At 41.3% G+C, this 124,046-nt stretch overlaps 4 protein-coding genes across 6 annotated transcripts; 2 read left to right on the top strand and 2 right to left on the bottom strand.

Moving 5' to 3' along the window:
- Window positions 1-20,291: 20,291 nt before the first annotated feature.
- Window positions 20,292-46,200, top strand: PLK4 (polo like kinase 4). Of its 2 annotated transcripts, none has more exons than XM_054030951.1 (16): window positions 20,292-20,464; window positions 22,612-22,707; window positions 24,165-24,260; window positions 24,357-24,471; window positions 28,973-30,005; window positions 30,814-30,914; window positions 33,009-33,382; window positions 34,388-34,492; window positions 34,977-35,079; window positions 35,994-36,143; window positions 37,784-37,914; window positions 38,843-38,934; window positions 39,317-39,464; window positions 40,111-40,248; window positions 41,304-41,410; window positions 42,487-46,200. In XM_054030951.1, the coding sequence occupies exons 1-16, from the start codon at window positions 20,435-20,437 to the stop codon at window positions 42,584-42,586; spliced, it is 2,919 nt and encodes a 972-aa protein (XP_053886926.1). In that variant the 5' UTR covers window positions 20,292-20,434; the 3' UTR covers window positions 42,587-46,200. The 2 variants fall into 2 exon arrangements, with proteins under 2 accessions (XP_053886926.1, XP_053886925.1); XM_054030950.1 differs by lacking the exon at window positions 20,292-20,464 and adding an exon at window positions 22,197-22,355.
- A 2,393-nt stretch (window positions 46,201-48,593) lies between these two features.
- Window positions 48,594-77,390, bottom strand: MFSD8 (major facilitator superfamily domain containing 8). The gene is made up of 12 exons (XM_054030477.1): window positions 77,204-77,390; window positions 68,694-68,785; window positions 63,299-63,342; window positions 61,593-61,833; window positions 61,173-61,286; window positions 59,855-59,999; window positions 57,898-57,956; window positions 55,811-55,919; window positions 53,900-54,034; window positions 53,139-53,242; window positions 52,794-53,053; window positions 48,594-50,224 (listed from the first exon to the last, which is right to left on the bottom strand). The coding sequence occupies exons 1-12, from the start codon at window positions 77,377-77,379 to the stop codon at window positions 50,018-50,020; spliced, it is 1,686 nt and encodes a 561-aa protein (XP_053886452.1). The 5' UTR covers window positions 77,380-77,390; the 3' UTR covers window positions 48,594-50,017.
- A 248-nt stretch (window positions 77,391-77,638) lies between these two features.
- Window positions 77,639-123,766, top strand: ABHD18 (abhydrolase domain containing 18). Of its 2 annotated transcripts, none has more exons than XM_054028994.1 (13): window positions 77,639-77,779; window positions 87,074-87,182; window positions 96,058-96,142; window positions 97,419-97,519; window positions 99,690-99,768; window positions 99,860-99,946; window positions 101,488-101,513; window positions 104,170-104,308; window positions 106,590-106,679; window positions 111,100-111,201; window positions 113,686-114,064; window positions 120,546-120,708; window positions 123,026-123,766. In XM_054028994.1, exons 2-13 carry the CDS (start codon window positions 87,091-87,093, stop codon window positions 123,075-123,077), a joined length of 1,395 nt encoding a protein of 464 aa, XP_053884969.1. In that variant the 5' UTR covers window positions 77,639-77,779; window positions 87,074-87,090; the 3' UTR covers window positions 123,078-123,766. The 2 variants fall into 2 exon arrangements, with proteins under 2 accessions (XP_053884969.1, XP_053884968.1); XM_054028993.1 differs by having other exon boundaries at window positions 77,639-77,965.
- Window positions 116,142-120,539, bottom strand: LOC128837680 (SRRM2 protein homolog rsr-2-like). Its single transcript, XM_054028995.1, has 2 exons — window positions 117,657-120,539; window positions 116,142-116,703 (listed from the first exon to the last, which is right to left on the bottom strand). Exons 1-2 carry the CDS (start codon window positions 118,045-118,047, stop codon window positions 116,219-116,221), a joined length of 876 nt encoding a protein of 291 aa, XP_053884970.1. The 5' UTR covers window positions 118,048-120,539; the 3' UTR covers window positions 116,142-116,218.
- Window positions 123,767-124,046: the final 280 nt, after the last annotated feature.

Here is a 124,046-nt window from a genome sequence, read left to right as displayed (position 1 = left end):
GCAGAACCGCAGTGCTGCTAGGCCCCGGGATGGGGATGGGGGTGCAGCAAGGGAAACAGACCCAGCCACCCAGGTGTCCAAGGCAGCTCTCCTGGGAGAGGGACAACAGTGCTGTCCGCCCCATGGGGAGGGAATGTGACCCAGACATCCAGGACAGCTCCACAGGGGCTCTGTAGTGCCTGGAGAAGCGGGGAGGGAATGGGACCCAGACGACTCCTTTAGGGGCTCTGCAGCTCCCAGCCCCTGGGAGTGGGGGTTGTAGGGAATGGGACCCATGCATCCAGGTTCCCGTCTCTGTGTCCTGCAGAACATGATGGTGCTGAGGGACCCGAATGGGGGTGGGGCCTGCATCCCAACCAGATGTGCAGAGATCCTGGTTTCTCCTGGCTGATCAGGATTGGTGCTGACACCACGATAAGAGTCCTGACCCACTGCAGCTATAACAGGTAGCTGGGGGCCAGCACAGGGACAGGGGCGCAGTCCCAAGGGAGGGCCAGAGGACTGGGGGAGTGAGCACAGGGCGGGGAGGAGTGGGGGTCTCAGCCTCGGAGGTGGAGAGAGCTGGCTCCCAGCCCTGGGTGAGGGAGGGCAGAGAACTGGATCAGAGTACACCAATGTGGGGAGAACTGACTCCAAGCTGGAGGAGGGGCTCCCCAGGGTGGGTGGGGGTCCCAGCTTGAAGGGTGGAAGAAGTGGGGCACAGAGAGCCCCTGGCAGAGAGGAGTGCGTGGGGAACAACAGAGGAGTGCAGTGGTCTCAGGCCCCCACAGTTTATAGGTTAATCCATCTGGGCAGGTATTGCAGGGAGTTGGGGGGTCTCTACCCCCAAAGCAGATGACAGGAGCAGATCTCCAGCCCAGCAGATTCCCGCCCCCCCCCAGCCAGTCTGCTCCCCCAGGGTACACAGACGGGTACGGAAGACTAGGAGTTTGGGTTCAAGGAGCCGGAGAGGCTTGTCAGATTAATCTAAATTGACCCTGTAATCATGATATCCACTCAGTCCATACCTAAACTTCTGTCTTTCTCTCTTGCGCTCTTTCTAGCAACTCTAAAGACAAAACGGACAAGACCACAGAAGCACCAAAGAAATGGCAGGAAAAGAGAAGGGAAGAAAAAGCCCCGGAGAAAGGATGGAGACACACTGCGTGCATGCCCCTGCTCCCCTGTAATGAGGGCTCGGGTCTTAAACACTTGTTTCAGTGGGTTTAAGCTCCCTAGAAGTGCCATGTAGAAGGACCTCCCTGTAAACAGTGATCAAGGTCCTTCGCCTCCAAACAAATGATTTGGGTATCTATTACCTATCTGTAGCTCAAGGGCCACGCTTAAATATGGGCTCAGGTCTCTGTCTGTTTCACACCTTTGGGACCTAGTCTTTTAAATGCCCTGTGTGATTGATCTCTCCATGCAACAAGGGTTCAGTCCGTCCCCGCTTTCCCCCCCCCCCCCGCTACTGAGATGGAGTAGCATCCCACTGAGCTGGAGAGGGAGGGACCACTCTCTGATCCCTGGTGGGCGGAGCCAGGCTGGCTCACCCCTCCTGCAGGAAGCTAAGTATAAAAGGCGGAGCCTGTAGTGTAATTCAGCCTGAACCAGGGAAGGGAACAGATGTCCTCAGACTGCTCTTGAGCCTGAAGCTGCACTGTGCCCTGCCTGAGGATGAGACTGACCCAGGAGAAGAGTTGCTGGGATTGCTGCTTGCTGTATATCTTGAGGAGCTAGAGGCTGTCTCTAAGCTGTAGGTACCTTATAGTAGGAAGTAGTCCAGGGACAGCTGACTATAGTTCAGTTCTGTGACTACCTGAATGCTGGTCAGTGTGTTTTGGTTGGCTCCCTGCTGAGCCAGTGGTGGAACACTGGCATGGTTGGGGTCCTGGGCTGGGACCTGGTGGAGTAGGATGGGCTTGGGTCCCCCATGCCCTGCTGCCAACCCTGCCTTGGGGTAGCAGCCTTTAAGCTCAGAAGCCTGAGTTTCCCTGCTGGAGTCAGTGTGGTAAATCTTGGACTGCTTGTTTGTTTGCTCTACCCTGCTCAAGGGCCTGGGCTCCTTCAGACTGTTGGATTGCACTGTCCCACCTAAGGATCTGGTCTCTAATTCCTGGTAAGGGGTGGTGTCCTAGGGGTGTAGTGAGGTGGTCAGGGGTGTCTCTATGTATTTTGTCACACCCCCCTCCCCCCAGCATGGTGTGCCTGTGACAGGTCTGCTGGTAATGTGGATTTGGCAGTGTGCCTGCAGGAGGTCTGCCAAAGCTGTGGGACTGGTGGACCTCCTGCAGGCGTGCATGGAAGGCTGCCTGACTGCTGCCTGTAATGATGCTGTTCTGGTGGGACCTAACTGAGAGTGCCAGTTCAGGAGAAACTGTTTAAAGCAGGGCAGTTACAGCCCAAGGCTGGGGTTTTTCCATCTCTAAGGCAAACCAAACCAGCCAGCCAAAGAGGACTTTGGTCTCAACCTACTGGCTAACCATCAGTCACACAAGCAATTCCCTTAGACACTCCAGTTTCCCAGTATCACCACCAGCGCCACTTGTTATGTGGACAAATGGTTATGAAAAGCAATACCTCAGTAAAAGAGAGAAGGTTCTCTTGATCCCAAAAGGACCAAGCCCCAGACCCAGGTTAATATACAAATCAGATCTTGCCCACAAATCATGCTGTTGCCAATCCTTTAGAATAAGGAATAAAAGGGAAAAAGTTATGGATGAAAGCTAGAATTGGTTAAATGGAATCAATTACATACAGTACTGGCAAAGTTCTTGGTTCAGGCTTGTAGCAGTGATGAAATAAACTGCAGGTTTAAAATAAAGTTTCTGGAGTACATGGCCAGCTGGGATGGGTCCTCAGTGCTTTGTTCAGAGCTTCTGTTTGTAGCAAAGTCCCTTCAGAGGTAAGGAGCAGGACTGAAGAGACAAAGGAGATGAGGCATCAGCCTTTTTATAGTCTTTTCCAGGTGTAAGAACACCTTTGTCCTTACTGTGGAAAATTACAGCAAAATGGAATCTGGAGTCACATGGGCCAGTCCCTGCCTACTTTGCTGAGTTACAAGGCGTATTTGCCTTCTCTCAATGGGTCAATTGTATAGCTGATGATCCTTAGCTCTGCCTAGTCTGTTTGATGGCCCATTAACACCAAACTTGTCTGGGATGTCTCCCAGAAGCATAGCATAAGTTTGAAATACAGACAGTATAGAGCCTATATTCATAACTTCAACTGCAAAATTGATGCACACAGACAGCATAATCATAACCAGTAAACCATAACCTTGTCTTAGACACCTCATTTGACCCCCTTTATACAAGATTTGATGCCACTACAGGACTTTGGTTGCAACAATGTTCTATATGGTCCCAGGTCAAATCAATAATGTGACACTGCCCTCACAGCAACTGTCAGGCTGCCCCCCCCCCCCCCACAGCTTGCCGCCCCAGGCATGGGCTTGGCATGCTGGTGTCTGGAGCCACCCCTGGTTAATACCTGGCATGTGGTCTATGAAACGGTTGCATGCCAAACTGATTGATGGGGAGGGGAGATGGCTGTGCTTATGTAAATCTCATTTGTTTGAGAGGGGAAGGGCAAGCAAGGTTGGTGCAGGGGAGTGTATGCAAATCTAATCTGTGGGGAGTGTATGAAAATGTGAGTGGTGGTTGGGGGTAAAAATGAGGAGGTTAGTTAAAACAGAAATTAAAAGGTTCAGTGACTAGAGTGAAATCCCTGCAAGCTGCATTGACACTTTTCAAAAACCTCATAATAGAGGCCCAACTTAAATGTATACCCCAAATTAAAAAACAGTAAAAACTAAAAAAGAGCCACCGTGGCTTAACAACCACGTAAAAGAAACAGTGAGATAAAAAGGCATCTTGTAAAAAGTGGAAGTCAAATCCTACTGAGGTGAATAGAAAGGAGCATAAACACTGCCAAATTAAGTGTAAAAATGTAGTAAGAAAAGCCAAAAAGGAGTTTGAAGAACAGCTAGCTAAAAACTCAAAAGGTAATAACAAAATGTGTTTAGTATATCAGAAGCAGGAAGCCTGCTAAACAACCAGTGGGCCCCTGGATGATCGAGATACAAAAGGAGCACTTAAAGATGATAAAGTCATTGCGGAGAAACTAAATGAATTATTTGCTTCAGTCTTGACTGAGAATGTTAGGGAGATTCCCAAACCTGAGCCATCCTTTGTCAGTGGTTTGAGCATTGGCCTGCTAAACCCAGGGTTGTGAGTTCAATCCTTAAGGGGGCCAGCTAGGGACCTGGGACAAAATCAGTACTTGGTCCTGCTAGTGAAGGCAAGGGGCCGGACTCAATGACCTTTCAGGGTCCCTTCCAGTTCTATGAGATAGGTATATCTCCATATATTAGATTAGGTGACAAATCTGAGGAAGTGTCACAGATTCAAGTGTCATTAAAGGAGGTTTTGGAATTAATTGATAAACTTAACAGTGACAAGTCACCGGGAACAGATGACATTCACCCAAGAGTTCTGAAAGAACTCAACTGTGAAATTGCAGAACTATTAACTATGGTTTGTAACCTGTCCTTTAAATCGGCTTCTGTACCCAATGACTGGAAGATAGCTAATGTAACGACAATATTTAAAAAGGGCTCTAGAGGTGATCCTGGCAATTACAGACCGGTAAGTCTAATGTCAGTACCGGGCAAATTAGTTGAAACAATAGTAAAGAGAAATTGTCAGACACATAGAAGAACATAAAGTTAACATGGTTTCTGTAAAGGGAAATCGTGTCTTACTAATCTATTAGAATTTTTTTGAAGGGGTCAACAAACATGTGGACAAGGGGATCCAGTGGACATAGTGTACTTAGATTTTCAGAAAGCCTTTGACAAGGTCCCTCGCCAAAGGCTCTTACGTAAATTAAGTTGTCATGGGATAAGAGGGAAGATCCTTTCATGGACTGAAAACTGGTTAAAAGACAGGGAACAAAGGGTAGGAATTAATGGTAAATTCTCATAATGGAGAGGGGTAACTAGTGGTGTTCCCCAAGGGTCAGTCCTAGGACCAATCCTATTCAACTTATTCATAAATGGTCTGGAGAAAGAGGTAAACAGTGAGCTGGAAAAGTTTGCAGATGATATTAAAATGCTCAAGATAGTTAAGACCAAAGCAGACTGTGAAGAACTTCAAAAAGATCTCACAAAACTAAGTGATTGGGCAACAAAATGGCAAATGAAATTTAATGTGGATAAATGTAAAGTAATGCACATTCAAAAAAATAACCCCAACTCTACATACAATATGATGGAGGCTAATTTAGCTACAACTAATCAGGAAAGAGATCTTGGAGTTATCGTGGATAGTTCTCTGAAGACGTCCATGCAGTGTGCAGCAGCAGTCAAACAAGCATACAGGATGTTAGGAATCATTAACATAGATAGAGAGGTAGAGAATAAAACGGAGAATATCTTATTGCCCTTCTATAAATCCATGGTAAGCCCACATCCTGAATACTGCGTATAGATGTGGTCTCCTCATCTCAAAAGATATACTGGCATTAGAAAAGGTTCAGAGAAGGGCAACTAAAATGATTAGGGGTTTGGAACGGGTCCCATATGAGGAGAGATTAAAGAGGCTAGGACTTTTCAGCTTGGAAAAGAGGAGACTAAGTGGGGATGTGATAAAGGTATATAAAATCATGAGTGGTGTGGAGAAAGTGAATAAGGAAAAGTTATTTACTAGTTCCCATAATATAAGAACTAGGGGCCACCAAATGAAATTAATGGGCAGCAGGTTTAAAACAAATAAAAGGAAGTTCTTCACACCGCGCACAGCCTGTGGAACTCCTTGCCTGAGGAGGTTGTGAAGGCTAGGACTATAACAGCGTTGAAAAGAGACCTAGATAAATTCATGGAGGTTTAAGTCCATTAATGGCTATTAGCCAGGGTGGGTAAGGAATGGTGTCCCTAGCCTCTGTCTGTTAGAGGGTGGAGATGGATGGCAGGAGGGAGATCACTTGATCATTACCTGTTAGGTTCACTCCCTCTGGGGCACCTGGCATTGGCCACTGTTGGCAGACAGGACACTGGGCTGGATGGACCTTTGGTCTGACCCAGTATAGCCATTCTTATGTTTAACAAATATTGTAGAAAACTATAAGGAACCATACAATTAAAAGAAACTATTAAGAAATAAAGTAATTGTCAGATTTCTTGATTCTCCATTCAAGTCTTTCTTGTAAAATGTATGAAATTCCATGCTAACTCAGACACCTTTTGAAACTTAACTCTTGTGAAACTCTCACTTTCAAAGCACAGTAATCAAATGAAACCTACATTGTCTACAAATTTAGCTTGAGTTTAAATATCAATTCCTAAGTGGCTAATTTTTAAAATACTTATTGCAAAATGACTGTAAAAAGTCTCTCTTGCGCGCGTGCGCACACACACACACACACTAGCTAGCCTTGGTCTGTCTTTCTAGGAAGCATTTTTGTTAAACTCCTGTCCAGAGAATCAGGAATGACCTTGTAAACTCTAAGGTACTTACTGTATGCTTGCTGTGCCACTTTGTAAAGGTTCTACAATATGTTCAGCCAGCAGAACTACTCCATTCAAAGGACTTTAGTTGCTATGGAGACAATTTTGCACATGCCAAACAAGAAGCTGTTAAGCCTAGTCAGAGCCAGATCTTCAATCTGGGTAAAGTGTCAAAGCTCAATTGAAATCAGTGGAGCTATGACATTTTACAGCAGCTGAGGATCTGGCTTTAGGTGTCCTTGACAATAGATATACAGTGGTTAACTTTTAGTTAGATATTAATTATTTAAGTAATTTGCTCTACAGAGGCAATGGGCCACATTGAGCCCGTGAGTTGCACTAGTTTATCACTTGCCATTGTTCCATAAGAATGTTTGATAAATTCTCAGCCGTGCAGCCAACGCTCAGTGCTGCCATGCTCCCAGTTGTGCAATGTAACTGTGTAGAACATTTTCAGTGTGAATATTGTTAGATTCTCTACCAGTTAATACTGCTGAAAAAATCTTGTCTGTCAAAACTAGTGAGAAATAATGAATATGCAATAAAAACACTTCCATATAAACTGTGAGAAACTACAAGGTTGTCAGCTTTATTGCCAGAACACATGGAGAGCTATATAATAGTTAATGCTAATAGATTACCATTTGTAAACTTTAATTCAGTGGCTGATGGCCAACCCCTTCGTCAGTGCCTGTGTTTAGTGATGTCTAAGTGTTGGTCCCTATGTGAAAGCCATCAATATACCCATGTGTTCTGTGTGATAAGACATATATGTAGTGGACTTGTGGGCTATAAAGTTTTACATTGCATTAAAAACATTTTTTTTGTACAAAATTATACATTTGTAAGTTCAACTTTCATGATAAAGAGATTGCACTACAGTACTTGTATTAGATGAATTGAAAAATACTATTTTGTTTTTTACTGTGAAAATATTTTTAATAAAAATAAATATAAAATGAGCACTGTACACTTTGTATTCTGTGTAATAATTGAAATCAATACATTTGAAAATGTTGAAAACATCCAAAGTATTTAAATAAATGTGATTAATCGCGATAATTTTTTTAAATTGTTGACAGCCCTAATATATCAATTAAGATAAACCCTGCAGTTTTTGTCCAGGCAAAACAGCTGTATAAGTCAATAGATATTTTCAAGAACAACAAAAGACTCAATGTGTCAAATTCTGTCCATATTCAAACCCATTGCAACTCCACTGACATCAAGTGAGTTGCAGCAATGTGAGCACAGATTTGGCTCATAGTGTTCAGGATACACACAGCTGCATTATCTTATAGTGGAAGTCCAAGACACCTCTATTCTTTCAGCAAAGTCAATTATCTGTGCTCAGGAAACTGGTCGGTACAGCTGGAAGACATCAGATTTACCACAGATTATTTTCAGTGCCAGATTCTGAGGTGTTTTTTGTTTTTTAGAAAGATGGTGGCTGTCACAGTTCAGGGCAACTGCACCTGTTCCCCACTTATGGTCAGTGAGGGCACCCACTCTACACTGATGGCCCTCAACTGACACCTCTCTTGGGCAGAGACCTATGTCTCTATGCACAGTTCCCTGGCTAGACTGTGACCTCCCCAGCAAAATCAGGATGCCTAAAATGGCCTGTTTTACTTTTCTCTTCAGAGATAGTAGATTAAATGTGTCAATTACACTGTTTACTATGTGGCTCTTTCTAAGCAAGCACATTTATTTGTAAGGAAAAAGCATTACAGAGAAAACAATAAAAAAACCTACACAAATGCTAATTAGCTTACCAGAGCTCATCCCCTGACTCAAACAAGGACTCTGTCCAGTGAGTAGTCCTTCAAACCCTATCCAGGTGTTTTCCTGTGGTCACAGCTTTGGCTCAGGACAAGCCCACTTGTGAGTTAGTGAGAACTCTCCTGAGTTCTTGCATAACTGGAAGAGGCATATTTTCATATCCCTTAAAAGAAGTTACATACAATCCCACAATAACAGGTTTCAGAGTAACAGCCGTGTTAGTCTGTATCCGCAAAAAGAAGAACAGGAGTACTTGTGGCACCTTAGAGACTAACAAATTTATTAGAGCATAAGCTTTCGTGGACTACAGCCCACTTCTTCGGATGCATATAGAATGGAACATATATTGAGGAGATATATATATACACACATACAGAGAGCATAAACAGGTGGGAGTTGTCTTACCAACTCGCCTTGCCTTTTTAATACAATGAACACCTAAAATACTTAAACTTAATTCAGTAAGGTTTGTCCAGGATATTGCAGGATTCTGTCATATATCTGTCACACTGGCCAAACATGTAGTCGGTGTTTCAAACACTAGCTAATCCATCACCATTTTCAGCTTTTACTACAGTTCTTGTCAGTTCAGCTTTGGTCCAGGACCATCTGTTTCATGGTCCCCTCCACCCCCCCCTCGATTTCCCTGGCTCTGCAAAGAAAGACTAATTGGGCTCACTAATTCATGGGGGTTACAATAATAAATGAAAGAAGTTAAGGGGGGGAATTTTTTTTATTTAATTTATGCATTGACAGTCCTTGTATCTAGTCAGTTTCACTGTTTTCCCCTGTGTCCTCAGCAGATAGTCAGATTCCCCCTAGCTGAAAAAACCCTCATAAGCATCATCATGAGAGCAGAAAACAACATTTTGAAATTATTTCAAAGGAATTAAAAAACAAAATGCCTGGATAGAATCCCTTTAAATAGGCTATCAAAAAATCAGACTGTTTTGAAATGAATCATTTTCAAAACAATTCAGACTGACAATGTCCCCGTTAGTGTTATGCAGGTGAAACGGACTGGATCATCATTTGTTTTATGATGAAATGAACTACTTGCTGTTTCCCCACAGTGGCAACTGCCTACCCCACAGGTTTCTCTCTCAACACTGGTGAGAGAAGCCTGGCTACAAGACACCTCCACACTTTAGCTTAAATGGTGAAAGTTAGAGGACAGAAGGAGAGGTTGAGTGTGCAACTGGAGGTTGGCAAAGACTACTGAGGAAAAGGTGCTAAATCAGTGCAACTCCAGCTGTTCAGGTTGCCAACCTTCTCTAAAAAGAATCACTTTTTGAGAGCACTGCCCCTTTGACACATTGGAGGTGGCAGCCAATTTCCACTGCTGCTATATTCTCCTGCTCTTGGGGCCCCTGTGTATGAATAAACCTGGATAAAATGTATCCTGTTGTGTGATCTCGCCTTCTCCTCAATCATCCACAGAATGTACAAGTTATCCCTGCTATTTACAATACCCAATTCAAGAGAGGAAAATAAAGTAAAAGTAAAAAAGTCCTCTTAAAGAACCAAGTCCACTTCCTAGGACTATAGAACAACATTGTATTTTGTGGACTTCCTGCCACAAGTATGTTGGCGATTTAATTTTTATGCTTGTTTAAATCCCGGTAAGTTTAAGGCCCTTTGCTGACCGTACCATCCAGGGCCGGCTCAACCATTTTTGCCGCCCCAAGCAAAAAAAAAAAAAAGCCACTTGGACTGTGTCGCCCCAAGAATGGATGGAATGCCACCCCTTAGCATGTGCAGCCCCAGACACGTGCTTCCTCCGCTGGTGCCTTGGAGCCAGCCCTGGTACCATCAATGGTCTTTAATACACTATCAAACTACAAAGCTGTAATTCACAGCCAGTGCAGTTTTTCTAGTAATAACAATGATGAAAGCTGTACAGTCAACATCAAGTACAGCACAAAGTTTGCCAATGTACATGCAAAGTAGGAAATAAGTCCCAGATTCTCAAAAGCATTTAGGCCAATGCACTAGCAGTTTAGAATAGGAAATGGAAAAGCAAATATCTCCCCCAGGCCTGGGGTGAAATTCAGCACTGTGGAAAGGGCTAGCACAAGACCTATACACTGCTGAAATCCCACTTAGTATCTCAGAATATGGCTTGACAGTGTCCTATGCACAAGGGTGAATTTTATCATTAATACATCTGCCAGATTTACACATCAAGCAACTTGAAAAATTTTGTATGCCGTCTTCCCTATATTCTGAAAGTGCGCTGGCTAGACAAAGTGCCAAACATTAACATTGTTGGAAGAACAAAAACAACCAGCACTGAGGCAATGATTATCAAAGCTCAGCTTGGATAGACAGGTCATGTTATCTGAATGGGTGATGACAGACTCCAAGAAAAAGGCCTCTGTGGCAAGTGGAAACTTGAAACGTGCAGGAAGGATGGTCAACGCAGATGCTTCAAAGACACCCTTAAGCAAAAATCTCAGTTCATGATGCATAAATATTTAACTTCAAAGTCACAGCCAAGGGCTGACCTGAATGGAGAGCAACTATCAGTAAAGTTGTAAATACTTTGAAAATGACAAATGAAAAAAAGATTGGGGGGGGGGAAAAAAAAAAAAAAAGGGACATGCATTATGCCAAGTCTTCAGTGGGAGCCTAAACATTCTTCTGTGACACCTATATGCAACCTTGGTCTTCACAGTTCAGACTATACAGCCATAAGAGAACACGCAAGATGCCATGACATCAACCTCCGATACAACAGAATATATACTGGCCAGGAATAGAAGAGTACCTGAGAATGTAAACAAATTGCCAAGACAACGGAGCTTTAAAACTATGTATCACATTTTAATTCAGTTTAACCTTGGGAAAGAAAAATCAGTGATGTATACTGACAGACATTGCAACTTCATGCAGCATCTTTGAGGGCCATTAGATTAAATTTATGAATGGTTTACGTGTGATTGTGATTACGTGGGGTTCTGATCCAAAGCTTAATTGACCTGGTTCTGTGGATCTTAGCCAAACTATGCCACTGTAACTGTGCCACAGTGGGTCACAACTGAGGATGCCAAATTCAGGATGAACTGCTGAGAAATAGGGCAAACACAACCCAAAACTGGTAGTTATTCTTTTATAAGATATACCAAACAGCCACAAAAGTAAACTCCTGTTTCACCACACAGACTAACAAGAAAACATAAAGGCAGTTTCCTCAGGCATTCCAGTTCTTATATCACCACCAAAAACACTGGATTCAGAGATGAGTAGTTCTTTACAATCAGTCTCATGAAATAGTATGTTCTTCTGATCCCAAAGGACCAGCCACACACCCAGGTCAATATATGACTTGTATCTTACCCAAAAATCACACTGATACCAATCGTTTAGTATCTAAAATCTAAAGGTTTATTTATAAAAAGAAAGGTGAGAGTTAAAATTGGTTAAATGAATCAATTACATACAGTAATGGCAAAATTCTTGGTTCAGGCTTCTAGCAGAGATGGAATAAATTACTGACTTAAGTCAAGTCTCTGGAATACATCCACAGCTTCGATGGGTCATTCAGTCCTCAGTCGTTCAGAGCTTGTGTTTGTAGCAAAGTTCCTCCAGAGGTAAAAAGCAGGATTGAAGATCAAGTGGAGGTATTTCCAGGGCCTTTTATAGCTTTTGCCATATGGAGGGCATCCCATTGTTCTTATTGTGGAAAATTACAGCAACAAGATGAAGTTTGGAGTCACATGGGCGAGTCTCATGATCATGCCCAATTTCCTTCAGTCATTGCAGGAAGCCTTTACCTACACTCCAGACAGCACATTTGCATGACAGTCTATTCAGTGCAGATGGGCGTCTCCTCTGGTCCATTGTCAACCAAGTGTTTCTTGATGAGCCACTTAATTCAAATAGTCCCTCCAAGATGTGCTGGGCGTTACCTCGTGGGTGTTACCCCAGGAGCAAACATTTGAAATCCAAGTATAGAGCCAATACTTATAACTTCAAATATAAAAATGATACCTGCATAGAGATAGCATAACCGTAACCAGCAAATCATAACCTTTTCATAGACACCGCACTTGAGAACCTTTGTACAAGATTTACAACAATTATCTATATGATCATATTTTAATCAGATAATGTCACAGACCCACTCTCCCTTTTGTGCTACACCCTTTTCAGAAGAGCCCTCATACCATTTCTCACCACTCTTCCATAGTTTATATTTCCCCACCTTTTGTTGCTGGCAATGTAGGACCGTGTAACGACACCTCTCAGTATCCTAAAGGTGTCCTTGTTGAACCTACATGACAGCTTGAGATCTGTCATCAAACCAAACTACAATCCAGTTAAAATGCATCACCCTCTTTTGCCTGGTCTACACTACGGGTTTAGGTCGAATTTAGCAGCATTAAATCGAATTAACCCTGCACCCGTCCACACAACGAAGCCATTTACTTCGACATAAAGAGCTCTTAAAATCGATTTCTGTACTCCTCCCCGACGAGGGGAATAGCGCTGAAATCGACATTGCCGGTTTGAATTAGGGTTAGTGTGGATGCAATTTGACGGTATTGGCCTCTGGGAGCTATCCCACAGTGCACCATTGTGACCGCTCTGGACAACAATCATAACTTGGATGCACTGGCCAGGTAGACAGGAAAAGCCCCGTGAACTTTTGAATTTCATTTTCTGTTTGCCTAGCGTGGAGAGCACAGGTGACCACGCAGAGCTCATCAGCACAGGTAACCATGCAGTCCGAGAATCGAAAAAGAGCTCCAGCTGGAGGTACTGGATCTGATCGCTGTATGGGGAGAAGATTCCGTGCTAGCAGAACTATGTTCCAAAAGACGAAATGCCAAAACATTTGAAAAAATCTCCAAGGGCATGATGGAGAGAGGCCACAATAGGGACTCACTACAGTGCCGCGTGAAAGTTAAGGAGCTCAGACAAGCCTACCAGAAAACCAAAGAAGCAAACGGAAGGTCCGGGTCAGAGCCGCAGACATGCTGCTTCTACGCTGAGCTGCATGCAATTCTAGGAGGGGCTGCCACCACTACCCCACCCCTGACCGTGGATTCCGAGGAGGGGGTACTCTCAGCCATGCCTGAGGATTTTGCGAATGGGGAAGATGAGGAGGAGGACGAGCTTGCGGAGAGCACACAGCACCCCATTCTCCCCAACAGCCAGGATCTTTTTCTCAGCCTGACTGAAGTACCCTCCCAACCGGTATTCCAGACCATGAAGCCATGGAAGGGACCTCTGGTGAGTGTACCTTTGTAAATATAAAACATGGTTTAAAAGCAAGCATTTTTTAATGATTAATTTGCCCTGAGGACTTGGGATGCATTCGTGGCCAGTACAGCTACTGGAAAAGTCTGTTAACGTGTCTGGGGATGGAGCGGAAATCCTCCAGGGACATCTCCATGAAGCTCTCCTGGAGGTACTCCAAAAGCCTTTGCAGAAGGTTTCTGGGCAGGGTCGCCTTATTCCGTTCTCCATGGTAGGACACTTGACCACGCCATGCTAGTAGCAAGTAATCTGGTATCATTGCATGACAAAGCCTGGTAGCGTATGGTCCCGGTGTTTGCTGGCATTCAAGCAACATCCGTTCTTTATCTCGCTGTGTTATCCTCAGGAGAGTGGTATCGTTCGTGGTAACCTGGTTGAAATACGGGTTACCGTATTTAATTAAGGGGACAGAGGTGGCCGTTCCTACTGGGCTGTTTGCCTGTGGCTGAAAAGAAAACCTTCCCTGCAGTTAGCCAAGTGGTGGTGGGAGGCGGGGAGGGTGTTGGGGGCGCCATTGGTGCTGAGCTTTTCGCGTTTGGCTAGCAGGGATCTTCCCTGATACCAGCCACGCGGTGGGGGGAGGAGCAAAGCGATCATCCCAGAGAATTGGATGGGGGGGGAGGGTTAGTTTGGTTTCTGCTGCTGCACGTTAACACGAAAACCGCAGCTCTCAATGGGCTTTGCTTGGTATGGGAAAGGAGGGGGCTGCTTTTATGAAGGTTGCAGAAGCCGAAAGACAATGGCTTACCATGGCCGCATGCAAGCCGAATTCTGTTGCCTGGACCTGCGTCTGTGATCTCTAACACCAAAGCCACAGGCACTCAATAGTAAGATGCAAAATGTGACCTTGTACCGAAATCACATGTGCTATGTAATGTGAATAGTGTTGTTCACCGTGAAAGAGTAAAAGCATTTTTCTGTAAAATGTATCTTTTTAAATACTTCTCTCCCTTTTTTCCCCTCCCACAGCTGCAAATTTTTCAAGCCTCCTTACTCTGTCCCGAAGGCTCTCTCAGATAAGGCGGCAAAAAAAAAACGCACACGAGACAAAATGTTCTCTGAGATCATGGAATCGACCCGCAATGAAAGAGCTCATCTGAACGAGTGGAAGGACACGGTATCAAAGTCAGGAAAGCTGCCAATGAACGTGAGGACAGGAGGGACCCTCGAGATCAGAAGTGGTGGCAGGAAGATCAGAAGAGGCAGGATGCAATGCTGAGGCTGCTGCGTGAGCAAATGGACGTGCTCCGGCGTCTGGTGGAGCTTCAAGAACGGCAGCAGGATCACAGAGTGCCGCTGCAGCGCCTGTATAACCACCCTCCCTCCTCCCCAAGTTCCATAGCCTCTTCACCCATACGCCCAAGAATGCGGGGGGGGGGAGGGAGGGGAGGCTTCGTGCACCCTGCCACTCCACCCCAGTGGACAGCCCAAGTAAAAGGCTGTCATTATTTTGAACTTTTGAAGTGGCCTTTTCCTTCCCTCCTCCCAAACACCACCTGGGCTACCTTGTCAGTTTTCTCCTTATGTTTATAATCAATTAATAAAGGATACATGATTTTTAAACGATAGTGACTTTATTTCCTTTGAAAGGAAGCTGTGATCGAAGGGGGGAGGGTGGTTTGCTTACAGGGAATGAGTCAATCAAGGGGGCGGGTTTTCATCAAGGAGAAACAAACAGAACTTTCACACCATAGCCTGGCCAGTCATGAAACTGGTTTTCAAAGCTTCTCTGATGCGCAGCTCTTCCTGGTGTGCTCTTCTAATCGCGCTGGTGTCTGGCTGCGCGTAATCAGTGGCCAAGTGATTTGCCTCAGCCTCCCATCCCGCCATAAAGGTCTCCCCCTTACTCTCACAGAGATTGTGGAGCACACAGCAAGCAGGAATAACAAAGGGAATATTGGTTTGGCTGAGGTCAGAGCGAGTCAGTAACGTGCGCCAGCGACCCTTTAAACGTCCAAATGCACATTCTAACACCACTCTGCACTTGCTTAGCCTGTAGTTGAACGGGTCCTGACTACTGTCCAGGCAGCCTGTGTATGGCTTCATGAGCCATGGCATTGAGGGGTAGGCTGGGTCCCCAAGGATAACTATAAGCATGTCAACATCCCCAACGGTTATTTTCTGGTCTGGGAAGTAAATCCTTTCCTGCAGCCGTTTAAACAGATTAGTGTTCCTGAAGACGCGAGTGTCATGAACCCTTTCCGGCCAGCCCACGTTGATGTTGGTGAAACGTCCCTTGTGATCCACAAGTGCTTGCAGCTATTGAAAAGTACCCCTTGAGGTTTATGTACTGGCTCCCCTGGTGCTCCGGTGCCAAGATAGGGATATGGGTTCCATCTATCGCCCCACCACAGTTAGGGAATCCCATTGCAGCAAAGCCATCCAGCATCCACTGTGACCTGCAGATTTCCCAGAGTCACTACCTTTGGTAGCAGCAGCTCAGTGATTGCTTTGGCTACTAGCATCACAGCAGCCCCCACAGTAGATTTGCCCACTCCAAATTGATTCCTGACTGATCAGTAGCTGTCTGGCGTTGCAAGCTTCCACAGGGCTATCGCCACTTGCTTCTCAATTGTGAGGGCTGCTCTCATCTTGGTATTCTGGCGCTTCAGGGCAGGGGAAAGCAAGTCACAAAGTTCCATGAAAGTGCCCTTATGCATGCGAAAGTTACGCAGCCACTGGGATCGTCCCAGACCTGCAACACTATGCAGTCCCACCGATCTGTGCTTGTTTCCCGGGCCCAGAATCTGTGTTTCACGGCTAGAACCTGCCCCATTAACACCATGATCTCCAAAGTGCCCCCGGTTTGAGAGAATTCTGTGTCCATGTCCTCATCACTCTCGTCGTCCCCCTGCTGCTGTCGCCGCCTCCTCCTTGCCTGGTTTTTCAGGTTCTGGTTCAGCATAAACTGCACGATAACGCACGAGGTATTTACAATGTTCATGACTGCTGTCTTGAGCTGAGCAGACTCCATGCTTGCCGTGGTATGGCGTTTGCACAATTCACCCAGGAAAAAAGGCGCGAAATGGTTGTCTGACGTTGCTTTCACGGAGGGAAGGGGGGAGGCTGTACCCAGAACCACCAGCGACAATGTTTTTTCCCCCCATCAGGCATTGGGATCTCAACCCAGAATTCCAATGGGCGGGGGAGACTGCGGGAACTATGGGATAGCTATGGGATAGCTACCCACAGTGCAACACTCCGGAAGTAGACGCTAGCCTCGGTACTATGGACGCATACTGCCGAATTAATGTGCTTACTGTGGCCGCATGCACTCAACTTTATACAATCTGTTGCCAAAAATCGAATTCTGTAAAATCGGAGTAATCCCGTAGTGTAGACATACCCTTAGGCACAGATGGACGTGTGTGACCTAGGGAAGAGTAACTTAATTTTTCTGTGCCTCAGTTTCTCCATGTGTAAAATAGGGGCAATGATATATATTTGTTTTTCAGGAGAACTGTGATTAAATAATGTGTGTGCAATGCGGAAATCTTTGGATGGAAGGAGTCATAGAAATGTGAATATAGTAAGACCTATCTTAAAGGATCATTCAAGGGACTATCAAAAATCTACTGCTTTAAGTGAAAAGATATTTTAATAATGATGTAGAACTGTAATCAATACAGTGTGAGAATGCTGGGATGGTTAAAAAAAAAAAACCACAAGAAAGTTGCTACTGGTTTCACCATGCAATAATATTATAGTAGCAACATATTCTCTCCTCAGGACTGAAGAAAGGGGAGTGGAAGGAAGTGCAATTCACCTCTTCTGCTAAAAGCAGAACAGAAGGGACCTTCCAATCCCCTCCTTTTTCTGGTTGGGTAAGCAGTGCTCCCACATGGCTCTCTCTCATTCTTGGCACATGTGATGAGAGCTTCCCCCTCTGCTTTAATCTACTTTAAGCACTGCTCAGGGCACACAAGTACCTTTAATTAATATTAAATTAGGTATGTCTGCAAAGAGATAACTAACCTTCTATACTGTTTGGTGCTAACCAATAATGTAAACCTGTCACTTTCATAATAATTATAAAACATCTCCAAATGCATGCCCATATTTTATAAAAGTAATATAATCTGATGACAAATGTCACAAATCATCATACTGTGATCGCCACAACAGAAACACCATATTTCTAGATGTAAGAATATAGAGGGTCCTTGAAAGACCATTTTCTTATAATGTGCATTTTATGTGGTGATTTATTATTTACTCCTTTTTGAAACATATGATTGGGAGGCTTTTCCATATCTATTCATCATAAACTAGCACACAGAAAATTGACTGTCCATTTTCTCTGAACAACCAATTTGATGTCCTAATTTCTGTTCGTAGTCAGACATTTAATGTTCCAGGTTTATGGGATATAATGATGAAAGGGAGGGAATTTGTGTTACTCTATTTACAAAGTAACGTGTAAGCTTATGCTGCTGTAAAATTATTAATTTTATTCTATATAGATTCTTCTACAGACAGCCCTGATCACCATAGTAACTGGGTACTTTCCACTAGTGCAGGGGTCGGCAACGTTCGGCATGCGGCTCGCCAGGGTAAGCACTCTAGCGGGCCGGGCCAGTTTATTTACCTGCTGACGCGGCAGGTTTGGCCGATCGTGGCCCCCACTGGCCGCAGTTCACCATCCCGGGCCAATGAGGGCGTTGGGAAGCCGCGGCCAGCACATCCCTCGCCCGCGCCGCTTCCCGCCGCCCCCATTGGCCTGGGACGGTGAACCGAAGCGAGTGGAGGCCACGATCGGCCAAACCTGCTGCGTCAGCAGGTAAATAAACTGGCCCAGCCCACTAGGGTACTTACCCTGGTGAGACGCGTGCCAAACGTTGCCGACCCCTGCACTAGTGCATTAAGCAACATAACTAATACTCTTACCTGTGGTTCATTTTCTGTCTCAATCCTTACTCCAGAGGAAACTGTCTGTGCAGCGTAGTGTTAAGGTAGGGTTTTTCTTTTAATAATTATGTACATGCTGCTTTGTGTTTATATTAGAGAAGGCAATACTAAAGATTTGTGCCATACACTTGAAGAGGAAGGTGGTGAGGTTTGCAGTACTGCCAAGAGATCAAAAATCACGAGTCAGACCACCTCAAGAGAACAAAACATGAGGCAGACCCCTGCCTCCATCATGAGATTTTAAATAACCGTATCATCATGTTTTTAGTTTGTGCTTTGACTTTTTAACACCCCTCTGTTCTTCTGGCAATGTGCAGGTTGAAATGCGTGCCTTCCCCAGGCTGCTCAGCTGTAGCCTCCTCTTATCCGCTCTTTGTCCCTATAATAGGGGACTCCCATCTATTTCCTATTACTGTTGTGACTCTCTCCCTTCCTAGTTTATTTCCCCTGATAAAAGAAGGGCTGGATAATAAATAGTTTGAGAACTACTGACCTAATTAATGCATCATGATCCACTTGCATATAGAATTTATAACACTTTTTAGGGTTGATGAGGTACACATATACATATTAACAAACTTTACATTAACTCTGTTTTCTGAATGTAGCTGAACAGGGTGCAAAGGAATATGTCAGGAGAGGGGATTTTAGAGAAAAGTAGGTATTACAAGCAACAGGAAAAGTGAAATATGTTCTGTCATTACTGTACATATGAGCAAAGACCAGATGTCATATTCACAAAGTATCGATGTTAATTAAGGTGCACCTAATCAGTAACAGCAGCCTTAGGGAGCAGTCTAATCTCCTTCAATTAAATATTACAAAAAGTAAGTGTTGAAAGTAACTATAATATTCCAAAAATGATTTATGAGTATTTCTATTCAACAACAGATATCAACCACTCATATAAGTGATATCACAGTGAAAACAATATGGGATTAGTTTAGCCTTTGCAAGAAGCAACACTCCATGAATCTTCCCTACGGGGCCACTTCCCCCCAGTTGCTTCGGGATTGTACTTCCCAAACCCCTAGTCCCGGGGCTTGCACTTCTCAAAACCTGACCGAGAGTCGGGACCTGGCCGATACTCTTCCAAGAGCAGGGACACTACGGGCTGCTGCTCAGGGTCAGTGGCTGTTTCAGCTCCTGCTCCTTCGACATTCACAGGTTGCTCCTGTTGCTACATCCTGGGCAGCTCTAAAGCTGTGGGAATATATATGAGCTTTTCAGTCATTGGGAGAGCGGTCCCTGCAGGCTCCAAAAGCCCAGGACTCACGATTAATTTGTGAGAGAGGCACTACTGGGTTCGGAATACTTCTTAGTTCCTTTGAGAAGTTCATTCCAGAGTCGGGGACCAGCCTGCAGTAGTAATTACTAATGAGTGAGTAATAATAATTTGTCCTTTGTTATTAGGGAAAGGTCCACACCGTAATCAAGGATATGAATTCCTCCTCCTACTCCCCAACTTTGGGAGAGTTCAGATTCGGATCTGAATGACTCAGAATCTAAACTTACCAGGTCAAGTACACCAGCCTCTAATAATAATGCATGGAAGGAGCCCTTACAAACTCGGGAGTGTGGCTGCATCCAATTAAACGTTCTTCGCTGCATTTCCAGCAGCAGCCTGCAGATGGGGCCAGGCCGCCCCGGGATGGGTCTGCGTTCCATTTCGCACATGCGCAGCAATCATACATTTGTTTATTTCGGCATGAGTAATCAGCCAACTGCGCATGCGCCATCTCTTCCCGCAACATGGCGCTACTGGCGCGTCCGAGGGAGCGTGATTACGTCAGCCGCAGCCTCGCTCTAGGAGGGTTAACGGCGCGATTTTTCAAAATGGTAGTGTGGAGGAAGGGAGGTTCCCGCCGGGCCCTGGAGCGGGACAGGAGCGGCCTGGGGCACGGCGGGCTGAGGACGCGGCCATAATGGGGCGCCGCAGCCGCGCTTCGGAGGGGAAATCATAGAGAGGACGCGGGAGGAGCAGCCGGCACCATGGCGACCTGCATCGGCGAGAAGATAGAGGTGCGGACCCGACCATCCCCCGCGTGGGGGTGGGGCCGAGACCCCACCATTCTCCTGAGTGGACAGGGGCAGGACTCGACCAATTCCTCCGGGACGGGAAGCTTGGAGCAGCAGCCCCGCCCCCTCCTGCTACCTGCTGGGGTGGTGCCTCTCCCAACCCCCGCGAGGGGAGTGAATTCCTCCCCCGGCTGTGTTGTGCTGGCTCAGGGCCTAAGGCTTCCCAGGGGCGCCCCGGCGCAGTAAGCGCGACTGGGGAGGAGGACACGGATAGGGTGGCCTTTCCCCCGGTCGTGCCCACCACCTCCTGGCAGCCTGAACCCTGGCAGGTGGCAAGTGTGAATTCAATAGCACCGTCTGCTCCTAGGGAACCCCCGCTCTCTCCCCCAGCCTAGTATTTCTGGTGCAACCTGATCTCAGACCACACTACCAGGCAGATGGTTTCTACTGCCTCTGGGCGTGTTCGCTTGATTGCTCTGCTATCCAGACCCCGCATGAATCCTGCAGCTTCTGTCTCCCAATGACCGCAAGCCCGGTGGATCAGCTGGCTGCAGTGCAGCAGACACTTGTTACTCCACTGTTAACTACATGCGTTTCAGAAGCACCTGTCGCTGCGGTCTCTGGCCTTCTTTGGTACATCAAGGAGAAGGCAAAGACCAAGATTTTGGCGTATTTTGAAGTTACTCTGCTACCAGTCTGTACTGGAAGCCGCTACTCATGTCCTGACTCAGGAGACAGAACATGTATATGATTCTGGTTGTGGTCAATCGGAGTTTTGTCTGGACTGGAGAGTCGTCGTGTTGGAAGCTCGAGGTCGATGTAGAAGTACATTGCAGATTAGGGCCAGAGACTATAACAAATACTTTCCCATAGAAATTCTCAGCCTGAACGGGTGGGCCATTGTCTGGTGACAGTCTTCTCTTGCTAGCGATGGGTTCTCCATAATACCATACATCCCACTCAATACTAATACTACCTCATTGTTCACATACAAGTGACAGGAAGTACACGGAACAGATAAATATTTTATACTAAGGCTTGTCTGCCCTGAGAGTAACACTGAGCCAGGGGACTAGTTAGCAAGATCGTCCCTTTAATTGTGTTGTATCCCGATCAACTGTGGTGATGAAGGGACATTGTTAGGTTAGACCCCCTAAGAAGTGAAAAGGTGGTTGGGATCCGCCTACACTATTTCCAGCTGTTGGAGTTGGGCTCAGCCCTTTAGCGTACAGGGTGTTGTCCGTGTGCCATCGCTGAGCGTCCCTAGCTGACAAGAGGTTGTTCTCGCTGGAGGGTGGTTGCAGAGCTCCAGGTTGGTCTCCCTATGTACTGCAGGGACAGGGAAGGCTTCTGTGCGTCACCGTTTACAAGGGAACTTAGCGGAGCACACAGCTTGGCCACAGCCCTCGGAGTGTGAGTGGGCCCCTTTCGCTTTCTCCCTGCCGTGCACATCTGTTGCCATCTCGCTTCAATTGTCCCACGGGATCCTAGTAGTCACTGGTGCTCAGGGCCCCTAGTGCCCGCTTGAGGGGCGGAGCAGCCCCAAAGGGAAGCGAGTCTTCCGTGCGGGGGCTGTGACGGGCCACGGGGGGGAGCATCTCTTTGCGGCCGCTTAGGATGGCAGGACGACGGGAAATGACTCTGCCGCCGCTGCTATGGCAGCGGGAGCTGGCGGCCGTTGTTCCCCCTTCAACTCCCCCAGGCGCGGGAGAGCCGGCGGGAAGGCTGCCCGGCTCCGGCGCCGCGGTTAATGCTCCCCTCAGGCCACTGTGTTAGAGTGCAAGCTGCGGGGAAGATGCCGGAGTGGCTGCTGAGTCTCCTTCTGGCCCCCACGCCCAGCCGCGTTGCCTCTGCCGGTATGTCTCGCAGCCGGGCCGGAGAGTGCTCTATCCAGGTACGCTCCTGGCGCCCGTCCCCTCCTCCCCCCCGGCCGGGAAGAGGGCGTAGGTGTTGGAACTAGGGGTGCCGGTGTGTGTGTGCTGCAGCACCCCCTGGCTTGAAGTGGTTTCCATCATATACATGGTTTACAGTTTGATTGAATGGCTTTCAGCACCCCCACTATAAAAATTGTTCCAGCACCCCTGGATGAGGGGCGCCCTGCACAGTGATGGAAGACTAACTGTGGTGGTCTCTCTCTCTCTCTCTCTCAGGATTTCAAGGTGGGGAACCTTCTGGGGAAGGGCTCCTTCGCCGGGGTCTACAGGGCAATATCCCTAAAAACTGGCCTGGAAGTGGCCATCAAAATGGTAAGTGTTACTACTGCCCCATACAGGGCGGGAGAATGCATGTGTGCCAATGTGCCTTGCACAGGTGCAACCACTGGTGGACAAGTCACCTCAGCACATTCCTGTCCTACTATAGCTATGCATACTGCTGAGAGAATATTGCCTCTCACTGCTGGTATTTTCTCCTCCCTTGCCCAACTTTGCTTTTGGTTGCATATCTAATGCTTTGCATTAGATTTTGTGGCTAAGAGCTAGTGATTGAATTGCATATTGCAAAGTTGATTTTATATATATATGTGTGTGTGTGTGTATATATATATATATATATACACATATATATAAATGTATGGTGATGCCCAGACATCCCAATCTGATTGGGTCTTCTTCATGCCAAGTGCAGTAGAAACACATAAAAGATGGGGTTTATCCTCAGCCTGTGTAAATTATCATGGATTTCAACGGAGCTATGATAATTTACAGGAGGATAATTTATAATCTGAGGATCTGGCCCACAGTTCCTGCCTCAGAATTTATATTCTAAGAGCCTGATCCTGACGTCAGTGAGGTTCCAAATGAGTGCAGGGGGTTCAGCTCACGCAGAGTAGTTTGCAGGATTAGGACCTGAATTTATAGTAGGCTTGCAAAATTCCACTGACCCGTGGACAAGAAATTTACTTTAATCTGCTAAAAAAGAAAAATCATTAGATTTTTCATTATTATCCTCTTTGTGGTAATTGTGGGTAAACAGGTTTTGTGCCTGGGCTGGTTAATCTTGATTGTCTTGAAAGGCTGGCTTATAGTTTATCAAAATATCAGTTTGTATTTTATAAACTTTACATATTCATATTAACAAACTTTTGCTAGAATTAATACATGCTGTATAGGTTTGTCTTCACAAGATTATATTTTCAGGTTTCATTGAAATTGACTACATATTGCTTATAAATATTCCATTTTACCACATTAAATATGCCTAAATATTTCTTATGTTTTATTAGTGTCTCCTTTTTTCAGTTCTTCTAGATTTGCATGCATAACTGCTTGTTTAATAATCAAATATTATTCCAAATCTCTGTGTGTTTACTACTAAGAACAAGGTATTAAGTGCACAATATTGTGATTTAAACTCAAAGTGCAGATAGACTGATTTAAAAAAAGTTAAATGTAGAAAGAACTTGGGTATTTGTAGGGTTACAAAAGAACTTGTACTATGCAATATATAGTCAACACAAGTAGAGTCTGATGGTAGCATTCACAACATTGACTAAATTGTGGGTCCTGTGGTCCCTTGCATCTGAAGAAGTGAGGTTCTTACCCACGAAAGCTTATGCTCCCAATACTTCTGTTAGTCTTAAAGGTGCCACAGGACCCTCTGTTGCTTTTTACAGATTCAGACTAACACGGCTACCTCTCTGATACTTGAATTGTGGGATTTATCTTAAAATGTGTCTTGAAACTACTTCTCTGGTCCCTTTCAGATAGACAAAAAGGCCATGCACAAAGCTGGAATGGTACAGAGAGTTCAAAATGAGGTAAAGATACATTGTCAATTAAAACATCCTTCTATACTTGAGGTAAGAATAACCTTACACTTTGTACACTACCTTAAAATCCTGCTCTCTTCATTGTAAAAGTATTCTAACTGTTTTTATTCTGTTTTTATGTTCTAGCTTTATAATTATTTTGAAGATAGCAACTACGTGTACCTGATACTAGAGATGTGTCACAATGGAGAAATGAGCAGATATCTAAAGAACAGAATGAAGCCTTTCTCTGAAGAAGAAAGTGGGTTGGATTCTTTCATATAGTGACGTTTTTAGTTAGTATTTTTTTTATCATTAAACAGGCATTTAATTTTGATAGATAAAGGTCCCTTTTAAAAATGTTTCACTATTATTGCTTTCCCTTGGAGCAATTCTATGTAGTTCTAAATCTAGTAGTACTTGAAAGACTTTGCTACAATTGCATAATAGAATAACAATTATGACCTATAAGCAGGGATCCTAGTTTTCTGTGATTAAAAAATCTAAAATTCTCTGATTTAAAAAAAAAACATAAAAATCCATGTTTTTCTGTGATTAAAATGAAATGCTGAACTTTAGTTTCCTTAGCCACTATATATATAGTTATCAGTAGAACACAATGGTTTATTGATATACTGTAGAATCCCATTAATCCAAGCCTCCATTATTTGGATCTCCATGTTAACCAACCACCAGCTGCCTGGGGCTGACAGTGGCTGTGGCTCTGCGTTAACCAACCACCAGCTGCGTGGGGCCGACTGCCCGAGCACCCCCCACCGCATCTCAAAATAAGGGGTAGAAAGCTCTTTGCCAATTCTCCTGATTATCCCAATTCTCCTGATTATCCATTCTACCCCTGGTCCCAATTAGATCGGATAATTTTAAATTAAAAAATCAGTCACAAGAGCGGGAGGTTGTGTGCATTGAATAAGTGACATTGGTACTTCCAGCAAAATTAAGTTAATAGTTAATATATTTTTATTTTTTCACAAAATGTAAAAACTGAAGATTGTTTGTAAAAATGAAAATTCCATGTTTTTCTCTGGGAAACCAGTTTCTTGCATCCCTCCTTATAAGTCCGTGTGTTACTAGAAATCAAATATTAAAAACTGGTCTTCAGTGATGCCGAGGTAGATCTTCCCTTTTAACATTAAGGTGTAACCTTTGTTAAATTACAGTTCTAGTCTGAAATATGACTATGTAAAATTGGCACATTCTTACTCCACAGATTTGCGCCTCTGGTATTACATCTGAGTTGCATTTCCATACAACAGAAACTAGGCCTGTTGCGTGATTAAAAAAATCTGTTGCGCGATTAAAAAAAACACAAACCATTTATTTAAATATTTTTGGGTGTTTTCTACATTTTTCAAATATATTGATTTCAATTACAACACAGAATACATGTACAGTTCTCACTTTATATTTTTTATTACAAATATTTGCACTGTAAAAAAACAAAAGAAATAGTATTTTTCAGTTCACCTAATACAAGTATTGTAATGCAATCTCTTTCATGATAAAGTTGAACTTACAAATGTATAATTATGTACGAAAAAGAAACTGCACTCAAAAATAAAACAATGTAAAACCTTATAGCCCACAAGTCCACTCAGTGCTACTTCAGACAATCGCTCAGACATATTAGTTTGGTTGCAATTTGCAGGAGATAATGCTGCCCGCTTCTTGTTTACAATGTCACCTGAAATTGCATGGCATGGTTGTAGCCGGCATCGCAAGATATTTACGTGCCAGATGTGTTAAAGATTCATATGTCCCTTCATGCTTCAACCACCCTGATGATGGATTCTGCTTGATAACAATCTAAAGCAGAGCAGACCGACGCATGTTCATTTTCAACATCTGAGTCAGATGTCACCAGCAGAAGGTTGATTTTCTTTTTTGATGGTTCGGGTTCTGTAGTTTCCGCATCTGAGTGTTGCTCTTTTAAGACTTCTGAAAGCATGCTCCACACCTCGTTCCCCCCTCAGATTTTGGATGGCACTTTAGATTCTTAAACCTTGGGTCGAAGGCTGTAGCTATTTTAAAAAAAAACTCACATTGGTATCTTCTTTGCGTTTTGTCAAGTCTGCTGTAAAATGTTCTTAAAACGAACATGTGCTGGGTCATCATCTGAGACTGCCAGAACACGAAATATATGGCAGAATGTGGGTAAAACAGAACAGGAAACATACAATTCTCCCCCAAGGAGTTCAGTTACAAATTTAATTAAAGCATTATTTTTTTAACGAGCATCATCAGCATGGAAGTATGTCCTCTGGAATGGTGGCTGAAGCATGAAGGGGCATACGAATGTTTAGCATATCATAAATACCTTGCAACGCCAGCTACAAAAGTGCCATGCGGATGCCTGTTTTCACTTTCAGGTGACATTGTAAATAAGAAGCAGGCAGCAGTATCTCCCGTAAATGTAAACAAACTTGTTTGTCTTAATGATTGGCTGAACAAGAAGTAGGACTGAGTGGACTATACAGTTTTACATTTTGTTTTTGAGTGCAGTTATGTAACAAAAAATATATATATCTGTAAGTTACACTTTCACGATAGAGCTTGCCTTACAGTACTTGTATGAGGTGAACTGAAAAATACTATTTCTTTTGTTTATAATTTTTACAGTGCAAATATTTGTTCCTTGTCAAGTAGATATACATGTCAAACAACTGATTTTTGTTGGTCTCTTGAATAGTGGTTCAGGACAGATATTTCTGTACGTTAGGGGATTTTTTTGTTTTGTTTAAAGCACCAAAATACCTGTAAGTGCAATTCATTGTCCTTCACCTGTTAAAGCTTTGCATCATCCCTTATAGATATCATCCCCATAACAGACTCAGGAGCCAGAATTAAGTGATAGAACAGGAAGCTGCAAAGCGGCGTGCTTTAACCAATTTGGGAAAAGTTATTTAAAAAATACTGTCTGCTAGATACAAAGTAGTCTTTTTTTGTGGAATGGTGACTTTTACCAGTACAATTCACTCCGCTCTCTCCAAAGTTTTCTTAAGGTCTTTGCCCACTCCAAACTCCTAAAGAGTAGAAAAAGAGACTGAATATATTGGGAGCAGGTGGGGGAGGGGAATAAGGGAGTTGGCCAGTAGACTAGCTTCTGCAATTTGAAAGATGGTAGTTGGTGTTGCTTTCCAACCAATATGTCTTTAATTGCACTCCAGCTGGGAGGCAGAAGCACTGAAGAATACAGTACATCCCTAGGGATGACTACCAAATTTAAAATGCAGTTCTATTCTGAAGGTAACACCACTGTCTCCAGTGGGATTGCACAGGTGCAACTGATTGGAACTTGTACACAATTCCTCTTTTAGTTGCTGGCAGTGCAGAGCCAACACAGGCATTGAGGGTGGTACAAACTTATTATTCTCACTAAGTCATAAGGATTTGTTGAATAAGATCCTGCTCTTATGTTGTCATGTAGAGTCATATTGACTGAATTTAGAGGTGGTCTAATGATGAAGCTGACTTGTACACAGTACACTTGGGAATACTTCTGAGTGGTTTCAGGACAGAAGGCTGTAGAGGTGACTTTACTGTATTTTAGAATAACTTGTAACTTTTTTTTCCTATGTGCTTCAGGCACTTTGCCAAGTGTGCATCATGTACACAATTAGGAAGGGTGAATTCCTTGAGCTGTAATAAGGATTGGTAATTAAAAGGAAATGAGAAGAAAAGTTATGTTTATGTTGTAATGTGTATGGGATGGAAGAGGGGTTAATGGTCATTTGCCTCATCAAACAGTGCTTCCTGCCATAGCCATAATCCTGAAGCAATGGTACAGGACACTATTTCAGTCTGTGTGAAGCCTTAAGGCATTTACCCTCTTGTTCTAGACTACGCTCTTGCTCTTCTCTGTTGCATGATTGCTTTACCTGTTGTGGTAGGGAAAACAGTTTCTAATTGTAACTTTTACATTAGTTTAGTGGGAGAAGGGACTGCTCAAAATTATTTGTGTTTTCAACATTGTTGACTTCTCTGCCTGCTTGTTAGTGATCTGTTACACTGTGTCCAAATACCTGGTCTCTTGTGTATATATAACCTATACATCACACAAAACAAATTGGTTCTAGGAATCTGCTTTATATACTAACTTCTAGTGCAGTGATTTTTTTTTTTTTTTCCAACCTTTTTTTATTTGCGGATCCCTAAACATTTGCAAATGGAGTTGTTTGACCCGTTTGGAAATTTTAGACGTAGTCTGCAGAGCCCCATGGACCACAGGCTGAAAACCACCCTTCTCTGGTAACAACAATCTTTTGCAGACCCATTAGACGTAGCCTGTAGACCCCCAGCGGTCTGCGGACCACAGTTTAAAAGCCACTGTTCTAGGGTGTTCAAAAATAAAATCACTGCCCCATGTTAACAAGTTGTCAAAGCATCTAGGGCCAGTTTTAAATATTTTCAATTTGTACTCAAGTTCTTGATTCAGTGTGGTTTTGCACAGTGGCAAAGAAATAGATTTGATTACTGGATTACAAGCGCCATTTCCGTGTTTCATGGATTTGCCTTAGAAACACACAGTCTTGGTGAGGCAGCTAAGCAGTATGGTAACAGCAAATAATCTCTTCTCTAATCTCTTTAATATAATGATAGTTACATTACACATTTTTAGTAGTAATTTGATCCTAATAAATGGGTCAGATTGGGGCAGATAAGAAGATACTTAAAAAGTCATGTTTTGATACTTACTGTTTCAAATATTCTACTAAAACTAGATTTTATATTTTGTGTTCTAACAGCGCGACACTTTATGCATCAGATTATCACAGGGATGTTGTATCTTCATTCTCATGGAATATTACATCGGGACCTCACCCTTTCTAACCTTCTACTCACCAGTAATATGAACATCAAGATTGCTGATTTTGGACTAGCAACGCAATTGAAAATGCCTCATGAAAAGCATTACACAATGTGTGGAACTCCTAATTACATTTCTCCAGAAATAGCCACACGGAGTGCACATGGACTTGAATCTGATGTGTGGTCTTTGGGGTGTATGTTCTATACTCTTCTTATTGGGAAACCACCTTTTGACACTGACACAGTCAAGAACACATTGAATAAAGTAGTATTAGCAGATTATGAAATGCCAACTTGTTTGTCAGGGGAAGCTCAAGACCTTGTACACCGGTTACTTCGTAAAAACCCAGCAGATCGTTTAAGTCTTTCATCTGTACTGGATCATCCTTTTATGTCCAGATATAACTCGGCACGAAGTAAAGATTCAGGAACCGTGGAGGATTCAATGGACAGTGGAAATGCCACAATCTCTACAGCCTTTACTGGCTCTTCCAGTGTCAGTGTAAGTGGTTGCTTGAAGGAAAAGAAAAGGCTCTTGGTTGGTCAGCCACTCCCAAATAAAATGACTGTATTTCCTAAAAATAAGAATTCCAGTGACATTTCATCTGTGGATGGAAGCAGTTCTTATAATCACTGGGGAATTCAGGGAAAAGAAACTGGCATAAGTGGTAGGGGAAGAACAATGCAACTTATTGAAGAGAGGCCACATTCACGTTATCTTCGGAGGGCCCATTCTTCTGATAGGTCTGGCGCATCTCGCAGTCAGATTCAAGGAATATCAAACACTGTGGAGAGATGCCATTCCATAGAACTGCTTTCAACGACCAGAGTAGGAGTGATGGAAAATACAGAAAGATTTTCACCTGTAAACAGCTATGGTGATATTCCCCCTATATTTAAGGATAAGACTTCCTGTAGTTCTGGTTCTTTTGAAAAGCACACATCTCCACCTGTGAAAGACCAAACACAGTAAGAATCAGTCTGATTTAGAATTGGCAGTTTTAAGATGAAAATCTAGAAGAACTATCTGTCTTGTTAAATGCATAATGTTATGGAATAAGCTATAGTAGAAAAAATATATATTTAAATTTCAGTCGTCACAAATGCATTTTCTATTAGTGTTTCAAAAATGAGTTTCCCTCCTATATGTCCCTGGTGAAAACTGCAGGGTCCCATCATGAGGGGAGGAGCAAGTCTTGACTGCTGAAAGTCTCTGCAAGCGGGGCTTAGATGCCAAGTAGGAGGAGGATGTGGCTTCTGCCAGTATAACTGTCTGGGGGCTGCAGAGGGGTGGGGGAAGAAAGCCCCAAATGCAATGCTTCACCAGTAGCCATTGTCCTCTGCATGTGCAAGTTCCAGATCCTAATTGATGACAGCCCTGGCTGGCTTGAATTTGTCAAACTTCAATTAACTAATAGTATAACTATAAACCAATATATCTATTTTAGACTATATTCATGGAAATAATATTTGCTTTTTTGCTATATTTGCCTGGTGCACCTGTCCCATGTTATCTGGAGTCTCCAAAGTTCTACATGATTCTCTTAGCCCCTGCAAACATGTTCTGTTACTTTCTCTGCATCTGGAATAGCATTACTTTTAAGTTATACAAACATACAGTATAATCTTGTTTATGGATGTCACTTTTATTTCACAAAAGCTGTACTAATTCAGTAAAAGAGCCCCTTTGTACAAATTTATTTAGCTTTAGGCTCAATAGCCAATAAATATTCATGTTTATTGTTATGGAAACACTTACAAATATTTGTGTGTTTAGCTCAAATTATCTCTGTCCAATGAAGCCCAGTATTGGTTTATTAGAACAGAAGTCCCAGACTGAAACAATGCAGCAGTGGCTTGGAAGCATACAGACAAACGGTATGAATTTACAGAATGTTGTTTTTTTTAATTGTCAAGTTTGCATGACCTATACAAACTAAAGAAATGCTGTTACTTGCCCCAGGCATGTAATTACTTACTTGTCTTATAAATTTATATTTCCTTATTTGTGACAAAAGGACAAATCTAATTATGTGTCATGAAATAATCCAGTACAATGGGATGTACTGCTAATACTACAAAAGAAATTGGACATTAAATAGTGTTTGCTTCCATGGGCGGGGGAGGGGGAGGGCGCAGTCTGGCTTCCTGGAGGAAACATGGGAGGTACTTAAAATAACGAATTATTATGATGTGTTCCTTCAATATTTAAATGTTTTTCTGTGCAGATAAACACATTATGAACTAAGAGGATAGTAAATAGTACAAGAATAGCGGCCTGCAGTATCATAAGTGAAGCTTGATAGTCAAATTGTATAGCACTCTGAAATGATTTCATCCTCTCCTTTGGCTACCATCATTAACTTTCTGATTTTTTTATCATTTATTTTACTAATAAAAACTAGTACCAACAGGAAGATTATAGTACAGAATTTTATAGTCCTTCCTCATTGTTCAGTGCTGACCGGAAGCAGAACAACTCTGTGCCTATTTAAATGATGATTTGAAGTGTGAAGGTAATATTTTCAAAAGCACTTAAGTCCCACTGACTTTTTCCAATGGGATTTAAGTTCCTGAATGCCTGTCACTTTTGAAAATTGGACTCTGGTGCTTTTGAATATTTTTTACCCCAACTTCACTATTTTGAAGATACTGAGATGTCATTCTTTGAATAACATACAAATGTTTTGTGTATGAGTGTATAGTATGAAAGACAGATGATGATTAGAGCTGCAGAAGGGAGGGTGGAGAGAAATACAAAAGACACAGAAGGGAAGGAGGAGTTCTTTGCCATGCATTATATTACATCATATATGCAAACTGTACATAATAAAGATGTAATTTAACCAAGAGGTTTAAATAACACAAAACCACTGATTTTTCTTTTTGATATTGCCAGACTCCCTTTCCCCTGGGGGAATTGTAACCATATGATGTATACTTGGAATTACCCTATTCCTCATATAACCTAGCTATCTCTGCTCGCTCTCTCTCCTCAACTCTTTTATTCTTTTTGCATTGCTTCTATCCCATGGCAGAAAGGATGCATTCATTGTTTGGGTGAAGGAGAGAGATGAAGCCAATTAAATATTGGCCTCATTTAATCAAATATAAAGTAACAGTCATGGCCAAATCAAATATAAAAGCAATCTGTTCCCCTAGTTGAAGGTGGGAAAATATAGCATAACTATTCACACCTACCAGTGTAATCTAAATGTCTAATCTACCCTTTTGCTGACATATGACACAAAAAAAGCAGAATATTGTAAATATTGTTGTTTTTTATTTATGGCAGTAGCATATTCAAATATTCTATTTCTGTCTAGTTTATAGCTAAAATAGAAAACACTTCTTAAAAAGTGCATTTGAGAAGTGGTTTTTATTCTATCAAGAGTTTGCTATATTGTAATTTCAGTAAAACTCGCTAGTCCTTTTAATAGTACTACATACGTTACCTGAGTGGTAAATTAACAATATTTCTTGCCACCGAGGGAGATCAAGTTTGATTCCTGTTTTAAATTAAATAAATATTTAGAAGTGTACTAGTAGTGGAATAATTTGGAAACAAATTATTCAGAAATGCTGTTTCAGTTAAGGTACTCTGCACCCACTATATTTAAAAGGCAGTGATTGACACATTAGTCACATAGTGGAATTTATTTTAAATTGTATTGGAGTTCAATACATATCTTTCAAATTTGAGAGTCATTTTATTTTGGAATAAACTAAAATGACACACAGATCTCACAGCCTAGAAATCTTACTCAATACTGAGGGCTAACCAACCTTTCTTCTTCAGTTACTTAGTTTTATTTTTTTAAATTTTAGTTATTTTGAATTTTTTTTAAAGACCATGAAATAGTTCCTTCTTTTCTATCCCTCTTCCTCTTGCCCCTTAAGAAGTGAGAAAAATCTTCCAAAGTAATGAATTTCTTAAACCTCTAACCTGAACACACTTACGCTATTTTTCAGCTCAGCTGAGAGAGCCTCTGGATCACATCAGTACTGATAACACAAATGGAGGTTTCCGATACCATCTAGGTGTGCAGCAAGAAACATCAAGAAATGCCTGGAATGGCTTAAAAGATAAAAAAAATCCCAGTGCCCCCATTGACGTTGCACATTCTATAAATGAGATCAGTACAAAGAAATATACCTCTGGACTTCAATGTAAATCTGACAAAGCTCAACCAGCAACTTCATTTGGTCTCTATCCAACTTCAGAACAAGGAAAAATCAGGGGCAAAGAACTATTAGGACATCAGAAACCTACACTGCGAAGTATTGTATCTCCTCTGAATGCTCACAGGCTAAAATCAATCAGACAAAAAACAAAAAATGCAGTGGTATGTTTTTGTTTTTTGAAATTATAAAAATATATATTTATGGATTAAGTATAGTGAAAATGAAGATCCTTTTATTTTATGCAATTGCTCAGTAAAACAGGTGTGCTCACATGCTTTCTAAGATGTATATTAAAAGAAATCAAAGATTAGTATGGCATAGTAAATCTCAGTCTTCATTAGTATGGTAAACTTCAGTCTTCATATAATCTAATGGCATTACTGATTTTTTGGCACAAATGTTAGTGTAGTCTCTTTCTGAGTTTACAAGTAAAAGAAAACTACAGCCTGACACAAACTAGATATATTAAAAATAGACATGTTTTTCTAAGTATTTGAAAAATGCACACTTTAACTTTACAGGTCTTGTTTTGAATGTTAATGTGACCAAATTAAAATAGTGTGCATGTGGTAGCAATATAAAACATGAACATTTCCTTTTAAGCTATGTATCTTAATTGGAATTGAAGATAATAGTCTTGCTCCCTCTCACAAACACTCTTGATCTCTTTTCCTCATTGCTTTTTTTTCTCTTCATCTCTAAAAATAAAGTTCTTTCAGTCCCTGCTTATCCAATTTCTTATTTTTTCTCATTCTTGTCTTTGTTCCTTTGTTTCTCTTACTGCTTTTCCCCCCCTTCATCCTCCATCTGTTCTTTCTCCTCCCTTACCCTAGTATTTGAAAAGGTATTAGGGCTGGTCTACCTCCTAATTTCTGATTGGTCACTTCAGGAAGCCACACACTTGGCTATAAAACTCTTTGTTCATGCTGAACAAGCATTAGAATTGTCCTAAGTAATAGCATTACCTGTACAAGTTACTTCAGGGAGCACAAAATCAGCTGCTTGATCTTTGTAATGCCATTGTTCATTTTTATTATGAATTTGCCATAAACATGGAGTGGGAGGAAACAAATACTTTTCTGAAACATTTGTGGGGGAAAAATGTATAGTGTCATTTGAGCAAGAAATTAAATTTTAACCTGGCTTTTATTTTGTGTGTGTTTTAGGTGAGTATTTTAGATGCAGGAGAAGTGTGTATGGAGTTTCTGAAAGAACTCCATTCCCAAGAGCTTGTGAAAGAAGTTCTCAGAATATCTTGTGATGGAAGTGTGGTGAGTAGTAATTTAACTTGAAATGATCATTTCCATTTATTATAAATATCAAGTGACTATAGTATTAAACTGTTCAGTATATCACAAATAAAAGCAATAGCCTTTAGCTATATTAACCTTAATTTGAGTATCAGTTTGTTTAGAACACTTTTTATCCTTTAGATAGCAGTTGAATATTTTGCATCAAGGATGGGTGCAAAACTGCAGATATTTTCTTCTTGGGTAGTGCAGCCTTTGAAATGCGAGTAGCAGACTGATTCGTTTCTGTTTTTAAAGAAAATAGAGACCTCTGATTTTGGTTTTAGATATAAAACTGGCTAAACTTTTAGCTGAAACCTGCCACAGTAAATTAAAATTGCTTAGACAGAGGAATACGGTAGTTAAGCCTTGCATTGTGTAACTTCCATCCACAGCTTTCAGATAAGGAATATTGTGATATACTGTATAGCAATATAACTATAAGATTTTTGGGGGCTTTTGTTAGATCACAGTTTATCATCCAAATGAAGGAAGAGGCTTCCTTCTTGATGATGGTCCTCCCTCTCCTCCTGAAGATGTTGTTCTATACAACTTTGACAACTTGCCAGGTAGTGTAATTTTTTTATTTTTTTTTAAGTAGATTAAAAGTGTGGTTTTTAAAAAAACTTTGTGCATGGTTGTAATGAGTACTAGCTTTTAAATACTTTGTTGAATACAATGGAGAAAATGCCTATTCATTTAGGAGCAAGACAAAAACTAGAGCTCTAATTGAAACTGACTACTTTTTTCTCCTTGGAAATGTAATGAGACTTCATAACGCTGTGAGGTAGGGTACTGGTCTTCATTTAATGACTTCCTTATAAGGAATCACTTATTTGCCTACATTACACCATATGAGGATGGGTAAGATTGAAGCTTTTTTTAGTCTTTTTGGAGTCTGGTATTCAGACTACTTAAACTTGAGGGAAGGGTTTCCAAATAATCTTCAAAGCCGGCAACCTAGCCTCTACTTCTTTGTGGCCATAGTGTGAGCCTGAGTGATTATTAAAGCATTTAACACAGTATTTCTCCATATATAACAATCGAGTAATGTATTTCACTGAATGGTTAGTACAGCAGCCTACTTTTTGCTTTAAAGATCTTTCACTGACTTTACCAAAACCATCTTGAAAATATTCATAAAATGTGTCCATCGCTTCCTAACTTAAAGAAATCACTAGCATAGGCTTTGAATGATATTAATATATGAATCTACAGAAACAATATATTTCACATGGATATGAATGTCCTGTACTGGCCTAACTTTAAAAAAAAAAAAAATTGTTAGGGTAAAACACTTAAATAGCTCTGTAAAATACTACCAGGTAAGTTCTTGAAAGTTGACTTTCCCCATTTTCAGTTAGTAATAGCTAGACAGTGACAGATCTCACAAATTAAAAATAATTCATTATAATTTATAAATACGTATATATTTTCCTTCTGAATTAATCAATTAAAAGAGTTTTAAATCTTCTTCTTTTAGAAAAGTACTGGAAAAAGTACCAGTATGCAGCCAAATTTGTACAGTTGGTAAGATCCAAAACACCAAAAGTTACCTTCTATACAAGATATGCTAAGTGCATGTTGATGGAGAATTCACCTATTGCAGATGTTGAAGTTTGTTTTTATGATGGTATGTATTCATATGGACAATATCTTTAGCTTTTTACTGCAATGATTAAACCTTGTTAGCAAAATTGTACTGAAATCCTGGTGATCAAAAAGAAACCATGTGTAACTTCAAGCTTTATTAAAAGTTTTTTTGCCTAAGAACAAATTGTGAATGCTTCCAAGTTTAAAAAGGAAAGAGTATTAGAATGTTTTAAAGTACTGTATATATTTTGTCAATTGTTCTTCACCCTAGCACACAAGCCATTTAAATACTGTTAAGTTACAATACCCACTATCTCCTGGCAGATTCAATTATCGAGTGTTTTGAGCACGCACCACAAGAGTGATATTAAACTACTGTCACTCTCTTTGTGGATCGTCTTTCTCCCTACCTGTGATTGTTTCTCATTTTAGATGGGTGAATAGTGTGCTTGCTCTTAGATTTTCCCTGTCATTATCTAGAAAAAATTGTGGCATTTTTAGTAGAAAGCTCAAGAGCAAGGAATCCAACCATGTCTCTAAATGACTTACAAATAAAGAAAAGCTTTCAGGCCAAATTCTTTTCTGGTGTAAATAGCATAGCTGCATTCAAATACAATGAAGTCGATTTTAGCCCTTCCAAAGCAATAGTAGTAGTTACTTTTTTCTTAAAGATTGTGAAGGAACACAAATAGATCAGTATTCAGGGAAGTCCACTTTTCAGTAGCACTGCTGAGAAGTGCCTGTTCTGCAGAACAAGCTCTTGTTTTGTTGTATTTAAGTGGCCCCTTTCATTTTATTGAGTAAGACAAATAATGAATACATTCTTCATTTTTGTTTCAACAGTTGTAACACAAGAGCACTATCCTCTAATACTTGATTTCATTATTTTAATGTCTTGAGTTGGAATATCTTAACACAGTGGTTCTCAACCTTGCCAGACTACTGTACCCCTTTCAGTAGGCTGAATTGTCTTGTGCCCCAAATTTCATTTAAAAACTACTTGCTTACAAAATCAGACCTAAAAACACACATGTCACAGCATATTATTCCTGAAAAATTGCTCACTTTCTCATTATTCCCATATAATTATAAAATATATCATAACCCAAGGTAGAGAAATACTGCTATAGTATATACAGAAGTATAAACAAGTCGTATGAAATTTTAGTTTGTACTGACTTTGCTGGTGCTTTCCATGTAGTCTGTTGTGAAACTAGGCAAATATCTAGATGAATTGACGTACCTCCTGGAAGAACTTTGAGTACCCCCCAGGGGTACATGTACCCTTGGTTGAGAAACACTGTCTTAACATAAATATTAAAGTAGTAATTTAAAGGTGAAGTGGTGGGCTATGAAATCCTGGGCTGGATCTCATGTATGTATACTTGGTTATTGTTGTGCTTTTAAATGCATGGCATTTGCACAGGAACTATATCTGATACTGAATATACATTAATATATGTTAACATTATAGTTGACCTATTTAAGTTGCTTTTTGATTTCTCCTAGGTTTAGAGTTCATCTTGGAGTGAGTTAAAGGAATGGATATGTTTCTCTTTGCAACAAGTCTTACATATATTATTTCTTGACAATTTTTGAAGAATGTAGCAGCAGTAATTTGCTGTACTTAATAACTTTTGATATTTTAGAGAAAAAAATTATTAGACTTTGTTTTTCTAGGGGCAAAAATACACAAGACAGCAGGTATTACTCGAGTGATAGAAAAATCTGGGAAATCCTACACTTTGAAAGAAGAAAGTGAAATTGGCCTGAAGAAGGAAGTACAAATATATATGGATCATGCAAATGAGGTAAATATTTATTGTATAGGCACCTCTGAGTGCAAAGTGCCCGCCTCTAAACTTGCAGCCTTTTTCACAGAGGTTAGCTCCAGGACTATCTTCTATCCTTTTGGTGCCTACTTTTTCTCTTTAATGTTATGACTTTTTAAAATGCAATCAGATTTTATAAAGTAATGCTATCCCTATATGTGATTAGTTAACTTTCAGTGTAAATTAAAGATAATTGTGAAAAGAGCCTCTGTTGCTTTTTCTGCAAAGCAGCCTTGCAAATATGTGAAAGATCATTTTTAAGCAAAAAATGCCGCTAAGCTGCCCTTAGTGAAATACCCATTTACCAACCAACCTTTCAGGCCCTATGTTTCCCAATAAGCAGTCACAGGAATAATCACACCACCTCTCTCTGGGCTCGGGAATAAGAAACCAAACCACACATCCACTGTGTGCATTTCCACTCCCTACCCTCATTTTACTGTGAGCTTCCTACACTGGGATCCTGCTTCTGTCTCCTCCCTTGGCCCGTGAGAAGGGAAAGAGGGGGTGGTATGGACTTTAGATCTTGCCCTATAGGGGCACGTTTTCAGTGCCCCTATAGAGTGTGATCCAAAGTCCATTGAAGTCAATAGAATTCTAATGGTCTTCAGTGGGCTTTGGAGTAGGTGCATGGGAGTGAGCTCTTTGAGCTAAAGGAGAATGAGTTGAGCTCCCCCTAAAGGCACAGCAGTGTGTCTAGGAGCTGCTCTCTATACTGCTAACAGCAGAAATGCTGCAGCCTTGTCAAAACCAATTTCCTCTGTACCAGTAAGCCTTAGGAAGGCTGTTGCAAACACCAGGCACACTCGTCACATTAGATAGTCCATGTTACAGATATTTATATAGCACTTTCATGTTCTCAATATAACCTTTTTTTTTTTTTTTTTTTTTCTCTTCACAAAACTAGGGACACCGTATTTGTCTTGCATTGGAAGCTGCTGTTTTGGAAGAAGAAAAAAGAAGTGAAAGTGTTCCCTTTTTTCCAATAATTGTTGGAAGGTAAAAGTTTATTTTAAAATGTAGGAAAACTAGGTATGTAAACATTTAAATATCTCTGGATTAATAGACTCTCCTTCGTTGGTATAAAATACAATTAGACTGCATGCAGGTGAGTTAAAGAAATCTAGATCAAAAGATCGCAAACGTATATGAAATCTGCAGTTCTTCAATGAATGGTGCTATAAAGTGCTTCATAAATACAGCCCAATTTTACAGATAGGACAGTAGAGCAACAGAGGTTAAGTAACTTGTCTGAAGCCACACATTCAATTGCAATTAAGAGAAGCCAGGTTTCCTGATTAAGTCCGCTGCACTTCATGCAATTATCCCCAGTAAGAAGATTCATGAAGACCTTTATTCTTGTGCTATTTTTAATTTCCAGGAAGCCAGGCAATACTGAATCTCCGAAGGCTTTGGCACCTCCCTCTACTTTAGTGGATGTAAACTGCGCAGCGAGAGATGCTACCTCAGTGGATAGAAATATAGCTGTGAGCTCTACTCCTTGTCATGTTCCCAACATAAATCCTTCTGTAAGTAAACAAGTATGTAGACTTGAGGATTGCTGTCTAGTTAGAATTCAAATACACAATAATTACATTCAGATACAAAGGTACATTTTTATGGATTTAACTTGTGTACCTACCAGATTTGATTACAAATATGGTTAGATTAAAATGTTTTATGACACAAATTGACAAGCAAAGAAATTGTAACTTGATATTCAATTCATTTTTGTCTAGGTTTTGTAGGAATCTGAAAGACATGTCATGCAGTACCTAACCACAGTAGAGCACAATTTGATACACACTCTTCTGTTTATGAAGTAGAGAATCACTGCAGTTGTGACAGTCGGAGACTCTAGTTAAGGGGAAATAGGCTTAAGTAGAAGGGGGAATCTGTTCTCTCAAAGTACTTGCATAGTATAAAAGAGGTCCTGTTACCAGTCCTTTAGTTCAGAGGATGAAAAATATAGTGAAAAGTATCAATTGTTGGTTTGTAATCCATGCATGCTGTAGAGTAATTAAAGTGGTTAGATGACTTACATAGGAGACTAAATATTTTAACCAGGAATAAAGGAGCATAAACATCTAAGGTTTTTATTGCTAAAACTAAGTGATCATGGTCTCATCATTAGTAAGGACAACAGTGTTGTGTATTTCTATGTTCTATTTTTAGATATCATCTGAAGGCTCTGTGTTCACCACTACCATTCCTGAAACAACCTGCTCCTCCAATCAGCAAAAGGAGTGTAGTCCAAATTCAGCCCAGCTTTTAAAATCTGTATTTGTGAAAAATGTTGGTTGGGCTTCTCAGGTGAGTAGTGACTTGCTGATAAAGTAGACAAGTCCAGGTTTTTTGGACTTTAATTGTGTATTTTTTTAACTAGAAGAAATGATTAATTTTGAAAATGTATTTAAGCTTCACTTGCAAGCAGGGAGTACACAGTAAGTTTCATTAAACTACAGTTTTGGTCACTTTTTGAAGGAAGATAGGTTGGAAAGTACAGGATAGGGCAATAAGATGATGGAGGGGGGAGGCTCAATATGAATGAGGAAATTGGGAACTAGCCTTAAGAGAAGACCTCAGTGGAGTAGTTCAGCTAACCAGTACTACTTATTGAAGTTCAGATTAACTATCTATTTGAGACGATGGAAAAGACCAGAACTAGTGGAGAGATATAACTCTAAAAGGTTAGTATTAGTTGACTCATCCACCTGTTGGAGAGGTCATTCTGTATATACCACTCTAGAAGAGTCTTTCTGTTATAACATCTACATGAAGAGAGAATTAACACAACTCTCCAACAAGTGGATGAGTCAACTATGAGTTAAACTAAAGGGCTATTGGTCACTTTTGTACTTGTCATTAGTTGGGTACTATTTTGGAGGAGGAATTAGGAGGGAATTTTCTATGCATTGTTGGATATGTGGTTTCTTTATGGTCTTTGTGCCAGATAAGGGGGGAAAAGGTTGAAGTTTACAAAACAGCATAATCCAGACATGAATTTATGACCTGCTTCTGGTCCTAAATGAGTCTGTAAATTTGTGTAGTAATTTGTCTAATTATACCACATACTGTAGAACCAATAGCCATATAAACTAACCTTGTATTAGTTTTTGTACAAATTTTATTGCACAATTCTTAGCTAAATCGTGCTACTAAACTTAAGAATAAAATTTCCACAAGTGCTAAAGTCCTATTTTTCAAATCTGCCAAAAAATCCCTTTGAAAGACAATGAGGCTTGGGTTCCTAGGTGACTTTGGCATTTTTGAAAATTTTACCATAAACTTCTTAAAATAGATCTGTATGCAACTTTAATTATTTGAAATTTTCAAGCTGTAATAACTTTGGACACATCTCTTGTCAGTTGACTAGTGGAGCAGTGTGGGTTCAGTTCAATGATGGATCCCAGTTGGTAGCACAAGCAGGTGTCTCTTCTATCACTTACACATCTCCAAATGGCCAGACAACTAGGTGAGTCTTAATTCTATAAGCACATACATTACATTGAAACTAAATGGAAATACAAAATAAACTTTGCAGTTGATATCTAATGTTGACCTTTCACAGTTACTATTTTTTAACTCCTACAAATGTTTACTTTGATTAGCACGTTATGGAAATTAAAACCATCTCTTTACTATAATTTCATCATATGGAAACCCAAATGGTCTATATGTGTAGTACTATGTCCATAGCATGTAGATAAAAACTTTACTAGTGTTATAGCACAAAAAAAAAAAAAAAAACCCAGAACCCATATGTCTGTAACTTCGTATGTGTTTTGGCAATCAAATAAGTGTAGGAATAGCAAAGCACATAGTAAAATTTATCCTCGGTCAGCCCTGGATAAGATGGGAATGGGTTCTGTCCATATCTCTTCAGTATGAGATTATTTTATTTATATTGCTTGCTCGGTGACTAGAGGAAGCCTTAATGAAAAGAACTATATCCATTTTTCTGAAAACATGTCCACAATTTACAAGTTGAGGGAATGCCCTAGTAAATAGCTAAGCTACATCAAGTGTATAGACCTGATGACCTCAGCCCAAACATTAGATGACCTTTGAACACAGTAGATGTTCTATTTTGAGTCTCAAGTGACTATGGCAAATAAGTTTTATTGCTGTTCAATTAATAAAATTGGGAATTTCACACAATTGAGTGTACAATAAGAGATCCATTTGGATACTAGATTTGCAGTTAGCTGCTCAACTTTTCTCTTGTTTTTAATCAAGTTATTATATAATCTATACAATCCTGAACACAAGAATTCTGCAAGTTAAAAAAAAATTAGACAAATTCACTTTAGGTGCTCAAGGCATCCAAATACATATTTAGACAAATCAGTAAGTGACTTGACTTCAGAGAGGCTGAGCACCCACAACTCCTGACATTAAGTTAAGGATCCATAGATTCCTAACTTTAGGCACCCAAATTTGAACATGTCTTTACTCTTTAGTATCTTAATCTGCTGAAATCATATATGGATGTTCTGGGCATAGAAATTGCTTCTACTACTTACTTGTGTAACTTCCTCCACTTGCTAGGTATGGAGACAATGAGAAATTACCAGAATACATCAAAGAGAAGTTGCATTGTCTGTCTTCAATTCTTGTGATGTTTACCAAACCAGCTGGCCCCCGCTGACATTGGGCTAGAAGGCTTAATAAATAACTTGCTGGCATTCAAGTAAAATGACTGATTTACTCAGCTTACCAGAAACTCTTATAGTTCAGAAATTCTACTCATTGATGTCTGCTAAACAGCAGGAAGGAAAGTGTTGCTATTACATCTAGCCAGTCATTTGTGAAACACCTCTTACAAATGTGTAATACTTTCCTCAGAGGACACAAAGTTGTTCTACATAATAGATTCTGGGCAATCTCTGAGACTAACTGATTCTTCAGGTAAAAATCCCTGAACAATCAATCAGAATTGTACATAGTTTTTTGTGTCGTCGTCCCCCCCCCCCCACTGCTCAGTCAATGCTGGCAATCAAAGAAAAAGCATTTGCACTGTTGAAATATTTGTACCTGTAAATAACTTGTATTTTATGTGGCTTACAAGTAATATATGTAAAAATATACATTGTTTTATACTTGTTTTATATTTTTGTAGCAACAGTTTCTAATGAAATTTCCCTGCAAAAGCATTTTATAAAAAAAAAATAAATGCAGTGGTAATTTTCCAGATCATTTGGTTCATTTAACTAAACCATTGCCTAGGGCATTCTCAGATGATGGCACACTGATGTGTGTGGGGTGTGTGTGTATGTGTGTGAGTAAAAAGGTACAACTTTAGTTGTAACATTCTGATACTGAATAAAGTCCCTGGGCACATCACCTCTGATTTTGGCCCACTGAATCCAAGGGTGTATAAGGACTGGAAAAAGTGCAGCTGAATGGTGTAGAAATGCCAGGCTTATTAGGCCACACCCTATCCATATAATATATGGAGATATACCTATCTCATAGAACTGGAAGGGACCCTGAAAGGTCAAGTCCAGCCCCCTGCCTTCACTAGCAGGACTAAGTACTGATTTTGCCCCAGATCCCTAAGTGGCCCCCTCAAGGATTGAACTCACAACTCTGGGGTTAGCAGGCCAATGCTCAAACCACTGAGCTATCCCTCCCCTCCTCTAACTTGCATGCTGAGAAGCTGAAAAAAATTCAAGTTACACCTACTTATGATCATTGTCTAATTTATACTTCCTTTGGGTATAGATCACCTCTGCATTTGGCCTAGTACTATGGTGAATTCTTCTTAGATTTACAGAATTACTGATTTTTTTCCCCACATAGGAAGTACTATGCCAGTTATTTTACATTGTAAATGCTATTGTAGTTCAAAGTATAGCTACATGTAGTTTTTTCCCCTAATTCAGACAAAATTTCAAGAATTTTTATCATGTACTGGGACATGCGGTCTAAGAATCAGCTATGTAAGTGGAGTCAACCACAGAGCTCAAGTTTCTCTGCTTAATTTACTTTAAATCTAAACATACTTCTGTAGTGTCATTTTAATTCTAGCTAGCTTCCTAGGCAAAATGAATTAGTACAGATAAGCAAAAAATACAGCAACACCCTTTTTAATAATGGTCAAAGATCCTTGAAAAAGTATACTCAAATATTACATGTTTTAGAGCAGAGAGAATCTACTGGTCACGCTTTCTGTATTGTAACTAGAAAATGCAGAAAGTGGCTAAAGTGAAGTCTTTCTAAAGCAGGTAATATCTCAAATAATAAACCTGTTAGAGAAAAATGTCTTATACTTAAATTAGCTATTGCCACTGTGGAAAAGTGTATATTTGATATCTCAGATCAGTGTAAGGAAGGATTATTGTTGGTTGTGGAATTTGTAATTAATTAAATTAGTTACACTATTAATTCAACTGGTGAAAGATGCCATTGGCCTAATATACTAACCTCCTTCTCCATCAAAACTGAGCTTGCTTGTGGTTGGTTCATGCCACGGAACTAGCAGTCTTTTAGGCCTGACCTCTTTAACAACAAGCAGTTGTGGAGCAGAACAAAATGGAGAAAGCTGGCAGGACTGCATCTGCCCTGACTATGTTGTATTGCTAGGCTTGTATATATCCCCAGTCAGTCTCACATTCACCTGAAAATGTCATTTTTTTTTTTTTTTTTTTGAGGGGGTGTGTGGGTGGGGTTAGAAGCCTCAAACCTTCACATCTAAACAGTCTTAAAGCTCATAATGAAACAGTGTGGTTGGCCAGTCTTGGAAGGGTGAGGGGGATACATTGGCAATCTGAAATTTGTCCCAATATTAATAAAAGCAAACATTTTTCAACTTTCACTTAAGTTAGCCAATATGCACATGCATTACTTGAAAACTTGTTTGTGAAATATTCAAATTTTGTGGGTTATTCTGTAAGATGTCTATCAGTTGTGATGAAATTACAGTATCTTGAAGTGCTTATGTAGTTTACAAGTATAATTCTTATTTATTTGTGTACTTGTGTTACCCAGCTGCTTTTTGAAAATCCCACCCTTATTGCACATCCATCACAGGGAAATTACGACTTATTTATTGATCAATATGGAGAAGCTGTAGGAAAGATATGTAGGTACTCTTCCATCTTTCTCACAATCTACATATGTAAACAGTCAGATAATTGGTCTTTGGATTTTACTTTCATTTAAATGGCTTTGAACAGTTTTGCTGACCTGGGAAGCCAAGCACTGAACTGATATTATTCTGAAGGATGTCTGGCTGCCTTAGAGCGTTATACATCTACACTGTCTTTCAAAACTTGTAACTGTCATCTTTTAAATAAATGAATCTGGTTGACATTGGTGAATGGCAAAACAGAAACCAATTAGCCTTTTGATTAAAAGATGTATGCAGGGGCCTCTGTGCTCTAGATAATGGGTTTTAATCATCTGATATTTGTATCTATTAATAAGCTCTACTTTTAAAGCATTAATTTTTTGGTTAACTCTAAAGCAGGGGTCAGCAACCTTTCAGAAGTGGTGTGCCAAGTCTCCATTTATTCACTCTACTTTAAGATTTTGCATGCCAGTAATACATTTTAATGGTTTTTAGGTCTATTTCTATAGGTCTATAATATATAACTAAACTGTTATTGTATGTAAAGTAAATAAGGTTTTTAAAATGTTTAAGAAGCTTCATTTAAAATTAAATTAAAATGCAGAGCCTCCCAGACCAGTGGCCAGGACCCGGGCAGTGTGAATGCTACTGAAAATCAGCTCACGTGCCGCCTTCGGCATGAGTGCCACAGGGTGCCTACCCATGCTCTAAAGCAATTCCTTTCACTGTAAAAAGTTATTTTAAGCTACTCACTCAATGTACAAATCTTTCAGAATTATTTATATCGTGAAACAAAAACAAGACTTTTGTGATTTAAATTGCTAGGCATACTACCTTTCTATTAAATATTGCAAAACACGTTTACCATTTCTGCATATTAGGAAATGCACTTTTCAACACTCAGCCTACCTCCCTGTAACATTGCAACTTACCTTTTTGTCCTGAAAAATTTTCATGACTCAGAGTAGCATCTGTTTTAGGTCAAGTTAAGTCAAATTAACTGCAGCTAATGCAATGTCCCTCTTCATCTTATTGTATTGTTCAATTCTCCTTTTAATGGTAAATTTATTGGGAATACAGGAAGCTTTTGTATGTAGTAGGTGGGGTCTTCACATCTACAAATCCCAGGCATTAAGATTAAATCATTTCTGCTTAGATTTTTTTTTTTTTTACTCACTTTATTCCAAGTTTCAGTCCTGTTAAACAATCTGTTCTTGATGATTGAAAGTGGAAAGATGACATTACTTAACCTGTGCTGCTTCTGAAGTCTCTGCTTCTCAGGTCAAAGCAGCCTTTGAGATGTTCTATTACAGCTGCCCTGTTACTATTCAAGACCACAAATGGCTAACATACCTTTCTGATAGGTCAGCTAAACTCTCTGTAGCATAAGATTTACAATACTTAAAGCCACAGCAGCTTTCACGTTAGCATTTATAATAGTAAAATGTAGCCATGTCTGCCATTCCAGTAGAAATTTACTAAAAGTGGATAATAATGCTTATCCTATTTCCTCAATGCTCTTATTAAAATAAATAGATCATATACTATACCAGGGGTAGGCAACCTTTCAGAAGTGGTGTGCCGAGTCTTCATTTATTCACTTTAATTTAAGGTTTTGTGTGCCGGTAATACATTAATGTTTTTTTTAGAAGGGGGTCTCTAAGTGTATATTATATAACTAAACTATTGTTGTATGTAAAGTTTTCAAAATGTTTATGAAGCTTCATTTAAAATTAAATTAAAATGCTGATCTTACGCCAGCAGCCTGCTCGGTGGGGGGTTCAGGGCAGAAGGCTGGGTGTTTTGGGGGGGGGCACGAGGTCGGGGCAGAGGGCTGGGTGTTGGGGGGGACACGCGAGGTCAGGGCAGAGGGCTGGGGTGGGTGGAGGTGCAGGGCACAAAGCTGGGAGTGTGGGGGGGTGCAGGGCAGACGGTTGGGTGTTTGGGGGACTTGAGGTCAGGGCAGAGGGCTAGGGTGTGTGGACGTGCAGAGCACAAGACGGGGGGGGGGTTCAGGGCAGAGGGCTGGGGGGTGTGTGGAGATGCAGGGCAGAAGGCTGGGTGTTGGGAGATTCAAGGTCAGGGCAGAGGGCTGGGGGGTGTGGAGGTGCACAGCAGAAGGCTGGGTGTTGGGGGCAACTCAAGGTCAGGGCAGAGGGATGGGTGTGTGTTGGGGTGGGGAGGTGCAGGGCAGAAGGCTGGGGTGCTCCCAGCCCCCTGCCCTGAGCAGCTCATGGCAGGGGGCTGGGAGGCATATGACCTGTTCCACCCCCTTCCCCCAGGCCTGTCCCTACCTCTCTCTGCCTCCTCTATGGAGCAGCCAGCATGCTATGCTCAGTTCTGCTCCTCTGGGAAGAGGAGGGGCCGGAATGCACCACATTGTGGGAAGAAATGGGGGAGAAGGGAGCGTGGCTGCCGCAGGACCAAGCTTCTGCCTCCTGCCCCCGCAGGGGAGAGCGGTGGGTGGGGGGGCTGAGTGGGGCGGGACCCCCTCCCCACCCCTTTCCCCTGCAGGGGCAGGAGGCAAAAGCTTGATCCTGCTGCAGCCAAGCTTTCCCCTCCCCCTTCTTCCCGCAGCATGGTGCATTCCGGTCCCTCCTCCTCCTCCTCTCAGTGGGCAGCAGTGTGTCACTCAGAATCGGCTCGCATGCCGTGTTTGGCACAAGTGCCGTAGGTTGCCGAGCCCTGTACTATACACTGATGGTAGTATCCCGCTTTGGGCATGTGTGATCAACCTGAGATAAGAGTAGAACAGCATCCTGATAGGGGTTAGTGGTGCAATTGAAACTGGATGTTGCATTTTTTTGCTAGAAAAAAAATCCAACTATCTATGCACAAGTAGGTAACACAGGATGAGGAATGCATAGAACATAATAGGCCAGGTCCATTAAGACTGATTGATAGTCTTATAGCCAGAGTGCTCTAAAGAAATGGTTCTCAACCAAGGTTGTGTGTACAGCTGGGGGTACATCAACTCATCTAGAAACTTGCCTGGTTTTATAAGAGGCTAAATAAAAAGCAAACACAAAGTCAGTACAAACTAAAATTTCATACAATGACTTGTTTATACTGCTCTATATATTACACAATAAAAATGTAAGTACAGTATATTCCAATTTATTTGTTTTATAATTATATGGTAAAAATGAAAAAGTAAGCAATTTTTCAGTAATAGCATGCTGCAATACTTGCTTACTAAATCAGACATTAAAATACAAGTAGTTTAAATGAGGTGAAATTTGGAGGTACTTCTGAAAGGGGTACAGTAGTCTGGAAAGGTTGAGAACCACTGCTCTAGAGCTCATTTTCTTCTGACTCTCAAGGAAGGAAGGAATCAACTCAAATAGATAATATACACTGAACAATGCCATCTTTTGAGCAGGAGTGTCCAATACAGCTATCTCTAACTCATGTTTTACAAAGAGGCTGGTGACTTAAATTTTAAATTTAAGTTAAAAATCTAGGTAAGTAAAAGATACTTTAAAATACAACACTACCCCCTCCTTGGATACTTCCCACAGAACTAGCTAAAGCTTACACTTCAGGGTATGTGCCCCACTGCCCTAAAGAACCACATAGCCCGTATATTGCATGAGGTAATTTTATTAACCCATAACACAAACACAAAGTGACTTAACTGATTACTATTATGGTAAAATATTTAATCATGATGCTCTTTGAAAGCTATAACTTACTCTTGGCTTTAATCAGAAAGGTGGGTCATTAGTTTGTTGTGGCCCTCTAAACACAGGTTCTCTATCACCATTTCACAGCTCTTCCCTCAAGAGAATTCTTAACATTAATTGGTTATTTTATTAGCGAGTTTGTGCTGGAATGCTTAAAGTATCCTATTCTGTAGTACAGAAACTTCTTTGAGAGCAAGCTCCTTTCCTATTTTAAATGCTCTTGATTCTGCAGAGGGAATGGAAATTTTATGACCTCCCTTCAGTCAGCATTTAAAGTAACTTTATTTCACTAGTCTGTGTTCTAACCTTGGCTTATAGATACTCAATTACAAATGTAATGCTAAAATCAGCGTACAGTTAGACATACTGAAGAGCAGCCATGGCTCTAATTTCAGCTACAGAGGGATACTTCTTTGTTTGAAATACAGTTTAGAATGCATAATTCTTACCCATTAGTGAATCTGACTTGATGTCTTGTCATAACTTATTATGTGATTGTGTAATTATATAAATCGCATTCTTGAACTTTTATGCATTAAATTATGATCTGCAAATAACTCATTTTAGACTGGGATTTTCCAGGAAACTAAGAGTTAGATACCCAAAACCCATTAAAATTCAATCGGAGTTGGACACCAAATTCAAAGATGTTCCTGTGAAAATCCCAGCCTGAGTGTTTATATTTCAGCTTAAATCACTCAAAGCTGTTGGAATATTTTGAATAGTTGCCACCCATATCTATTTCACAATAAATTACGGGTGTCTTGTTAGAATAAAATGTTTATTTTTCCTATTCGCTGTTGGTTAATTCATTGAAACAATCTGCACTTCAGAAAACAAACATTCACTTATTTGATTAAAAGAGGTAGGTGTTTTGATTCAAAGTGCACATGGTTCAGTCAACCTTGTAGTTACAAGAAGCTTTAATAATCCTGATTCATAGAATCAAGGCAGCATTTTTTTTCTTTTTAAAAAGGGTGTGCTTACAATATGGCCACTATACTCCTACAACTAGGGCCAACGGTTGCCATTTCGTTTAACACAAAGGTCTGACACTTTTGGAAACTACGAACTCAAGCATGCACTACCCTAGCGCTGTATTGTGATCAAACATAGCTTTCCTACTTTTGCTATCAAGGAAGAATGCAATCTTAGCATAATTTCATTAATCAAGATGTAGCGGTGATTAGGCTATGCGTACTTCACAGGCTCCACTGCTCAGTTACAAGTACAGCTCTATAGGCCTGTATTGAGGCACCCTTGTTTAAAAACAAGACAATTACATATGTCTGATTTTCGTTTTACATAGCTAAAAATAAATCTACCCTTGCATCATTCCATATCTGACTGAAAATGCAGCAAGTCTCTTGTACACTGCTTCCAGGAGTAAGAGAGAGAATACAATTATTCCACAGATTAAGCTGAATGCCCAACGAGGTCCCAAGTGAGTATATATTTGGCTCACAAACACTGGGCCCAGTATACGTGCTCCACTTCCAGAGGCAGTTAACCAGCCCATGTAGACACCCTGAAAAGGATCAAAGAACTGTGGTTAAGTAACAGAAAAAAAATTGATTTCATTTTCTTCGGTTACTCTAATTACAATAGAAAATGTATATAAGATATCAGGAAAAGACACTGCTCATTTTTCTGGACTGTTGGTCTATGAACATTACTTGGTTTTTTTTAAGCAATAAAAGATAAGCAGTCATAATCAGATGCCTAGAGAGATATGCAGTAAAAAGACAAGTTCCTGTTGAAAGATCTATTTTATAACAAGATGCAACAGATGGATGAGAAAAAACAAGAGAAGGTGGAGATAAAGGAAGCAAGTTACTTATATTAAGCAGTGATCTCAGCTTACCACCTGATTAGCCATTGTAAGCTACTAGTGCTTTATAGGCATTGTGGCAGAAATGAAGCTAAAGGAGGGAACTGAATAAATTGCAGCTATCTAAATCTACCCCTTTTGATAGCATGGACATATTCACGTTCAAATTTATTCTTTATATCGCTTCACTGATGTGAATGATGTTCCCCAGCACTAATGATTAACATCTAATTTAGATATAACAATGTCATACTCCAAAATAATCATGAAAATTACAGGAAAGTCTTGGGATCGATAGATTGAAGTTCTCGCCTTATAGTGTAATTTTTTTCTTTTTCATGAAGGGACTTGTATTAAACTTTAAAAACAGTTAAGATCACTGGAGACTTCTCTATTGTTGCAGAATACCTTTGTTGTTGGCAAAAGCAGCAAATTTAACCAATTCTTCCTACAGATACGGCTGCAGAAGTGAAAAGTAGCCACCTCCCTCAGTGTTAAGGAAAATATCCAAATAGTTATTACTGCAATGTACTGCCGTAGTGCAATTAAAACAATCAGATTTTTTAAAAAATTAGATGTCCTGAATGCAAGACAACTCTGACTACCAATCCTGGGCAGTAAAAATGAACTGAGGTGGGTCTGGGGCGACTCTGCCCTTTAAGCCACCATGCAGCAGCATTGGACTGTTCAGGGTACACATGTCGCCCCGACAGGTACTGCTCCGGGAAAAATCTGACTCTGGTGCACAGGGCATGTACACGCTTGAAGTGGAATGGACATGTGCAATCACTCGAAGAAGAACCTCAAACCTGGCAAACTCAACTGTCTTATTAAAAACTCAATTAAAAACACAACTATCATTCTGTCTCCTATCCTTTCTCCCATTCCTAGACAAAACTGTTGAATACCATGTGGCACCTGGTGACTTCACAATTTTCAGACCAGGATATTTAAAATTAATCTTTCAAGTGGAAGCACAAGTGTAGAAAGCCAACTGCTACTTTTGCATCTTTGCTAGTGTTTTGAAGTGGCCCAACTGCATGAAGGAAGCCTAATAAGTCTGACTTCACATACCTGTACCTTTAGAAGCTAGACCCAATGTGTTAATTAGATGTGTGTGGAGACAGAAAAAAAACCAATATTCTATATCTAGCTCTCCATAATGCTATTTTCTATGCCTTAAGAGCAAATAAAGCTTTAGTTCCATTAGTAAAATATGTTTGATATACTGAAGTAAATAGCATACATTTAGGAACACAAAAAGGAAGGTCCTATTTACGGGATGTGGCACTATATCGTGGAAACCAGTAATTCTATATAGATCTTAGGGGCCATGGTGGATAACTGCTAAACATGAGCTCATAGTCTGATGCTGTGGCTAAAGTGAGCTTACAAGATTCTTAGATGCATAACCAATACAGCATTTGCAATACCACTGCTGGAATAATGTATCCAATTCTGGTATTCACATTTCAAAAAAGGATATTGAAAAATTGAAGAGGGCTCAGAGGAGAGCCACAAGAATTATTAGAGGAGAGGAAACCCTGGCTTACAGTAAAAGATTTAAGAAATTTGATTTATTTAGCTAAACAAAGACAGTTAAGAGGTGACTTGTATAAATACCTACATGGGGAGAAGATTTCTGACCATGGAAGGCTCTTTAATCTAGCAGACAAAGGCATAACAAGATCTAATGTCTGGAAGCTGAAACTAGATAAATACAGCGCAATTTTTTTTAACAGTGCAGATAATTAATCACAGGAACAGCTTATCTAGGGAGCTGTTGGATTGTCCATCACTTACTACTACTATAATCTTAGGATCCCTAGCCATGGACATGGATCCCACTGTGCTAGATGCTGTACAAACAAGACTGATGCTATTTAAAAAAAAAATATATGCTCTAGTTCAACCACAAGATAAGGGTCTGGTGCAGGAATTATTGGGTGAAGTTCAGCATCCTGCGATATGCAAGTTAGATTAACTGATCATTCTGGTCTATGAATCAAACAATTTTCTTTCCCAACTTTTCTTTAAAAAAAAGTTACTTTCAGCAGATGTTTTAAATGGATATGTTGTGTGTTGATAAAGAGCATTCAAAAGTAGAAAAATGCACATTCATTGTTTTCAAATGTCTAACAAACAAGAGGATTCATCCCATAACCAACAAAACAGTTTTGATCAAAAGACCAATGGAACAAACTATGCCATCAAGTATACATGTTACAGTAAAAATCTGAACAAATTCCCTAGTTTTCATTCTTACCTGAGGTTTTGGTCCTAGAATTTTTGAGTATAAAGTATAGGACATGACATTACAGACTGGATAGCCCAATCCTATCAGTATATCAGAGGTTATATACTGGGCCAAGTGGATCAATGGAGTGTACAGGCACCAGGGCTGCATAACAGAGCATCCTGTTGGCTCTACTGTGTGATTGGATGGTAGTTGTGTTGTTTGGAGCTTCCAGAAAGGTGTAAACATTTCATTGAAGATGATTCTGGGAACGGAATTATTCTTTATATCTGTGAAATTAAGCAAGGGATCACATTTTAAAAAAGATGTTAATGAAATGCTTAGACTACAGTTTAGCGTTATTTATAATTATACCTTCCCACTGGATATTTGGTAATTGTTTTCCCCAAGGTAACAAGATAAAGAATCCAACCAAGATAATCAGTAGGCCTCCATAGAGTATAGCACGCTCACCAGTCCTGTTGAATAATGAAAACTATAACTAAATAATACATATTCATGACCAAATGTATCTAAAAATAATCTACTATACACAAATACAAATCCTGTACAACTTATTCAGATGACTAGTTGCAATGACTTAAGTAGAACTATTTGGTTGAAAGAATTTGGCATAATTACTTTAGTCTAGAGAAGAGAAGACCGAGGGGAGACATAAGTTTTCAAATATGTAAAAGGTTTTTCTAAAAAGGACAGTGATCAATTGCTCTTCATATCCACCGGGACAGGACACAAAGTAACCTGCTCAGTTTGCAGCAAGGGAGATTTAGGTTAGAAAAGAGGAAAAACTTTTTAACTATAAGGATAGTTAAGCACTGGAACAAGTTATCTAGGGATGTTGTGGAATCCCAGTTCTTTGAGGTGTTTATGAACAAGTTAGACAAACACCTATCAGGGATGGTCTAGGTATACTTAATCCTACCACAGGGCAGGGGGCTAGAATAGGTGATCTCTAGAGGTCTCCTTGTAGCCCCTACATTTCTATCATTTGCTAAAATAAGATGAGCAGAATTTGATTCAGATAATGAAGACCTGACCTAAAGTTCCCCAGATAAACATTTTCCTGTCTGTTTACATTAAGATAAACAAGAGCAAAAACCTGATGAGCGACTTACTTTTTAGAAACTACTTTAACCGCCATGAAGACAATGACTGATTCAATGCCAATTGCACCAAGGATTATTCCATTATAAAAAACTGCTTCTTTCCTGGTCCAGGAATACATATCCATTGTCAATGGAGTAGCTATGCTAGGCAGTAAAAAATAGGAGAGACATTAATAAAACCTGTACAAAGGTTATCCCAGAAGAGCATCATCCATATATTTATTCTCTATAGTATCAGATATGGTCATACAGAAGCCTTCCCTCCTGACAAACAGACAAGAACATGTACGCTGTTTATAACATCATTTTGTGATGCATCACTTACAACAAATCCTCTGGGCTTGACTTTCCATTCCATTATACCAATTCTACACTGATGTAACATGAATTATTTCAATGGATTCATGGTGGTGTACAATTAATACAATGGAAAGGAAAAATCTGGTCCTTTGCATGTAAAAGATAAATATATAAGGCTGAATAGTAACTTATTTATGGTGTTCAAGGTTTAGCTATACAGCTGTAGTTATTGTTAATGGGATATGTGCATTTGTTTCCTTTCACAAAGCACAGAAAATTTGGCCATTATATTGTTGTCACCAGCCCCTTTGCCACTGGGGTAAAACAAATGTTCATTTACTAAAATCCCTCCATTCATTTCTTCTCCTTCCCTTCCCTTCCCTCTATTCCACCAAATGATCTTCAATCTAGCAAGAAAGGCTGGACACTATTGCCATCAAAATTATGCTTTCCAATTCTGTTTCCATATAGCACTCCCAGCCTTTGCCTGTGAAAAAAGCAAACTTAAGATCCATCAGAGTTCTATTGCATGCAGCCACATATGTTCATTAAAAAAAAAAAAAAAAAAAAAAAAAGAAAAATCACTCAGACATAATCTACCATTGTATACAGGAAAAACTGCTACACTTTGTCAAACTGAAGTCTGAACGGAGATGTTTTGTAAATATCAAATACATTTTTATAAGACATACTCAGTAGGGAACAGAAACTTCAAATATGTGATATTATAGCTCAAAATTCTGCACACAAGCTTATCCCTTCAAAATTATGTCAGTTTACCCATTTTAATGTACAAGAGTCACCCTAAACAGATACAACAAGGAGTCTGGTGGCACCTTAAAGACTAACAGATTTATTTGGGCATAAGCTTTCGTGGGTAAAAACCTCATTTCTTCAGATGTACATTACATTTTCTTATTTTCCCTCATTCATCTATGAAATCCCCCTATTATTATTGTCAAGCACTGACCTGTCCTTTTTCAAGTTTAGGTTTATACACTGCAGTCACATCTCAACATAGCTAGATACTTTAATCCTAAAGGATACCAAAGTACTTTGCAAACTGCACCTATATATAAGAATCGCTTCAACCACTATTGAAACAAGTCTGAAGTGGAATGCCCTAGCCATTTACAAATGCACTACAGGGCTACACAATTTTTAGGACAGGAGATAAAGGACAATGTATCCAACTGAAAATATTATTTCCCTTGCAGAGATTTGGTAGATAGAATTAAATTACCTCTATTGAAATCTGATGTGACACTGGGGTTTACATCTCAACTCGTGTGAGGAACACAATGAAATCTTCAATAGCCACAAATGTTCAGCAATTTGGGTTTACATTTCATTCAAAAGTTTAAATATAACTGTTCCTTATATAAAAGTACTACACAATGATACTCTGTTAAATTGATGTGCCACACTAAATGGAAAATATCATACAACTCAATTTTAATTATGGCTTGTTTTTGATGAGGTGGGATAATGCTTACTTATATTTGTGAAACATTCAGTTATGGTAATGAGTGCAACAGAAAAGCCTATGAGCACTTTATATCTTCAAAGAACTTTACAAACATTAATTAATGAGTAACAGGAGAAAACTGGTAGACTTACGTTTCAAAGACAGCAAAAACAAACAAGATGACAAAAAAAAGAATGTTGGTTGCTATAACAGCAACCTGGTCAATGTTCCCTTGGGCATCCTGATCCACATAATCACTTTCTGTAAAGAAAAATAAGAATGAACTAAATTGCAAAATTTAAAAGTTTTACAATTCAATTAATGAGCTCTAATGTTACTCTGTGGCTATAGGTATTAATAATATTATGCATAATGTACAATTGTGACAGGATGCAAACAGGAGAGCCTGCCAGGAGAGCCTGGGTATAGACTCTGATCATTCAGTTATTACTTAGTTCCTCTTCAGGAAGCTGATGGGGGTAATTAGTCAATCAGGCTGGCTGGTTGGATGGTATAAGGAGCCAATTACTCCATCAGCCCAAGGCTGATAAAGAGACAAGAACGAAATGCCAGGAGAGGAGAGGGAGGAACAGGGCTAGCTGAGCCTAGCCACACAGAAGTGGGAGACCTCCATTCCCCTCAGGCGCTGGTGAGAGGGCCAAAAGCTAGGTTAACATTGTAAATACATTGTTGCACAGGGACTCTTGTGAAAAGGATGGAGGGAACTCAAAATAAAAGGACACTGATGACACAATCATGGGAGGCTGTGCAGTTTCTGCAGGAAGAAGGCAGGAGAGGAGCCACACCCCATGACATGAATCTTTCTGGGTTTGGGTATAGACATTTTTTGGGAGTAAGTTAATTAATTAATTTATTTATTTACAAAAAGAAGGATTTAAATTTCAATTTCCCTTGACTTACATTAAAAAAATTGACTCTGGCTAAGAGTGAGCATGATTTGAATGATGGTGGAAAGAGTATTCACCATTTCCTAGAAAATATGTAAATTACTATTGATTTCTCCTTATTTGTGAGGGACAAACATTAAGTAATCCTGGAAAATATTGAAGATCACACTAAATAGAGAATCTGTTTCTTAATCAGCTTCTCCGTAGCTCTATATCCCACAGATGAATTCCCAAGCAACAAAGGGCCCCAGCAACATCCTCCACAATAAATTTTCAACATGGCAGAAATGGTAAATTTCAAAGATTTTTGTTTAAATTTGATAAAAACTGGTTTTCAGATTGTTTGCAATGATCTGTTATAACTTAATATAGAAAACTATAATACACCTCTACCCCGACATAACGTGACCCAATATAACACAAATTTTGGATATAACACTGTAAAGCAGCGCTCCGGGGGGGGGGGCTGCGTGCTCCGGCGGATCAAAGCAAGTTCAATATAACGCGGTTTCACCTATAATGCAGTAAGATTTTTCTGCTCCCGACGACAGTGTCATATCGGGATAGAGGTGTATATGGCACTGAAATAGTTAGATTACCAATATAATGTTTCCTTTTAAAAGGGGGTTTATGATTAGCTGTAATTTTTCCTAAGACAGTATAAACCCTATCCAAGTGAATGGGATGTGCACACCATTTTAAAAAATTGAACTTTGCATAACAGGGTACACAAATGCTGTATGGTACATATTGTAGGGTAGGTAGGAGCGGCACCTTGTGCAGCAAGGACTGTTTGTGAATTGGTTACCTATGTAACATATATATATTACCTCTAATTTAAACCTAGACTTGTGTAACATAGATTTTAATAGGACTCTGTAAATTACGGATCATACATAGTAAAACTGCACAATATCACACAAAATTATGTATACAAATGGTGGCTGGTTATAGCTGATAAGAGTATCATTATGTGATCAGTTGGAACAAGCAGTTCAATCTCCATGTCAATTTAATCGTTGGTCTCCACTGAAATTGTCAGAAGGTGACAAATTTAGAAGGAACTGTAGTGATCATTAGGTCATCCCACATATACTATCACCAAAACGTCTCGATGGTAATAACTGTTTCATTACCAACTTGGGCCAGATTTCAATCAATCTGGAGACAGACAGTTCTATATCCCATTACTAATTCTGAGCTGTTCAATCCACCACCCTCTGTAATATTTGTAAATTAAGGGTTGACTAATAAAAATAACCACTTTATATACAATATGATAGTAAATTAAAGTATCACAGAATGTGTCAGTTTTCAAAGAAAAATATTACCTTCTGCTTCAAAATTGATGCTTTTGCACGGTCTTCCCATGTCATCCACTTGATGTTCTCTAAAGATTGAAAATTGTTCTCATTAGCACAGTTTACCCAATTCATTTCTTTTGTACCAAGCCACAGTTACATTTCTAATAATAAATAATTGGTACCATCTTGTATCTTAACCAGTCTTCACACTTTTAAACACTATGTGCATACCTTAAGATTTCACTGTAATCAATACCAGTCTGGATACCACCTAAGCCCATTTATAGATGATCCTCTATGAAGTTACTGTGTGGCACTCATTTTTGTGTCTCATCTATTCAAGATGTATTTAAAAACAGAATCTGAAAGTATAAAGCCACCGAATTAAAAAAAAAAAAAAAAAAAACTAGCAAAATTTGGATTTAAGGCCCCAATTCAGGAAAGCATCCCTATTCATGAATTTTTTTTAAGTGTGTGCTTAACTGCTTTCATGAATCAGGGCCTGAGACTGGCCCAACATATCTGAGTCCGCATTGCTGTGCCTTGGTACTGTAGAACATAGGATCCTTTCTCAGGGGTGCACAATACAGTAATTTCAGATATTGGTTCTGTTCAGCTAAAATTCTGTGTGGCTTTCTATGATGGAATGGCTCTACAAATTCACATATATTGGCTGTGAAATGGGATAACTTACTCAAGTTAGCACATATGCACCAAAATGGTAACATACAAAATAAAGTGAGCTCTGCAGCAGGGAGGTATAGACACATAGGAATGTAAATGAGTTTCCTGCATGCTGCATATCAATAACTCCGTATGCTGAGTCCAATCCTCTCCCTCTGCTGTGGCTACCCAAGCTACTGAAAAGTCTTATAGCACTAAGCCTGGAATAACTCTCCAGCACAACAACATGTGGTGAGGACCAACTATCCATACATATCTGGAAGAAGAAGGGAGCAGGGAACCTTCTGATTCCATTGGAGTTGCTACTCTGCTGAATGCAGCCTAATCTCAAATATTCAGGTGGTACAGACCACCTGAACAGAAAACTACAGGAGACCTCCCCTCTCGATCAGCTGTATCTTCAGAATGAGGGGTAAGTAATCTTTAGGGCCTATGGAATCTCTTCATGTCTCTTGCTGGGCTTTTGTCCAGAAATGATAGCCACAAAGATATGCTTTAGGTCACATGGCCCTTTTACATTTATTTCCCGAGTAAAAGCTAAGCAAAGATTCCAAAAAGCAGTTACAGCATGGGACTAGGGATTTTCCTGAATTGGGGCCTAGTGAAGAACTCCGCCTACTTCAGAAGCTTCACGAGCCAAATTGCTGTACAGGGCAATGAGACTGGATGGACTTCAACTCCATCTCTGGAAAGGGGGTAAATTTTGCTGGAAACATGACAAATACACGTCTCAATTATTCGTTCACTGTCAAAGTGTGCAGAGCACCATGCAATACATAAAAATAAAGACAGTCTCTGCCCCAAAGAGTTCATAATCTAGGAGACAGACAGAAAGATAGCAAAGTCTTTGCAGGTCGGCAGCTATGGAGGTTAATATGAACTGGGCAGAGCCTTATATGCGTTTCAAATTCTATATACTAGGTATATCAGGGCTGAATTACTGTCACTAGCGTCCATAACATTTTGCTTTTATTGGTTTGTATCTCAGCCATACATCACTAAGCTTTGTTTACTAAAAAATGAGGATGCATGAGTCACAGAAGCTAGCCACTTTGAATAATACAAGGCTTTATATTTTTAATGTAAGTGCTCAAGATGTAAATATTATTATTCTAGTTCTTTAAAACAGTGGTCATATTATCGCTATGTTCTTTTGAAAATTCTATGCTTTACTCCTATAATTTCAGTGAATTTTATTTTGATAAGTAGCCAAAGATAATTTTCAACAGAAGTTGAAGTATCCATAACAAACTATCCACAATATTCAAACAAGAAAATGTTTTAGTTTCTATTTAATTACCTGAATATAGCAAAGATTAGAATAATATTAATAACTCCTAGGAGAGCTCCCAGTAGAACTGGTGCTGTGAACATGTTCACCTGGAGATCAATGATTTCCCATGTCACTCCTTTTTCTCCAATCAGAGAGAAGCAAGTCTGAAAAACTTAAGATAAAATAATTACCTCAGGAAATTCAAACATTAAAATTATTAATGCATTATCTTTGGGGAATCCAGGGCACAGTCATCTGATGGATACCAATGGGATCCTAACTATCTGGAAATACATGCAGCTTGTAGAACATGCAATCCCCAGAAAGCCATATGAATATACTCAACCAACAGCAGTGTGACACTAAGAACAAGTCAGTCAGCTGCACAAGGCCAAGAAAGGAAAATTATTTAGCTCCACACCTACCATCTACTTGTGATTCTCTATAGTTGAACTGGATGTGCTAACTCCATCTACAGGAATGTCCTAGCATGGGATGGGGGTATCCCTTCTGCTAGGCCCAACAGAAGGGAAACAGACCCCCCAAAAAATTAAACACTAAACAGGTGATGAGTGGGAGCAAGAGTGTGTGAATATATGTAAGAGCTCCTCCCCTGCCTAGCCTATGATCATCAGGAACTTGGCTGAGTGTCTATCAAAATGGAGAATGGGAAGGAAGAATGCACCCTGTATGCGAGTCATTTAGGGAGACTGCCTCTCTGGTTGTGTAGCCTCTTTAATGCTACTTCCAGGGTTGATTGACAGCCAGACCGCCACAGAAAACTCTCACCCCCGATATAAGGAGATATACTAAACATGCTCAACAGCCATAATTTCCTATGGTAATTGGGCAAGGTGGAGTCTTTAGCTACCTATGGAATGAGGTCAGGCTTGCACAGGCACTCAATGCCAAACTCTCATCACCCTAAATAAGGTACAGCTAGTTTGCAGAGTCTTTATGGGCCAGTAGCTGCTGGAGCATTGTGGAGATGCCTTTTTTGTTTGTTTGTTTCATTTTCTGAACACCATCAACTAGTTAGCAATGGAAGTAACAGTCCAAACCTACTTTGTTAATCCAGTTATACTGGTAAATTGCCACCAAAATTACAGTGAACAGAACTGTACTCATGAACAATTAGACTTTTTTGGAGGTAATATCTGCATAATGAATAAACCACAGCAGTATGTTAATGTATTCAGTTTAATATTATGACAAAACATGCTCATTTTTGTGCACACTGCTGCTAAGGAGATTCCCAGCCCCAAACTTAATGTCTGATTTTCTCTTAAATAACAAAAGGAGTGTGATTTGTTTTGGAGGGATGAGGAAATAAGAGATGTTGTACCTGGTCCTAGTATGAATCCTGTTGCTTGACAGGCACTGGTGTTGGCCATGGCACTAGTTCTTTCTGTAAGAGAAGTGGCACCAGCAATGTATGATCGAACTACTGCTACATTTCCTAAAAAAAGATCAAAATGATACATTTAAATCTCCAGTCACAGTTAGTTCAATTCCCCCCGCCCCTTATACACCAAACAAGCAGTTTGCTAATGGTACATGTTTCTCTGTTATATGCACACAAGAAAGTATATAATTTTGCAGGTCTGTACACAGTGTTAGCTAACTACTTGTGTTAATCATTTGGGAAGATATTATTTGCCTAATAAATTATTTTGCTTAACATAACCATAAAGCTTGTCCTCTCTTAAGTAAGACACAAAATAAATTCATTAATCTTCAGCAGTTTAAATTCTGTTGCAATTACCTGCTCCAAACCCCACAAGAGCACGAGCAACCAGCATATAGTATTTGTTGTGTGAAGTAGGCAAATGGACATAGGCATAAAGGCAGTTAGCAGCCACAGAAATGGCAATTGAAACAACAAGTGGTTCTCTTCTTGGTCTGTAATTGGACCATAAACCAAACAGAGGTGAGGCTATCATTTGTCCAAGACTGTATGAAGAAATAATCCATCCCAAGAAACTTGCATCTGCTGTCAGATCAATCTGCAGAAACAAGTAAAGTGATTTTAAAAATTACAGTGTGCTCTTCATCATATCAACAAAAACAATTTTGGAATCAATACCCTACAACATGTAAGATTCTGTGCTATACCTCTGAAGTGCAGAGCTTACAGCGGAGGGTCAGAGGGCACTAATGCAGCTTTAAGCCATCTTTGCACCTTCCTGAACCTGAAATGCTCCAGAGGCTAGAGAGACCCCCTGCATAACTTTCACTGAGGGCCTCTCACAGCAGTCTCCCCACACTGCCATCATGATCCTCCCACCCATAGCATGCCCTCTCTGCTGGAGATTATGGGGGTGTTTGTGTCTTTGGAAGGCAGTTGTCCCACAGTTCCTGCACTAGGGGACTTCAACGATGGCCGAAATCAGGCTTTTATGGGTCCCTTTACACCACTCCAGCCCTTTTACATGTTGTAAAGAGACTGGAGCAAGGATGAGGCTCTCCCTCATCAATGCAAAAAAGATTGTAGTATAATAGTCCTTGACACACAGGGATTTTTATCTTCAAAGTTCTGTAGAAATGTTAATTTTTTAAGTCTGGACAACTTGTCCAACATACAAATAAATAGGATTCATGTAGTATGTTTACAGCTTCGTTAAAAGTCCTTTTGGGGAAAACAAATTATCTAAAATATCTACAGTTTTCTACCAATTTACAATACAACTTGAAGCGAAGTAAGATTGGGAAACCTAATGTTTAAGGATTGACAACATGAACCATTATTAATTGGTAAATTAAAGGACAGATTTTATGTGGAGTGTTAAAAATTCTCAGAGGCTAGGAGAGGGAATTTTCAGTCTAGTCATACACTTCCACTTATTGACTTAGTACAACTGTTTTGGTTTTGTTGTTAGAATTTCTTATAAAGTGTAATGTTTTCTACTGTACACTCTATAAGCAGACCTCATGTCTCTCTGTGTCTATATAGTGCTTAGCACAATGGGATCTGAATGGAACCTACTTCAATAAAGTTAACGAAAAATACCTATCCCCAAATATCCTGATTTTATTCAAAAACTGTTTAAAACTGCAAGATATTCACGTTTACATCTACATATTGCTTTGGCAATCTTTTCTAAATAAATACAGTACCGCAAATTTAATTAAAAGTACAAAAAAATCAACATGCTACATGGTAGTGCAAATTACTACCGTGGAAATAAGGATCAATCATTAAAAACAGCAATACAGTATTCCTACGTTAAAGCGTGATTAAAGTGTGAAACAGAAAACTAATTACTGAAAATGAAAATGTAATAGGGGGAGTTTAGATAAATAAGTCCCTGGTCCACCAACGAGATCTATTCCTGTATAGAGCTTGTTGAAGGATTGTGCCTTAAACTGTAAAGTCCCTATATACCACAATAAAGCTCTAACAGCGATTTTACGTTCTAATAAAGCAGAAAATAAAATCATCATCAATCATCATCATTAAAATTTACAAACCTTTTGCAGATATGGCCATACTGACATAATTACAATTGAAAAACCTGTGATGTATTAAAAAAAATAAAAACAAGAAAACAGAATTGGAGTTACTTTACATTGCTACATGTAATCATTAATCAAGTACTGTAAAACAGATATTATGGGGCTGATTCTTCTGCTTTTTAAAAATACTGTATTCTCAAACTGAAGCTCCACATGGCAACCAAAAGTACAATGGATTAAACAGTAATTGCTTTTCAGTTAGAAGAACTCTTATTTAAAATAAGGGCACCACCCTACGTAGATGTGTAAAAAAGTTTAATGCACTGAACACCTAGGGTATGTCTACACTACGGGATTAATCCGAATTTATATAATTCGGATTTGAAAAACAGGTTGTATAAAGTCGAAATGTATGCGGCCACACTAAGCACATTAATTCGGTGGTGTGCGTCCAAGTACCGGGGCTAGCGTCGATTTCTGCACCGTTGCACTGTGGGTAGCTATCCCATAGCTATCCCATAGTTCCCGCAGTCTTCCGCGCCCATTGGGATTGTGGGTTAAGATCCCAGTGCCTGATGGGACAAAAAACATTGTCGCAGGTGGTTGTGGGTACAGCCTCACCTCCTCCCTCCCTCCTCCCTCCCTGCATGAAAGCAACGGACGGCAGACAACCATTTTCGCGCCTTTTTTCCTGGGTGAGTGAACACTGCAGACTCCATACCACGGCAAGCATGGAGCCCGCTGAGCTCAAGACAGCAGTCATGAACATTGTAAACACCTCGCGCGTTCTCGTGGAGTTTATGCTCAGCCAGGACCAGAAAAACGAGGCGAGGAGGCAGCGGCGGCGGCAACGCAGCGACAAGCACGATGAGGACATTGACATGGACACGGACACGGATACAGAATTCTGTGAAACCACGGGCCCTGGTGCTTTGGAGATCATGTTGTTAATGGGGCAGATTCTATCCATGGAACGCTGATTCTGGGCAAGGGAAACAAGCACAGACTGGTGGGACCGCATAGTGTTGCAGGTCTGGGACGATTCCCAGTGGCTGCGTAACTTTCGCATGCGTAAGGGCACTTTCATGGAACTTTGTGACTTGCTGTCCCCTGCCCTGAAACGCCAGAATACCAAGATGAGAGCAGCCCTCACAGTTGAGAAGCGCGTGGCGATAACCCTGTGGAAGCTTGCAACGCCAGACAGCTACCGGTCAGTCAGGAATCAATTTGGAGTGGGCAAATCTACGGTGGGGGCTGCTGTGATGCAAGTAGCCAAAGCAATCACTCAGGTGCTGCTACGAAAGTTAGTGACTCTGGGAAATGTGCAGGCTATAGTGGATGGTTTTGCTGCAATGGGATTCCCTAACTGTGGTGGGGCGATAGACGGAACCCATATCCCTATCTTGGCACCGGAGCACCAAGCCACCGAGTACATAAACCGCAAGGGGTACTTTTCAATGGTGCTGCAAGCACTTGTGGATCACAAGGGACGTTTCACTAACATCAACGCGGGCTGGGCGGGAAGGGTTCATGACGCTCGCGTTTTCAGGAACACTACTCTGTTTAAAGGGCTGCAGCAAGGGACTTACTTTCCGGACCAGAAAATAACCGTTGGGGATGTTGAAATGCCCATAGTTATTCTTGGGGACCCCGCCTACCCCTTAATGCCATGGCTCATGAAGCCGTACACAGGCAGCCTGGACAGGAGTCAGGAGCTGTTTAACTACAGGCTAAGCAAGTGCAGAATGGTGGTAGAATGTGCATTTGGCCGTTTAAAAGGTCGCTGGCGATCATTATTGACTCGCTCTGACCTCAGCCAAAGAAATCTCCCCATTGTTATTTCTGCTTGCTGTGTGCTCCACAATCTCTGTGAAAGTAAGGGGGAGACCTTTATGGCGGGGTGGGAGGCTGAGGCAAATCGCCTGGCTGCTGATTACGCGCAGCCAGATACCAGGGCGATTAGAAGAGCACACCAGGAAGCGCTGTGCATCAGAGAAGCTTTAAAAAACAGTTTCATGACTGGCCAGGCTACAGTGTGAAATATCTGTTTGTTTCTCCTTCATGAAAACCCGCCCCCTTTATTGACTCATTTTCTGTAAGGAACACACCCTCCCCCTTCCCCCAGCTTTCTTTCAAACCAAATAAAGTCACTATCATTTAAAAATCATTTATTCTTTATTAATAGATTAGAAAAAGAGGGAGGGAACCCGGGTGGTATTTGGGAGGAGGATTGCTGGGAAGGAAAAAGCCACAAAGAAAAGGTTAAAAAAATGACAGCCTTTTGCTTGGGCTGTCTACTGGGGTGGAATGGGAAGGTGTACGGAGCCTCCCCCCCCGCGTTCTTACACGTCTGGGTGAGGAGGATACGGAACATGGGGAGGGTGGAACAGGGGCTGAAGCGGCAGTCTGTTTTCCAGCAGCCGTTCCTGAAGCTCCACCAGACGCCGGAGCATGTCTGTTTGCTCACGCAGCAGCCCCAGCATTGCATCCTGCCTCCTCTGGTCTTCCTGCCGCCACCTCTCATCTCGAGCGTCCCTCCTGTCCTCACGTTGGTCCCTCCTGTCCTCACGTTGGTCCCTCCTGTCCTCACGTTGGTCCCTCCTGTCCTCACGTTCACTGGCTTCTTTCCTATACTTTGAAACTGTTTCCTTCCACTCATTCAGATGAGCTCTGTCACTGCGGCTGGATTCCATAATTTCAGAAAACATCTCGTCTCGCGTTCTCTTCTTACGACGCCTTATCTGTGATAACCTTCGGGATGGAGGAGGGAGGCTTGAGGAATTTGCAGCTGCTGTAGGGAGGGGAAAAAAGAGAGAATTGTTTAAAAAGATACATTTTGCAGAACAATGCTTATACTCTTTCACGGTGACCAACACTATTCACATTACATAGCACATGTGATTTCTGTGCAAGGTCGCATTTTGCCTCTTAATGCTGAGTGCCTGTGGCTTTGCTGCTAGAGATCACAGGTCTGGGCAACAGAATTCGGCTTGCATGCGGCCATGGTAAGCCATTGTCTTACAGCTTCTGCGCCCTCCTTTCCCACATACCAAGCATAGCCTGTAGAGTGCTGCGGTTTTTCTGTTAACATTCAGCAGCAGCAGCAGAAAACAAACTAACCACCCCCCCTCTCGCCATGAATTCTCTGGGATGATCGCTGTACCCCTCCCCCCACCGCGTGGCTGGTATCAGGGAAGATCCCTGCAGGCACCAAACTAACCACCCCTCCCGTCGCCGCCCCCCTCCCGCCATGAATTCTCTGGGATGATCACGGTGCCCCCCCCCACCCCCCCACCGCGTGGCTGGTAACAGGGAAGATCCCTGCTAGCCAAACGCGAAAAACTCAGGGCCAATTTCCCATCTGCGCTTGGCTAACTGCAGGGAAGGATTTATTTTCCGCCACAGGCAAACAGCCCAGTAGGAACGGCCACCTCTGTCCCCTTAATTAAGTTCCTGTATTTCAACCAGGTTACCAGGAGTGATATCACTCTCCTGAGGATTACACAACAAGATAAAGAACGGATGTTGCTTGAATGCCAGCAAACACCGGGACCATACGCTGCCAGGCTTTGTCAGGCAATGATACCAGATTACTTGCTGCAAGCATGGCGTGGTCAAGTGTCCTACCATGGAGGAGGGAATAAGGATGCACTGCCCAGAAACCTTCTGGCAAGGCTTTCGGAGTACCTCCAGGAGAGCTTCATGGAGATGTCCCTGGAGGATTTCCGCTCCATCCCCAGACACGTTAACAGACTTTTCCAGTAGCTGAACTGACCGCGAATGCATACCAAGTCCTCAGGGCAAAGTAATCATTAAAAACCGTTTGCTTTTACAACAAGTTATATATTTTAAAAGGTAAACTCACCTGAGGTCCCTTCCATGGGGTCAGAGTCTTGGGTACTGGCTTGGGAGGCTTGGGAGGGTACTTCAGTCAGGGTGAGAAAAAGATCCTGGCTGTTGGGGAGAACGGAGTGCTGTGTGCTCTCTGCAAGCTCATCCTCATCCTCCTCCTCCTCCTCTCCCCCATCGGCAGAATCCTCAGGCGTCGCTGATGAGACTATCCCCGACCCACAATCCACGATCACAGGTGGGGTAGTGGTGGCAGCCCCCCCTAGAATTGCATGCAGCTCGGCGTAGAAGCGGCATGTCCGCGGCTCTGACCCGGAGCGACCGTTTGCCTCCTTTGTTTTTTGATACGCTTGTCTGAGCTCCTTGACTTTCACGCGGCACTGCTCAGAGTCCCTATTGTGGCCTCTCTCCATCATGCCCTTGGAGATTTTTTCAAAAGTTTTGGCATTTCGTCTTTTAGAACGAAGTTCTGCAAGCACTGAATCCTCTCCCCATACAGCGATCAGATCCAGTACCTCCCTCACGGTCCATGCTGGTGCTCTTTTTCAATTATCAGCCTGCATGGTTACCTGTGCTGATGAGCTATCTGTGGTCACCTGTGCTCTCCACGCTGGGCAAACAGGAAATGAAATTCAAATGTTCGCGGGGCTTTTCCTGTCTACCTGGCCAGTGCATCCGAGTTTAGATTGCTGTCCAGAGCGGTCACAATGATGCACTGTGGGATAGCTCCCGGAGGCCAATACCATCGAATTGCGGCCACACTATCCCTAATGCGAAATGTTAAAATCGATTTTGGCGCTACTCCGCTCGTCGGGGTGGAGTACAGAAATCGATTTAAAGGGCCCTTTACATCGAAATAAATAGCGTCGTTGTGTGGACGGTTACAGGGTAAATTCGAATTAAAGCTGATAAATCCGAATTAAAGTCGTAGTGTAGACCAGGCCCTAGAGTGTGATCATGGTCCCACTGAAGTCTATATATAGGTGTTTTCCTCAATCCATATCAGGGAATAGAGCTCTCAAAGAAACAGATTTTCTTGGTATCAAAAAATAATTTTACATTTAGATTTAATACTTTCTTCAATCCTTCATCAATCTAAGTACCATCCTAATATCACACTAACCAACACAAAAGTCAAAAATAAGCCAATACCAGAAATCAATTGAATTCTCACTTTAATGAGTTTGGCTCTGGGGGTCAAAGAGAAAACTGTTCTGCAGTTTTGATATATTGGGGAAACAAAAAGTACTGTGATGCCCCAGGAGGAAAAACATCTGCAAGTATATGCATTTTAAAATCCAATATTTGTATTCCAGCATCGCAGAGAAATCCTCATTTTTTAATACTAATGGTTGCTATTTACCCTTCCTTTTAATTCATCAACCCTATTTTCTCTATTCACAAGTAGTCATTGCATTTTTATGATATATAAAAAAAATAACTAGTAAGGGAGCAGAAATAGTTTTAATATATAGACTTCTTAGAATTCTCAAATCAAAATAATATATCCATTGTACAAATAGTGTTGAAATTCTGCTGGATGAATATCAAGATTACTTACCTACACTGCTGAGAAACATTGTAAGGTACATAATACGAATGGACCTCCACCTACTCCTATAATGCTGTTGCGTTTCCACAACATCTCCATATCTTGAACAACAATAACAAAAAAAGAAGAAATAATCTCATTTTGTTGTTTAGCTCTTAATGAAGAATTTCTCAGCCTAAAGGACATTGAAAGCATTTTTCATAGGTTACCTCAAATTTTACAAATAGTATATATATTTTGTAGCTTACACTGTTCCTAACTGTTCATTGAAGGATATTAAAACACACATTGTAAATGAGATTGATTTGTTTCTGTCATAAAGCTCATCTTTTGATGAAACAGCAGCGTGCACTAAATGGCTTTTCTTTTCTAAAAAGAAATGTTTACCCTATTGTATCATGTTTTATTAATGATTGTTACAATAACAAAGTCACATATAGCTCAGCAATATTATATACCTAATAAATATGTCCTCCAATATTTTCCTCTCTTGGTTGCAGCATTTTGTGGTATGTCTTGCTGAAGTGAAAGACACATCACCTATCACATAGCACATACTTATTTTTGGCTCCCACTTCCCTATTAAACTGTGGCAGCACAGAAGAGAAAAATCAGAAGGTGATATGCCTTTCACTCATGCACCACAGGGCCCTAAAATAGCAAAAGGACAAATCTATTGGAAAACTGCACTTTTGCCCATGCTGTATTGTTCTTTTACAAGTAAATTCAACCTTCATACAACATGCTAAACTGGAATCAGTGAGACTGATTTATGTTTGCTTATGCCTAGCCTCTGAATCCCGCAAGCCATTCGTATAGGCAAACTCCTTTGTCTCCACACAGCCATAAGGGTTTATTTGCAACAGATTATAAGACTGGGGCCTAAATCATGACCGCTAAACATTCCCTTTCAGTGTTATGAATTTAAAAGAAAAATAAAATGAAACCCTAACAACTGAAAATGACTACAATCAAAAGCGAACCTGACAAGCCTATTTTCATTATTTCCAGGCTTTGTGAAATGAAAAATGTAAATAAACAACATAACTGGTGAAAAGTTAATTTTTTTATCATTCCAAGATAAAAGATCTAAAGTACTGTTATAGTTACATGAGCAAGGATTATTTTTATACGATGTATGCTGATAGTATCTCTTGAAGATCTGTTTATTTTTCAGAGGCAATAACAATTCCAATTTCTTCACAGGATTCTTCTGCTTAATTCTATTTGTGAGGGACCATCTCTGTTATAGGTACTTTGACCTGGTCAACATAGTTTTTGTATTAGTATAGTTTTCACTTGGTGAGGGTTTTTTTTCCTCCTCTTTTGGGGGGGGGGGGGTTGTTTTTGCAGTACCATTCATGTGTACAGATAAGTCCTTAGAAGATAACTGTTAATCACTTCTGAAGACAAGTGCTTATTTAAGCTTCAACCTTTTGCTGTGAGAGTGGGGAAAGACGCGTGCCAGGTACCACCCAGATACTGTGATAAAGCGCTGCATAAAATACCTAGATGAACAACCACAGAGAATGAGGGAGTTATGTGTATTATTTTTTCTAAATATCTCAGTTTCCTTGTTTGATATCCTGCCTGACTGTACAGAGTTAAATCAAAGGAGGCTGGTGAGAAGAAAGCAAAGAGGAAACAAAACTGTGATAGAACTAATTCTTAACGGAACAATAGCGGACGCTTTTAATTAGCATTGCCCATACCTGGCTTCATTGACACTAGCAAGATTTACTTTTCTGAGGCCTGAGCCTACTTAAAGGGGACACTAAAACCTTACAGATGTTGGCCTAGGGAAGAAGAGTGATTGAGGTGGTTCTCAGCAGCTGCCCAGATGCTGACAAAAACACATAAAAGTAGAGAAAGAATGCATTAAAGTCATCTGCTCCTCCCAACCTAGAGATGGAGGTAACTGGGCTGAATAGAACACTCCAAAGCTTGCAAGGAAACATTAAGGTTTAGATAGGGGAAGTATGCACCCAGGCCTCTACTGTTTTTAGCCTTTGCTCTGCATGCTACCTATCTTTGAATGAATAAAACAATGCTTTGTTTTGAAGAAGCTATTTTGAGTCACTTTAATCTTTTTACGGATACAGACTAACACGGCTGCTACTCTGAAACCTGTCATTATGCAAGGCACTGCATTTAGCCGTATGGAGTGGAAATCCATCAACCTCATGAAAAAACTCGTACAGATACAGACAGACATCATCTTCCCTTCCAAATGCAAGCAGATGGACATCATACCAAAAGGACTAAAGGTAAAAAATCCATTACAATCTACATATCACACAGACTATGCTGAAAGATTGTGTCACACACTCTCAAAGAAACTGCAAAACCACCTGATCAGCATCCTATACAGCAAACAGGGAAAGATTAAGAATGAGCTCTCAGCACTGGATACTCTCATAAGAAACCAACCTTCCACACAAACTTCCTCATGGATAGACTTTACAAAAACTAGACAAGCCATTTACAAGACAAACTTTGCCTCTCTACAAAGGAAAAAGGACACTAAACTATCTAAACTGCTACATGCCACAAGCAGCCACTACAGTAGTTCCCTTAACCCACCCAGCAATATTGTTAATCTTTCCAGCTATACTCTTAGCCCAGCAGAAGAGTCTGTCCTATCTCGGGGGCTCTCTTTTTGTCCCTCCAGACCCATGAACATGATACAGTTCTGCGGTGACCTAGAATCCTACTTTCGACGTCTCCGACTCAAAGACTATTTCCAACATACCTCTGAACAGCATACTAACCCACAGAAGCCCCATTACCTGCACTACAAAAAAAAGGATTCTGCGTGGACTCCTCCGGACGGTCGAAACAACAGACTGGATTTCTACATAGATTGCTTCCGTCAACGTGCAAAGGCTGAAATTGTGGAAAAGCAACATCACTTGCCACATAACCTCAGCAATGCTGAACACAACGCCATCTACAGCCTCAGAAACAACCCTGACATCATAATCAAAAAGGCTGACAAAGGAGGTGCTGTCGTCATCATGAATAAATTGGAATATGACCAAGAGGCTGCTAGACAGCTCTCTAACACCACATTCTACAGGCCATTATCCTCTGATCCCACTGAGGATTACCTAAAGAAACTACACCATCTGCTAAAAAAACTCCCTGACAAAGCACAGGAACAAATCTGTACAGACACATGCCTAGAACCCCGACCAGGGGTATTCTATTTGCTACCGAAGATCCATAAACCTGGAAATCCTGGACGCCCCATCATCTCAGGCATTGGCACCCTAACATCAGGCTTGTCTGGTTATGTGGACTCTCTCCTCAGACCCTACGCTACCAGCACTCCCAGCTATCTTCGAGACACCACTGACTTCCTGAGGAAACTACAATCCATCGGTGATCTTCCAGAAAACACCATCCTGGCCACTATGGACGTAGAAGCCCTCTACACCAATATTCCACACAAAGATGGACTACAAGCTATCAGGAACAGTATCCCCGATAATGTCACAGCTAACCTGGTGGCTGAACTTCGTGATTTTGTCCTCACCCACAACTATTTCACATTTGGGGACAATATATACCTTCAAGTCAGCGGCACTGCTATGGGTACCCGCATGGCCCCACAATATGCCAACATTTTTATGGCTGACTTAGAACAACGCTTCCTTAGCTCTCGTCCCCTAACGCCCCTACTCTACTTGCGCTACATTGATGACATCTTCATCATCTGGACCCATGGAAAAGAAGCCCTTGAGGAATTTCACCATGATTTCAATAATTTCCATCCCACCATCAACCTGAGCCTAGATCAATCCACACAAGCGGTCCATTTCCTGGACACTACTGTGTTAATAAGCGATGGTCACATAAATACCACCCTATACCGGAAACCTACTGACCGCTACACTTACCTACATGCCTCCAGCTTCCATCCAGGACACACCACACGATCCATTGTCTACAGCCAAGCTCTAAGATATAACCGCATTTGCTCCAGTCTCTCAGATAGAGACAAGCACCTACAAGATCTCTATCAAGCATTCTTAAAACTACAATACCCACCTGCTGAAGTGAAAAAACAGATTGACAGAGCCAGACGAGTACCCAGAAGTCACCTCCTACAAGACAGGCCCAACAAAGAAAATAACAGAACCTCACTAGCTGTCACCTTCAGCCCCCAACTAAAACCTCTCCAGCGCATCATCAGAGATCTACAATCTATCCTGAAAGATGATCCTTTACTCTCACAGATCTTGGGAGACAGACCTGTCCTCGCTTACAGACAACCCCCCAACCTAAAGCAAATACTCACCAGCAACCACACATCACTGAACAAAACCACTGACCCAGGAACCTATCCTTGTAACAAAGCCCGATGCCAACTCTGTCCACATATCTATTCAAGTGACATCATCATAGGACCTAATCACATCAGCCATACCATCAGGGGCTCGTTCACTTGCACATCTACCAATGTGATATATGCCATCATGTGCCAGCAATGCCCCTCTGCCATGTACATTGGCCAACCGGACAGTCTCTACGCAAAAGAATTAATGGACACAAATCTGACATCAGGAATCATAATACTCAAAAACCAGTGGGAGAACACTTTAACCTGTCTGGTCATTCAATGACAGACCTGCGAGTGGCTATATTACAACAGAAAAACTTCAAAAACAGACTCCAATGAGAGACTGCTGAGCTGGAATTGATATGCAAACTAGACACAATCAACTCAGGATTGAATAAGGACTGGGAATGGCTGAGCCATTACAAACATTGAATCTATCTCCCCTTGTAAGTATTCTCACACTTATCAAACTGTCTGTACTGGGCTAGCTTGATTATCACTTCAAAAGTTTTTTTTCTCTTACTTAATTGGCCTCTCAGAGTTGGTAAGACAACTCCCACCTGTTTATGCTCTCTGTATGTGTGTATATATATCTCCTCAATATATGTTCCATTCTATATGCATCCGAAGAAGTGGGCTGTAGTCCACGAAAGCTTATGCTCTAATAAATTTGTTAGTCTCTAAGGTGCCACAAGTACTCCTGTTCTTTTTACTTTAATCAGCAGCTGCCACAGGCTCCCGGGGGAAAAGGGCTTACAGGTGCCAAACCCATCTGTGCCTCTCATGTTAATGCAGTTGGGAAACAAGTGGGCTGCCACCCAAACTGCCAGTCGCAGAGTGGTTGGACCACGCGTTCCACCTTTGAGAAACAGGCAGGAAGCCAAGCCTAAATTTTAGGCCCTACTCAGACCCAAGCCCACCCAGCCCAACTCTTTCCCCACCAAACTTGAGTCAGCACCACCATCACCTCCTCCTGCCCATGGGGTCAGTGTGGTGGTGGCTGTGTGTGTCCCGGAGGCTGTGCCCCCTCCTCCTACTGTATCTTGCTTGCTGTATGTGCTGTGGGATGAGAAACGCTGTGACTCCTTGGCACACTCACTCTGCTGCATACACTGCACAGTGAGGTGGCAGTAGCAGTCAAAGCAGTGCATGCAACTGTGGCTGTGGAGATCCCATAGGCAGGAGGAGACACGCCAAACTGACCCTGAATGGGTCTGGTTGTTGCAGTTGACCTTACCTGGACCCCACACTTGTAGTCGGGTCCCATCAAATTTAGGTTGGTTTGCAGGGCTCTATTGAGGAGGGCAGACCTAAAAGACTGAAAGGGGTCTAGAGTGCAGCTTGCCCTATAACCATGCCAACAGCTGACCGATTTTTAAAGATGTGCACAGTATTCTTTGGCATTTTCACTGAGACCAAACCATTTTACAGCAGCCACTAGGTGAGTGCAATTTTCACTCATCACCAACGTGGTGAGCTGGAGGCAAAAGAGGAAGGAAAAAAAGGTGATGGGGGCATTCTCCAGTCTCTGCTCATGCAAGTAACCAAAATGAGGCACCACCATACAGATGTTGAAAATACAGCTGGGCAGGCTCTGGGAGGTTTACCAGTGGGCTCTACTTTGGTGGTGCTTGAATAGGCCTTTGGTCTCTGAAAGCTCCTTGACCTTGGCTCCTCCCTGATTGGATCAAATAACCCAGTTGTGGTATATCCCCCAAATGCTACCCCTACTGGGATATCGGTCGCAGCAAATTGGATCTGTGTGGCTGGCTCATTTCTTCCAGGGAAGGCAAAGTGTAAATCGCTGTCTGTGCACTGCACTTTATATCACAGTCAGTACCGGGTTTACAATGGCTCTGATGGCGCCAGGCCCACACTTGGAAGGGGCCCACAAAGGGTTAATCCACAGCCCAGCAATGTGAAGAGTCAGCAACTTCCCAGCACCAGCTGAAACACTCAGCAGCCTGGGGAGCGCAGTGAGCAGGTGCAAAAGGGATTGGTGATGCAGGGTGTGCTGGGAGTTGTAGTTTGCACACCGCTGTGTTCGGCTGGGGCCCTGGGACCTGCGCTGCCAGCTGCACTACTAGTCCCAGTATGCCCTGCACCATGCTACCAGCCACCCCAGCTGAAATGGTCGGAGTGGACCAAAAACAAACCCCAAGCAAGGAAATGGTCTGGTGCAGTGAGAGGGTTCCTGGCGCTAATCCCGCTGTGCTCCCCTCCCCCTTGGAGCTCCTAGCTCCCCCCACCCCTGAGTCTCCCCTACTCTCCTGGGGCAGTGGGCAGCTGGGGGCAGCCTCCTAGCGAATGTGATGCCCGGGGGCTCCTGGACACTGTCTCGACCCTGCACTTCAGAGTGGGGGTTGGTGGTCTGTGGTCCCTGGGAGCGGGGGGGCACGGTGACAGTGGGGCTTGTCAGTGCTGGCTGCTGCACCCCCTGCCAGTGGGAATGCCCAGAAACTGACCCCCTGCACTCTGGGGGGGGAGGATGGGGCGTGGCACAGCCCAGTTTTGGGGGAAAGGGGCAGTTGTGGGGCAAGTCAGGGTGCGATGGGGGAGCTGGCTGTGACTCCGTGTGGGGATGCAGGAGAAGCAGGGCGTTAAGGTAGAGGTTGGTGTGACAGGGAGCAGATGGAGGGAGGGGAGAGTCTGGGTTGAAGGTGGGGTTTGGCTCAGTGTGTGTGGGGGTAGTAGAAGAGAGTGAGGTGACAGCTCTGGGGTGAAAGTGTGTGGGGGTGTGTGGGCAGTAGCAGGGAGATTGAGGAGAGCCTTTGTTGCGAGTTAGTTGTGTGGGATGGGGACAGTAGGAGGAACGGTGGGGAGAGCCCAGGTGTGAAGATTGGGGTAGGAGTTTGAGGCTGGATTGTGGTAGCCTTTGTGGTAAAGTGTGTGTTTTCTCTCAGTGGCCCTTTCTCCCTGCAAAAGATGGGCACCAGCAATTTTCCTCCCCACACTCTACCCCAAAGTTTTGTAAACATTATTGTACCAAAGTCGAAAATGCAGTTTTCAAAAAATGTATTTACGAAACATAACTTTGGGTGGAGGAGGAAGTGGTGGGGAGATGCAGGTGTGACACCATTGACTGCTACATCCAGGCTTAATATGGTTCGTATTTCTGCTAATTAAGCACTTGTGTTCAGAGCCCCAAGCAGGAGCTGAGTGTTTAAAGAAAAAAGACAAAACTAACAAACAACCCCCTCCCACACAAACCAAATTAAATGGTATTCTGGGTACATTGATGTTATCCCAGTTTGTTCTCTATGGGCTGAGTGGAGGTCTCAGTGTGGCTTCAAATATCTTATTTTGTTATTGAATAAATGTTTTCATCCCCATCCCGGCAATAACACATTTATTAACACATTAAATTAACACATTTAATGGTGGTGTCACATCCGGCCCACACTTGGAAGGGGCCCATCACAACCACATAGTGATGGGAGCCTACAAATATGTTTGGCCCTGATCACAGTATATGGGCGGTACCTAGCACACGTCTTTCCCACCCTCACAGCAAAAGGCTGAAGCTTAAATAAGCACTTGCCTCCGGAAGTGATTAATAGATATCTTCTAAGGACTTATCTGTACACATGAATGGTACTGCTTCAGGTATGCTGAGTTACCACTAATACAGAGACTGTGATACAAAATGTTGCGCACAGACAGCGATTTACATTTCACCTTCTCTGGGAGAAATGAGCCAGCGGCACAGATCCAATTTGCTACGAGGGATATCCCAGTAGGGGTGGCATTTGGGGGATATATCACAACTGGGTTATTCAACGCAGTCAAGAAGGAGCCTAGCAGAGCCCATAGGCTTATTCAAGCCCTACCCAGTGGAGCCCGCTAAGCGAGTTATCCTGGCTGCCGACTCAGGGAATCTCTGCCTCTCATGCGCCCCGCCCTGCGCCTCTGCCCCAGGGCAGCTGCTGGAGCCTGGCTTTCCGCTGCCACTAAGCGACCCGGGATTGCTGGGCACAACCGGGCTGAACCAGAGTCCCGGGCGAGGGGCTCCACAGCGCCATGCCCAGCCTCTCGCTGGGGCGCCGGCGGCAGTGCCCGGTGCGGGCTCGCATCACGTGCTGGTGGGTCGGGGTCCACACTTTACAGCGGGCTGCCAGCGGCCGCAGGGTCAGACGGGCCCGGGGGCCTGTAAAGACAGGTGTGGGCGGCCTACCTGCTCTCGTCACCCCCTTCTGAGCTGAGCAGAGGCTCCTGCCCTTCGGCAGCAAGGGCGGCATCGGCAGTGACCACGGCCATGTCTGGTACCCAACAGAAACTCCTACCGCGGCCGTCGGCACCAGGCAGCCACGGGGAAGGGGAAGGGGGTGGAGCCGGAGCCTCCCCGCCCATGACGCCAGCTGTTGTTGTTCTTCCCGCCGCTGCCGGCGGTGTCGCTCCGGACCTGGCTAGCCAGAGCCGCCCTCCCGCGCGCCTGACTGTCGCGCATGCGCGCGCGCTCCCTTTCCGTTAATGCTGGCGGTCGGGCTGGCGTCACGTGGGACGGTAGGCTGCTAGAGAAAGGCGGGGCGCCAGTCACGTGTGAGTTTTGATGGTAGCCGCTAGTTTTCTCTCCGGTCCGCTTCATCAACTGAGCGGCGGAAGGGGCTGGCCGTGTGGCAGTACCGCCCCAGTAGCGACCTTCAGCCCTTCCCCGCCTCACACCCCTGAGAGCGGTTGTCCCTTCCCCCATGTGCGGCAGCTCTAGCTGGAGGTGGCAGCGGCAGCAGCGGGGAGCCCCCTGCCCGGCTCAGTGAGTGACCCCGGGAAAGTGTTGGGCGGTGGGAGTCTCTGGCCGGTCTCAGGGCCGGGGGCTCTCCGGCCGCAGGCGGGGACTTGCTGCCCGGCGCGCCTCCATGCGGGGCCTGGGTCGGGACGGCGTCGCGATCGTTTGGTGCTGGGGACGCGATTCGAAGGAGAAGGGCCGTTTCCGCCTGCGGTCAGTAACTCGTCGCCTCCAGCCTAAGGGCGCGGGAAGCCGGGCTCGCCCCGCCATCCTCTCCCTGCGGGTGCCCGGCCCGCCGCCCTTCCTGCTCCTTGGCAGGAGAGCGCTTACCCTGCCCTGGCCAGCTGGTGCCCAGTGTCTGCGCTTCCTTCCGGGTCTCCGTATCAGCAGATGCCCAATGGTGCTGAAACAATTTTATAGTGGGGCTCTGAAGGAGGAAACCGTGTATTTGGTTGTTATTACTACTTCAGGCTAGGGGGTTCAGGAGCACCCCGAGTTCCAGCAGCTGGCTATGGCCATGCCCCCACCCTGACGCAGTCGGGACTGCTGTTTTAAGACATGTCCGTGTGTGTCTGTTTATCGATCTTGTCACTGCTCGCTAACCTGCCCCGCTCCAGAAAACCTCTGTAAAACTAATCCAGTCTTCTCACCGCTTTGGTTTCATTTCTCCAAACCTGGAGTGGAAGGTAACAGGGCAGTTGATGTTCTCCCCTTGCTCTGTGTAACCCATACCCTAAAACAGTTATTCAGAAAAATATTGTGGCTTCTACTTGTCATCCACTTGTAGATTACAACTTGTATTGTATCTGGTACAACTACTTGGTTGGTGTTTTCTCTTTATAATTTACTATGTTAAATTTATGCTTCACTTTTGAAAGTGTCTGCTTTTTCTCCAGTTGCTCTGTTTGTTTAGTTTTGTACTTTGAACAAGTAAATGTTAGACTGAACTAGTGATCAACAGATATAAATCAAGACCAACAAGTAAAACAAGAATCCATACATAATATCATCAGGACTACATGATGATGCTGATGAATTATGTAGTACTTTTTGTTGAGGATCTTGATGTGACAGGTTACATCACAGAAACCCCCTGGGGAACTGCCAACTGATGTGCCAAGACTACTTTTGCCCCTGCTTTCCCTGCCAGCTTGGGAATCCAGCACCCTGTCTTGCTGAGCTAGACGCGCCAATCTGCTCCAACACAGACCCAAGGTCTGAACCACGTGCCCCAAAGCTGCAGACTTAACTGAAAGCAACTTACAGAAGTGTTCCTGTCTTTAACACTCAGATGGCCAACTCCCAATGGGGTCCAAACCCCAAATAAATCAATTTTACCCTGTATAAAGCTTATACAGGGTAAATTCATAACTTGTTTGCCCCCTATAGCACTGATAAGCACAGCTGTTTGCCCCCCTCAGGTATTAATATATACTCTGGGTTAATTATTAAGTAAAAAGTGATTTTATTAAATACAGAAAGTAGGATTTAAGTGGTTCCAAGTAATAACAGACAGAACAAAGTGAATTACCAAGTAAAATAAAATAAAACATGCAAATCTAAGTCTAATACAGTAATAAAACTGAATACAGATTAAAATCTCACCCTCACAGATGTTTCAATAAGTTTCTTTCACAGATTGGACACCTTCCTACTCGGGACACAATCCTTTCCCATGGTACAGCCCTTGGTCCAGCTCAGGTGGTAGCTAGGGGATTTCTCATGATGGCTGCCTCCTTTTCTCTGTTTCACCCACTTATATATTTTGCATAAGGCGGGAATCCTTTGTCACTCTGAGTCCCGTCCCCCCCCCCCACCTTCTCAATGGAAAAGCACCAGGTTAAGGATGGATTCCAGTTCAGGTGACATGATCACATGTCACTGTAAGACTTCATTACCCACTTGCCAGCACACATGTATACAGGAAGACTCACAAGTAAAACAGAACTATCTACAGACAATTGTCCTGGTTAATGGGAGCCATGAAGATTCCAAACCACCATTAATGGCCCACACTTTGCATAATTACAATAAGCCCTCAAAGTTATATTTTATATTTCTAGTTTCAGATACAAGAGTGATACATTTATACAAATACGATGACCACACGCAGTAGATTATAAGCTTTGTAATGATACCTTACAAGAGACCTTTTGCATGAAGCATATTTTAGTTGCATTATATTCACACTCATCAGCATACTTTCATAAAATCTTAGAGTGCAATGTCACACTTGGTTTCTCCACAAATATTTCAGTTATGCTGAAAATATAGTTCTCAAATTAACAAAAAATAATCCTGGTGGTCTCGCTGTGATCTTTATGCTCCCAGGTCTTGTACTGGAAAAGATAAATGTATCAAGTCACTTCGATATGAAGGAATATTTTTATCATGATCTTGAATGATGGGTATTCTGTGCTAGTGCATTGAAAATAGGTATAATTTCTCAGCCGGATCAGTTTAGTTTGTTGGCAAGAGTTGTCTGACTCTCTGGCACAGAAAATATATTGCCATTATTAATAAGCCTTTATAGTTTACGGTGGAGTTGATCATGTAATTAGGGCTGTGTATAAGTGTATATGGAGAGAGTACACATGTACACTAGCAGAGATGTATAGATAGTATTCAATATATGAATTCAAAGCGATAAAGCCCTTGCTCCATACGAAGGACTCTAACAGTTTTATTAGGGTAAGTTTTAAGTTTCACTGCCTCTTTCCCCTGTCTTTGTTTATGGAATATTACATTTCAGTCATAGTTTTTAAAAATTCTCATAGTTTTGTAGCAGTGCCATTTTTTTTAAACCCTGGCCTACATTTCACCATCCCTCGAACGGTTTACAACTTTTGATTGAATGAAATTCAGAATATTAGGACACTTAGTCACTGTAAATAGTATTAGAATTTTGTGTTCCTCTCCCCTAAATATCACCAATCTTATGGCATAGTGTAAATGGTAGTTTTAAAAATAAAAATGGCAATAACTAACCACAGTAGACCATTGGTCATTTCTCCCCTCTTATTCAATTTTATAGTTAGTATCCTGGCACTAAATTGATAGATTTTAAGGCCAGAAGGGGGCCACTATGATCATAAAGTGTACTTCTATACAGCCCACTTCTTATGGTGATGTGTAGCGTACATACACGGCTGGTCCCCCTAGCATAGGTATAAATAGTAGTGTAGACAGTGAGACATTGCTTAGGCCAGTGGCTCTCAACCTTTCCAGACTACTGTACCTCTTTCAGGAGTCTGATTTGTCTTGGGTACCCCCAAGTTTCACCTTACTTAAACTACTTGCTTACAAAATCAGACATAAAAATACAGAAGTGTCACAGCACCCTATTATTGAAAAATTGCTTACTTTCTCATTTTTACCATACAACTATAAAATAAATCAATTGGAATATAAATATTGTACTTCATTTCAGTGTATAGTATATAGAGCAGTATAATCAAGTCATTGTCTGTATGGGCTCGGACTTTTACTTCAGCCCCAAGCCCCAGCAAGTCTATTGCCAGCCCAGGCGATCCCATTAAAACGGGGTCGCGAACCACTTTGTCATCCTGACCCACAGTTTACCCACAGCAGAGTAGTGTTGTGCTGCTGGAGACTTCCCTTGCCATGGAGAAAGGCTGGCAGCGGGGTGAGGTTCTTTTAGGGGGGAGGAAGCAGGGGAAGGCTCTAGCAGCTCCCTGCTTTCTTCTCCCTGCTATAACCTTTCACTGACATATGTAGCTGCACACTGCAATGTGGGTGTAGCTTGCTTTTCACTGCAGCATATAGCTACCCTATGTGCCACCGATGCTGGTGTGCAGTGTAGCTGTAGCCAAAGTCTGATTTGTAACGCAGGCCGAAACACCTCACCCAGTAATTTCTGCACAAGCCCACAACTTCTGTTTGACCTATAGTGCATATTTTTAGAAAAATATCTACTCCTGAGTTAGACTTCACATGATGGAGAATCCACTACATCCCTAGGCATGTTGTTCCAAACGCTACTTGCCTATTAAAATTTGCAACTAATTTCTAGTATGAGTTTGGCTAACTTTGGCTTCCAGCCATTGATTATATGAGCCCTATATGATCATAAATCTCTTCCCCATGTAGGTATTTATAGACTATGATCAAATCATCTCTTAACCTTCTCTTTGTTAAAATAAATAGGTTCTTGAGATAAATAGAGCTTCTTAAGTATTTCAGTGCAAGTCATGCTTTCCAGGCTCTGAATCATTCTTGTAGCCTTTTCTGAAACCTTTCCAGGGGAGCGGGGCTCTTACTCCATTTTCAGTCCTCTTTATTTCAAATGGTCCTGAGCTGCTGGGCAGTCCTAATGTGAATCAGTGCAGTTGATTGAATATATTGAATTGTCTCATCCTGTGTCCTAGCATCCCTTTTAACATGCTCCAGTTGTCTAGTAATGTGTTTTGGGGTTGATTGTAATATCAGCTTATTATCTTAAAATCACTTATACTCATGATCTAATTTCTGTTATCCTGGCCAACCTCAGATCTGTTCAAAGTACATCTCATTTACTGATTGCTAGTAGCTAAACTGAACCAAAAGCCCTTCTGATGAATGAGCTGCTAATTGGTGATATGTAACTAGCGGGACATGACTCCATTTTGGAAACTTTTTTTTTTTAAACTCGATTGAAATCCATATTGCTAGGTGGCCCATTAACAGAAATGGAGTAATAGCTTGTGTAGCTATCAGACTTTTTTTAATAATTTGTCTGGGAGATGAGCAGAATAGACAGGCAGTAATGCTTAGAGTAGTTCAGAAATCAGGTGAATAAAATGAATAAACAGGGTAACAAAACACATTAGCAAGGGAGGAAAGATAATTGAGATCAGTAAAATATTAACTAGTGAGTCATTAAAGATCAGCACTGAACGGCAGCCAAGAACAGTAGCTAGAACCAAAGCAACAATTTTCAAGGTTTCTCGGTAAGTAAGGAAGCAAAATTTGTTTTGCAAGGGATGTTTGTTTTTGGGGTGATTCTAACCTTGGCAGTGGTGTCTTTTCCTTTCATTTTATATGGAGAGCAATATTGCCATAGTTGCAGCAGAGTTATAGTTTTCCTTTCTGAACTATAGGTTCTGAAAGCAATTGTACTGGTATACCAAAGTGTTTCTGATCTTGGCATGTTGCAAGATATCTATCTTTAAAATCCTGTTGTTCTGATGGTCCTCACATACACGTTTCAGTACCAACGTGACTGATGTCATGTCTCAGATTATTTTATATGACTTAAGCTTTTCATTAATCTAATTTTAAAAGACTAGAAGGTACTGAAGTGAAGACAGTGGGCTAAACTAAGCAAGCTGGGGATAAGAATAACGTGACTTTAAAGTTCGCTGCTTGAGACTGGCAGGGCTAGGAATTAAGGCTTCATACTACTAGAAAGCAAAATTTCCTGGCTTTTCAGTGGTTATAAAGCACTTATTTCTGTCCCTTAAGTTTTATATGTCAGAATTTAATACTGTTACTGGTTCTTTGGAGAAGCAGTATTTTGGGGGAGTCAGGGAGGGGTTATGTTACACAGATTCAGTTTGAGTATAGGTTTCAGAGGGGTAGCAATGTTAGTCTGTATCAGCAAAAACAACAAGGAGTCCTTGTGGCACCTTGGAGACTAACACATTTATTTGGGCATAAGCTTTCGTGGGCTATAACCCACTTCATCAAATGCATGGAGTGAAGAATACAGTAAGCAGGTATAAATATACACCACATGAAAAGATGGGAGTTGCCTTACCAATTGGGGGGTCAGTGCTAACGAAACCAATTCAGTTAGGGTGGATGTGGCCCATTTCGAACAGTTGACAAGAATGTGTGAGTATCAACAGAGGGAAAATTCTTTTTTTGTAGTGACCCAGCCACTCCCAGTCTTTATTCATGCCTAATTTGATGCTGTCAAGTTTGCAAATTAACTCCGGTTCTGTAGTTTCTCCTTGAAGTCTGATTTTGAAGTTTGAAGTTTCTGCTTACAAAAATACAAAAATGTTTATTCTAATTATTTTTATTTTGTTTAGAAATGACTGAGATCCTTCAATAGTTAGCTTTATAGATATGCAAAGTACTACATTATTAGTGTGTGAACACTAATCATTTTTTTTATATATATTTAAAAGAGCTTGCAATTGGAGTGTGGTATAGGCTCAAGTTAACAGCATTTCAGATACAAAACTAGATGAATTAAAGAACTACAACTGCATAAATCAAGGGTTGTAAGCAAGGTTCCTTAGATCATGCAGTGGATAGAGATTTGGAAATATGCTGATTATCCCACTTATCAATACATATTTCATACAACAAATGGTGTTTTGTTATACATTTAATTTTTTAATTGATATTAAATCATCTGTTTTCTTAAGTGTAGAAAAATCCTGAAACTTTAATTGGAAGATCATATGCTTTGTGACACACACAACCAATAGCTTAACTTTTTTGCCTGGTGTATCAAGTGCACAGAAGTGGCTCCCCATTATTTTAGTAAGTGTAGCTTTTTAACTAAAAGTTTGTCAGTAAACTACCATTTACTGATCAAACTTCAACATAAGTAAGAAGTATCCTTCACTGAAAGGAATGCTGTCAAGGATTTTGATAGTATGATTTTCCAGTCATACCCCTTAATCAAGGGTGGTAAAGTGCTAATGTATGTGCAGTTATACCTTAAATAAGTCCTTTTACCATTATAACTTTTGTTTGGGGAACTGGTATAAGCTATACCGGCGAAAGAAATGTTGCTGGTATAAGCTGTCTCTCCATTGGGAGGATTTGCTGGTATAGCTCTATCAGCGAACCCTTTCTAGTGTAGCTAAAGCCTCAGTTACTGTCTCAGAGCTGCTAACTCTCAATTCATTGCAGCACTTCTCTGAAGAATGCTAATTTTGCAATATTGTTTTCTTGGCTATCTCAGAGACCTGTAGGAGGAATCACTCTGATTCTGTGAGGTACAATGACTTCAGGTTTGCAAGAACAAACAAGTTTTAATAGTTAAATGGGAAATTAAGAATAAAATTAATTTCAACCTGTATTCTTCCAAAACTCAATAAGGACAAGGCTATCCTGTAGCAGTGTTCCTGTACCCCACATTTCTAGCAAGCATCCATATCGTTAGCATCAGTCTCTTGCATTTTTGTAGGAAGTGGATGTACTCTGAATTAAAGCTTTCGTTTTATATGTTGTTGAAGGAAATGGACTTTCCTTTCTGAGTTATAGCACTGATCACACAATTAAAGTCAAGCAAATTTAATGATAGATATTGGGACCATATAATTGCCTGCTGAATAGCATCCTCTCACTTCAGTACATCAGTAATAGGTCTGTGTCTTGACTTCAAAGAGAATTGCAATTTAAAGCGCATTACGAATTTTCTAGAATTTGTATGCACTGAGAAATGTAGGGAGAATTGGTAACAAAACTCTGCTAATCATGGGATTCGTTTTTTAAGTAATAGGATGTGCATAAAGAAGAACAGGAGTACTTGTGGCACCTTAGAGACTAACAGATTTATTAGAGCATAAGCTTTCGTGGACTACAGCCCACTTCTTCGGATGCATAGTGCAAGGTTGACAAAGAAGTATGTCTGTTCTATAAAAGAGCTTTCCATGAAAAACTGGATTAATGATAATGGGGTCTTCCCAGACCTGAAAAGCATTTTCTCCACTCAGATTAGTTCATGTAAAGTGACCCATTTTCAGCATGATAAATAGATGTTATTCCACAGAGCATATACATTTCTCTTACATCTGCAAGAAAATCAAATTCCCCAAATTTTTTCAAGCTCTCTCAATCTACCAGGATTCCATTCCTAAAACTTGGCAGCGTTATTGTTCTCTGGGTAACTTGTGTGATCTGGGAATTTCTAACATCACTGAGTAACCTGCTTTTTGTCCCCCAAAGTTTACCCATTTGTAGAACAAAATAACCTAATTACAATTAAGATGCATTTCTTCCAAATTATTGTCATGATACACCTCTACCTCAATATAACACTGTCCTCGGGAGCCAAAAAATCTTACCGTGTTAGATAGGTGAAACTGCATTATATCAAACTTGCTTTGATCTGCCAGAGTTTGCAGCCCCGCCCCGGAGCACTGCTTTACCGCGTTATATCCGAATTCATGTTATATCGGGTCGCGTTATACCGGGGTAGATATAATGTGTACTAATGTGTACTGGTATAAAAACATAACTTGTTTGTGGATAAGATAAGTACTTATCACTCTGGTAACTTTGGATAATTAGTTTTCCTTTGACTATGGAGATCAAAACCGAACCTGTAAGGAAATGTAATGGTCAGAAATTTAACACTATTTGAAATTATGATTAAAATGTTTTTCACATCTATTCAAAAATTGAGACTAGAACAGAGGGAAGAGGTTGAAATGTAGCTGATGGAACATGAATCTGAATTTCTTCTAGCATCTAAAATTGAAGATCCATATCTATGCTTCAAATCCAATTTTACAAAATAGGCTGCATCATAGTTTGTTGCATCAAAATGATAGTTTTACTTCTGCAGTTTTTCTCTGGAAGATGAGAGTGGAATCCAGGGACTGAATGGGGGTAGAAAGGTTTTCTTCTAAGTTGTGTAGGGTTACCATATGTCCGTATTTTCCTGGACATGTCCAGCTTTTTGATTCTTAAATCACCGTCCGGAAGGAATTTTTAAATATTTAAAAACATCCGGGATTTTGCCATTATTATTTTTCCCCAAAGAAGAGTTGATCATTCGAGAGAGAGAGTGAATGTTGATCATTCGAGAGCGTGCTCGCTTTTCCCCCCTAGTTCCCAATGCTTTCGCTGCAAAACAGCTGTTTCGTGCAGCTGGGAGGGAGGGTGGAGGAGGGGGAATGCGGTGCGCTCATGGGTAGGAGGTGGGGCTGGGGTGGGAATTTGGGGAAGGGGCCAATGGGGCAGGGAGGGGGCGGAGTTGGGGTGGGGATTTTGAGGAAGGGGTTGGAATGGAGGCGGGGAAGGGGTGGAGTTGAGGCGTGGCCGGGGGCCCCCATGGAGTGTCCTCTTTTTCAATATTCAAATATGGTAACCCTAAAGTTGTGCCTACCTGAGCCCTCAAAATTATGCACTACAGATTGTGCAGGTGTTCAAAATATGAACAGTTGGACTCTTTGGGCTTTGCTCCCCTTCACATGGGTTTGACTGGGTTCTTTGGGCTTGACTTTCCCTCAGAGGGGCTGTGATGCCTTGTTGAGCTTCTTTGCTGTGGCTGCTTCTTGGCTGAGAAAAAAAAAAGTGATATTCTTCCAAAACCACCTACTTAAGGCCTCATTTTTATCTATTTTCTACTTTCAGATGTTAGCTTGCTACTAATGGGTGTGAGTAAACTGGATATTTTGTACAGACGGCTTCTACTCACTAAACTTTTCATTCGAGGATGGGGAAGACCAGAAGATCTGAAAAGGTGATTATTTTTCTTCACAGAAAAAAATCAGAATATTTCATACTGCTAATCTAAGTAAATTTATTTTAAATACTATGAACAGATAAATGTTTTTTACTAAAAATACAATGTGTTATTTTCAGTTTTCTAAAAAAAGTAAAACACCACACTATAGGACTAATTAGACTTCAGAAACTAAATAAATATTTTAATTTTTAAATTAATATATTTTTCTTTACCACAAAATAGTTTAGTGTATAAATGCAAGATGCTGTTACAGTCTTTGTTTAAAAACAAAGAATCCAATTAATGGAAACTTAAACATGCTGGTGTAGGATAACATTTTAAAAGATCTTGAATTTATATAAAGCTAGCTGGATCGTTTGTGTTGTCCAAGGACAACGCTTGTAAAACTCTTTGGAAGGAGGCATCTCCTATAAAATTAGAAAAGAACTAACTTGGTTTCTCTTTTACTTAATGGTTTATAAAGAAGTTAGTTTGCCAAATACAAACTTTAAAACATAAAATGTAGGATAGGTATACGCCTTGCTTTCTCCATTTGGTTTCTCTTGGAAAAACTATGGCTAAATTTTGCACATCCATTTTTAATGGGTTATATAGAGAGAAAAATCTCCTTTTAGAGTTGATTAAGAACAAGAAAGAGCCTTTGCTTTATAGGTTTTGATTTTATGTTTGTTTAAGGTTTATATATTAGCATGATATATTCCCAAAGATTTAATGTAAAATAGTTTAATATAATGTTAATTCCTCTTAATGAATCTTTGAGTGGATTGATTTTAAAAGGCTTTTGCTTTTATACAAGCAACTTTATATGGTTTCTTAAGTTTTAAATATTGAATAATTGAGTGTATAAAATGCATAATATATTATATTAGACTAAAATGAAAATTATAGATCTAAATTTCTGAGAAATTGACTTTGTGCAAACATAAACACTACAAACAAAGGAATACATTGAGCAAGAAACTGTGTTGAGGAAGTTTTGTATGTAGCAGTTGGTGGAGATCTGTAAATGTACATTGAGACTACCAGAGAGTTATAGTAGTTAACCTTGCAACAGTTCATCCTTAAATGGAATTAGATAGCTTAGCCTCTTTTCCCAACAAGCATTTGTCTGGTTCGTCTGTTTAGAGTTGTCCAAATTCAAACAAAAGCCAAACTTCAAAATTTACTGCAAAACAAAATTTTGAAAACGTTTTGTTTTGAGTAAATGAAAACATTTAATTTTTATTTTGAAATCTTTAATTTTTTATAATATTAAAACAAAAAAATCAAAACATCATTTCGACCTTAGCAAAATACTTTTTTCAATTTTTTTTAAATGAAACTTTTCAAAATCAACACATTCTCTCAGAAAATTTCAGTTTCAATGAAACAGCATTTTTTTACAGGGGAAAAAACATTGTTATAAATTTTTCAACAAGATGTACTATTTAGCTTGTAATCTCTCAGGGGCAGAGTCTGTTTTGTATTTGCACAGTGCCTTGCACAATGAGGACTCAATCTCAGTTGGCACTGCTTTAATGCTAACACTAGTAATAATGGTATTAACTATTCCAAGGTATTTTAAGGATTATCATTTGTTAAATTAATTCCAAAATGTAGGATTCTTTAAGTGGATTGTCCACATATATTCCACTTCAGGTGCACCTGAACCTCATGCACATGAGACCCTTTGAGTAGCAATGTCTGTTGGGGCTGCACCTGTGACCTGTGCATCCTCCAGCACTCTATAGACAAAGGTATAAAGGGCAGAGGCAGACTCAGTTGCTTTCCAGTTCATTCTTTCCTCCTGTGAGTGCAGGAAGGAATGGCTGGCATCTCTGCCTATGTGTATGTGCTGTTCCTCCACTCCAGAGTCAGGCAGAACATCCTTCACTGCAGCCCAGTCCTCTGAAGAGAGAGGCCTGAAGGAACACTGTTCCTATGATGGGAGACATAGATCGTCCTCTCCAGTTCCAAACAGATCACCCTAGGAGGGAAGTCAAGGCACAGGTCAGGTCCCACTAGCCTTGGTGCACTTTTCAATAGTCATTGATGTGCCCAGTATATGTTACCAACAATCCAAGCAGCTGACACTGAAATCCGCTTCAAGAACACTCTTCAGACCTCTCTGGACCAGCACTGAAAGCACATTCTTACCAAGACTGTGCCTTTGGTAACGAAAACCTTGGCACCGACATCTTTCATGCCAACTTGTTGATGGTACTGCAACTCTTCTTCCTGAATCTTCACCTCTGGAGCTTCTCTTTGCAGTACCTACACAGTTCACAGGACTGGGAGAGTTGACAGTTCTGGACTAGCCTAAGTTTCCATTGATGTCTTCTATTAAGAAACCCAGTGCCACCAGCTCAGGAGCCTCGTGGTTCTACTCAAGCACTCAAGAGATCTGCTTTACCCAACTGCTTTGGTCCCTGGACCCTTATGAGCCTACTCTGTCTGTCTGAAAGAGCATTCAGAAATCCACATGAGGGACTGCAGGGACAATCACGAGCAGTACTTTGCACGGGGCCCATCATGGCCTGCACCCCCTTCCAGAACCTCATGCAGTCATGGTCTTTCTGAATCCTATATGGGATGCATCCTACTCGCAAGACTCCAGTTGCCTCTCAGGCAACTACAGCAAGGTCACCCTTCCCTTGTAGGTCTCGCTCATCTGGCATATCATACACCTGATGCAGAGAATGAGCAAGAGGACTTTCAGAAGAAAGAAGCCCAACATGTCCTGACAGTGATTTTTGTCATCTTCAGTGAACTGTTACAGCTTCAAACCAGCCTGATGACTGCTGGATCTTCCAGCAACTTCTCAGGAGATGACTGGGATTTCCAAGATGTCAGCTAAGTTTAAATGACTTCTCTTGCACTACCTTCTCCATATTCTGCATATGTTCAGATCCCCAGCAGATTGGTAGTGCCAATAAATAATAGCTTAGTGCACAGGCACCAGCTTCCTCTGGATCCTTGTTCTGCCCCAGGCCCTGCCCCCACCCCGACCCCTTCTCCCAAGCCCCTCCCATGCCCCGCCTCTTCCCATCCCTGGTCCACTCCCACGGAACAGCTGATCGAGGTGGGTGGGAGGTGCTGGGACGGAGCAGGAGGAGTTGATTGGCGGGGCCGCCGGCGGCCGGTAGGCACTTGTGGGGATGGGGGAGGAAGAAGCTGGCTGCTGGTGGGTGCTAAGCACCCATCAATTTTTTTTCCCCGTGGGCGCTCCAGCCCTGGAACACCCACGCAGCCGGCACCTGTGGCTTAATGGAATCAGTTAGAAACCTCTATGGTGCCTACATCTAAGAAAATGGACAGGTGCTATCAGATCACCTCCAGAGGCTTTGAATATTTCTTTAGCCATCTAACACTCGACTCCTTGATCATAGTCACTGTCCAAGAGAAGTCCAAATGACAAGGTCCACATAAAGCAACTCCCAGGGATAAAGATCTTAAAATGTTGGTGGACCTCTTTGATTGGAATTTGTATTCTTTAGCCATCCTATAAGCGTTCATTATTAACTACCAAGCACTCCTGGCTAAATACAGCTTTCTTTACCGGGCTCATGCCTCCCAATTCACCAACAAACTCCAACAGGAACACAAGGAATTTAAATCCCAGGTGCAGGAGGGACAGCTGGTTGCATGGCCCTCAATACAGGTTGCTCTCAACACCTCACCTACAGTGGCCTGTAGTATGGCTAGCATAATAACAATTCATTGGGCCTCCTGATTGCAGTCCTTGAGAATACTGGAGGAGGCTCAAGCAACCATTGAGGGCTTCCCCTTTGAGGATTGTGATTTTAATAAGAATACTGATGAGGCTATTTGCTTGTTGAAGGACATCAAAGACAACCTTTTGCTCTCTGGGTGTATGCATCTTGGTTCCATGAAGGAGATGGTACAAGCCTCAGCCCTGTCCAAGGCAGACACAACCATCTGAGTACTATTATAGACAGCAGAGACTGTTTGAGCCACTGAAGAAGAGGCAGAAGTTCCAGATGAAGATACCTTCTGCCCCTTCCTCCTCTGACGCACACCTTTCATCTACCTTGAAACAGCAGGTTTGAATGTGCAGTTGAGAGTCTTGCAGAGCCAGCAGATCCAGCTCTTTCCCCCCCTTTTGAGAGCTGTTTGTTGGGGAGATATGGAACCAAATTACCTGGGACCAAAGGGTTCTGGAGTCTTTTGGACAAGGATTCTCTATCCAGTTTCAGACCCCTGCGAACCTCCCCACATCCCCAATCCCTTCTGGGACCCCTTTCATGAGATATTGCTCAGGAAGGAAGTGGACTCCCTCCTGCAACTCAGAGCAGTAAAAGAATGCCCTTGGAATTCCAGGGCAGGGTGGGTTATTTTGATCACAAGCAGAAAGGGGAATGGAGCCCTGTCCTGAAACTGACTCAACAAATTAATCTGTGGGTTCCAGTTCAGGATGGTGATGCTGATGTCCATAATCCCCACCTAGGATCCTCAAGATCGGTTTGCAACTCTACTTACAAGACACATACTTTCATATTGCAATTCACCCGGCCCCAAAGAGATATTTCAGGTTACTTGTGGGAAAGTCTTACTACTAATGCAGAGTGCTTCCCTGTGGCCTCTCTCTCTGACCTTGAGGGTCTTCTGCAAATGCGTGGAGGTCATGGCTTCACATCTGAGAAGGAAAGACATTTGAGTTTATCCTTACCTCAATGACTGGCTGATCCGAGCTGGTCACCTCAACACCTGAACGACTTTATTTGAGTAGTTCTGAATCTCATTGCTGCATCAGACCTCAGTAAATGGAATGAAGTCCACTCTCACATCTTGTTAGAGCATAAAATTCATGGGGGCAGTACGGACTCCGGTCTGCCAGAGGACAGGTTTCTCCCCATTCTAAGCCTTGTCAACAGCTTCATTCACACCCTTAACATTAGTCAGAACATGCCTAAGACTCATGGGTCACGTGGCCTCCTGCGCCTACATGACACATTTGCCACCTGTACTCTATGCAAGGGTGGTCGAGATCAGTGTACTTACTCAGCAGATACCTAAGACATGTTGGTCAAAATCCCCCCAGGAAGTCCCTTCCTTGTTAGATTGGTCAAAGGACACTCTACATGTCTATAATGGATCCCCATCTCCTCACCGATCCCCAGCATGACATTGGTGACAGACACATGTACATTGGGGAACTCAGCTGGACCACCTCCAGACCCAGTGCCTCTGGCCCCGCTCAGGAAGTGAGCCTTCATATAAACACCCTGGAGTTGAGAACCATTTGGCTAGCATACATAAGTCTTTCTCCTGGTGTTTCGAGATGCCATAGTACAGGTGTTTACAGACATGTCCTATAGCAACAAGCAAGAAGGTGTTGGTTTGTTGCCCCTGTGCCAAAAGACAATCCACCTTTGGCAGTGGTGCATCAGCCACCATCTTACCAGTAGTCCTCCACCTTCCCAGGCTATGAAACCTCCTGGTGGACCATCTCACAGGGTGGACAATACTCTGAGCAACTATTCAATAATTGTCCAATGCTGCATTCGGCAAGACATCTTTCACAGGTGGTGATTCCCAATATTGGGTTCTGGTTGGATGTGAACAGGTCAAGGAGTGCTGCAGGTTCTGCTCCAGAGGAGGAGCCTGTGCTGGCTCCCTGACACCCTACTGAGCCTATGGCCACCAGGGCTCTTGTATGCTTGCCTCCTACCCCTGCCGATACCCCCCCCTCTTCTTCCCTATTATGGCAGAGTCCCTGCCAATTTGGATTTGGTGCTAGCAAAGGAACTGGAGAGTGGTTGCAGCCACCCCATCCTTTATGCCCTCTGCCACCACAAGGCACAGCCCTAGAGGACACTGATATCAAAAAGATTCTTATTTGGGCCCACTCTTGCCAGAAGTGGAATACATGTGGAGAATACATCTCGAAGAATTAAGTTACTGTAGAGTGAGTAAATAGTTACTACTTTTAAGGTTTAAAAAAAAAAAAAAAAACCTTTAAAACAGATGTGATCTTTAATTAAAAATATATTCAGAGAAAACAGTATTTTGTTTGGACTTCAACATTCTTATGTAGCATTGTACTAATATATGAAAAGCAGAAACTTTACTAGTCTGTACAGGTTCAGAGAAACACAAAGAACAGACAGCATAAATAGTTAAAAGTAAATTCAACTAGATTCCCCACCCCCAATGTTAATAATTTATGGTATTTTTATAACAGGTTAGGAAACCAGAGGTTGAAACTTTAAAACTCTACTTTCTGGGGACTATAAAATGCATATTGTCCATTTTTGACCTTTTTGTCGGCATTAAGGCAGAGTTGTATTAACTGACTTTTTTCATATAGTGAAAAGGCATTCACAGTTTAAAGATTATGGGCCAGATTAACCCTGGTAAAACTCCACTGGACTAAATGACTGTATTTGCCGTGGTATATTCTGCACTAATTAATATTGGTATCTAACAATCTCATCTGCATGTAATGGGAATTTTCCAACCTCAACCATACTCCTTTAGTTCTTCGTTGTATAAAATGCTCATAATTTGTGCTGCTAGTTCTTAAACTAGTGGTAGGAATCCCCATTCTCATCCTATGAAGTCCCTGGGACAGGGTTTCATGGTTAATGCTAATTTTGGGTGTTGATCTGTTGTACGGCAAGTCACTTCAGAATTTTGGCCCAATACCAACTGACTTCATAACTTCCATTCAGCCCTGTCTCTCTCCATTGAAAATAGATTAGGGGAAAACATTCAGAGCTGTTTGTTACATGTAACATTCTATTATTAGAAAAGGTCATCCTTTTGAGGATCAAACTCATTTTAATTTGGATGAATGGAAAAGAAAAGCATTTGCTGAAGATGTTTATTTTCTTTGTAACTCTGTAACAGGGTCACTTTTTCAGATCGTTACAAGCATTTATATAGAAAAACAGAATGACATTTCCTAAATATGTTCAAAATAAAATTCCAAAGGGTAATCTGGATGAGATGCACCAGAGATATTGTAACATTTGGGGGAATTATCTCTCAACCACTAATGCTCCCAGAAAATCAGTAGAGTCAGACAAAAGCACTTGAATGTTTTCCAGAAAGCTGTCTAGTTACATGTATCTGAAATAATGGTTTAAAATTGAAGGTATTTTATAACTAACTATAGCATTTGTTATAATTCACATTTCTGTATAATAGGGATTTAAAAAAACGAAAACCAAACATACCAACTAGTTAAAAATACTATATTGTGGAGTAGAAATGGGTTAGATTGCAGGATATACTGGGGGGGGGGGGGGAGTAAGCGTATTCCATGTGTGTAATAACATATTGTAAAACTAGGGAAGTATGTGTCGCTTGATTATATATTGCAGGTGCAAATGTACCTATAATTATGACTGTTGTTCTGACCCTGACATCTACTGGAATTTTCTTCCTGAGTAAAGGTTTAGGAAAAACAGAAAATAATACAAAGAGGTTGAGAGCTAGCCACTCACTAGTGTTCTCTTTTAGAGACACTGATACTTTGCATGCCAGTTGATTTATTGCCAGCTCTTATTCTTATATTATGTCCTAGCAAAGGTCATAAGCTATTGCTGGAAAAAATGTTAGCCCACTTTCCCCCTGCCAATGCAAGATCTAGTCCCTATGTAGTAGGCTTAGCTAATGTTAACTTACTTTACTAAGCTTTATTCCATGCTGGAGATGTCACTTTAGCAGTGTTCTGTAGTTGGCTTCCCTATAGGGGATCACATAAGTACCATTTTTACCATATTTGAGATTGAATTAAAACTCTGCCCCAACACCCTTGCCTTGTGCTATGGCCCTGTCCCCGTCCCAAGTAGCAGCAATAAACTGGCCTGCCTCCTCTCCAAGCAAGACAAAGGCAGTAGCATAGGCCCTATATGTTTGTCCCTAGTCTTACTTGGCAGCAGCGGTCCCCTCTCCCTCACTCTGAAGAGGCAGGAGTGAGGCCTCAGTGGGTATGTGTCTACACAGCATAGAAAAACCTGTGGCTGGCCCGTGCCAGCTGACTCAGGCTCAGGCTACAGGGCTGTTTCATTGCTGTGTAGACTTCCAGTCTTGGGGTAGAGCCCAAGCTCTGGGACTCTCCCACCCTGGATCCCAGGCTCTAGCCTGAGCCTGGAAGTCTACATAGCAATGAAACAGCCTTGCAGCCCGCGAACCTGTGTCGGCTAGCACTGGCCAGCTGCTGGTGTCTAGTTGCTGTGCAGACATATCCAGTGTTACACCCTGGGTCCTGGGCTATTTGCTGTGGTGGGCGGACCCACCGTTTCACTTTTCTTCTGAGGTAGTATTGGACAGGGTCCTGTAGAGCTATAGATCTTGCAGTTAACACCCTATTGAGGTGCATGTAGCAGTTAACCCGTCTCAGATCTATTATTTCACATAATCTTCAGATTCAGGTAGGTGTCACTGCATCAATTAGGCTACACTTTCAAGTATTTCTTTGCAACAGTGAGGACTAAACTTAAGTTTTCTTAAAATGAATGGTGTAATCACACGACTCCAGGAGCTAGTATCCTAGGCCTGGGCCTATAATGTTTATGCCTTAATTTGACCTAGGCTGAAATTCAAAGTTGTCTTCATAAAAAAAGTTATAACATAATGTTTTAAAAACTTGGCGAAACCAAGCAGTGTAGTAAAAAAATTCTAGCCATTCCTTTTCTGCGAAAGCCAAACTGATACAGCTCTCACTAGGCTGGTTTACCCAGAAATGAGAAGTTGATTTTTAAATTAAATAACTTCCTGGTCTTTGTCTCTCCTTTAGTTTAGCCTCTTTCATACAGGAAAGATGTACTAATTCAGATAAAAGCATGACTTCTGATTTTGATGTAAAGAAATACTCGGATAAAAAAGGCTTGACTCTCTTCTGTATCTTGCTTTTTAACAGAATATTTGAATTCAGAAAGATTATTGGAAACCGGGAAAAATGCCAGAAGCTGGTTTCAAGAGATTATCCAGTGTTCATTGACAAGGTATTCAATAGCAAAAAATGTAACTGTAACTAAAATTAGTTCTCACATATTATGTATGAGTGAAGTGAAATGAAGTCTTTAGTAAGCTCTCTGTACTGGAGAAGAAAGTAGTTAGGTTTGGTGCAATGTGGATTGTAGGTTTTATTGATATTTTGGTTCAGCCCAATGTTAGTACAGCATATGTTACTGATTTGGGATCAGAATTCAGGGCATGATCTTAGGGTAACAGAGTGGCAGAAGGAACGTGGTAAGCATTTGCAGGGGCAGTATGTAGTTTGCTTCTCTCACTAGTAGTTCCTCTCTCTGACTGAGGAGTAGCATTGAAAGATTCCAGAGGGATACACCCAGCTGTCCTTTGGTAAAAATATTCAAGAAAGGAGTAAATATATAGGGGAGGGTGTAGAGGTGGTTGGAGATTATAGGATTCCACTGGGAAAAAGAAGAAAGCGTACTTTGCATGTAACTAGATATGTAGCCAGTCAGTATTATTAAAGAAACACCTATTATGGTAGTGCCCAAAAGCTCCAGTGAGGATTTAAGGACCTGTTGTTCTGGGTGTGACACAGACACATATAAGGGACAATCCTGCCCCTGAGATTATAAAATCCAAAAGGTATAAACAAAGGGCTGGGAGGGAGAAGTAACATACAAGCAAATAAAAATGGTGACTGGCATGATTCTGTAAACCAGATATTTTGGTATTTTTCATTGAGAGTAGAGGTAGTATGAGGGGAATGTCAGGACCGTGGGAGTTAGTAAGGAAGAAAGGAATGGGAAGGTGAGAAGTTGTTACAATTAGTCATCTGTCTGTCCATCAGCAGCAGACAGGTTTTTATATCATTGCAGAGATGAGTTGTAAGAAGGGATTTAAAAGGATAGAGCAATAGCTGTACAGATTTTATTATGAAGTTTTTCCCATCCTTTGGGGTGGCATGGGAGAAAACACAGGTATGTCCTATCTTAAAGAATTGTTAAAAAATTTAAACAAATTTTAAACAAACAGATAACCCCCCCACAACCCCATTTAGGCTTTAATTGCATTAAAAACTGAATTTTGTTATAACTGAGCTGATTTTTATTTAAGTGAGTAGGCTTGTGGTAGACTTTTTTTAATGCTCATGTAATGTGATGATTGAAATTGTACTTTCAAAACTGCTTGTGGATTTTTGTGCTAAAATTTGATTCCAGCCTAGGAACCCATATATTAATGTTCAGCCTTCAGTGCATATAATGTATGCTGATCATATACACTTTTAACTTTCAGTTCTTTCCATAGGTTGAGGAGCAATCAGACTGTAAAATACTCGATGGGCACTTCATTTCCCCTTTGATTCACTACATTCCCAATATCCTGCCAACTGAATCCATCATAGCAAGGTAAGGAAAAGGAAGTAACAGTTTGGTTCTGAAACTAGCTCTGTAGAGAAATCAAAGAAATCTGTATTATAAAAATTACTTTTATTACATTCTTTATTACAGCTACAATCCGAATACTCAATTTTGTTTTAAAATGGTTCAGACTGTGATCTCTGTTTGAAAAATATTGAGATGTTTTAAGTTAGAATGAAAACACAGGTAGTTCATTTGATGGTTCCATCCTTGGATGAATGATTTATTTTCTAGATGAGCTTATTCTAAATTGGAGGTGGCCCTAGCAAAACATGACGTGTTATGTGAAAGAGGTGGTTTAATTCTGAAAATGGAAATGTAATCCCATTAGAAAAGTTGTACATGTTCATTTAGTAAAATAATTAATGGAACATCTATAACTGTATTTTGATAACTAGTTTTGACACAGGAAAGCCAGAGAATTCTAATATGACTATGATCTGTTCTTACCTACCTCCTTTGTAAAGGGAGGGAAATTATTCATATATAAGCAAAAGTACTAACAAACAGCCTTGACTTGGATTTACTAGTCTTTGTCAGTCTGCCACAACATCAAGTAATGTTTTGAGACTGATTTCTTCCTTTTTTAAAAATACTTGTTTTGTTTGTGAGATATACAACTCACATCGCACGTCCAAGATGGAGAAATGCAATTCCCTTGCAAATATGAATTTTTGTAAAGGCCAGCAGTTTATCCAAGAAAATAGTTTCTCACTTCTGTATTTTCCTAAGAAACACTCCATATTTATTAACTTATTCCACTTATTATCAGAATTTAACCATATATGTATGCACATGTTAACTTCAGTGTAGCTCATACATTGAATTTGGCCTATGTTTTCTATTTGAGAAGCCAAACAACGTAGTAGTACCCTTGAAGAAGTCTTGTCACGCTTACACACTCAAGCAGTTGGGTGGTGGTGGTATACTAATGTTCTCACCAGGGTGTCCACCGAGCCTTGCTTTGGAGGTAGGGTGGGGAGCATCATTTTTTTTATTGGCTTCTTGCTAGCAGAAGTCTTAAGTTTTTCAAGCTTTGCTTTGGGCATAAAAATTTACCTCAATTTAGGAGGCCTTGGTGTCATGACATCAACAGCTGTGACCAGTCAATACATTTTTTGTTTGTTTTTTGTTTGTTTTGTTACAGCTTACCTTCTCTGAAGACATTATTCAAAAAATGCTCAGTAGGCTTTTTACTCCGTGTTGTTGGGTATAAAGGGAGTCACTACTTAAAATTCCTGGACTAACTGATACCACATCTGAAAATGCAATTTACTAATAGTTTCCACATACTGTCATGCAGTGGTTAGATAAGTTATAGGTGCTTTTAAAAATCCAAAATACATTAGGTAAGATAAAGACAAGTTGATTTTCTTTCAAGCTCATAACATCAAATTAAATCCATGAATAAAAGTTCTTTTGAGCTTTAAGTAGTTTTTATGTGTGAAAAGCAGCACTTTGGTAGACTTAGTGTGCTTTTCAAATATGGATAGTTTATGCAAAAACGTTTACACACAACTAGCTAAAGAAGCAAGTTTTATTGCAACAGGACACCCCCTTGTGGTGAAATACCAATAGCTCAATAGAAGTGGTTTGCTTGTGTAGGTTACAGCTGGCCTGAGAAAAGCTTGGTGGGGGGTAAGGGAGGGACTAACTGAAGAAACAGTGATTTTTGGCAGGGGTGGGTGGGAAGGAGAGAAGGGAAAACTGTTTTTTTATATTTATATAGGAACACTTGTTAGCTGTATTTTTAAAAAAAACAACTTTATAGTTCCTTTTTAATTTTCAGTTTCAGTTCCCCCCCACTTAAGGAGAAAAGTGTGTGCTGTTTAGGGGATCTAGCCACACTTGCCTAATCTCAGGCCCCATGTCTCTATTCAGTAAAGTTTAGAATGCAGTAATGAAGTAGTAATCTCATTTGGAGTGTGACCTTTCAGCTCATAACTCCCTTTCTTCTTGGTGCTTGTGACTTTCTGAAGGTGAAAACTTTTGGATGTGTTCTTAATTTCATTCATGAAAAAATTATATTGCTAGACTAATAGCAGTTTGCCTGAGCATGTAACCAAACTGTTTTTTCAGGGTGTCGTTTGGTAGTTTAACTTGCATGAGTGTGAATGTCTTGCAGTGTTATGTATATTAAATAGTGTGCTTTTGATAGGTTTCAATTCATAATACCCAAGAGATGGAACAGCAAATACAAACCTGTGTGCATTCATCTAGCAGGCACTGGAGATCATGTAAGTATATAAAACTTGAATTTCTCATTAATACTTTCAAGTTTAACAGTAATCTTTTAACTGTATTCTTGTTTAAACGTTTCCTCTTTAGTACTACTGGAGAAGACGCACACTAATGGCCCGTCCAATGATCAAAGAGGCTTGCATGGCTTCTCTATTGTTAGAAAACCCTTACTATATCCTTTTGTTGAAAACAAAATGCTTTAACATGTTTCAAAGTGCTAACCAAGGGGAGGAAGATAGAATAACATTATTTTATCAAGTATTAGAGGGGTAGCCTTGTTAGTCTGGATATGTAAAAAGCAACAAAGAGTCCTGTGGCACGTTATAGACTACCAAATGTATTGGCACATAAGCTTTCGTGGGTGAATACGTCATGCGTCTGACAAAGTGGGTATTCACCCACGAAAGCTTATGCGCCAATACATTTGGTAGTCTATAAGGTACCACAGGACTCTGTTGATTATTTTATCAAAATGGTACAGGTTGCATAGATGAGTGGTTTTCAACCAGCGGTACACAGAGGTCTTCCAGGGGTACATCAACTCATCTAGATATTTGCCTAGTTTTACAACAGGCTACATAAAAAGCACAATGAAATCAGTACAAACTAAAATTTCATACAGACAATGACTTGTCTATACTGCTCTATATACTATATATTGAAATGTAAGCACAATATTTATATTCCAATTGCTTTATTTTATAATCATATGGTAAAAATGAGAAAGTATGCAATTTTTCAATAATAGAGTGCTGTGACACGTTTTTGTATTTTGATGTCTGATTTTGTAAGCAAGTAGTTTTTTAAGTGAGGTGAAACTTGGGGTATGCAGGGCATAGTAGTCTGGAAAGGTTGAGAGCCACTGGCATAGATCAGTTGAAAGTAGGGATATAGCTGTTGGTCAAAAAGATGTGACTTCTTACTGTAATCTTATTACATCAACCAAAGTGGTATCTCTAAGTGCATAACCATGGAATACAATGCAGATGATGTGTTAGACTGGCTATGTCATAAAGTGTTGCTCTTCTGAACTTAAAAAAAAAAAAAAAAAAAAACTTCCAAACCACTCTCCTTGGTTACTGGGGTACTAGTTTGATACTGATCTCTCTGTAACCCAGTTATCAAATTACTTGACAAACTTCTCCTAGCCATGGCCAAATATGTCCTTTTTTTTTGAGGGGCGAGGGGAGAGGGTTGTATTTTTTTTTTTTTTTTTGGACAAAATGTCTCTCTCCTGTCTTCACTTGTTGAATACAAACTGTTGGTACTACAAATCCCTTTGATAGTGTTCACCTGCCTTATCACTGACATTTTAGGCATTTTTTCTCTCTGTTGACCAGCCTGAATCCATCCTCCTTTCCAATGTTGGGTAACTGCCCCCAAATGCCTACACCAGGCTTCACTCAGAAGAATCAGACTATCAATCACACTTCATTTTTTTCCTTTACTACTTACTTCATTAGCGCACTGTCCTAAATTATGAATGACTTCGTCACAATTTACACTTGATTTTATTTTGTACCAATAAAACAATGTAATTGTGGGTAATAACTTAATTTACAGAATTTAATTCTTCATTGTACTGCTGACATAAGTGATTTTTAATTTTTGTCTCAATTTTAAAATGTAAGAGTTAAAATAAAAAGTTATGTAGTGATGCCTAGAAAATGAATATATTTACATTTGTTTATTTTCTTTAACTTGAGTCTTTACATGGCTGCAGAAAACCTAAGGACCAAATGTAAGTATTAAGATTACTTCTCACGGCTATTTTCTGTCTTCAAGACACTGGGTTTGTTAAGAAGACCAGAAACTTAAAACATAGAAACCTTGATAATATGTTATAAATAGCAGCAAACTTGGCTCAGCTATAGCTTGTTTATGTGAAGTTGTAGACACTTTGCTTGACTGCTTTATGTGGATTTTGATGCTTAAATGCCTAGGTTCGCAGTTTCCACCCAAAGTAGATGGACTTTTTAAAAAAAACCACATCAGCAAGGGTGCAACCAAGAAACAATGCATTTTACCAGTTCGTACGTTGCACTTGTCCACAATCTACAACAACATATTTTTTTGTGCAATATTGAGTATCTTTGAAGAAATAGTTTTTGGGCAACATTTAAGTGTCTAAAGTTAGGCAACTGAATAAGTGACTTGATTTTCAAAGATGCTGGTTACCCTGAAGCTCATGCTAGTGGGAGTTGCAGCATACCCAGCATCTTTGAAAATCAAGTCACTTATTCAGTTGCCTAAATATGGACTTAAAAGCCTAATCTTGGGGACTAATTTATAAAACAAAACAAAAGGTTGGACTTTGTATTTGCAAGTGCTAGAATATAAATAGGACAATAGATCCTGTATCTGAGGCAAAATAAAGGTGTTAGTTTGCCAGATGTTCCTTGCAGATGAATAGTTATAAAAAGATTAAATGGAGGTGACTGGTTTAAAAAGACTGGTTTAATTCTGCTTGCTTAGCTATCTCCAAAAAGAAGAGGAAACTAATCTGTTTTTAAACTACAATTCTTAGAGCTTGTTGCTTTCAGTACTTCATTAACATCTGCCACAAGTTAAACATTTAATTTTCTTCTAATTTAAAAGCTAATTAAGAATTTACCCTTTGAGAGAAGTATCAGAGGGGTAGCCGTCTTAGTCTGGATCTGTAAAAAGCAACAGAGAGTCCTGTGGCACGTTTAAGACTAACAGATGTATTGCATGCATCCGACGAAGTGGGCATTCACCCACGAAAGCTTATGCTCCAATACATCTGTTAGTCTTAAAAGTGCCACAGGATTCTCTGCTTCCTTTGAGAGAAGTGAAAGTTAAAAGCAGTACAAAAAATAGCCTTGAGTACCTTCCAAAGTAATCGTTGCTGCATTATAATTAGTTTATTGGTCTGAATAATTTAGTAAATCTTAATTTAAAAAAATCCCAATAAAGGATTTTTTGGGAAAGTGTTCTCTTTGACAGATACGTTTTGTTTTGATTTTAAAGATATCATTGTTTTGATGATAACATTTGGCATTTTTAAAATCTCAGTAAGACACACCAGGTAGGTACAATGCTGGAATATAGTGGGTTTTCTGCTACTGGCATACTATTTACCTCAGAAAAACAAAGAAGTATAAAAATCTTTTCTCCACTATGCAAATTCTATGCACTAGTCACAGCTGTCCAACTTGATAGAATAATACTTCCATCTTGCAGATAATGGGCAAATGCTCTGTTGTCCCAAACTCCAATTTGCACATTTCAATAGAAGGCTTCAAAGCAGTAGTAGCACTCTAAGGAATGTACTTGTAAATCATTAAATTAGCATGACAGTCATAGTAGAGAACTGAAGTACCTTTAATAACAAAGCACTAAGCAATAGGAGGAGTGTTTAAAATATCCTAAAAATATTGGTCTACAACAGCCATTGATATCCTTGCTTCTCCCATGGCTTACAGAACAGTTCTAATAGGCTGTACTCCTGCCTCAAAATGTATCCCAAGTATAGTGATATTTTGGCACAAGAGGGCTATAGCCTTGTGTAACTTAGAGACATGATGTCAAAAACATGATAATATTTACAATAAACTGTTTTGTCCAAGTACAGTGCTGTAGTTGTTCTGTAAGCCATACTCCATTCACTTAAAAGTGTTCAGCACATGGAGTAATTGCACCGTTGAGCCCCAATATGCAAACAACCACTAGACTTTTGGTCACTGTGAGAGTTCAAACTGAATAGCTTTCAATTTTTCTTTTTTGTTTTCTTTAAATTTGTTTAATGCATTGTAGGAGACACTACACAGATTTCTCAGTGCAGTGACAAACTTCCCACTTTATAATTTCAGTCTTACAGTGGCACTGATTGCTCCCAAAGCTGACTTTCTGATTGCTCTTCACATGTTGTATGCAATATTTCAGTGATGTAAAACAGGTAAATAAGGAAAAGAGGTTGTCTCTGCCAATGACATCTTGTATACCTAGCACTGTATCACTTAGCTTTGTTTTCCTTAAAATAAAAAGGATCGTTGTTACTTCATAGCACAGAAGATTACTGCACATGAGTTTCCAGTGCTTGCAGTACCTTAGTTATTTGAAGATATGGTGTTCCCTAATTCTACACTAGTAATTTAGAAGATGCTTATTTCTAGTCCTCATTTAAGCCTGGATCACAAAAAAATTAGAAGAAGAAGAAACAAACACACGTCCTGTGGGCCTTGAATGCAGAAAGATACTGAAGACTTTGGACTCACTCCTTCTCTTATTGAATTCAATAGAAATTCAGTCATTGGCTTAATTGGGAGTATGACCAGGCTCCGTTTAAGAGTAAAAGTAGACTGATGAAATGAAGACTCTGCACATCTGATATTGGAAAATAAAATATTTCTTTTTTTCTTTTCTGGTGAGGAAAGAAGATCAAGTTTAAAAAATGTCTCGGACCTGTTTGTAATGGGAGGAGCTCTTGTTTTAGAATCAGCAGCGCTTTTGCACTGGCTAGAGAGAGAGGGCTATGGACCTCTAGGGATGACTGGAATATCCATGGGAGGACATGTAAGCCTTTATATTTACTGTTAGAAATTTGTTTTATCTTTTTTTTTTTTTTTTATTTCTTAGCATTATATATGTATGTTAATAACTAGGGAAACCTAACAGTTTACAGTGCTCATAGGCTGATTATTTTAACATGAACAAGTTTAGAATAACGAGCAACATAACTTGATATTTAGGCATGACATGCCATTATTGAGAATATGCAGATGTATTCTCACTGTATATATACCATAAAACTCTTACAGATGAATGTTCAGGTTGTAGCAGTGTAATTCTCAATAACTTTTATTGTCATGTTGCTTAATCTGTTAATTTAGCTATTTAAATTTTGACAGACTGTAGGGCTCAGACCCTGTGGGTGAACAGTCCTCATCCTCAAAGGAAACCTCTACAAACCTTTCAAAAGAATGAGCCTGGGAACTTAAATTCGTAATTCTGCTAGATACTAAAAATCATGGACTGAATACAATTACTGGATTTATAGCTTATTACAAAAATCTATAACCCACTAACAATTCCCCAGCTGCTTTCTCCCTCTCCCCTTTCCTCCCTATGACTGGAGGGACGTTAATGGGCCACTTCACCTTGAATGGTCCTTTGAAATATGTGTTAACTACTTATGCTAAACAATCTGTTCCATCTTGTGTTTAGCTGTGACACTCTGTGCAAGACCATGTCTACACTACAAAATTATGTTGATCTAACTTAGGTCAGCATAAAGCCACCACAGTTATTAAATCACTTCTATATGAGCACTTGTCTCCTTGAGATGGCGGTGCACATCCTCACCAGGAGCGTTTGTATTGATTGTATTGTCAATGTGGGGCATTGTGGGATGGCTCCTGGAGGCCAGTAACAGTCTACGTAAGCAATGGAGTGTCTAAACTGACATTGCCTCGATCTAATCACATTGGCTGTGACTGTATGCCACTCAGGGAGGTGGTGTTACTAAATCAGCATAGAGAGGCACTTACATCGGTGGGAGCCAAATTTACATGAAAACACTTCCCTAGCTAGGTTGACGCAAGGCAGCTTACATTGATCTAATTGTGTAGTGTAGTCCAGGCCTAAGTTTTCCCATACCTGAAGAACAGCTCTGTGTAAGCTCGACTCTCTCACCAATAGAAGTTGGTCCAGTAAAAGATATTACCTCACTTACCTTGTCTCTCTGAGATTGTAAACTCTTTGGGGTAGGGACCATATTTTTATTCTGTGTCTGTATAGCACCTGGTACAGTGGGGCCCTGGTTCACGTTGAAGGCTCCCAGGCACCATCACAGCGCAATACGTTTTTATGTAGTGTTCTTCATCCTTAGAAAGTGCTTTAAAAAGGAAGGTAAGCAGCGTTATCTCTATTTTAAAGGTTGGGGAAACCGAGGACAGGGATGGAATCCATACTCTCTGGACTCCCAGACTATGGCCCTGACCACTTTACTATGTTGCTTCTTTTATTAATGAAGAAGCATGTAATAGTTCTCCGTATTAAAAATGTGTGGGGTGGATAAGTACTTTTTTCTGCTATCCTCATGGTTTTGCAGTATGCCCAAGAGTATTCTATTAAACTACAGCTTTGCAAAACCGTGCAACTGGTGTGGGGAAGCATTTTTCTGATCCTCCTGTGTGCTGCATCTATGCTCCAGCATTTAGTGATGAATAGAACTTACCACATAGTGCACTCTGATAATTCTGAGGTGAGAGGGAATTATCTGGACTCTAAGGGAGATGAAAATAGAAGTCCATTTACATGCTCAATTCTCGTCTTAACCTTACTGTTTGTGGCTTGCAAATTCCCTAAATGTATTTCAAAAGCTGCAGAATTTTTGATAGTCCTATTTGTGACTCACCTTCAATTTGTTTGTTTTGAAATATGTTTATAAGGTTGTTGAGAGGCCTTGAGGAGAGGGACATGTTGAAATGATAAATGAAGTTCTCATGGAAGAATCCTGATTCATTTTGCATCAGGATGAGTGTTCTATTAAAAGAAAACTCTTGTTCCTAAAGCAGAAATACTGCTACTTTCTCTGTGAACCAATTTCAAAGCTAACGTATCAAGGAGACTATTGGAGAGAATAGATTTCATCAGTCTTTCTGGATTTTGTGGAGGAGAAGTATATAACTGCAAAGATGCTTAGCACTGATACTACACGAGACAAGCTGTTACTGTGTGAAGAAATACTTTAAAGATGAGAATTCTAAAAATGACTAAAGAGAAATTTTGTTGAAATGTCTTATTAAAATATGCAGTAGAGCATTTGATATTGAAGTTTTTTTTTATTTAACAGATGGCTTCACTAGCAGTGACAAACTGGCCTAAACCATTGCCATTGGTTCCTTGTCTTTCCTGGTCCACAGCTTCTGGTGTCTTTACCACGGTAACTAAATTATTTTTAGTTTTGTTAATATTCTAGAATATGAACAGATGTGAAATCTTGAAGGTTTGAGTTGGGCAAATTAACATTAAGGGAGAGATTTTTTTCAAAGGCACAAATGGGAGTTGGATGTCCAACTGTCCTCTGAGCCTTCAAAATCTCCCCCATAATGATGCTTCTGGATAGAGCCTAATTCTAGAAGCTGCCTTTTGTCTCATGCAAGAAATAGTGAAGCTGTGGTATCTCCAATGTCTACCTCAGACCCCCAGGATTTCAAAACTTTCCAGTGTTTGCTGTGCAGGGCGGCAGATCCACTGGAAATTCCAGTGGAAGTTGTCAGGAGAAGTCTCACAAGTTCCTTGGACATCTTACACACCTTCATGCCTGGAACTCTTGCAGTGCCCATAAATGAAGAGACCATTGGAGTCCAACAGGGTGCTTTGGCAGACCACCAACTTCCCTAGCTCTGACAGAGAGCAGATTGCTGCTACCAGGTGCTTTCATCAGGCTTTGAACTATTTTATATGCATCCTGTACATGGGTTGTTGGTGATAGCAGTGCCTGATGAGAAAACCAGACACTGTGGTCAACAGAAATCTACATCCTGAGACAAAGAATGCTAGAAATTTTTATTTTTTTGGTTGCAAAAATTATTCATCAAGTTGGCAAATGAGAATCTCTAGTTATCAGGCCTTAGTGGCAAAATATGATTACTTGAACTGGGAATCAATCTTCAAATTTGCTGACAAAATTCCACAGAAGAACAGAGGCCTGGAAATCTGTGGTTGTAGAGGAACAACTTGTAGCACACATCTCTTCAAGTGACTGGTCGATGCTGCGTACATGGCATCCAGTTCCATGGCCTCTTTGTCCTGATAAGATCCTTTTGGCTTCAGTTGTCTCGAAGCCCTAAAGGGGATGCGTGTAACAGTAGAGGCTGCACAGTTTGAAAGGTGCAAATGCTTCAATGCAAAGACTAATGAGCCTTTTCATTCTCAAAAGGACTCTTGAGCGATGATGAGATCTCTAGGAGTTTGTGCTCTTGCATCAAAAAGAAAGCAATTTAGGCCTTAATCCTGTCAAAGTCAGTCCTATTATGCACAGTATAGACAGTCTGAACTTCCCTCAAAATGCCAGCACTCCCAAAGGAGAGAATCTTCTACCTCTACTACATTTTTCTCACCAGGTTCTGTCTTCATCAAGGCAGCAAATATGACTTCTTGGTCAGGAGATAAGTGTAACTTATACTGGATCCTTTTTCCACCCCTTCCCTCCCCCCACCCCCCTCCTTTTGGGAAATATTAATTTTATTTTTGTGGGGCCTGATACACCATCTCCACAGATCTCTGGGCCCTAAAAACTGTAGAGATGAGATACTCCATCCAATCCCAAACCCTCTCTATCCAATTTCCCCAGCACTTTCTCAGGGACCCTGCTCATGAGTATGCTACTTTCAAGATTCAGAAGTGACTGAACTTCTTAGAGCAGTGGAAGATGTGCCTCAAAAATATATGGGCAAGGGGGGTTAATTCCCAAGAAAAAGGGAGCAGACAGGCCCTCTATTCTGGATTTCTGAGGCAGCTGAACACCTTTACGTGCAGGCTGAAGTTCAGGTTGGTAACTCTGGCCTCAGCAATTCCAACCATAGATTCACAGGGCTGGCATTCAGCTCTTGAACTCAGACACTTATTTTCATAAAGCAGTCCATCCTGCCTACAGGAAATATTGAAGGTTCCAGGTGGACTATTCCCACTAGCAATGTAGAATCCTGCCATTTGATCTGTTGACAATACCATGGGTATTTATAAAATGTGCAGAAGTAGTGGCAGTTTACCTGAGAAGACCAGGAGTCCAGATTTACCCATACTTAGATGTTTGGCTCATTAATGTGAACGTTCCACAATAGGTGACCAATTACACAGCAGACAAGAGGTGGTCAGGAAAATTCTGATGAAACATTTTTCTTTGGAATTTGCAGACTTGTCAATTGAACCATTCCAGCAAAAGTTTCAATTTTAATGACCTCCTCAGGGACTCCAGGCAGGGCCAGCACTTCCAGGGCTTCCTAGCTCCCCTTCTTCCCTCCAAGATGGCTGCCAATGGCCCTGAGCTCCCAAGATTACCAGCAGTGATGGCTGCCAGGAAATTGGGAACCTTGGAAACTGGACTTTGGACTGGATTTGACAATTTTTGTCAGACTGATCTGCCCATCACTGAATAGTGGTCGTGAAATTTACTAGACTTTTGTTGTCAAGTTAATAAGAGTCTGGTCAGATTCATGGCTGCTATTCAGTGGTGTGCACCTGTGAAACTGACAATCTTTTTAGTTTTGGTCATGGGCTCTTTAGATCTTCCAGGGTCTTTGGCTCTGTGGCTGCCTACCAGGTTGGCAACTGGGGATCAAGGGGAGCACGCTTTGGGAAATACTACATTCTATTGCTTCTGAAACACAATATTGCAGGATTTCAGTTTTTGATAATTTGCACTTTTGTTTTTCATTCCATTTTGGGATGAAAAATATTTCTGAAAATTCAGATTTTCATAGAACTAAAATTTTGTTTTTTCAGTCATCTCTGCTGCATATTCTACAACTTTTCACCTCTCTAGGGCTCAAGGTAATTGAAGAGAAATCAGTGCTAGTTCCTATTTTAAGGATAGAAATTATAGGGGCAGTTCTGGACTCCACTACAGCAATGGCCCATCTGCCCCAGAAAGATTGCAATCCATAGCGGATCTTGTCAGCCACCTACAAGTTCATTATCTGTGAAATTTCGCCTCAGAAACTTCTAGGACACATGGCATCCTGCTTACACATAACTCAGCATGCCTGACTTCACATTTGGTGTATGGAAGAGTGGCTAAAGTCTGTATATCAACCCAAAAGATATCACCTATACGTGAGGGTACAGGTCTTCCCAGAAGTCTTGTCATTAATTTGGTGGAAGGACCTTCTAGAAGTTTGTAAGGGAGTGCCCTTCTCTCCACCATTGCCATCAGAAACTTTGATAGATGCTTATTGGGTGGAGAGCCCACTTAGACAGTCTTCAAACAATAGGCTTGTGGGTACATCTACACAGCAGCTGGGATATGTAATTCCCATCTTGGGTAGACATCTGCACTAGCTCTGCTCCTAAAAATAATCACCCAACTACAATTCAAGCCAGCCTCTTGGATACATACTCAGGTGGCTAGCTGAAGCCACCACCTGTGCCACTGCAGTCACACTACTATTTTTAGGCGCTAGCTAGTGCGTGCATGTCTACTTGAGTTGGGAATCCCACCTCCTAGCTACTGTGCAAATGTACCCTTACTGCTAAGGGCTATTTATCGAGTGTGCACAGTATTCCACCAAATTCTTAAGAGTTTATTCAGATCATGATGCACAATACCACAGCAATGTTTATATGAACAAGCAAAGGGTCTCATCCAAAGTTCTTGCTTAACATAGTGTCTGACTTCCATCTTATCAAAGTAATACCTCTGCCAGTCTTTTTTCCAAAGCCACATTCCAACAAAGGGGAAGCTAAACTTCAAATCTTAGACATACTTAGGGTACTTTCCTTCCAACTTGATAGGTCTAAACCGTTTAGGATATCACTTAGGTTATTAGTCTGACCTCTGTCCCTCTCTTCATAAATTACTATCAGTGCTGGGGCTTTATCATTTTATTTCCATATGCATTAAGTTGTGCTGTAAGAGACTCACCTTTTGAGGGTTACACATCCTTCCCTCCTCCACTATTATGGAATTCTGTAACACCTGGTTTCTGTAGTGGTGAAGGAATTGAGAGATGGTTGGGGACACGCTACTACCATTTATACCCTTAGGTTGGAAGTACAAGGATATTTTGAGGGTGCAGTCACAGTCCCAATAGATTCTGCTGGCCAAAATAATCTGAACTTGAATGCATCGGACACTTGCGCAGCAACAATTGAAAATATATAGACAACACATCTCAAAGAATCGCAGTTACTGTTGGGTAAATATGATTCTTACTGGTATAGTAGCCATACACCACTGAGTTCTGTATTACACCCATGCCTCTTTTGATTGTAAGCGCTCTATGGCAAGGACTTCAATACTTTTTTACACATCTGCTTATTGTAGAGTGGTCTGATTAATGTACAGGTGAGATGGAGCTTCAGGGGAGGTATGTTTTTGTAATGAAAAATGCAGTAAAGTTTTCAGACAAGAAATATGGTTATGGATATTCTTGTCTGATGTTTCCTATGGAATTCATTACAGCTTCTAAGTCAACACTGGCCAGAATAAAGTTTGGGAATCTTAACTTTAACATATACAGATTTAGCTATTTTCTGCATCTTTCCTTAGTTCTACTGCCTTGGACTTCGATGATCGCTTCAGAATACATTCTTTGGATTTTTTTTTATTCTGGGAATTCTTATTTGCACTGTAATTTCAGGGTGTGTTGAGCAAAGCAGTGAACTGGAGAGAGCTAGAGAAACAGTACTATACACAAACTGTTTATGAAGAAGAAATCATTCAAATGCTTGAATATTGTGGAGTAAGTACAGTTTGTTTTTGCTATTAGCTTTATGTAAAATATAGTTTACATACAAAATCTGATCGAATACATAATGTCATGTCTAGATACTTTGAGCAGACATTCATTATACAACATGTTAACATTAATGGTTTCTTACATTTTTGATTTAGTTTAACAAATATTTGATGCAGAAGTACCCTTTAAATAAGCAAAGATTAATACCTCCTATTTTCATGTAATGAATTTTTATAAGTGTTGAACTCTGTTTAGATTACTGTTCATGACCAGCTATGACAGACACCAGTTTACTCTAGTTTTCAAAATCAAGGTACATAAAAAGCACATCTATTAATTTATCATATCTCCATGTCTAACAAAAAAAAAAATTCTTGAGTGCTAGATTTAAAAAAATTAAGAACTTTCAGAATGTTCTTTGAAATGTTAGTTTTTGTAGGGATGGGGAATCAAAGCATTGAAAACCAAATTCCCAAATGTCAGAAAACTAGCCAGATAGCTTGGTATAGTGTATTGAAGGCCATGTCTACACTACCCGCCGGATCAGCAGGTAGTAATCGATCTATCGAGGATCGATTTAGCGAATCTCATCTAGACACGATAAATCGATCCTCGAATCGACGCCCGTACTCCACCTTGGCAGGAAGAGTAAGCGGAGTCGATGGGGGAACAACGGCGGTTGACTTGCTGCCGTGAGGACGGCCAGGTAAGTCAAACTAAGATGCTTTGACTTCAGCTATGCGAATAGCGTAGCTGAAGTTGCATATCTTAGATTGATCCCGCCCCCCAGTGTAGACCAGCCCAAAGTGCCAAATAAAGAAGTGACTTACTGTTGAATCAATTACCTTGCTCATTCTTTTGTTGAAATATTTATACATACTTCAGCAATGAAAAAAGACATGACCAGCTGTGAGTATATTATTTATTATGAAATAATTGTTTACCCTAAGAAGAAAATATCTTGTGACGGTGTAGTGGGTTAAAATTCTTCCTATACGAACACTGTTATGGCCTGATTTTTAATGTGCTGCAATTTCAATTTTGTAGTATTGGCCTGGATTCTTTTAATTGTTTTAGTAATCTAACGTTATTCTCTAAAGATACCATCTGTGCAGGTTTTTCAGATCTGGTTCTGATTAGAAATCCTTTGGTTCTGCAGGGTTTGTACTGTGATGGCAATGGGGTAAAAATATAACCCAGAAACTTTTACAGTTGTCTCATCACCCTTTACCAAATTGCTGCCCTGTGAATGTTTTAGTTCTTTCTTGACCCATTGTTAACAACGGCGCTGTGCATAGGAGACCGTTCAATGGCGATCACTTCAGCTCTTCACTAGATCCCAGCAAGAAATTGTTGGGTGCCCTTTGCTTGTTGCAACTTTGTCTTCTACTTTGGTGCCTTGCTTTGACATCTGCTTGTTCTTCTGGCAGCACCCCAGCAGTGCTAAGGTATTGACAGGAGCAGGGGAACTGTCAGTTGTCTATTTGTTGACAAACTATCAATGTACACTGAACTCAGATTTGAGGATATCTTCCTAGTATCCACAGGCAAATGGATTTTTCAAGTTCTGACTATAGCCTTTTCCCAAAGTAAATTTGGATGTCTGCTCTCTCCCCAACCTCAACAGTTATGGTCAATAAGTTGTCTACTGGTACCTGACTTTCTTCTAGTCTTTGAATAAATAGCTATTGGTATTAATTTTTCCTCCCTAGCAAATTCAATGCTATTGTGTAGAAGAGCATTTCTGAAAAGCTGACCACTTGAGCTCTTTTCCCAGAAACTGAAGTACAATGTTTTTATACAGAAATAACATGAACGTGGAAGCATAATACAGAATTCTAAATCAGATGTCCAGATATAGCTCTGCTCTAGTAATATCTGCAACATCGTAATGGTCAGAAATATGAGGGAAAGCTTAATAGAAGAAACAAAATTGGAAAAAATTAGAGAGGTTACATAGAAATTTTCAGGTAGTTTCCTCATGTATAATGTTTCCCAATATATACTTGCTTTACTCGTCAAAAGACAGTTAACACCATTTGTGATGGGATTGAATGGTTCATAGGATTCTTAACAGAATAAGGGTACTCCTTTTTTTAATTACTTGTTTGATGCTAGATCAGTTCAGTAATAACCAACAGTAATTTGCCTCTGACATGATACTCTGTGTTTTAGTTCCATTTCCTAATGGACAGAAATCTGCATCATAGGAACCACCACCATAATTGAGTACTTACTGCTACATGATTGTCTGCTTAGGACAGGCCCCAAACTAGGATATAAGGTGGTGATATGGGTCAGGATTTAGATCATTGACTAAGCTGTATGCCAAAGTTTGGACTTTTCCTGTGAACCTAGCACTGTGTCTGGCTCATGCCAGAGCTTGTGCTCTCTCTGTCATGAGCACTGAATTCACTCACTGTTTTTTAATCAGGTTGACCAAAAAATGTGAAAAACCCTTAATAAAAGGCCTGTATTTCTGTTTAGACAGACTCTTTCAAGATGGGACAAGACTTCGTTAAAAATTCCCCCAACAGTGTGGACAGTCTGAACAACCTAGCTCTGACTTCCAGAATGTTGAATCTGGATACCACAAGCAAAATTCTGTCTACAGAAGCCATTCACTGCCTTAGCACTAGCAAAAGTACTCTAAGTGCCTCATCAGAAAGACTCTTACTGCAAGATGCTCCTAAAATGCAGTGTATAAATCAAACATTTTCAACCAGCAGCAGTAGCAATAAGAACTTCACCAGTCTGCAGGAGCACCTGATAAGTGAAGAAAGGAAAAGGGACACTTTACAGAGAGAATCACTAAGGTTCATGAAAGGAGTTATGGATGAATGTACCCATGTAGCTAATTTCTCAGGTACTTGTTTATTTTAATGTGGGGATTGGGATAATTGTCTAGAATAACCTTTTATTATCTGTGCAGTAATTTTGTATTCATACAGTTTTCTCAAAAAGCTTGTATATTGAATTAGAAAGTGTGTCATGGTTGTCTTTATAGAATGGACTAAAACTTTTAAAAATATGTATATCAGATTTATATCTGACATGGATCATCTAGGGTATGTCTACACTAAGGGATTAATCCGAATTTATATAATTCGGATTTAAAAAACAGGTTGTATAAAGTCGAAATGTATGCGGCCACACTAAGCACATTAATTCGGTGGTGTGCGTCCAAGTACCGGGGCTAGCGTCGATTTCTGCACCGTTGCACTGTGGGTAGCTATCCCATAGCTATCCCATAGTTCCCGCAGTCTCCCGCGTCCATTGGGATTGTGGGTTAAGATCCCAGTGCCTGATGGGACAAAAAACATTGTCGCAGGTGGTTCTGGGTACAGCCTCACCTCCTCCCTCCCTCCTCCCTCCCTGCATGAAAGCAACGGACGGCAGACAACCATTTTCGCTCCTTTTTTCCTGGGTGAGTGAACACTGCAGACTCCATACCACGGCAAGCATGGAGCCCGCTGAGCTCAAGACAGCAGTCATGAACATTGTAAACACCTCGCGCGTTCTCGTGGAGTTTATGCTCAGCCAGGACCAGAAAAACGAGGCGAAGAGGCAGCGGCGGCGGCAACGCAGCGACAAGCATGATGAGGACATGGACATGGACACGGATACAGAATTCTGTGAAACCATGGGCCCTGGTGCTTTGGAGATCATGTTGTTAATGGGGCAGATTCTATCCATGGAACGCCGATTCTGGGCAAGGGAAACAAGCACAGACTGGTGGGACCGCATAGTGTTGCAGGTCTGGGATGATTCCCAGTGGCTGCGGAACTTTCGCATGCGTAAGGGCACTTTCATGGAACTTTGTGACTTGCTGTCCCCTGCCCTGAAACGCCAGAATACCAAGATGAGAGCAGCCCTCACAGTTGAGAAGCGCGTGGTGATAACCCTGTGGAAGCTTACAACGCCAGACAGCTACCGGTCAGTCGGGAATCAATTTGGAGTGGGCAAATCTACGGTGGGGGCTGCTGTGATGCAAGTAGCCAAAGCAATCACTCAGGTGCTGCTACGAAAGTTAGTGACTCTGGGAAATGTGCAGGCTATAGTGGATGGTTTTGCTGCAATGGGATTCCCTAACTGTGGTGGGGCGATAGACGGAACCCATATCCCTATCTTGGCACCGGAGCACCAAGCCACCGAGTACATAAACCGCAAGGGGTACTTTTCAATGGTGCTGCAAGCACTTGTGGATCACAAGGGACGTTTCACTAACATCAACGCGGGCTGGGCGGGAAGGGTTCATGACGCTCGCGTTTTCAGGAACACTACTCTGTTTAAAGGGCTGCAGCAAGGGACTTACTTTCCGGACCAGAAAATAACCGTTGGGGATGTTGAAATGCCAATAGTTATTCTTGGGGACCCCGCCTACCCCTTAATGCCATGGCTCATGAAGCCGTACACAGGCAGCCTGGACAGGAGTCAGGAGCTGTTTAACTACAGGCTAAGCAAGTGCAGAATGGTGGTAGAATGTGCATTTGGCCGTTTAAAAGGTCGCTGGCGATCATTATTGACTCGCTCTGACCTCAGCCAAAGAAATCTCCCCATTGTTATTTCTGCTTGCTGTGTGCTCCACAATCTCTGTGAAAGTAAGGGGGAGACCTTTATGGCGGGGTGGGAGGCTGAGGCAAATCTCCTGGCTGCTGATTACGTGCAGCCAGATACCAGGGCGATTAGAAGAGCACACCAGGAAGCGCTGTGCATCAGAGAAGCTTTAAAAAACAGTTTCATGACTGGCCAGGCTACAGTGTGAAATATCTGTTTGTTTCTCCTTCATGAAAACCCGCCCCCTTTATTGACTCATTTTCTGTAAGGAACCCACCCTCCCCCTTCCCCCAGCTTTCTTTCAAACCAAATAAAGTCACTATCATTTAAAAATCATTTATTCTTTATTAATAGATTAGAAAAAGAGGGAGGGAACCCGGGTGGTATTTGGGAGGAGGATTGCTGGGAAGGAAAAAGCCACAAAGAAAAGGTTAAAAAAATGACAGCCTTTTGCTTGGGCTGTCTACTGGGGTGGAATGGGAAGGTGTACGGAGCCTCCCCCCCCCCGTGTTCTTACACGTCTGGGTGAGGAGGATACGGAACATGGGGAGGGGGGACGGGGGAACAGGAGCTGAAGCGGCAGTCTGTTTTCCAGCAGCCGTTCCTGAAGCTCCACCAGACGCCGGAGCATGTCTGTTTGCTCACGCAGCAGCCCCAGCGTTGCATCCTGCCTCCTCTGGTCTTCCTGCCGCCACCTCTCATCTCGAGCGTCCCTCCTGTCCTCACGTTGGTCCCTCCTGTCCTCACGTTGGTCCCTCCTGTCCTCACGTTCACTGGCTTCTTTCCTATACTTTGAAACTGTTTCCTTCCACTCATTCAGATGAGCTCTGTCACTGCGGCTGGATTCCATAATTTCAGAAAACATCTCGTCTCGCATTCTCTTCTTACGACGCCTTATCTGTGATAACCTTCGGGATGGAGGAGGGAGGCTTGAGGAATTTGCAGCTGCTGTAGGGAGGGGAAAAAAGAGAGAATTGTTTAAAAAGATACATTTTGCAGAACAATGCTTATACTCTTTCACGGTGACCAACACTATTCACATTACATAGCACATGTGATTTCTGTGCAAGGTCGCATTTTGCCTCTTAATGCTGAGTGCCTGTGGCTTTGCTGCTAGAGATCACAGGTCTGGGTAACAGAATTCGGCTTGCATGCGGCCATGGTAAGCCATTGTCTTACAGCTTCTGCGCCCTCCTTTCCCACATACCAAGCATAGCCTGTAGAGTGCTGCGGTTTTTCTGTTAACATGCAGCAGCAGCAGCAGAAAACAAACTAACCACCCCCCCTCTCGCCATGAATTCTCTGGGATGATCGCTGTACCCCCCCCCCACCGCGTGGCTGGTAAGAGGGAAGATCCCTGCTAGCCAAACGCAAAAAACTCAGGGCCAATTTCCCATCTGCACTTGGCTAACTGCAGGGAAGGATTTATTTTCCGCCACAGGCAAACAGCCCAGTAGGAACGGCCACCTCTGTCCCCTTAATTAAGTTCCCGTATTTCAACCAGGTTACCAGGAGTGATATCACTCTCCTGAGGATTACACAACAAGATAAAGAACGGATGTTGCTTGAATGCCAGCAAACACCGGGACCATACGCTGCCAGGCTTTGTCAGGCAATGATACCAGATTACTTGCTGCAAGCATGGCGTGGTCAAGTGTCCTACCATGGAGGAGGGAATAAGGATGCACTGCCCAGAAACCTTCTGGCAAGGCTTTCGGAGTACCTCCAGGAGAGCTTCATGGAGATGTCCCTGGAGGATTTCCGCTCCATCCCCAGACACGTTAACAGACTTTTCCAGTAGCTGAACTGACCGCGAATGCATCCCAAGTCCTCAGGGCAAAGTAATCATTAAAAACCGTTTGCTTTTACAACAAGTTATATATTTTAAAAGGTAAACTCACCTGAGGTCCCTTCCATGGGGTCAGAGTCTTGGGTACTGGCTTGGGAGGGTACTTCAGTCAGGGTGAGAAAAAGATCCTGGCTGTTGGGGAGAACGGAGTGCTGTGTGCTCTCTGCAAGCTCATCCTCATCCTCCTCCTCCTCCTCTCCCCCATCGGCAGAATCCTCAGGCGTCGCTGATGAGACTATCCCCGACCCAGAATCCACGATCACAGGTGGGGTAGTGGTGGCAGCCCCCCCTAGAATTGCATGCAGCTCGGCGTAGAAGCGGCATGTCCGCGGCTCTGACCCGGAGCGACCGTTTGCCTCCTTAGTTTTTTGATACGCTTGTCTGAGCTCCTTGACTTTCACGCGGCACTGCTCAGAGTCCCTATTGTGGCCTCTCTCCATCATGCCCTTGGAGATTTTTTCAAAAGTTTTGGCATTTCGTCTTTTAGAACGAAGTTCTGCAAGCACTGAATCCTCTCCCCATACAGCGATCAGATCCAGTACCTCCCTCACGGTCCATGCTGGTGCTCTTTTTCAATTATCAGCCTGCATGGTTACCTGTGCTGATGAGCTATCTGTGGTCACCTGTGCTCTCCACGCTGGGCAAACAGGAAATGAAATTCAAATGTTCGCGGGGCTTTTCCTGTCTACCTGGCCAGTGCATCCAAGTTTAGATTGCTGTCCAGAGCGGTCACAATGATGCACTGTGGGATAGCTCCTGGAGGCCAATACCATCGAATTGCGGCCACACTATCCCTAATTCGAAATGTTAAAATCGATTTTGGCGCTACTCCGCTCGTCGGGGTGGAGTACAGAAATCGATTTAAAGGGCCCTTTACATCGAAATAAATAGCGTCGTTGTGTGGACGGTTACAGGGTAAATTCGAATTAAAGCTGATAAATCCGAATTAAAGTCGTAGTGTAGACCAGGCCCTAGTTTCAGAGGAACCTCCTTTTTGACAAATACCCTGGTGGTTCAAAACCACTTGCTAAGCTATGTCAATCTAGAGCAGGGGGTGGGCAAACTTCTTGGCCTGAGGGCCACATCTGGGTGGGGAAATTGCATGCAGGGTCATGAATGTAGGGTTCAGGTGCGGGAGTGAGTGTGGGGTGTGGGAGGGGGCGGGGGTTTACGAGGAGCTCAGGGAAGGGTGTTCGGGTGTGGGAGGGGGCTCAGCAGGATGTTGGGGTGCAGGATGTGGCGGGGGCTCAGGGCAGGGTGTTGGGGTGCAGGAGGGATGTGGAATGCGGCAGGGAGTTGGGGTGCAGGAGGCATTCAGGGTGTGGACTCCGACCCAGCACCACTTACCTGGAGCAGCTCCAGGGCGGCAGCAGCGCGCACCGGGGCCAGGGCAGGCTCCCTACCTGCCTGCCCTGGCCCCGGGATGCTCCCGGAAGCGGCCGGCACTATGTCTCTGTGGCCCCTGAGGGAAGGGAGCAGAGGGCTCCATGCGCTGCCCTCATCTGTGGGTACCTCCCCCGAAGCCCCCATTGGCCGCGGTTCCCCGTTCCCAGCCAATGGGAGCTGCAGAGGGTGGTGCCTGCAGGTGAGGGCAGCATGCAGAGCCCTCTGCCCCCCCACCCCTCCGGCAATCCTGTGGGCCAGATCCAGTAGTTTTCCCACCCCGGATCTAGAAATATGCATAGAGGGATGCTTCAGGAGCTCCACCAAGTCTCTAAGTCCGGTTTCAACTTGTGTTTGTTTTGTTTTTCTCTTAAGAAGTATATTGGTATATTACACAAAGTGTGATTACATCTAGCAAGTGCCTGTAACATGAGCTCATCTTCAGGTATTGCTGGGGCTCTTTTTTAAGTGGGAAAACATATTTTCTAATCCTCTACTTCTCTATGCAAGCATGCATACCCATGGTATGTGATTTATTACATATTTAAAGGGATGCCTGGATTTTTCTAGAAGTTCATTTTGAAATATGTTTAGCATATCACTGTTTACCAGTGTTACAAAACCACAGGTCCTCTTTAGAGGTCAAGAGATGGCTGTGCTGAATATTGTCTCATCCCCTCAGTTTGTCATCAGATTACCCCATAATGAGCACCATAGGTGCTGGAACTAGGTGTTATGGGGGTGCTGCCGCACCCCCTGTCTTGAAATGGTTTTCATTATATATAGGGTTTACAGTTTGGTTCAGTGGCTCTCAGCACCCCCAACATACAAATTGTTCCAGCACCCCTGATTAGCACTGAACCTATGGAAGTTATCCATAATTAAAATTACTGCAGAATTACATTATAAAATTTATTTTTGTGCTCACCTCTCATCTCAAAGCAAAGACCCACTCTACCTCTATCCCTCCCCCGCCCCCGTGTGATATTGAACTCATATTGGTGGGCTATGTCTGTCTGAAATGAAGCTGTTTGCAAAACTTGATGTTACCTGGATAATGAATTCCTGACTTGCAGTACCCCAAAAAGAGAGGTTTATGAGAGTTCAAAAAATCTTCTAACTTTTTTACCATCTTGTAACAAACACAGAAGGTCAAGGAGAAATAAAATTTTGTTCACTGACTCTCCCAGCAGAGATCTAGTACCAAGGATCAAAATATAGTTATGTAATATATCTTTTATTTTGCAACTACACTATGGAATATATGCTCCATTGAGCTTAATACACTCCAGCCAAGGATGGCTGGAGACCTAAGCTTTCATTTAAAGAGTTTCTCGTCATTTTCCATGCAGAGAGCTCAAAGTGTAACCTGATCATTAGGGAGACTTGCCAATGAAAACAAGAGATGCCCCCCAACTCATGTGGGCTTTTCCTACTAGCCACATTCCAGGAGCTTCATAAGTTACTGAGGAATACTGATTTGGGAGTAGAAAACAGTTTAATCAGAAAAAGTGAGCATTTACTGGAAAAATTCAGCTTTTTCTTTTTTTCTGCTCAGTTCCAGTTGACCCAAGTCTAATCATAGTTGTTCAAGCCAAGGAGGATGCGTATGTTCCACGAACTGGAGTGCGCAGCCTTCAAGATATATGGCCAGGATGTGAAATCAGGTATCTGGGTGGAGGTCATGTCAGTGCCTACCTCTTCAAACAAGGACTCTTCAGGTGAGAAGTAATGTATAAACAGGGAAGCAAAAATATGGTTGTGATCTTTCCCTAATACCACATTTTTGAGGGAATTAGTTTTCTACATTGGCATGTCATTCTTCTTTTTTAAAAAACAACTTGTATTACTTTTCATTCAGTCCACTCATTCATTGAACATTATAATTTATTTCATAGCCAGTATATGTTCAGCAGGCAACAATTGCCCTACGTTTATTTTTGCAAGTGTTGTCTTTGTTAGAATGAAAAATAGGTGAAGTGCAAATTTTAAGATATTAGCTTACCTGTCAGATAAGTAATATGTTGCTATAACTCCAGACTTGACATTGCATCTCAACCTTCTGAAATGTTATTTATATAAATACAATTCTTAAATCTTAATAAGTTACAATAATATAACACTCCTGATGTACTAAATTCCCTGGAGATGCAGGGATTAATGAGGATTGGATAGCCCATTTGAAGGAGTCCAAACAAAAAAGGAAAAGATCAACATACCAAGGTTCAGGGTCAATATCTGTGTAAAATTAGCATAGTTTTTGAAAGATGTCGCAATAAATAGAAAATACAGAAAAGAGATCTTTGTGTGATCAGAATTTCTTGAGAGAGAGTTGAGTACAAAAGGCCCTGATCCAACAAAGCATGTGCTTAACTTTAAGCATCAACTGCTCACATAAATGTTTTGCTGGATTGGAGGCCAAAGAGACAGGGGAAGTGATGTGAGGGGAAAAAGAATTCCTAGTACCAAATTAGAGCTGAAGAACACTTTTTTTTTTTTTTTTTTTTTTTTTTTTTTAAAAGCATGGCCATGTGGACACAATCCTCTCCTAATATCATCTTTGGTTTAATCACATGAGATCAGATGGGCTGGAGAGTTGTTCCCATCAGTCTAAATAATTTCTGAAATGCGACACTGGAGAGCATTAGACTCTGTACTCGCAGTACATATATAATTGTTTAGAATGACTGGCATTCTGCATATGTATTTAAAGGTATTTTGCTCAGTATTAGAGTCTTCATTGTTGCTGCCTCCCTCTCCTTTTTGCAGTGCTTACATTGTCAATGAAATCTTTCTAAGTTTGGGGTAAGGTTGATTGGATATTTGTGGGCAGCCCTCTTGTGAAAAATGTTTCCTCCTTTCTCTGGCTTCCTTTTGTTCAATGTGTGATTTATTAATGTGTTAAATAAGTCATGTTGTTTGTTTACAGTGTTGTAGCCATGTTGGTCCCAGGATAGTAGAAAGACATTGGATCAACTTCTGTTGGTGAAAGAGACAAGCTTTCAAGCTTACACAGACATGAAAAAGAGCTCAAAAGCTTCTCTTTCATCAACAGAAGTTGGTCCAATAAAAGATATTATCTCACCCACCATATCTCTCTTAGTGTTTTGTCTCAGACTTGTGGACCACTTCCCTGATTTCTCTTTGAGACATTCCAGTTCCCATACTTCAAGCAATTGCAATGTAGGGCCTCATTAATATTTGTTTACCAACTCCTTTGCTTTTGAGGAATTCAGATTTTACACAAATATCTTGTATTTCTAGCTAAGTGAAATTCCTCACATTTGGGAAGTCTTGGGAACTCTCGTTATTTAAAATGTTATTTTTGCCTGACTTAAACTTTTGAGTTAAGCCTATTTACATATTTAATCCTTGGCTAGTCAGATTAGTAAATCTATTAACATAAATGGCAATGTGGAACCCTGTGCATGCTGGTTTTAGACCACTTGTTTATTTCACATAGATAACTGAACAGCTCTTGGTGAGGATTCTGACACTTACTGCCCTTTGCTGCGTTTGAACCAGTATCCTTGAAATGTGCATTATGCCATTTTTAATCCCCCTGGAGTCATTCAGCCCCATAACAAGTAAATGTTAACCTTCCAAAAATAAGAAGATTTATGGCTCTAAACCTGTGCCTCATTTCAACTGCTTTGTACTGGTGCAAAGAAGCCCTAAATCCAGTTTTTGGAAAAATCTTGTCCTGTGTGTGTGGATCCTTTAGCTGTCATAGAAGCTACCACACCACATTCTCCTGCCATGTGGGGTCTGGTTTGGCTCCCTATGCCAGGCAGATTCCCAGTTGTTGTAGGGGGTCATTGGGACATTTGGCAACTGGTGCAGATTAGAGCTTGGGGTTGGACGGGCAAAATGGTGGTGGATCAGGGAAATTAAGAGCTCTCACCCTCCTCAGGTGTACCAAGCACTTCTAAGGCCCTATTTTTACAAAGGGGGGGAGGGGAGAAGCAGCCTGCATCTACCCCTTCCCAAATTATACTAGTAGCCTGTAATTCTTTCTCTCCATATTCTCTCTTTTAGGCAAGCCATTTATGATGCATTTGAGCGCTTTCTCCAAAAATATGCTGTTTAATGGTCTTCATTATTAATTTGCTCAATGTGGTCTTGTGTGAGCTTTCCATGTCTGGAATTGCATATTGGCGTGCTTTGGAAAGCCAGCCAATTACACCAATACTGAATGGATGGACACCAACACTGAATGTCATACCCAGCAATTATCAATATTGGCAAAGCATTAATAATAGTAGTTTCAGTTCAACCAAATGCCCATCTAAGACATATCTGCATTAATCTGAACCATGAAAATTTTGGTAACATTTGTTAATGTATGAGGGATTCTATGTACTTCATATCATCTACTATTTTATCACTTCACATATGACATTCTGTTCTGAAGTTTGCATATCCGCTGTAAAAAGACCAATAGAATGCCAATAGAACTGTTCAAATCTATCCTTTAGAATTTTAACACTTCTATATTTAATGCATTGCTATTTTTTCCAGTTACCAATTTTTTCCCCGCCCACACTGTTTTGCCCGCTTTTTCCTGTGCTGTTCCTAAAGATGTTTTTTAAAAGGAACTCCTCCTGCAAGCCCAACTTCATGTGTTTCATTGCCATTGTTTGCGATTGTCCCAAATTCATTGTCGTGATTTAAAACTGCAGGAATAAATAAGAGAAGATGGACAGCAATGGGAATAGAAAAGTCTCTCTCAAAAAAGTGTTATCTAGGAAAAAAGTAAATAAAGGCATATTTTATTGACATGTTTGAAAGCTTTCTCTATTATGGAAGTCGTGTTTTTTTTGTTTTTTGTTTTAAATAAAAAAGGATCACAGTAACTGTATAGATGTTCACAGCTGAAAAAAGAGTAACTGAAAACAGAGCACCCAGTAATTGATTTTTACATATTGTATAATTGAACAATGTACAAGTCTGGTCCCATCAGCATTTTATAATAGAATTGCTGTAACTGAAAATAGCTTCTTGGGAGTAATCTTAATGCAGAATATAATACAGGTCTGTCGCATCTTACACGCATTTA

Source organism: Malaclemys terrapin, chromosome 5 (assembly GCF_027887155.1).
Source record: "Malaclemys terrapin pileata isolate rMalTer1 chromosome 5, rMalTer1.hap1, whole genome shotgun sequence".
In the NCBI taxonomy this organism is placed as follows: Eukaryota; Metazoa; Chordata; order Testudines; family Emydidae; genus Malaclemys; species Malaclemys terrapin.
This window is presented reverse-complemented; position numbering and strand designations above follow the sequence as displayed.

Excerpts from the sequence above, each read along its gene's own strand:
- PLK4 (XM_054030950.1), top strand. The coding sequence starts at position 22,212 with ATGCTCCCCTCAGGCCACTGTGTTAGAGTGCAAGCTGCGGGGAAGATG. Across the intron at positions 24,472-28,972 it reads GCCTTTCTCTGAAGAAGAAA|CGCGACACTTTATGCATCAG; the intron begins GTGGGTTGGATT and ends GTGTTCTAACAG. Across the intron at positions 33,383-34,387 it reads AAAAAACAAAAAATGCAGTG|GTGAGTATTTTAGATGCAGG; the intron begins GTATGTTTTTGT and ends TGTGTGTTTTAG.
- LOC128837680 (XM_054028995.1), bottom strand. The coding sequence starts at position 118,047 with ATGATGGAGAGAGGCCACAATAGGGACTCTGAGCAGTGCCGCGTGAAA. Across the intron at positions 116,704-117,656 it reads CCCCATGGAAGGGACCTCAG|CAGCTGCAAATTCCTCAAGC; the intron begins GTGAGTTTACCT and ends CCCTCCCTACAG.
- MFSD8 (XM_054030477.1), bottom strand. The coding sequence starts at position 77,379 with ATGGGCGGGGAGGCTCCGGCTCCACCCCCTTCCCCTTCCCCGTGGCTG. Across the intron at positions 68,786-77,203 it reads GAAGGGGGTGACGAGAGCAG|ATATGGAGATGTTGTGGAAA; the intron begins GTAGGCCGCCCA and ends TTGTTGTTCAAG. Across the intron at positions 63,343-68,693 it reads AATGTTTCTCAGCAGTGTAG|GTTTTTCAATTGTAATTATG; the intron begins GTAAGTAATCTT and ends AATACATCACAG.
- ABHD18 (XM_054028994.1), top strand. The coding sequence starts at position 87,091 with ATGGGTGTGAGTAAACTGGATATTTTGTACAGACGGCTTCTACTCACT. Across the intron at positions 96,143-97,418 it reads ATCCAGTGTTCATTGACAAG|GTTGAGGAGCAATCAGACTG; the intron begins GTATTCAATAGC and ends TTCTTTCCATAG. Across the intron at positions 114,065-120,545 it reads CCATGTAGCTAATTTCTCAG|TTCCAGTTGACCCAAGTCTA; the intron begins GTACTTGTTTAT and ends TTTTCTGCTCAG.